This window comes from Lactuca serriola, chromosome 6, assembly GCF_051521515.1.
Source record: "Lactuca serriola cultivar US96UC23 chromosome 6, Lser_US96UC23_V15, whole genome shotgun sequence".
Classification (NCBI taxonomy): domain Eukaryota; kingdom Viridiplantae; phylum Streptophyta; class Magnoliopsida; order Asterales; family Asteraceae; genus Lactuca; species Lactuca serriola.
Window position 1 is genome coordinate 193,435,962 of NC_136413.1, and position 123,660 is coordinate 193,559,621.

Genomic DNA, 123,660 nt, shown 5'->3' on the forward strand with positions numbered 1-123,660 from the left:
TTGGTATTGTAAAATCAACTAGGTTACACGCCGTGTTTGCCACCCCTAGATAGTTTTTGTTGTCATTGGTAATTTTGATTGGTGCATATATATAAGATGAATAATTTATCAGTAATAACTAATAACCAATAAGGAAGAGACAATTAAACAATATTTTTATTTAACACCTTTCTTTTTATTGGTAAGCAACAAATATTTTCAGTTAATACCTTTCTTTTTATTTGTAAGCAACAATGGCACCGCATCCTATTCATATGAAAATATTGGGGAATGGTAAAACTTATGTGACGCCTATGTGGCATCAAATTTTCATTGGCAAAAACATCACGACACCGTTCAGCCTTATAAAATAGAATATTTTATTTTGGGATTTTGATTTTATCATCTTTTAATTTAAGTTTCATTTAATCATATGACAACTATTAAACAGAAAGAAAAAAAAAAAAAAAAAAAAAAAAAAAAAAAAAAAAAAAAAAAAAAAAGGATGGGTATTTTTTGTTTATGGCTACGGAGGTACTGGTAAAACTTTTCTTTGAAAGACATTATATGCATCTATAAGATCTAAAGGTGAAATCGTGTTAAATGTTGTTTCAACTGGTATTGTTTCATTATTACTAACAGGATGTAGAACAACACACTCATGCTTTATAATTTCTCTAAATCTTACCAATGATTTATTTTGTTCTTTTTCAACAGACAATGATGTAGCTGATTGTTAAAAAGAACATCATTGATTATATGGACGAGACATCTATGATTCATAAGCATGCATTTGAAGCTTTGGATCGTTCTTTGAAGGATATATTGAGTTGTGATCTTCGTAGCAACTTAAAAATTGCCGTTTGGAGGAAAAGCAAATGTTTTTGGATGCGAATTTAGACAAATTCTACTAGTTGTTCCTAATGAAAGCATGCAAGACATTATTAATGCTTATTTAAGTTCCTCATACATTTAGTCAAGTTAATGCTTCTTTAAGTTCCTCATACATTTAGTCAAATTGCAAAGTCTTAACATCAAAAAAAAAAAACAAAAAACAAATAAACATGAGGTTAAGTGTTCTAACATTTGATATTCAATAAACAGAGACTTCAGCAAAATGGATTTTGGATATAGGCAATGTTTTAAAAACTGGGTTTTTAGCTAAACCGGTCCTGGTTTAACCGTCAGTTCAACTGGTTTTCCGATTTTTTATGTATTTTTTATTTGTCTACATATATATTATTATATAAAACCAAGAATCTAACATTCACAAGTTCAAATATTAAAAATACATATGACAAAAATTTGTAGATCAATCGAAACACTTTAAAAAAAATGTACTGCCATAAGTTTTACATCAATGCAAATACATCCAAAAAGAACATAAAATGTAATACTGAAACAAAAAATATAGTTCTAGATGAAAAGTAGTGCATCAAGTTCATATCAAATTACGGATTTTGAGACATTGGAGTGTTATTTGCATCAATCTCACGATCGCTTGGTAGATGAAATATGACAGTTTCTTTTTCTACAGTATAAAAGAACAATGTTAACGTCCCATAATAGATTAATAATAAACTAAAATTACAACTCTAAGTTAATATTTATGGAAAAAAATGTTACCTTGTGTTTGAGAAGTTGATTCATGCTCTTGCTCATCATACATATTTTCTAAATCATTGTAATCAAGTTTTCCTTCCGACCAGAAGTTCATCTTATCAATACATTCATAGTTAATAGGATCCTAAGACCTTTTATTAACCTTGAGTCTACAAAATCATTCACAAAAAAAAATTGTGAAAGTAAAATGACATTGCTATTAAATAAATATTTTATTATAATATAATGTATTTATTTTTTAAATGCAAGTTGTAGTGCACAAATACAAGATCATTTAGTCTTTGATGTTCCAACTAATTCCTCTTGTATGTGTGAATCATTTCAAAGACACTCTAATTACGATCACAGTCGGAAGAAGATGTGGTTTGACTTATTATTCATAGCAAATTTTTGTAATATCGAAGTATCTCCGCCAAATAACTTTCACCACTCATCTACAAATGAAATGGTTAGAAAAAAAATATTTCACAATAATATAGTTAATAATAGTATACAAAAGTTAAATGTTATCTAGATGAGTACTAGTACGAGAAGCAACGGCACTAAATATACCAAAAAGTACCTTCACTGTCACGAAACTTGCCTAGAGACAGTGTAAGATCTAAAATGCTTGTACCGGAAAAATTATTCTCAACCATATCGAGAACACCTTGAAACACATCTCTCTTATAACAAACATTCTCATGATTATACTGAAAAAATGGATTCAACCAATACGCTGCACAATGAATGCTTTTTCTTAACATTCTATCCCAACGACGATCATTTATGTCAGTATAAGGCTTGTATAATTCTTTCTTCTTAAATAATTCATTTACCCCTCTTCTTGCCTGACACATTCCCTCATAAACATAACCCAATGCAGGTTTTTCATCTGAATCACATAACCGCAAAAGCCTTAACAAAGGAGTCATCACTTTTACCGTAATCAAACAATTTTTCCAAAAATTTCGTTCAAGACAATTTCTTTACATTCAATCGTATTTTTTCACTTTCAACATCTTCTTAAAGTCGTTAGATATGACCATTGCTTGTAAATCGACTTTATGGTCATACAAACTTTTCAATGCAATACATACAGTACCAAAACTAGTAGCACTTGGACGGATGATTTATGTCCAACCATCTTTTTTTCTTAACCAATTCAAGGGCCACTTATGATTGTAAATAAAAACAGTAACCCTAGACGCAAGAGTGACCAAACGTTTTACATTATCCAATTCCGAAACATCCTTTATTACAAGATTAAGACAATGTGCTACATATGGAGACCAAGTAATAAAAGGATATCTTTCACATAGGTTATTACCAGCAAATTTATAATTGGCAACATTGTCAGTAAATGTGAACCACATTCGTGTGTCCTACCATTTCAACAATCTCAGCAAACAAATTACACAAATCTAAAGCATTATTCTCTATATCAGATGCATCAACAGATTTAAGAAATGTTAGTCCTTTTGGATAATAAACCAAAAAATTAATCAAATGGCGTTGTTTGGTATCCCTCCACCCATCACTTATAATTGTGCAACCACTTTTAATCCATTGACTTCTATTTGAATCAGTTAACAACGAAGCAAACTTCTTTGCATCTGACAATACATTGTCCCTCAAAGCATGATAATTAGGTGTTTTGTACCCATGACCAATACCCGTTATTTTATCTACCATATGTTGAAAATAAGGAGAGTTACAAGTGTTCATAGGTACAAATCAACAAACCAAACAAATTTTGAAGTTCCATATATAAAAAATAAACTTAAACAGTAGAGTAAGGTTTCGTTCATAGCCAAAAGTAACTAAAATAATTTGTGAAAGTAAACAAGATAGGACTTATGTATTTTTTTTTTCAATCGACTTAATTAAAATCATGTATGGATCATAGGTTCTGATCAATTAAAATTGAACTAAATAAAAAAAGATCAATTCTTACCTACAATAGGTTGTGGTTGTTGAAGACAAAGGTTGTAACATATTAAAAAGAGAGACATGGTTATAGAAGACTACATATTGATTACGTCAACCATAGAGATAACGAGACATAAGAAATTGACATGTTGTGTGTAACATTCAATCTAAATTGTAATTGGCTATATTTGATGCAAGTTGTGAAGCCCATACTCCATATTTTAGCCCAAAAATTAATCACATCCTCTATTCACCGGTTTAAACGGTATTTAACTGGTTCACTACAACTAGTTCAACTGGAAAATAACAAACCGGTCGATTCTTTCCAGCATAAAATCGGTCCTAATAAAACTGGTCACTACACGGTTCCCTTCTCGAACCTGTTTTTAAAACCTTGGATATAGGAGAAGGAAAGATTGGTGGTTTAAATGATGGCGAAACAATTATTGATATTCCTGACGATCTTTTAACTGTTAATTCTCCTACTGGTTCATTAGTTGAATTTTTTTATCCTTCTATTGTTGAAAATGCCAAGAATCCGAATTATTTTCAAGAAAGAGAAATCTTTGCACCAAAAAATGAAGTTGTTCAAGAGATTAACGAGCGTTTATTATCATTATTTACAGGAGCTCAACAAGATTATTTAAGTTCATATAGTCTTTCTCATGCAAATTTTGTTCACAATGACTTTGATGGAACTTTATACTCCCCTGATGTTGTAAATGGTCTTAAACTATCAATCATGCCAATTCATAAGTTGGTATTAAAATTCGATATTCCAGTTATGTTACTAAGGAATATTGATCAGAAATGTGGATTATGCAATGGTATGTGGCTACGTGTTATTGCATTGGGTAAGCGTCTTATAGAAACTGTGATAATATCTAGAAGTAATATCGGAAACCGTATGTTTATTCTAATAATGTATTTGACACATTCGGATAAAATGATTCCTTTTACATTTCAAAAAAAATAATTTTCATTGGTTGTATGTTTTGCAATAACAACAAATAAAATTCAATGACAGCCACAATCGAATGAAGGGTTGTTTGTGAGACAATCAATATTCACTCATGGATAATTGTATGTTGCATTGTCGAGATTTAAAAGTAAAGATAGATTAAAAATATTAATTTAGATAAGGATTGTAAACTTACCAATACGACATCTAATGTTGTATTCAAGGAAGTCTTTAGAAATTTGTGATTCATAAAAATAAGTGTCAATATTTCAATAGTTGTTTTTGTTATTATACATTAACTTACCTACTTATTCATCATTTTGTTTGTATATATTTAGCAAGTTTTAATTTATTAATGTTTAAAGATTACGACATTATTCTCATCATCATTTTATAAATACATACATTTTTTATTTTATTAGTTTATATATTGAAATAGTTAATTTATTCGTTATAGCATTGTATTTATGTAAAATTATCAATAAAAAATATGTAATGCTTACCACTTTATCTTAATTAAAAAAAAAAAGGAAAAACCTTATTTAGTATATGGGTCTCACACCTAGTAAGTCTATTAAATTAAAAAATTTGATAGAATTAAGGTCCCAACGTATTTTATTTGAATTTGGTTATAATTGATTTTATTGAACTAATTTGTGTTGTCAGTGCTCAATTGTTAGTACTTGGTCCTTTACACTTTTAAATCAATTGTATATGTAATTCTTATTGAATTTGTGAAAGAATATATATATATATATATATATATATATATATATATATATATATATATATATATATATATTATTTTTGTGATTGTTTAGACTTTGAAGTCAACTTTTCATGGCATATTGTGTTTGTGATTTTACATCACTAATATTATTTAAGTGTAATAGGATTAATTTGTTGATCAATGTCACCTTGATAAATATTGAACAAGTTAGGAAGGTGTGGAGTGCATATTAATTTAAATTTGTCTTGGTTGGAAGTACACTGCTATTTAGGGGTGAAGCCCTGAACGAACAGGGGTTCGGGGGTAGTACCCCTAGGAGTGGGGTCCAAGGGGCGACAGCCCAGGCGGGGTCCAAGGGGGAAAGACCCTGGCTAGGGTCAAGCTGCCCGGTCATTGCAAAAAAATTTTATATATGTTATGTTACTATATTAAAAATGCATTAGAAATCTGGGTTTTCAATAAATACACCCGGTTTTGTGATCCATATTCTAGACCCGAATTTAAGTTGGTTTATGACTGTTTTTTGATAGTTTTAGGACATAAAATTGTCATGTAGCAGTTTTAAGACATGAAGTTTTTCTTGTTATATGATCATTTCGAAATCAGTTTTGGTACTCTTCCTTTTCATAATAATTTTAACATTCTTTTTTCTGTTTCTCATTCTCTAAGTCTTATCCGATTAAAGATTGGAAGTACCACATAAATACTTTAATCTGAAAGTGTTATACATGATTCTCAGAATTTTCATGTGTTTTTACCCCTCTTTTCTAACATATTGTGTGATGTGCAATGAATGAACATAACTTTTTATTTTTCTTTGCTACATGACAAATCTAAGAAGGTAGGAGCAATGCTAAATGAAATTAGCACAAAAAATGCTTAAAATAGATAACCATGAGTTTCATTGCATACGTTGTGTTTTCTTAAAATAAGAATGAAAAATAAAAGAAGAAGATCATTGAACCTTAGTTGGTAATCGTTCCAATAGAATCATTATTTATGTTCCAATAGAATCATTATTGTTTGTTTCTGCGGTCATCGGGTTTTCAACTTTTTGTTGTTTGTTTTATATTTAGGTGAAGAAGTGAGAACTTCTCTATTAATCTAGATTTTGAACCTTTGATAAAATCACCAAGATATGTTTTGTTTATAAATATTAAACTTTTGACAAGTTAGTAGTTATATTCATATATTAATCATTCATTTTAACATTATTAAATGTATCTAATATTAATCTTCCTTCTTCAAACGAGGACCAAGAGAAGCTATTTTCCTTTAGGCTATGTGGTATCTTCATGAGTAGGTTATATGTGAAAAGAAAGTCACGTAGACTTTTTATCATTTCACAACTAACCCACCAGGTTGTGGAAATGGTGTTCACCAGTGTGTTGGTGTTGATGAGGCAAAAGGAAGAGAGAGAGAGAGAGAGAGAGAGAGAGAGAGAGAGATGATGATGATGATGTTGCTGCCAATATTCTATTCGTTGTCTTCTTCCGTCTTCACAAAAACATCACACCCAAACCACCGCGGCTGGGGGCGGTGTTCACGCATCCTTGGCCCTTCCACCTCAGCTTTTCATGAGTAAAAAGGTATCCACTCCGAATAGCCTTATAGCTATCAAGGCTGTCAAGAAAAATTGAAAATATTGTGCTATAAAAAATAAAATAAAAAATAAAAAACTGAAATAGACAGACCATGAATGGATGAAATACCGAAAGTTTGTTGCAATAAAATTACAAAAAAAAAAATTGTGTTCATTACTACAAAATTCAAAAAAAAGTTTTTAAAAAATTAATTAGTCCCTATTTTCAAAATTTAACTCGGGCAGTCCCTCGTTGTTATTTATCTTGCACGGTTAGTCCCTATGCACGTTAACCGTTAAAGGCTTCCGTTTAAGCTACCCACGTGCCTTGCACGCAGGGGCATTTTCGTCTTTTCAGGGTTTGTATACATGAACCATTATGGCGCAGCTTCGATAACCGATCATTTCTCATTTCATCCTCCGTCGACCCTTAGCATTGCACGAGAAAACCCTAGTTTTCTACGATGGTGAACTGGAGGATCAGGCAAGAATGGGAGGAATACGATCTCCAAAGCTCATATGGTAAAATTTTCTACATTTTCAGTTGATCATCCATTTATACGTCCCTAAAAGGTAAATTTTTATTTTTTTTTTATTTTTTGGGTTCGCAACTGACAATCCATCTATGTTCTCGATACGATTAAACTATGGTGGAGTTTTTACGAAGTTTCCAGGCCGCAAATACATAAAGGGGAAGATGAAATATATTGATGGCATTGATAGTGACTTGTTCTCGGTGCATGATATGGATGAGATAATGGAGTTGCTTGATTGTGTGGAACCAGGTAAAAGTATTTACTACCATTTGAAACGACCAACCTGGGATTTAGATTTTGGGTTGTATGCTTTGGGCTGTGACGAAGATATAAACCACTTTAGGTCATACGTTTATGAACACAAGGTGATAGAAGTGTATACAGAGTTTTGGGAAACCAAGTTGCATACGTATCAAATGTCCCCAAACCCTGCAAAGATAAAGATACACGAAATTCCTGAGTCCCTTTTTCGTAAAAGGTTGTTATTGACATGGTCAAATTCAGGGGATGGTCCTAGTGAAGAAGCCCTGTTTTTGAGAATGTAGAAACTATGGAACAACCCTAGTACATTACCTGAAACAATCTTGGAACAACCCCCTGTTACACTGAGTGAAACAGTTGATTCAACCCCTGCCTATATACCAAGAATTGAAAGCCCTTTGATTGAACCAATGATGGGAAGCACATGTCCTAATGTTGATGGTTGGGATGATACATTTGAATGGTGTGAACCTTTTGGTGGGACTCCTATGGAACAAGATGAACCAAATAGTGAAAAAATAGGTGAAGACAGTCAAGCTAGTAAAGACATTCATGATAGTGAAGACAATGAAGATAGTAAAGACAGTCAAGATAGTGATTACATAGTTAATGAAGATAATTTGTTAGATGATTCAGAGGTTGATATGAAGAACTTTCACCACAACATTGACAAAGAGGTGGAGTGGGTTGGAAGTTTTCCTAATGATCGAGATGAAGCAGTAGAAGGTGATGAAGAATTAGAGGTTATAGACACTAAAGAATTAGTATCTGCATCTTCATCAGATGAGGGTGAAGCTAGTAAAAAAAAGAAGAAAATAAGAGATTTACAAAGAGCACATAAGAATGAAGCAGCTGTTGTCAAAGATCCATTTTACATCCACCAGACTTTTAGCACAACCAAGGAAGTTAAACAACAAATTTATCTTCATTCCATACAAACTAGAAGGGAGTTAGAGTTCGTCAAGAATGACAAAAACATAATTAGATTGGTTTGTAAAGGGAAAATACCAAACCTTGGGATATTAGAAACAGGTGGGACCAGCAAAAGTAATGACAAAGTGGGACCAAGTCAAAAGAAAAAGAAAGTGAAAGATGTTTTTGTTCATAAATGCCCATAGGTCCTACTAGTGAGTAAGTGGAAAAAAGACATTAATTGGACTATTAAGACCTATGAAAAGCAACATACATGTCTTCAAACAAGGAAAATTAAGGCATGCAACTACAAGTTTCTCTCTGAACAGATTATTGACACAATGGAGTCAAACCCAGAAATACCACTTAGAGCATTACGTGAGATGCTTGAGAAGAAATACCAAGTTGGATTGTCAGACATGAAAGTTCATACGGCGAAAACGAAAGCCCTGGAATCAATTAGGGGAGATTTTGTTGCTCAGTACTCGTGTCTAAGAGACTACTTACAGTTACAGGAGGTGCAAAGTAGAAATCCAAACACCACAGTCAAACTTCAAGTGCAAAGTGAACCATGTTATGCATCTGAGACTAGGGTATTTGAACAAGTATACATTTGTCTTGGTCCACTGAAAAGTAGATTTGCAGCAGGGAAAAGAGATTTACTAGGGCTTGATGGTGCATTCATGAAGGGTCCATATCATGGTATGATCCTGACAGCAGTGGTATGTGCATAATCATATTTTAGTATTTGATTAATGTTTGACCATAGTTAATTGTTTGCTTATTACTATGTTTAACATGATAATTCAGGGTTTAGATGGGAACAACTGCACATACCCTTTGGCATATGCAGTTGTTGAAGCAGAGAACTTTAATTCATGGACCTGGTTTTTAACTAACTTAGGAGATGATCTTGGTTTGTATGCAAACTCCAACTTCACTTTCATATCAGACAGACAGAAGGTAAATAAAGTTCTCCATTCATTTTCACCTGTATGTTTTACAATTCAATAAACAAGTTCACTCTTTTGATGATTTAGGGGCTATTGCCTGCACTTGAGAAACTTTTCCCAGCAGCAGAGCATAGACATTGCCTAAGGCATCTTCATGAGAACATGAAACGTAAATGGAGGGGCAAGGAATTCAAGGATTGTCTTTGGAATTGTGCAACATGTACCACCATACCACAATTCAACAGTGCCATGGAAGAACTAAAGAAACTTAACGGTGAAGCATATAACTGGCTTAATTCTATTCCACCTTAGCACTGGTCCAGATCCCACTTCTCATGTATATAATATTATGTTGATAAGTGTATAATTTTTAAATATAATCTAATACAGTTATGTTTTATCAGGGAGGGCACATTGTGATGCTTTGTTGAATAATATGTGTGAGAGTTTAAATAGCAAGATAGTGAAGGGTCGTGATAAGCCAATTATCAGTTGCTTGGAGTTTATTAGGGAGTATATCATGAGGAAAATTGTCATGGTTCAAAAAGAAATTGACAAAGCTAATGGCCCATTAACTCCTACAGCCACTAAGACCCTTCAAAAAATTAAAGAAAGGGCAATACAATGTAAGGCAGTGTTCTGTGGCAATGGGAAGTACCAAGTTACAAGTGAAGGTACTAATCAATGTGTGGTTAATATGGACCAACAAACTTGTTCATGTAACAAGTGGGAACTGACAGGCATACCCTGTAAACATAGTATAGAAGCTATATGGGATATGAGGCTCAACAATGAAAATGTTGGAATACCTGAGACATGGGTTCACCCAACATATTGGCTCAAGACTTGGAAAGAAATGTATGTCTTCAAAGTTGAACCTATTAATGGGAGGTTTTATGGGAAAAAGCACACGTCCTACCAAGTTGGTACCACCAAAGTATCGTGTCCCTATTGGCAGACCAAAAAAAAAAGATCTGCAACAGAAGATGATGGAGTGTCCACAAAATGGAAATCTGTAACATGCACAAAATGTGGAAATTTGGGCCATAATGGAAGGACCTGCAAGGGACAATCACAGGCTGGGAATGGAACAGAAGAAGGTGCAGCAGGGAATACAACATGAGAAGGTGCAGCAGGTAGCAGTGGTGGTGTAACAAAAGGAGTTGGGAAGAAGGGAAAAAGCCCCATGATTTGAGAATTTGTAGTTTGGTATCATGATCATGAAGGATAAGTGTGTTTTTGTTAGGCATTTATTGTCGTATTACTTTGTTGTTATGTTTTGTATTTTGATACTTTGTTGCTATCTGGGATAACTATTTGTATGCCATAACACTATGTTGCTATTTTGGATGTCCCTTTATGTTAATGGTAAATGGTTATCTTGGATATTTAAAGTTTTGTCCTTTTTTATTGTTATATTGGATGCTACATGTATTGAATGGTATATTGCATATGTTGCAAATACCACATTTTCATTAAATTTGAACACCAACTGATAACACCACATTATGATTACACAACATATCGTAACTAGAATTGAAGGTTTTTCTTAATACAAATAACAATACAAAATACTAACAACTTCATTACTAAACCTACACTTTATATATAAGGAGTGAAAAAAAAAAAAAAAAAAAAAAAAAAAAAAAAAAAAAAAAAACACCAGCTAATAACTAGGTAAAGCTTCAATTTGCGATTTTGTTCTTCAAGTTTCATCCTAAACGCCATACAATCACAGTCCTGATCATAATCATTCACCCATCCTATGAACTTGCATAATGGTCCCTGAACCAATTAAAATAGATGAAGAATTAGGGCAAAATTAGAGAAGATGAAGAATGAAATTAAAATCATTAACCTTACATTTACTGTACAAGCATAGTAGAGTCTCCCAGGGTTTCTTTTGCTATAAGATGTGTGAATCACTGCAGTGGCTCCACAATTGCATTTGATATCGATCATTGTTATCTATTTGGAAGAAATCGATCGAACGAGGGAAGGAGACAAAGGAGAGGATAGCAGAGGAAAAGAGGGTCGCAGTGTTTTCTAAGATTTTAAGGTGCAGCGGCATTAAGAATGGACACAAACCCTGAAAAGACGAAAATGCCCCTGCGTGCAAGGCACGTGGGTAGCTTAAACGGAAGCCTTTAACGGTTAACGTGCATAGGGACTAACCGTGCAAGATAAATAACAACGAGGGACTGCCCGAGTTAAATTTTGAAAATAGGGACTAAACGCACTTTCTGGCATGTACACGAGGGACCAACAGTGTAATTTACCCTTTTTCCAAATAAATAATAACGATACATATGTCTTACAAGAGGAAGGAGAGTGACAAATTTTATAACTGAAAGTACTAATTCCAAGTTAAAATCCGATGTTTCATGCATTAGGTACAAGTTATTGAAACATAAATGATCTAGATATCTTAATTTCTGCTCTGGAAAAGAAAATAAAAATCTTTTAAGGAACATAGCTTTTCGATGCCAAAAGCTATTTTATGCATAATCCTCCCACTTCCTACTGTTTTTAAAAGGTCAAAGGGAAACATGGTGTCCAAAACGACTACACCACACGCGCCTAGGAAAGTCTGGCTGTCTTACAGATCAGGTTTAACACGTGTCTGCTGTTCATTGATGAGGAGGTGGTGCATGATTACCATGAGTATCCAGCATGGCGGCCGATACGCTGTAAAGAATTTAATGTCAGGTCAACTTCACACTTTGTTTTCTTTTAAAACAACAAAACATTTACGATTATTTATCCCCAAAAAATGGAAGCCGATTCTTCCACATATGTAATTTTTTTTTTATCTATTCACATAATTTTATAGTTAATTAATAATTATACCTTTCATTTAAATAAATATAAATAATGTATTTTAATATTTTCTGAAAACTGGATCACGCTAATGTCCTTCTTTATCCCACCCATGATTCTTTTCTTTGGAGTAAACTAAAATTCATGTTGACGGTTTATATATATTTTGTATTTTGTGCATTTTTTACATTACCAAGTTTCTTTATTGTAACATTTATATCCCTCAATTCGTTACTTTATTATTTTTCTTCTTTGGTCATTCTAATGATATACGGAATTGAAATATATAGACACAGAAAAATCATAATCAAAGATCATATGCTGGAGTTTTAAGCTTTAGTCCATAAACTCATGACCAAGTGAACTGCCTCTTCAAAATTATGTTTATTCATCATTAGAAGCTTACAAAATTAAATAATTTCTAATCATTTCAATTTCAAGTATACCTTCTAATCAATACCTGAAAACATCTTGTACCCATATAAGTAAATTAGACAATGAGATTTATTTAATCTTATGTACTAAAATGGATGGTGTTTGGTTTTCTAGAAAGAGTAATCATTAGTTTGGATGCAAGTTAGAAAGAGTGATCTTTATTTTACAAGTTAAAAATGTTGGCGAAGGCATTAAGACAAAGAGATTACCGGAGAGAACAACAAAGGTTAGGAAACAAAAAAGTTTATTTATCAAAATCACAATTTACATACAACATATATGTAGCTTGGTACGCACAATTCTAAAGCTCATAGGAATACGACGCAATTATTATAGTCTAAATGAATTTGACAACTATTTATGTGATTTACTCGTTATTATCATCTTTTTCTTCAAATGTCCGCTAGTTATATCTTTATATTTGACTAATTATAATGTAGATCTTGTTAAACCAAACCGTGGGAAGAGTTTGATTAAATTTCCTAATGTATATGATTGTGTGATTTGAACTTAAAAGTTAAAAGAGGCAGGAAGAAGAAGGTTTATTAGTAGGGTAATTCCAACCGACTACAACACCTAATATAACTCACTTACAAATGAAAACTTAAAAGACAAAAAAGAATACAAGACTTGCATGATCAGCTACTATCCTAAACAAGTTTATAATCTTTATATTACATTATGTTATGCCAAAGATTAAGCATCGAAGGAGGAAGAAGGACTAGGAGCATACATATGGAAACAAATCATGGGGTTTCTCAGTAACAACTATTCCAGGTAAATGATTCATTTATGTTTTTGGTCAATTAAAGATGTAGATTATGGATTTTGAGATGGCCACGACGTGATGAAGGATACTGTTAGTGAATACCTGAGTCCGGAAGTGGCTAAAAGGCGTGATCCGGTCCAGAAGCAAATTCTTTGGAGTGTTGTCCAAGTTCCAGAGAATTTCCTTGATCCATAAGGATTCTCTACATGGAAAGTTTTAGATTACTTTTAGGAATCCTAATTATATACTAATTAGTTTTTGTTTAGTATAATAGGTTCCTCAGTTCCTGTAATTATCATCGATTGATCAAGTTTTAGAGTTATATTTCTTCAATAAAACAAACCTACCAGTTTATGCAGTAACATCTTTCTGTTTACCTAGAATTGGTATCAGAGCACCTGTTTCCCGCGACATAAATTTCAACAGAAGAAGAGAACTATTTTCACGTGATCAACTAGTCCTCCATCAGAAACTAGTGACAGAATCTTTGGTTTGCAAAAGAGATAACCTGCGACAGAGAGAAAGAGCTCGTTCGGAGAACTTGTTCAGATTTCTCGTGAGGAGAAAAAATCGATACCTGCTCAGATTTCTCGATACCTTAAAGGCTTTATATTCATTTTAATGAAGGAACTCGACGAGTTGGATGCCCCAACTCGTCGTGTTGAACCTAGTCAACCCACATGATTTATGACTCCTACTCGACAAGTCGGAGGACCCCGACTCGACGAGTAGAGGTTGTGCATGGAAAGCCTAAAAATTTAGGGATTGCACCTTATTTAAAGAATTTATGGGTTGTTACTAGCATCCTTCATCGTCATTACAGCCAGAAGAAACCCTAAATCGAGTCCTAAACCCCCATTATGTGTGTTGAGAGCTTGAAAGGTGTTATTTGTTTAATTTGGAAGGGAAACTTGAAGAGTGAGGAGCTTGGATCGACAAGGAGGAAGTGGATTTGTCATCTACTTCGTTTTAGCAACCAATATGAGGTATAAAGCTAATACCTTGACCCTTTCATGCTTAGATCTTCTTCTATGGACATTTATGGTGATTTTTGGGGTTTCATGAAGCCACCCTTGGGTTTGAGCTTGTCACAAGGACGTGGTCTCAGATCTAGACTCCTCTAGGACCCAAATTCATAAAGTTACCATGTTTATCTTGTATTGGCCTTTCCCCATGCCCTAAACCTCATTCTAGACTTGGTTTAGGTGTTTTAAGCCTTTAAGACCTTGCATACACGTAAAGTTTGCAGCTTTACGTGGTAATTATGCCTTAGGAAGCTGAATCTACAATTTGGAGCATTGGAATAGCTTAAAACGCCTGAATGAGAAATGGACTGAAAGGACTCGACGAGTTGCATGGTCAACTCGACAAGTCGGATGAAGATTGTATGTATTGGTTCTGCATGGACTCGACGAGTCAGGAAGATGACTCGACGAGTTAGTTAGGGTTTTTCCCGATATTTGGACATCACATGGACTCTACGAGTTGTCTGGAAAATCGGTGCGTCAACTAGGTTTTTCACGATTTCTCGAGTTCTAGAAGGACTCAATGAGTCAGTGAGCTACACTCGACGAGTTGGGTCAACATGGACTGTTGACCTTAACCGTTTACTTTTACTTTCACCAAGGGTTGACCAGTTTGACTTATGGGGGTATTTTAGTAATTTGAGAATTTATGGAAGTGAATCATTGGTGGGTGTAAGTGTTTGAGTCAGAGTTGTATTTGGAGGAGTCGACATTATCATCCCGAGCTACTTGTGAGGTGAGTTGTCCTCACCATACTAACAGGGTCGAAGGCACCAATGTCGACCCTTTTCAGATTTGTATTCGGGTTTATTGCATGATATTCTTATTGATTTGCATCCTGGTAGTTAGGATGACGATATGTTTAGTGACCTGGTAGGTTGGTATCCTGGTATATAAGATAAGGTTATGCTAGTGACCGGTTATGTCGATATCCTGGTATATAGGATGTTGCTATGATTAGTGATCTGTTAGATCGGTTTGACTGTTATGCATGCTAGCGTATGATATTATGTCCACATGATTGTTTGATTTGGGGTTGGGTTGAGGCGGACCTGCTCTGTGCTGAAGGCCAACATACCCAGGGCAGACCAGATAGACTGCAGACCCCGGAGGGCATACTAGTCAGGTCGAATGCCCGACGAGTGGTCCGGATAGGTTGAAGGCCCTGAGAGGCGGTCCAAACGTGTCGATGGCTTGGATAGCGGTCCAGATAGACTTATGGCCCTGCGAGGCGGTCCAATCAGTCTTATGGCTCATTATACATGTTGTTTGTTTATATGATATGACTATGATTGTATGGCATTGGTATTTTGGGGAAACTCACTAAGCTTCAGACTTACAGTTATTGATTATGTTTCAGGTACTTCTGATGATCTCGGGAAGGCGAAGGCGTGACCGTGCACCTCCTTATGTTTTTGTGATTTGATTCTGGGATACTCTGACACTAAATCATTTTAAAAACAAATTTATAATAATTATTGGTTTTTGAATGATTTAAAAAGTTTTAAATTGACATGATTTTTATGAGTGTTACAATGCGCATCCATTTTATAGGTCACGACGTAACGAGCAGGAGGTCATGACGTAACAACCACCTAGGTGTTAATCCTAATTTTGGGATTTGCACGCCCTCAGCTACCATCACCTCCCTTCACCCTCAAGAAAACCCTAATCCTCCATTGTTGATTGTGAGCTTCTTTTTGGTGATTTTTAACCTTGAAGAAGAAGTGAAGGCATTTTGGTGCATCATCTCAACTAGCAAGCCTCTCCCTCGTCATCTTGAGCTACCTTAAGACTCTTGTAAATTCTCAAGTTCCTGCCTTTTTAGCTCAAACATGTTAGATTTAGAGTTTTGTCCACTTTTCTCAATGTTTAAGGAAGTTTGAGTGTTGGGATCTCATAAAGCTGGCAACGTTATAAGTTCTTGAGACTCCTTTGTGACCCTTTGTCCTAGATCTAGAAAGTTAGTAAGTTTCGGGTTCCATACAAGAGATTTGACCTTATTTTTTCCTTAATTTTGACCTAGCTTGTGTTCAAGACATGCATTGGACATACATATCTAAAATGCAATGATTTTTATGTTTCTTTAAGATGGAGAAAGCCTTCTGGAAAGTTTTGTTGCATGGCTTGAAGGATTAAGAGTTTAAATCATTAAGTTGTCCTGAGCGGTTCCCACGACATCAAAGATGGATGGTCACGACGTGAAAATGGACAGCTTCACGGCTAATTTGTCGTAACGCTGCCACGACGTGACCAAAGGATGGCCACGACATGAAAATCGGTTAGGGCTGACTTGACCATTGACTTTTGGTCGATTTAAGGGTTTTAGGGTGTAGATTGAGAAAGTACTTCTTTATTGTTGTTAGGTGTCTAGGTGTACCTGTCTTCCATGTGTGAGAGCTGTTGTGTTTAGCTGATATTACGTTTGTATAATGCCTTTTGAACATCGTATGTTACGTTTTGAATATCTTATGTCATTTTCATCTAAAATACAATATTGATGAATGCGTCTCCATCCCCACAACGGAGGGACTGACAACTTCTAGTTAGTAATAAGGCTTGAGGGAGTGGCCTCGCAACTCCTCTCGCCAAAACTTTTGCTAAGACATGGTACACCATCCCTTAACAGTCGCCAAGCAAGATGTCAAGATTAGCTCGCTAAGGAGATAGCCTGAAAAGAGAGAAAGTATAAAGGTTTGTGATTGGTTGCTGGACTTTGACTGTCAATTAATTACCTTTTGACCTTATTTTTCTATTTAAAAAAATTGTTTTTTTAAGAAATTATAGGGGTGTTACCACTCCCTATGAAATGCAAAGAGAAAAATTTTAGTGAGGTGGAAGGCAAAAAAAATGACGTGACAACAAAAAAAAATGATTTTGCAAGACGCTAAGGATGCTATCACTCCCTTTAATCTAAGAATACATATAGCAACAATCTACAAAAAGATTTAGGAATTTAAAATCATGATATTTGTATACGAAAGGCATCTAGATGTACATTAAGGACATAATGATTGCTCCATGTGTTGATCAGTTGGCCGAATTTTAAATATACAGAAACTAAGAAACAGCCAAATAACAATGATAGTGGAAGTTGTGTCCCATCCACTACACAAAATTTAATATAACCAATTAATATATAAATGATGTTCATTTTATATCTTGTTGTTTGCGACAAATTTAATTGGGTTAGTGATTTGAACCGTTCGGTTATTTTCCCCTAAAAGAAACAAACATATCCTTTTTTTTTTAATTAAAAAAATAACATCTTTAATTTTCAAAAGAATAACAATACAAATGAACAACATTTCCTATAATGAAAGCAAACTTATTATTTTATGTATAATAGCAATATGTTTAATGTTTATTTTTACTACCAAATAATGACGGTATATAACTTAAAAATTGTTAAATGCCGATGAGTTTCTATAGGCTCTTTCCCATTTCCACCTCCAATTTATTTGGCATCTTCCAACTCAAATATGAACCACAATAAAACGAAATATAAAGTCAGTACATAATCAAAGGTTTGTTAATTAACTAATAACAAGAAATTGTTACTTTTTGGTGGTGTCATCATCTTTTAAAACTTTCATGTTGCACACAATCGCCTTTCTTGATTTTCTTATCTAATCATGGTTGCAAATCAAAGTCTCTACTATGGTTGCGGAAAAATTTGTTCGATACACATCTAATCTTCATCCTCTTGTACTAAAAGTCACCTCGGACGCAGTAGTAGAAACTTGAATTCCCAAAACATTTACCAACATAAACATAAAAAGTGTTTATATATATATATATATATATATATATATATATATATATATATATATATATATATATATATATATATATAGTCATGTGAGATACACTCGCGCAACGGGATGTGTTTTGTTTCCACCAAAGTAAAATATCAAATCTCTGATTGTGTAGGGTTTTCAACTCATTTAAGTATCACATTCTTTTCCATTGAAACCAAGGGCGGAGCTTAACAGGGGCAACGGGGTGCTGTGGTCACCCCTGATTTTTTTTCGTTAGAACTAGCCCCTCTATTTTAATTTCATACATATTAGACCCAAAAATATAAAATTTTGGCCATGGCCCCCCAGTTCACCGACTTTTATACAAAAAAACGATGTGCCAACGAATTTTTTACCATCAATATTAGGTCCATTTTGATATTAAATTTATCAAGAACCCAAACTTTGAAATCTTCTTCTTTAGGGTTTAACATATCATGCAAAAGTAGGATCTATCACAATAACCAAATTGCAGGGGCATGTAACTCGATTAATATATAACCAAATATGGTGTTTAAATAGTTTTAAAATGTTGGTAAAACAATAAACTACATGTTGGAAAAAAAATTCAATTCAATCGGACTAATAACAAAATACTTGTGATAGTTTAAAGTGGAGTGATATCCTGCCCATGGCTGACCCAACAACTTTAATACCCTTGTTTATAGGGTCGGTAACTCAGTTAATATAAAACCAAATAAGGCGTTTAAATAGTCTAAAATTTAGGTAAAACAACGAACTACATGCTAAGAAAAAATTAGGCCAATTGAATTAATAACAAAGTAGTTATGGCAAGTTAAGTGGAGTGATAATCATGCCCAACGCTGAAAAACAATCTATGGAATGGAATAGCATATTACCTTTAACTTCAAACTTGACAGAAACACGTTCCAAGTCCACAACAATTTTTAATAACTCGTACATCGATTGTAGTTTCTAATGTTTCGTACGACCTTTTGTGTGAATTTAGCACTACTTTAGTGTTAGTCCAACCCATCTCTCACAATAAGATTAAGTATATGGGTCATACACCTCATGTGTAAGTGTTTGCCCCCATCGTACGTTCTTGGCAATTGTTGTCAAGTCTATTTTTTGTGATATATCAAACCTTAGGTAGTGGTGTTGGTAGCGAATGTTTTGTTAATCATGAAGATCTTCATGAATTCATTATATATGTATTTTACTAGGCACTATTGTAGTTTCACTTGTAATGTCTAAGTCCTATTATACATTTTTCATCCGTTGAGTACTCTATAAATAGAGTAGGTGCATAAGTCGTTAGTAGCTTTTTTGCACTTTGTGAGCTTGTACTTTGTCTCTCTACTTCCGACTCGTACCAATCTGGATATTGTGTTGAATCAAAGATCTTATTTAGATCTTGTGCTCAAATTGTACTCTGATTTACATATAAGGTTTATTGAACATCCTTTCAATTGGTATCAGAGTAGGAATCGACATATCATTTGAAGATCTCATGTCAAATGGTGAGTTATAAGTTGGTCACAACACATTTTATTGATGTTGATCGGGTGATGCAAAAAAGAATAATTAACTTTATACCATTGGATAGTCATAAAGGGAGATCACATTAGGCAAGAGATACTAGATTATATCAATGAAATGGCATAATTATAACTGTAGATAATGCAGTGCAAATGACAAAGCAATAAAAATTTTAATAAAAAAAGTTATCAAGCACATACGACAGGGGTAAACACTTACACATAAGGTGTATGTCCCATATACATAACCTTATTGTTAGATAAGGGTTGGATCAACACCAAAGTAGTGTTAAATGCATGCAAAAGACCATATGGTACATTAGAAACTCCACTCAACGGATAGCAAGGTTTAAAGATTGAATGAAAGAACTAAAAGTGGAATCAAATAAATTTTTGTGCAACGATTGTCCCACTCCATGAAAATCGACATACAAGTTATTGAAGATTGTTCTGGACTTGGAACATGTATTTGTTCGGATTAAAGTTAAAGGTAATTCGTTATATCATTACATTTATTTGTTTGTTTGTTTTTCTTTTTTGCATTGGGCAGAATTATCACTCCACTTTAGACTGTTTAAACGCCTTACTTGATTATATATTGACCGCCATCTAAACATGGGGTATTAAAGTATTAGGGTTGTTTCAACATTAAGCAAAATATCACTCCACTTTAAATTGTAATAACTACTTTGTTTTTAATCTGATTGGCCCAAATTTTTATTTCGGCATGTAGTTCATTGTTTTACCTACATTTTGGAATATGTAAATGCCTTATTGTTTGTATATTGACTAAGTTACAAGTTACATACCCCTAAAGATGGTATATTAAAGTTGTTTAAGAAAACTAACACTTTGTTCATTGTCCTTGAGGTTGAGGGTTCTAGTCTCATTGGGGACATAGGTGGATTCATGAGTAGTTTAGGAGTATAGTAGATTTGTCGTTCCAAAAAAACATTTTTTTTATTATGATAAACCATATCTTTGTAATAAATCATATCTTTGCACGAAAAGCTAAACCCTCCAAGTAAGAGCAATATAAAGTTTGCAGATTTATGGTTGGCTTTCTTGAGAAACTTAATATCAAACGAACTTAGTACCAACGACAACAAAACCATTAACACCTCTGTTTTTTTGGAGTCATATGTGATTAATATAAACAATCATAATAATGGTCAGTAAGTCCCCAATTTTTCTTGATAGGAAATGATATGAAAAGTAAATACAAAAAATATTGGTGCAACATCGAAAAACTCAATGACTATATATACTTTGTGGTTGTATTGGATCCACATATGAAGTTCTACTTTCTTCGACATGCCTTTGAGATGTAGGTCATGTTCACTGTAACAGAAAAAAATTGCATTTCCAACTTGGCTATTACAATTACTTTGAAGATTAAGTCCTTAATATTGGATCTTGAAAAGAATCGAGAAACTTTTTAATGTGTGATAACATTGTCATGTGATTATAACAAAGAGAAATTACAAGGGTTCTCAGAGAAAAGCATAAAGACTACAAGGAATAAAGTGGATATAAATACTAGCTAGACAGAAACCCTAATAGGCTAAAGACGAAAGGGCCCATAAACAAGCGGGCTAATAATATATAGACTAACATCCCCCTCAAACTCACAATGCCACAACAATAAGCATTGAGAGTTTGTCACATAAGAACCGAAACTGAGAAGCCGATAAAACCTTCGTAAAAATATCCGCAAGCTGCAAGGTTGATGAAACAAATGGAAGCGAAATGGTCCCAAGCTGCAGGTGATGACGAGTAAAATGACAATCAATATCAATGTGCTTCGTCCGCTCATGAAAAACATAATTCTTCGCAATTTATATCGCACTTTTATTATCACAATGCAAGGGAGTAGGTGAATAAATGTAAACTCCCATATCCGCAAGCAGCCACCGTAACCAGATAATCTCGCATGTAGTTACAGCCATAGCACAATATTCAGCCTTCGTGGAAGATCTAGAGACAGCATCTTGTTTCTTGCTCTTCCATGAAATAAGAGACTCTCCAAGAAATACACAAAATCCAGTGGTAGACTTACGATCATGACGATCACCATCCCAATCAACATCACTATAGGTACGTAACTCAAGAGAAGACGTCGAGGGAAACAAGAGAGTCTGAAACTGAGTGCCACGAAGATATCTCAGAATACGAAGAACAACTCCCCAATGAACAGAGGTAGGTGCAGTAACAAACTGACTGACAACATGAACAGCATGAGCAATATCTGGACGAGTGACTGTGAGATAAACCAAACTTCCCACCACAGTGCGATAAAGATTCAGATCATACAAAGGAACACCATCAGTATGAGAGTATCGTGCATTGGTTTCAAGAGGGGTATCAATAGTCTGATTGTCAGAAAGTCCCGCCCGTGTAAACAAGTCAGATATATATTTAGTCTGGGAAAGAAGGTACTCTTTCTTAGACTGAGCGACCTCAATACCCAAGAAATAACACAGCAAGCCCAAATCCTTCATAGCAAATCGACGAGCTAGATCATGCTTCAAAGACTCAATACCACCATGGTCATCACATGTAATAATCATGTCATCCATATATAAGGACAGAAGAATCCGTCCTGCACTCAAGCATCTAACAAACAGAGCAGAATCGTGATTACTCTGGACAAATCCAATAGAGGTAATAAATGTGGAGAATTTATCAAACCAAGCACGTGGGGCTTTCTTGAGCCCATACAAAGCTTTGTGAAGCCGACAAACCTCCCCCGATCGGTGCTGAATTCTTGGAGGAGGGGTCATATAAACCTCTTAATGAAGGTCACCATTCAAAAAGGCATTCTTGACATCCATTTGAAAGATCTTCCACTGTCGAACGGATGCAACTGCAAGCATAGTACGAGTTGTTGTCATCTTTGAAACTGGGGCAAATGTCTCCTCGTAGTCAAAACCATATTATTGGGAATACCCTTTTGCTACAAGTCTAGCCTTATATCGTTCAACAGAACCATCATCTTTTGTTTTTATCTTGTACACCCAACAACAACCTATCGTATGTTTCCCAGGAGGAAGAGAAACCAAATCCCATGTATGAGTCTAATGAAGAGCAGTGAGTTCTTCAGCCATAGCATTCTGCCAAAGAGGATCTGAAACAGCTTCTCTATATGATTCAGGTTCAGACAGATGATGGATGCTTGCTATAAATGAAGTAAACGGTCATGAATATTTAGAGTAAGAAAAATCTGGTAGCTTGGTGAATTTGACAGGACGAGAAGATCTCCTGAGGGGTGGTGGTGGAGATGGATCCTCAACTTCAATAATCGAAGGATCAGACTCAGGAACAGGTGGAGTCGAGATACCCTCTGAAGAAGTGGGTGTGTCATGTGTTGAGGGATCATGTGGCATAGATGAGTCTTGAGCCTCTATATCTTCATTAAAAGGATCAATACGCAGAAGATCAAACTTTGTTACATAGTGGGTTGTAGCAGGAATCGAGTAGAAAGGAATATGTTCCAAAAAAGTAATGTGTCGGGAAACATATAACTTCTGACTCACAGGATCATAGCAACGGTATCCTTTCTGATCAATACCATACCCCAAAAATACACAAATAGCAGATTTCGGCCCCAGCTTGTTCCTATCAACATGAGGACAAAGAACAAAACAAGTACATCCAAAAACTCGTAAGGAAGAGTAGTCTGGTAGATGACCATATAAATTCTCAAAAGGAGATATTCATGAATTCAATGAAGTAGGGATACGATTAATCACATACACAGTAGTTAGGATTGCTTCTCCCCAAAAAGGCACTAGGGACCTGCACAGACAGGAGCAATGAGCGGGCAGTCTCAACAATATGACGATGTTTTCATTCTGCCACACCGTTTTGTTGAGGTGTGTCAGTACACAAGAATTGGTGTATGGTACCATCAGAAGCAAGTAACCAAGTGAATTTATTAGAGGTATATTCACCCCCTAAGTCACACCTGAAGCACTTAATCACAGCCGAATGTTGAGTTTTAACAAGAGCTCTAAAATTGCTGTAAATATCAGATATACGTTTCATAAGATAAACCCATGTATATTGAGTATAATCATCTATAAAAGATACATAATAGGTTGACCCACCCTTTGTGGATACTGGTGCAGGACCCCACACATCAGAATGAATAATATCAAAAGGAGCAGTAGAACAAGACATACTTTTATTGAAGGGTAAAGCAAAAAATTTTGCTAGTTTGCAACCACTACAATCAGAAATATCACAAGAGTTTAAATGACCCAAAACACCACTAGATGCTAAGAAATTCATATGTGATACAGACGCATGTCCCAAACGAGAATGCAAAAGATAAAACTCAGACAACAAAGGACTCAAACGAAAAGAAGATAAATCAATGCTGGAAGCAGCAACAACAGATACTTTGAGGACCTCCAAGACATATAGTTCCCCCACCCTACGGTCGATCCCAATCACCTTATGGGTGTGTTGATCCTTTATAACACAAACAGAATCAGAAAAGAACACCCAGTTACCAGACTTGCATAACTGACTGACTGAGGCAAGGTTCAAAGTAAGTTTGGGAATGTAATAAATGATGGGTTTTGGCCATATGAACATTCCTATGTGCACATGAAAACCCTAATGCTTGGATCTAGGTTTCTCTAATTGAACATACATTGTATCCAAGACTTCTAATGGCTAATAGAGTATAATAACAATAAGAAATCAGAATTAGAAGTTTACCTTGAATCACTTGCTTGATCTTCTTGTCCTTGGAGCTTTAGAGTCACAATTGTCACTCCTCTAATGGCTTACAAACACCAACTAGCAAGAGGATGATTTAAGAGAGAGGAGAGGGGATCAAAATTGGCTAGGGTTTCTTCTAAAGCATAGGTGTCGATTTCCCTTGACCCCTAGGGTCTATTTATACTAGTGAGGCTCCTAGGGTTTCACCCTTAAACCCTAATTGGATAACTTAGGCCCTAAGCAATCCAATACCCTAATGGATAAGCTCTTGGACGAATTCTAAGCCTATCCTAAGCCCTAGAAATCTTCCACCCCTTATCCATAAGGGATTATAGCCCAAAGTACAACTATCATACAATTGACAGTTTATGCCCCTTTATTCAATTAATCTAATTCCTAATTAATTTTATGACTTATATTAATCAAATAATAATATTATTATTCCTTATATTATTCTCATAATATATTAATAATATTTATTCTCTCATAATAAATCATCCTGTCAAGTTGCTATGGTGAAGGCAACCCAAAAGGACCATGCACAACCGGGTCAAATACTTGCCTAATATAGTTGCAGCCTTAGACACTATTCCAATAGTCTCCCACTTGGATAAGTCTAGTAACTATATACACAAGTATAATCCGATTAGCAATCGTAGCTCTCAAAGACGATGTCAAACTCTGATCTAATCAATCTTGTCCTTTAGATAAGGGATCGTACAGTCCTCTGTTTAGATATCATGCTGACAATTCTATGGAACCAATTTGTCTAGCATTTGGTTTCTCGATCTCCGATTCATTTGACATAGAACTTAATCGAACACATCAATTCAGTTCTGACCGGGCCTGACACATAAGTCAAATCAAATCATCGAGCGGCCGAGATGTCACTTTTACCCTCTTAGGATAAAAGTAACAGATAAACTTCGACTTATATGCATTTACTTATTCATTAATCAACTATACACAACAATGCGTTTTATAACATCAAGTTACTGATGCGGTTTCGCATTATCAATGTACAACCAATTAACAAATAACAAACCATATATCTTGGTTTTAAGACCATATGATATTATCGTCTTGCGATCACCGTTTTTATCACATTCCATAAGGTGATTCCAGCAAGCGTGGGTTTGTTCCAATGCTCAAAACTAGTTCATAAGCACTCATGAACGTTGCAGCAACCTTTTGCTATGTCTAATACCATTTAGACAATCTACACACCAATTCATGACAATCTTCATTCATATCTACTTCCAACATATGAACGATTGTGGACAATTTGAATAATTCGATTATTCTTAATAAACTCAATTATTCTGGAAGTCAAAACATGCAAAGTGAAACAATAGTTAAACAATTAACATAACACAGTAACATTACTCATAAATAATACTCTTTTATTTAATCATCAAATGTTAATTACATTTATCTATTACACGTTTCTAATACTATCTAATCTATACTAATATCATCCTTCAGCCCAATACTCCTAGCATGCTGCAAGTGCTTAACCCTACTCAGTCCCTTCGTAAGCGGATCTGCTGGGTTATCTTCAGATGATATCCTCTTCACCACGAGTTGTCCTTCTTCTACACGATGTCTAATAAAGTGATATTTTCTGTCGATATGTCGAGATCAACCATGATCCCTCGGTTCCTTGGTCAAGGCAACCGCTCCTTCATTATCACAGAAAATCTCCATGGGATCCTTTATGGCAGGTACAACTCCAAGATCACCGATGAAGTTCTTCAACCATATTGCCTCATTCGACGCTTCGCTCGCTGCAATGTACTCTGATTCACACGTTGAATCGGCTATGGTTTCTTGCTTGGAACTTTTCCAAGTTACTGCTCCTCCATTCAGAGTAAAGACCCAGCCCGACTACGAACGATAGTTATCCCTGTCGGTCTGAAAGCTGGCGTCACTATACCCTCGCACCTTCAATTCATCACTCCCTCCGAGGACTAAGAACCATTCCTTCATCCTCCGAAGGTACTTAAGGATATTCTTGACCGCAATCCAATGGGCTCTGCCAGGGTTCCCTTGATATCTACTAATAATGCTCAAAGCAAAGGCTACATCAGGGCGAGTACAAGTCATAGCATACATGATTGAGCCAACTGCGGAAGCGTATGGAACTCGACTCATTTATGCTATTTCAGCTCCGGTACTCGGACTTTGAGTCTTACTCAACTTGGCATTACTTTGTATCGGTAATTCTCCCTTCTTCGAGTTTTCCATACTAAAACGTTTTAGTACTTTATCTAAGTAAGTGTTCTGACTAAGTCATATTAGTCTCTTACTTCGTTCTCTCACTATCCTTATTCCCAAAATATAGGAAGCCTCTCCGAGGTCCTTCATAGCGAAGCACTTCCCGAGCCAGGACTTAACCTCCTGCAGAATCGGGACGTCGTTTCCTATGAGTAGTATGTCATCGACATACAGAACGAGGAAGCTTACTATACTCCCACTGGCTTTGACATATACACATTATTCATCTTCGCTTCGTACAAATCCAAACTCTTTGACTTTCTCATCGAAGCAAAGATTCCATCTGCGAGACGCTTGCTTAAGTCCATAAATGGACTTCTCAAGCTTACACACTCTATTTGGATGCTTCGGATCGACAAAACCCTCTGGCTGAGCCATGTAAACATCCTCAACCAGCTTCCCATTAAGGAAAGCGGTTTTGACATCCATTTGCCAAATCTCATAATCATGAAATGCGGCAATTGCTAGCATCACTCTAATAGACTTTATTTTCGCAACTGGTGAGAAGGTCTCATCATAGTCAACTCTGGGAGTTTGAGTAAAGCCCTTCGCAACCAATCGCGCCTTATATGTGTGTACCTTTCCATCCACGTCGGTCTTCTTCTTGAAGATCCATTTTCACCCAACGGTCTTACGTCCGGGCACATTATCAACCAAATTCCAAACTTGGTTGTCATACATGGATTGGATCTCGTTGTCCATCGCCTCTTTCCATTTTGTAGACTTCGGGCCTGCCATGGCTTCCTTATAGCTATTAGGTTCATCTAGATTTATTAGTGTACCATCACTAATATACGTGTCCCCTTCGGTAGTAATATGAAAACCATAAAACTGGGGTTGAACTCTAACTCTTTCGGAACGTCTAAGAGGTAAGGCCTCGTCAATCGGTTCAACCGGAGTTTCCTCATCGGGTTGAGTGCCAGCGGTAGAGGTTCCTTCATCAATCGACTCTTGAATCTCTTCAAGCTCGATCTGCCTCCCACTGTCTCCTTGGCTTATGAGTTCTCGCTCTCGGAAAACCCCTCTCCTCGCAACGAAGACAACATTGTCACTCGGTCTATAGAAGAGATATCCAAAGGATTTCTGCGGGTAGCCGATGAAAATACACCGCTCACTACGAGGTTCGAGCTTGTCGTGAGTATCTCGTCTTACGAAAGCCTCACAACCCCAAACCTTGATATGTGCCAACGAGGGAGCTTTCCCTGTCCACATCTCGTGAGGTGTTTTGGCAACCTTCTTAGTAGGGACTCGGTTGAGGATATGGGCGGCAGTCTCTAAGGCATACCCCCAGAATGAGATAGGTAGTGAAGCACGACTCATTAGGGGTGTTGATCGGGTAAAATTTTCGGGTTTCAGGTAATTCAAGTCGGGTAATTCAGGTTTTTCATATAAAAAAAGTTACCCGTTACCCTACCCAAATTAAATTCGGGTAATTCGGGTATGGGTAATTCGAGTAATGGGTCGGGTAAGGGTAATTCGGGTAGTACCCGATTTTTTAATTTTAATTTTTATTTTTCAATGGCACCTAAAAATAAATGTAATGAAATAAGTATGCCGTGCTAAACTTTGAACATTGAGATTTTTTACTCAATAATATTTGAGATATCAAGTATTCTTTCCAAACTTTTGAGCTTGGGTTGAATTCTTTATTTTTTTTTTTCTATTTTTCTTGTGGAACTTGATCATTGGTTGGGTTGTGAACTTCAATCGTCTCATCTTCTACTTCAATATAGTCATCCGTTGGTGACGAATACCAACGAAGAGCGGACGAGGTATGAGGGTTTTTTGACGTCGGGAAAATAGAACGGGCCTCAACGAGGGAAATTAGGATTTGGGAATTGGGAGGGTTAGATAAACTCATAAATCGACATTATTTCTTATATATATTTCGGGTAATCGGGTATACCCAAAACCCAAAAAACTTACCCTTTACCCGACCCGAAAAAAATTCGGGTTACCCACTTACCCGAAAAAATTAACCCGATACCCGATTTACCCGTTACCCGAAAAATCGTGTGGGTAATTCGGGTAACGGGTATTTTTACCAGGGCTATGACTCATCATAGAGCGGACCATGTCTAACAAGGTTCGATTACGCCTTTCTGCCACACCATTCAACTGCGGTGTCCTAGGTGGCGTCAATTGTGAAACTATTCCACACTCCTTGAGATAGTCGTGGAATTCAAGACTTAGGTACTCTCCTCCTCGATCAGATCGAAGCATCTTGATTTTCCTGCCCAATTGATTCTCCACTTCATTCTTGAACTCTTTGAACTTTTCAAACGTTTCTGACTTTTGCTTGATTAAGTAGATATACCCATATCTACTATAGTCATCGGTAAAAGTCACATAGAAGCGGTTTCCATCCTTTGTGGTTGATCTAAACGGTCCACATCCATCGGTATGTATGAGGTCCAATAGACCCTCACCCCTTTCACATGTACTAGTGAAGGGTGACTTAGTCATCTTTCCAAGCAAACAAGACTCGCATGTGTCATCTTCCCTAAGGTCGAATGACTCCAACACTCCATCCTTTTGGAGTTGGGCTATGCGCTTCTTGTTGACATGTCCAAGACGACAATGCCACAAGGATGCTCTATCCATACCATTGGAAGAATCCATGCATAAAACATCATTTCCTAAGTTATCTACAATCATAACAGTTTCATAAATTCCATTACATGGTATTGCTTCAAAATATAAGACACCATTTAGATAAGCAAGAATAGAACCATTCTCATTATTAAAAGAAAATCTAAAACCTTGTCTAAACAAACCATGAAATGAAATGATGTTTCTTGCCATTTCTGGCAAATAGCAACAATTGTTCAAATCTAAACATAAACCATTCCTAAGCACTAAAGAATACACTCCAATCTTGGTCACAGGCGACGATCTTCTGTTCCCCATGATTAGATTTATTCTTCCATGCTCCACATCCCTATTTCTTCTTAGTCCCTGCAATTCAGAACAAATGTGGTAACCACAACCGGTATCAAGGACCCAAGAAATAGCATGAGATGAATCATTAGATTTAATTGTGTATATACCTGCGAAAGACGGCTTGATCTTTCCTTCCCTGATGGCTTGCAGGTAGTCTGGGCAGCTTCTCTTCCAATGCCCTATTTTATGGCAGTGGTGGCACTCTGCCTCCTTTGGGTTAGGGTTAGGCTTAGCGGGATCAACTTTGGTCCCACTAGAAGAGGAACCATCTCGGGACTTTCCCTTGCGGTGGCTCTTAGACGGAGCCTTCCTCTTCTTGCCTCTTCCTTTCCCAGTGACCAAAACAGGAGCAACGGGTGGATTGGGAGTGGGTGCAACAGACTTGTCCTTTAGGTTGCTTTCAGCAACCCTAAGGAGACCTTGGAGCTTACTTTGGGTGACCTCTTCTTTGTTCATGTGGTAGGTCATCCTAAATTGATTGTAACACGGAGGCAAAGAGTGAAGCACCATGTCGATCGCCAAGTCTTCCCCAAAGTCAACATTCAACTTGTGAAGACGATCGACATACCTTTGCATCTTTTGCAGGTGCACGGTTAGAGATTCTCCATGACCCATTTTAGCGGAGATCATGTTAGTGAAAATCTCGTAACGCTCTTGCCTCGCGTTTTGGTGGTATCTCTCCAACAAGTCTTGGTGCATTTCGTACGGATACATATCCTCGTAGGAATTTTGGAATTCAGCGTTCATTGTGGCTATCATGATGCAATGAACCTTCGTCGCATCACGTTCATGAGTCTCAAAAGCAGTCATTTCAGCCGGAGTATCGCTTTCTGGGTGGATCTTCTCGAGCTTCTCATCGAGGACATACTCCTTGTCCTCATAGCGAGCAATTGTGCGAATGTATCTTATCCATTCGCTAAAGTTCGTCCCATCGAAAGTCACCTTTTAACAAAGGCTCATCAATGTGAACGAGCTAGCAGCAACGTTGTTCGCGTTCGACATCTACAAATAGAAAGGACAAGGATAGATTAGAATTTGAATCCCTAATTATCACCCAATAAGAAAAATTAGGGCTAGGATCCAACAACAATATTTACATATTAGAAAAGGGATGTCGTAATCTAACATGCAAACAATTTGAAGGTAAGTGAATGACGATTCACTAATTCTCCACCATGAAAACATAACTTTAAGTTCTAAATGTATTGAGAATTCCTAGGTTTGGATGAGATTCATTGAAACTTTTCAATGGCATGTTTAAATCTCGATATGCCCCTCTCGTTTGTGACTAGGATACCGAGGATCACAAAGTGGGTGTGAATTACCATGTAAATTCACATGGTTCCTTCATTGTAACAATCACCTATTCGATGTGCCGGTAAACCACACATGCTCCATCGAACTATGATAAACAATGAATCACCCTTTGCCACCTTTGCTTAGAACCAATTAGTGTGCCGGTAAACCACACACGCTCCACTAACTTCTTAGCAAGGGTGCAAAGTGTAATTTCATGGGATTGCATCAATTCACTTTTCCTTAAGTAACTAAGATTGGGAATTTTTTTGAAAAACATGTAGTTACTTTGTATTTCATATTATACTTTTAATGAGAAGATGAGGTTGCCCTATCCTACCCGCTCGGCTAACGACCCTCCACCGATCAAGCAAGCGGTAGGTGTGAGTGTACACCCATTAAGCGCCATTTTATAGGTCGCAACCTTATACCCACCTTATAGATCGACTTCGTGAATGAGGCCTACTAACGGTAAGACTAGCATTTTAAATATACATATATATGTATTAGTCTTGTAATATTATATTAGTATGGGGTTGAATTTTAAACTTGTAAAATTCTAGGGTTTGAAATTTAAATTGTCTAAATTAAACTTTTAATCACAAAACATAAATTTCAAAAATTGAGGGCAAGTTTTAAACTTTTCAAAACATAGGGGATCAAATAACAAATAATCTAAATTAACATTTAATCACATAATTATCCATATTTGATTTATTTAATAATTTCTTGCAAAACAGTTTACTAATTTAATCAAAATAATTAATCAATTATCACATAAGGAAATAAGTATTTTATTAATTGATAAATATCTTCAATTAGATCAAGAATATACTCATATATATCATAAAATCGGATTTATATTGATCTAATATGATAAAGGCAAGTATCTCAAAGATAAACAGCAAGAAATCCCGATATTTGCTCTTTCTGACGCTTGGACTCGCCGAGTACCCTAATGGACTCGCCGAGCCCATCAGACAGAAACATAAAATTCGAATTTAGCAAGCATCAAACAAGCAACCAATGCATCAATTCAATAGAAACCAATCTAGGCTCTGATACCACTGATGGGTTTTGGTCATATGATGTGACATCCCCAAATTCTCGGCCAGAAAAGACCGATTTTCATTTATGCTTTTAAATATTTTCAGAGTAAATCCTTTTGATTTGAAAGAGTTGCGGAATTTGTTCCCAAAACAAAACATGATAAAATAATATTTATCAAAGCATTTCATCAAGAGATGCATTTCATTATATAATCAAAACTCGGGATGTCATGTTCCGATACAGACCATAAAGCATAAACGATAAACATTACAAGTCATTCAACAAATATATACATATACAGACTTGTAAACAAAACAACAAGATGATCCATCCATCTTACGCCCTTGTGCCACTTCCTGTAATACAAATAAAACTGAGTGGGTCAGGCTTGGGAGCCTGGTGAGCATATAGGGTTTTCAACCCACAATAAATAAGTTATATTTAATTTCACCAACCAATCACTATCCCGATTACCCATTCCCGTTATCCTCACTTTACGTCCCTAAAACAACTATCTCAAGGGACCTAATCTAGGATTTTCATCGGGACGGACATCACTGCGAAAGGGTTTCCTCAACAATAGATATCCTAAAGGCAACCATGAGGGGGATAGAGTACACCGGTGAACACATCGTTCACAACACCTACAGGTTATGAACCTGCTAGCGTTCCACTGGACTGTCTAGAAAGAGTCCGTGGTCGTTATCCATACTCCGCTGAATAACTAGATCAACAACAACAACAACATCGAGGCCTCTCATCTGTTTATTACACACCAACTATCTACCCATGTTCTACCCAACATATTAGTAGATAAAAATATATATTTTCATACGTAGTTTAAAGAAAACCTGTATAGCATGCTTTAATCAACACATATATCACATAACAGATGAGGCACACACACACATAACACATATCTCATAAAGAAATAAGCAGATCTATAAGATAGAAGAGAGTGAATACTCATTCACACATAACACAACCAAATATATACACATAGCACGTATTTTTATATAAAATACTTCGTATTATTGTATTAGAAGAAATAACTACACACTCACTTGATCAGAAGACGATCCGACAGCACTACGGCTTATAGAAGTAGTAATCCACAGCAGATCTGGAAGATCTCCTCGAAAATCGAACTTCTCGCGGGCAGAGCTTCGACTCGGGAACCGCGCTTCTCGGGATCTTCGGGATCTCGGGACTTGCCTCGGGGCTAGAGTATGATACCGGGGCTTCGGGGTAGCTTCGGCACGAAAAACGATGCAAAAGACTAGAGAGAAGAGAAGAAAATGAACAAGAATTATGGCTGCCTTCGGATCCCCTTTTATAGAGGCTGGAACCTCGGAGTACGCGGGGCGTACTGCGTTACGCGGGGCGTACTGCCCAAAACGTCATTGCTTACGTATCCGAAGTGCTCTAGTGCGAGTGTCGACATCCCTCGGAGTACGCGGGGCGTACTCGAGTACGCGGGGCGTACCTCGGATCAGATCGGTGACTCCTTCGGATAATGCTTCCGAATTTTGATTTAAATTTAAATACAAAATGATTAATAAACTTCGGAAATTCATAACTTCTTCATACGAACTCCGTTTTCGATGTTCTTTATATCCACGGAAAGGTGAGACCATGCTCTACGACTTTCGTTTAGACTCCGTCGGCTAATTTTGACTTTATTTTTATTAATTATTTTTAATAGGCCGCGACAGAAACTTTCGTTATAAATTCATAACTTCTTCGTTTGACGTCCGTTCTCGCCTAACTTTTTATCGCTTCGATACCAACAACGAGATCTTCGATTCTCATTTAGATTGCTTCGGCTAACAACCGCTCAATCTCAATTCGAGTATTTCAGGCTGTATACCGCTAAGCCGGAACTTCGATAAATCATAACTTCCTCATACGAAGTCAGATTTGGGCGTTCTATATATATTCGGAAACCTCGTTTCGACTACTACAACATTAACCAAAGATATTAAGTTTATTTTACACTTAAATTTTGACGCTTATTTTTATTCTTAATTAATCAGACCACATAATTAAGCAATTAAGCACAAAACACATAATACTCAAATAATACATTCTTATTATTTCAAAACGGGTTACAAAGGTTAACCTAGACTATTATATTGCTAAATATGGCAAGCCCGGAAACACAGGCGTTACATATGAACATTCCTATGTGCACATGCAAACCCTAATCATGTCGTGACCATTCTTTGTTCTGGGCAGTTTAGTGACAAAATCCATAGTAATGTCTTCCCACTTGCCCATAGGCACAGACAAAGGTTCTAAACTCCCGTACGGTTTCTGATGTTGTGTCTTGACTCTCGCACAAGTCACACACTCGGCCACATACTTTGCAACATCAAGCTTTATCGTCGGCCACCAGTAGTAGGGTTTCAGGTCCCTATACATTTTAGTGCTACCCGGATGAATCGAGTACATGGTCTTGTGAGCTTCTTCCATCAGAAGATCTCTGACTCCTCCTGTCTTAGGTATCCAAATCCGATCTTGGAACACCTTCAGTCCATGACTGTTTACACCGAACACCAACGTTTTGCCCAAACGTTCCTCCTTTCTGTCATTCTTCTCGGAAGCTTCGCTCTGAGCTTTCTTTATACTTTCCAAAATAGTTGAGACAACTTCAATTCTCAACGCTCTTGGCCTTTTCCTTTCGGGATTGACTTTCCGACTGAGAGCATCAGCAACAACATTAGCTTTACCGGGGTGGTAAAGTATCTCGCAGTCATAGTCTTTAAGTAATTCTAGCCAGCGTCGTTGCCTCATATTCAATTCTTTCTGATTAAAGAGGTATTGGAGACTCTTATGATCAGTGAAAAGTTTGCACTTCGTGCCATAGAGGTAATGCCTCTATATTTTCAGAGCGAAAACTACCGCTGCCAACTCCAAATCATGAGTCGGGTAGTTCTTTTCATGCTCTTTCAGCTGTCGAGACGCATATGCTATCACCTTTTCTCTTTGGGTCAAAACACAACCCAATCCAACACCAAATGCATCGCTATAAATAGCGAAGTCTTCAACTCCATCAGGTAGAGAAAGTATCGGTGCCTCGCATAGCTTCTTCTTTAACTTCTCGAATGCTTCTTTATGCTTCTCACTCCAAGCATAAGTAGCTCCTTTGTGGGTCAAAGCTGTTAATGGAGTAGCAATCGAAGAAAAACCTTGGATAAACCTTCGGTAATATCCGGCTAATCCTAAAAAGCTTCGAATCTCCGTGGGACTTTTCGGTTGTTCCCACTTCGTCACAGCTTCAATCTTTGCTGGATCAACCATTATCCCTTCTTGGTTGACCACGTGACCCAAGAATTGGACTTCACGAATCCAAAAATCACATTTGGAGAACTTAGCATATAGCTTCTCCTTCTTCAAGACTTCTAACACTTCTCGCAAGTGTCTGCCATGCTCCTCCTGGCTTTTCGAGTAAATCAGAATGTCGTCTATGAACACTATCACGGATTTATCAAGGAACGGGTTACAAACCCTATTCATCAAATCCATGAACGCTGCTGGAGCATTGGTTAGTCCAAACGACATAACCAAGAACTCGTAGTGTCCATATCTAGTTCTGAATGCAGTCTTCTCGATATCTTGCTCTCTTACTTTTAGCTGATGATATCCTGACCTAAGATCGATCTTCGAGAAATAGCTCGAACCTTGCAATTGATCGAACAGGTCATCAATCCTCGGCAACGGATATCTATTCTTTATTGTTGCCTTGTTCAGCTCTCTGTAATCGATGCACATTCTCATACTTCCATCTTTCTTCTTTACAAATAACACCGGAGCTCCCCAGGGCAATGAACTAGGTCTAATGAAACCGTTGTCCAATAACTCCTGAAGTTGCATCATTAGTTCCTTCATCTCCGTCGGTGCTAATCGATAAGGTGCTTTTGCAATTGGCGTCGTTCCTGGCAACAAGTCAATACGGAATTCCACTTGTCGATCAGGCGGTAATCCAGGAAGATCTTCGGGAAATACTTCCGGATAATCACACACCACTGGAATATTCTACATCACCTTCTTTTCCTTCTTAGCATCAATCACGAATGCTAAATACGATGTACACCCCTTGGTCAAACATTTTCTGGCTTTCATCAATGAAATGATTCCAGAATTCACTCTGTGTTTATCTCCATACACCATAAACGAATCTTTCCCAGGCGGGTTTACTTTGACTATTTTCTTCTTGCATAAAATTTCGGCGTCGTTGGCGCTAAGCCAATCCATTCCCAATACGATGTCGAAACCATTAAGTTCGATAGGTAATAATTCCTCGTGGAACTTATTCCCATTCAGATCAATTAAGATGTTTTTCATGCGATAGCTAACAGGGACAAACTTGCCACTAGCAACTTCGACTAATAAAGCATTATCTAGTCTCACAACAGGTAAAGCTAGCTTTCTACCAAATTCATGCGATATAAAGGAGTAATTGGCTCCAGAATCAAATAAAATTTGGGCAGGCAATTCGTTAACGAGAAAGGTACCTGAAGCGACATCAACTTCATCTTTAGCAGCTTCCAGTGTCATCTGGAATGCTCTCGCCTTTGGCTTTGGCGGAATGTTGGGTCTAGCTGCCTCCTTCTTCTTCGAGCAATCCCTCGACATATGACCCTCCTTACCACAACCATAGCAAACTTTCTTTGTGAGGGTACACTCATTGGCATAGTGCCCTGGCTTTCCACACTTGTAGCATGTGTTCGCCACCTCACATCTTCCATGATGCTTCTTCTTACATTTGTCGCACCATTTCGTTTCACCTCCACCTCCCCTTGAACCAGACTTCAAGAACTTGTTTTTCTTGTTGGACCCTGAAGTTCCATCGAACTTCCTCTTTTCTCCAACATCTATTCTTTCCAGACCCCTTTCCTTCTGCTGGGCCTCCACATTCTTAGCTGCACGAACAGCCGTTTTCAGAGTGGTTGCCATTTTGACTGTCGGACCAAAGTCAGCAGGCAGTCCCTTAGCAAACCTCTCAATCTTGGAGAGTTCCGTCGGCACTAGGTACGGAAACAACTTCATCTTCTCAGTAAATGCAGTAGCATAGTCATCTATGCTCATCTTCCCTTTCTTCAAGTTTTGGAACTCATTGTTCAGATCAATCAGATCTATCTCTGAACAATACTGCACCCTTAGCTGTTCCAAGAACTCCTCCCATGACATTTTCAGGGCTTCTCCTCGTGGCATAGTATCTGCCAACAACTTCCACCAACTCAAGACTCCAGTCTTCAGTTGTCTAACTGCAAATACAGTCTTCTGTTTGTTGCTACAGTCGCAACTTTCAAATACCATCTCCATTTCGGAGATCCAATCCATTATCTCAACCGGCTTTGGGCTCCCAGAAAAACTTGGCGGTTTGGCGCCCAAGAAATTCTTGTACATACGCCCATCCTTGTTGTTTATCCTTTCTGGATCGTTCCTTCGTTCCTCTTGAGTCCCAACTTGACTCACCATGCGACTATTGTTCCCTTCCTCCGATTGCTCGGGAATCAATTCAGGTTCCTCAATAGGTATGACAGGTTCATCCCTATTATTATGCAACATTTGTCGCATCTCCTCCCTTTGTTCGGCTAGCATAGCCCGAATCATGGCTTGCACCGCAACCATTGTTATTGGTTCTGGTGCTGCTGCTACAACAGGTATCTGCTCAATCACTGGCGGTTGATTCCTGTTTTCATCCGCGTTTCCAACGCCACTCCTTGTTCTCACCATTTTTGATCTACACACCGAATAAGGTGAAATTAGATCCTCATTCACGATAGATATTCAAATCATCCTTATCACTCCGAAACGTTTACATGCTAGTTCCAATAACGTAGGCATACGCTTAGAATCCTACACACATAAGGTTTCCAGATCCGGTCGGCAACAGACCGTAGATCCAAACAAGTAATATCATATATGGCAACATATAACATTTAGCACATAAAAGCATTTTAGGCAACTTTCCTAAAATAAACTAGTGCTCGTGTCTAAAATCCAACAGACACACATCTCATCATTCCATTTAGCATTCTAAGTTTAAGTCTAGAAATCCTACAATTTCCTAGTTCGCTTAAACTAATGCTCTGATACCAACTGTGACATCCCCAAAATCTCGGCCAGAAAAGACCGATTTTCATTTATGCTTTTAAATATTTTCAGAGTAAATCCTTTTGATTTGAAAGAGTTGCGGAATTTGTTCCCAAAACAAAACATGATAAAATAATATTTATCAAAGCATTTCATCAAGAGATGCATTTCATTATATAATCAAAACTCGGGATGTCATGTTCCGATACAGACCATAAAGCATAAACGATAAACATTACAAGTCATTCAACAAATATATACATATACAGACTTGTAAACAAAACAACAAGATGATCCATCCATCTTACGCCCTTGTGCCACTTCCTGTAATACAAATAAAACTGAGTGGGTCAGGCTTGGGAGCCTGGTGAGCATATAGGGTTTTCAACCCACAATAAATAAGTTATATTTAATTTCACCAACCAATCACTATCCCGATTACCCATTCCCGTTATCCTCACTTTACGTCCCTAAAACAACTATCTCAAGGGACCTAATCTAGGATTTTCATCGGGACGGACATCACTGCGAAGGGGTTTCCTCAACAATAGATATCCTAAAGGCAACCATGAGGGGGATAGAGTACACCGGTGAACACATCGTTCACAACACCTACAGGTTATGAACCTGCTAGCGTTCCACTGGACTGTCTAGAAAGAGTCCGTGGTCGTTATCCATACTCCGCTGAATAACTAGATCAACAACAACAACAACATCGAGGCCTCTCATCTGTTTATTACACACCAACTATCTACCCATGTTCTACCCAACATATTAGTAGATAAAAATATATATTTTCATACGTAGTTTAAAGAAAACCTGTATAGCATGCTTTAATCAACACATATATCACATAACAGATGAGGCACACACACACATAACACATATCTCATAAAGAAATAAGCAGATCTATAAGATAGAAGAGAGTGAATACTCATTCACACATAACACAACCAAATATATACACATAGCACGTATTTTTATATAAAATACTTCGTATTATTGTATTAGAAGAAATAACTACACACTCACTTGATCAGAAGACGATCCGACAGCACTACGGCTTATAGAAGTAGTAATCCACAGCAGATCTGGAAGATCTCCTCGAAAATCGAACTTCTCGCGGGCAGAGCTTCGACTCGGGAACCGCGCTTCTCGGGATCTTCGGGATCTCGGGACTTGCCTCGGGGCTAGAGTATGATACCGGGGCTTCGGGGTAGCTTCGGCACGAAAAACGATGCAAAAGACTAGAGAGAAGAGAAGAAAATGAACAAGAATTATGGCTGCCTTCGGATCCCCTTTTATAGAGGCTGGAACCTCGGAGTACGCGGGGCGTACTGCCCAAAACGTCATTGCTTACGTATCCGAAGTGCTCTAGTGCGAGTGTCGACATCCCTCGGAGTACGCGGGGCGTACTCGAGTACGCGGGGCGTACCTCGGATCAGATCGGTGACTCCTTCGGATAATGCTTCCGAATTTTGATTTAAATTTAAATACAAAATGATTAATAAACTTCGGAAATTCATAACTTCTTCATACGAACTCCGTTTTCGATGTTCTTTATATCCACGGAAAGGTGAGACCATGCTCTACGACTTTCGTTTAGACTCCGTCGGCTAATTTTGACTTTATTTTTATTAATTATTTTTAATAGGCCGCGACAGAAACTTTCGTTATAAATTCATAACTTCTTCGTTTGACGTCCGTTCTCGCCTAACTTTTTATCGCTTCGATACCAACAACGAGATCTTCGATTCTCATTTAGATTGCTTCGGCTAACAACCGCTCGATCTCAATTCGAGTATTTCAGGCTGTATACCGCTAAGCCGGAACTTCGATAAATCATAACTTCCTCATACGAAGTCAGATTTGGGCGTTCTATATATATTCGGAAACCTCGTTTCGACTACTACAACATTAACCAAAGATATTAAGTTTATTTTACACTTAAATTTTGATGCTTATTTTTATTCTTAATTAATCAGACCACATAATTAAGCAATTAAGCACAAAACACATAATACTCAAATAATACATTCTTATTATTTCAAAACGGGTTACAAAGGTTAACCTAGACTATTATATTGCTAAATATGGCAAGCCCGGAAACACAGGCGTTACATATGAACATTCCTATGTGCACATGCAAACCCTAATGCTTGGATCTAAGTTTCTCTAATTGAACATACATTGTATCCAAGACTTCTAATGGCTAATAGAGTATAATAACAATAAGAAATCAGAATTAGAAGTTTACCTCGAATCACTTGCTTGATCTTCTTGTCCTTGGAGCTTTAGAGTCACAATTATCACTCCTCTAATGGCTTACAAACACCAACTAGCAAGAGGATGATTTGAGAGAGAGGAGAGGGGATCAAAATCGGCTAGGGTTTCTTCTAAAGCATAGGTGTCGATTTCCCTTGACCCTTAGGGTCTATTTATACTAGTGAGGCTCCTAGGGTTTCACCCTTAAACCCTAATTAGATAACTTAGGCCCTAAGCAATCCAATACCCTAATTGATAAGCTCTTTGACGAATTCTAAGCCTATCCTAAGCCCTAGAAATCGTCCACCCCTTATCCATAAGGGATTATAGCCCAAAGTACAACTATCATACAATTGAAAGTTTATGCCCCTTTATTCAATTAATCTCTTTAAGTCACCAAATTAATTCCTAATTAATTTTATGACTTATATTAATCAAATAATAATATTATTATTCCTTATATTATTCTCATAATATATTAATAATATTTCTTCTCTCATAATAAATCATCCTGTCAAGTTGCTATGGTGAAGGCAACCCAAAAGGACCATGCACACCAGGGTCAAATACTTGTCTAATATAGTTGCAGTCTTAGACACTATTCCAACAATAAACATCAGGAAGAGTGGTATGAGAAACAGTAACAGACCCAACACCCTCAACTAGCATAGATGTATCACTAGCAGACTTAACAGAAATAGATGACACTTGCGACAAAGAAGTAAATGATGACAAATGAGGAGTCATATGATGGGTTTCACTAGAATCTAAAATCCACAAAGATGAGGGAATACCTGAAGTGCCAGATGAAGAAGGACTAGAATGAGTCATAGATGCAGACATGGCAGTAGGATTAGAAGCCAAATACTGTCTAAAGCTCTCAAACACCTTGGGATCCAATGCAGATGTTGGCATATGTCCAACAGATTATGTGTCAACTGGTGGAACAGCAGCAGCAGCAAATTGTGGAGGACGAGGGGTCCATGGAGGAGTACCAAAGGCACACAACTGAAACTTCTGTTGACCAGACCTATTTTGTTGCCCTGACTGAGGTTGACCAGATTTACCCTTGCTGACTAACAATGGACACTGAGCTTTCCAATGATTCTTCTGTTTGCAGAATGCACACTCATCATAAGCGACTATTGAAGTTTTTCGAGACTAACTGGAGGAGACAACAAGCACAGCAGGAGCGGGAGTAGGAGTAGAGGTTGCTTTAAACCCTTTATCTGCATGGGACTTGATACGAGTCTCTTCTGCAATTAACTCATGGACAACTCAATCAACTGAAGGAAGAGGAGAGCGATGAAGAATTGTTCCACGAAGACCTTCAATATCAGAACGCAAGGACATCAAGAACTAAACCAAGCGTTGTTCTTCCCTCCTATCAATGTAAGGCTCAAAATCTTTTAACTCTTTAGATTCAGTAAGAGCCAATTGATCCCAAAGATCAGACATAGCAGCATAGAAATCTTGAATGCTCTGGTCATTCTGTTGAAGGGCACGAATATCATATTCCAACTGGTATTGTTTAGCAAAATTGGATTGAGTATACAGCCTCTCCAAGTGATTCCAAACTTCCTTTGCTGTGTCATACTTAGCTAACTGCATACCAATGGACTGGGTAACAGAGTTATTGATCCAAGTAATAACCTTGGAGTTATCAGTCTCCCAAGCATCAAGCAACATATCAAAATTCTCAGTTTGAGGCACCGAGGGTTTGGCTTTAGTCCCAGTGACATAGCCCCACATATTCTTCCCACGAAGGAAGTTCTTCATAACGTAACTCCAATACGTATAATTCTTTCCATCCAAACGAGTACTGATTGACTAAAGTGAATCATCCTTTCCAGTCATGTTGATAGTGAATGAATAACCACAATGACAATACAACAATCTGAGAATGAAAGGAGTAACAAACCAGCGGAAGCAATCACAATGACAATGAACGAAAACGGCATGCTACAGTAACCCTAGAAAATTTCGATCGAGGCCACAGATGACTGCTACAAAGACTTCTAACAACGTATCAAACCTCTACTTTGATACCATGATAACATTGTCATATGATTATAACAAAAAGAAATTACAAGGGTTCTCAGAGAAAAACATAAAGACTACAAGGAATAAAGCGGATATAAATACTAGCTAGACAGAAACCCTAACGGGCTAAAGACAAAATGACCCATAAACAAGCGGGCTAATAATATATAGACTAACAATGTGCACAAGGAAAAAGTTAGAAAATACAAAGTCTAACATATCTTCTCATACACATGTTGGTCAAAACGTAGTGTGCGTTGTTGACGAGGATGACTTCGTGGGTGATTTCCTAATAGAAACAGAGTACCCCTCAACGTCAACGGAAACATAGTTGACGTGATTAAGTCGTTAATACTTATTGCCGATAACCCCATATAATAAGGAGTTTGATATTCTACTTTGGTGGAAACACAAGGCATCTCGTTACCCAATTGTATCTCGCATGACAAAGAGTGTAATTTTAATTATTTATATACATTTTATAATATTTATTATATTTAACAATTTGTACGGTAATATTGGTAGCTGTTTTAGGAATTCAAATTTCTATTTTGACGTCTAATGCAACTTCTAGTACAAACAAACGTATATTAGATGTGTACCAAACAAAATTGTCCACAAGCATAATAAAGGCTTTGGTTAGCACTTAAAATTAGGTAAAAAAAATCAATAAAACCAATTGTGGACAATAAAAAAAATCAATAAAACCAACATAGAATAAGTTCTAAAAGATGATTATGTCGCCAAAGGTAACAATTTTTTGTTATTACTTAATTAACAAACCTTTGATTATGTACTAACTTCTTACTTTGTTTTATTTCTGGTTTACATTATAGTTGGAAGACACGATATATAATCGTGGTAAAAATAGGAAAGAGACAATAGAATTTACCTAGTAGTTAGTTGGTATATGATTTATTGGCTAATGGTTATTGTTTGTATGTGATATTATTGTTGACCATGTAAATGTTTGGTTGATATCAAATCATACGGATATGATTAATGTTTAATTGGTATTTCAACTTTGAAATTAGAATGTTTGCCCATATTATGTTTATATGTACTTGGAAATTATGATCAAAACTCAAAAAACATTTACTCACTTGGAAGGCATGCATGTTAAACTAGTACCCATAAATATATACAAATTTTTGTATTTTTCATTTGGAAAATCATGTGTGTGGTCAAACTGAACTTCCAATCATACCAACACATTTACCTTTCTTACCGATAATAGCAATATATAACCTAGAATTTGTCAAATAAATACAACTTTTATGTTATACATTGCCATTATCAAAAAAAATGCAAGTGCCTTGTTATTGATTGGTATACTTATTACAATTATCCATAAAAATGTAACTATGTTGTTATGGGTTTACATATTACTATTAGCGTGAAAAATGTAAGTATGTTGCTACTATGAATTAAAATCAAATATCGTAGTCTAAATTTACGAAAAAAAAAAGTACTAAATTTGGAACTAGGGTCGATACTCTCAAATATATAAAATTCAACACAACAAAATTTTGAATAACATGATGAATATAATACGGGTAAGAAGGTATTAAATCATAAAGTAGAAGAACTTGAAAATTTTTAGAGCATCAAGTTGGTTTCTTCGGCTTCTCCATTTAAGAGCTCACCAACACAAAATTGATTCAAATTTTGATACATTTTCTTCCATTGCTGGACCATTTGCATGGATCTTTTGCAGTCTAGTTTTAGTCTTTCCAGTTCCATTTCAGAAGCTCCAGAAGAACCATGTTGCTGACAAAATTTATGAAATGATTAAAATGTAAGAAACACTATTCTTTATATGATAATTATTATAATATTAAATTTACAAGATAAAAATAACCGACACTAACCTGAAGCTCATTAATCTGGTTGTTCATAGATTGAAGAGTGGTGTAGGTGGTTGCATCATACGAATTGGATCGAGGAGTGATGAATGCATTAAGCTCTGAGTGTTCATCTATTGAAGAGTATTTCTCAAGTGGAGGTGGTAACGCCACGTGTCGTCTTGCCATTGGACCCTGATTATTATTATTATTTCCTGCTGTTCGAGGGTAAAGCGCTGCTGGTTGTCGCATAACAACAATATTGTTAACAGGACCTGCCACCACAACAAAGAAATATAAAAAAAAATTTGTAATTAAAAGAAAAGTAACTAAAATATTATTTTTTTTTTTTTAAAAAAAAAAAAAACGTTACCTTTCGCATGTTTAAAAACACGAATGATATTACGAGTTTTAGTGTCCCAAACACGAACCATTCCATCCTCTGATCCAACAACCAATTGAAATCCATCCAATGCAAAACCCAAAGAGCATATCGCCTTACTGTTTTTTACAAATACAATAAAAAAACATTGGAATTAGATTATTAATTTAAAAATATTATATTGTGAAAAAGTTTGGGTTTCGCATACCTTTGAATAGACAATGCGCCAATGATATGCAAACCATAGTTGTTGTTGTTATTGTTATTGTTGGATGTGGTTTGAGCATTGAGTTCTGCAATGTATATTTTCCCATCTCTTCCACCAGCATAAAAAACATGTTCCCCTGGATCTAATGCAATTGCATCAATTATTGAAGGAAACACAATATTTCTCAATAATGTCCCTCTAGCTAGGCTCCATACCTGTAATTTAAACAAATTTCATGAGGACATTCACGTTTTTTTCCGAATATTTATGCAATATGTGCCTTGCAAGTACGATCTAGAGAAGCAGATAAGATAATTGCATTGGATCCTCCATAGCCTGTAACAATGTCTGTTACAGGTAAAGCATGACCAGTGAAACTATACTCATACAGATGTCCTGCTCTCTGTTGTCCTTCCTCATCAAATATCCTAATCACAAGATGTAGAAAATGTATTATTGTAATAAACCCTAAAATTGCAAATCATGAATGTAAAAGGGTAAATGAGTAATTATACATACATCAGAAGTGACCAGACTCGAACAGTTCCATCCTCAGATCCAGAAATCAAAAGTGATTGATCATTAGAAAAGACCAAGCAAGTAACAGGCCTATAATGGCCATGCCATTTCTTCAATAATCTACCTGTTGCAACCTATGATAAAAGATCAGTTTCTTACAATAAAGTGTATACAGTAAATCAAAATAATAGAGTTATCAATATAATTTGAAGAGTGATTTAGATAAAAGGAGAGAAATCGCTAAAAGAGGATTGATTGCTTCAGCTATTGACATCTCATTACTCACCTCCCACAAGTAAATATGACCAGAAACACCTCCTCCTACTATGTAAGTGCCATCACTATTGCAAGCAAGAGGATTGATTGCTTCAGCTGGAAAACTCTTAACTTCTACCTGAGGCTTTCTTGAGAATTTCTCAAACCAAGCACGAGGGGCTTTCTTGAGCCCATACAAAGCTTTGCGAAGCCGACAAACCTCCCCCGGTCGGTGCTGAATTCCTGGAGGAGGGGTCATATAAACCTATTAATGAAGGTTACCATTCAAAAAGGCATTCTCATTAGACAATGGTATTTTCAGCTTTGGAACATAGGCGTACTTGAGATGCTCGGGTAAAGTTTTAAGCTCCAATTCCGGTGCCTACACAATAGAAGGAACAAGTTTCTCATTAGATATTGGTATTTTCAGCTTTGGAACATCAAACCTCATTTTCTTCTTCTCATCCATGCAAGACACAACTTCCATAATCTCTTTATCAATTGTAAATTGATTGGCAAGTTTTTCCACTCTTTCCTTTTGAAGATTCCTGTCTAAAATGAGAGCTAACACATCAAGATTAGACAACTCAAAACACTCCTCTGTCAATGGTTCAATGACATCCAAAAAATTCAAAGATGAAATATCACTTGGATATCTCATAGCATCATAAATATTGAAATTTATCACCTCCCCATCAAATTCCATGGACAATGTACCATCATAAACATCAATTTTTGTCCTGGCTGTTTTCAAAAAGGGTCTTCCTAGGAGAATTGAACTCAAATTTGGTGAGTCATCATCATCCATGTCAAGGACATAAAAATCTGCTGGAAACACTAATTCATTCACTTGGACTAACAAATCTTCTAGCACACCTTTGGGATGTACTAAAGATCTATCAGCCAATTGAATGATTACCCCGGTCTTCTTCAATGTGCATTTAAAGTTTTAAAAATAGAATATGGAAAAACATTGATAGAAGCTCCAAGGTCTAGCATAGCTCGTGGAACATGAAGATTACCTAATTTGCAAGGAACCATGAAAACACCCGGATCCTTAAATTTTTGAGGTAGTCTTTTTTGTAACACTGTAGACACATTTTCTCTTACTTTAACAGTTTCATTCCCTTTCAACTTTTTCTTGGATGTACATAATTCCTTAAGAAATTTAGCATACCTAGGGACTTGTTTGATGACATCAATAAGATGAATATTTACCTCAACCTTCCTGAACATCTCCATGATTTCATTGTCTTCCCTTTCACGCTTTGACTTGCTTAATCTTGAGGGAAATGGAGGAGGAGTGAGTTTTGCTTCAATAGGAACTTGCTTGGAAGGTGTTTTTGACTTCTCTTCTTCTTTCTCTAACTCTATCTTTTCTTCTTCTTCAACCATCTTAGGACTTTCATATTCTTTTCCATTCCTCAAAGTGATGGCACATGCACTATGTTTTGGATTCTTTTCGGTTTGCGCGGGTAGTTTGCCTTGTGACTCCAATTTACTCACAGAAGTGGCAAGTTGAGTCATTTGTTGCTCCAAAGTCTTGATGCTCGCCTTGGTCTCATTTTGAAATGTTTGAGTACTTGTGGCTAAACTCTTAACAATGTCTTCCAAAGACATTCCTGATCCACTTAAACTACTTCCTTGATGCATGTTTTGAGGTTGGAATTGAGATTGATGAGGGGGTTGAGTTGGCTGGAAATGTAGTTGATAACTTTGTTGGTGATGCGTTTGATTTTGAAATGGGGGTCTTGGTTGATAAGGTGGTGTTCTTGGCTGAAAATTGGCATTAGGTTGATGCCAATTTGGATTGCTTCTTGGCTGGAAGTTTCCTTGTTGTTGACTTGAAAATCCCATAGCTTGAATTGGCTCTACATCTTCTTGTAACATTGGGCACATATCAGTGGGATGTCCAACTTGTGTACAAATACCACAAGGTCTAACTGTTGGTGGTTGCACGCCCTTGTCCTTTTCAAGCATCATCACTACCTTAGTCAACTCAGAAAGTTGACTTTCAATTTTTGGGGTAGAAATTTCTTTCACTCCTCTTGGTGCATCACTGTACCATTCTTCTTCTTGGACTGTATGCTTGGACTCTTCTGCCTTGTTCTTGATAAGAACTCTGATTTCTGTTGGATTCTTATCAGCTATAGATCCACCACTTGATGCATTGAGTAATCTCCTATCCCAAGATGACATTCCTTCACAAAAATACTGCAACAACTGATATTCTGTAATCCCATGTTGTGGACATCTTGAGCATAATTTCTTGAACCGTTCCCAATAAGTATGCAAGGCTTCTCTCTTTTGTTGCTTGATACCAATTATCTCTCTGCATAAAGCTGAAGCTCTCATTTCTGGAAAATATTTATCCAGAAACATCCTTGCAAGTTCATTCCATGTTGTGACCGACCCCGGTGGTAAGTCATACAACCACTCCTTAGCTGAATCTTGTAAAGAAAAGGGGAATGCCCTTAACTTGATTTGATCTTCTATAACTTCATGTGGCTTCATACCCACACAAACAACATGAAATTCCTTAAGGAATTTATGTGGGTCTTCATTCTCAAGACCACGGAATGAGGGTAACAAATGGATGAGTCCAGACTTGAGTTCAAAGTTGATTGTTGCAGGGTAATTTATGCACAAAGGTTGTTAGGTGACATCTTGAGTGGCCCATTGTCTAAAGGTTTGTTTAGGTGGTGGATGTGGAGGATTTTGGCCATGGTTGTCTCCCATGGTAGGAGTAGATATAAAGGTTTCAAATTCGGGTAAAGGTGCAGAAAGGGTTGATGGATTTGATGAAGAAGCTCCGGATTATTGTTGTTTCTTTAAAAGTCCGGCTTGCTTCCTTCTTTGTTTAGCAGATTTATCTATCTCCAAATCAACTGGTAAAGGTGTACCTGTGCGAAAAGATCTTGGCATAAACAATTAGTACTACCGTATCCCCGACAACGGAGCCAATTTGTTTGGCTGTCAAACCAACAAATAATGGGATAAAATAATATTAATAAAGCTCAAATCACTGTTATTTCTTATACTAAAGATAGTATAGAGTAAGCAGGGTCGGTCCACAGGAATACAGGACTTCTTATCTTGCCATATTTTCACACATAATACAAATAATATTAAAATGGGGGATTGTATTTGAACTCGAATTAAACTTCATAAATAAGCAAGATTGATAACAAAACGCAGTAAAAGAAGTACATTTCCTATTCTGATTCCTATACATGTATTATGTTGTAGGATGTAATATGACTATGATTCATGTTTAATCTAGGTTGGTAATTTAGATATTAACAAGCTCTAATACCCAAGTTGACAAAAATGTTTTATTCAAAACATGTTCTTCAAATAAAACTTCATTTAATTGATTTAATTCAAATAAGCTCTTTCATCAAATCATTAAATGACTTTAAGTTCTTACAATAATTACCAACAATATTCAATATTCCTCATAAACTTGGGATTATGAACATTTAATCTTTGATTACACTCATTTTGATTTAATTACAATCAATTAAGTGCATGTTACTAACATCAAATCATAAAACATATACGAATTTTACAATTTGATTAACTAGATTGATAAAAACCCTAATTCATTGATCAAGTGAAAAAGAGAATAAATAAAACACATGATTAAGATCAAATCAAAGATTACTAGATGTTAAACTCAAATCAAGTTCAAGTTACAACCTAACAACACATACTTAAGAATTCAGATTCGGAAATGATAATGAAATCAACCACACATGTCTAGGTTAATATACAAATCAAACAAGTTTAAACTTCAAATTGACTTACAAAAAGGAAATTAAAGTGTTTCCAAGTGTTAATCTACTTCCAAAAGTTCTGAAAATCGCCTTCTCTCTGCCCAAAATCCGACTTAACTTCCAACTAAACTGATTGTCTGAATTATAAGAGAATAAAACTACTTTTAAAACTGTCGAGACGTTTACACGGCCCGTGTAAACTAATGGGTGCCATTTACACGACCGTGTAAACTAGAAAAGTAGAATGCTCAATCCGTCCAGGCCTGCGAAGTAGAATGCTCCTGTATATGCGTTTACACGGACCATGTAAACTATAAGCTATCATTTACATGGCCGTGTAAACTCCTGTGAAGCCAAATTCTTTATTTCTTCATTCTCTCTTTCTCTCTCTCTCTTTCTCTCTCTCTCTCTCTCTCTCTCTCTCTCTCTCTCTCTCTCTCTCTTTAATGCTCCAAAACTTCTGAAACTTTATCTCCAACTCTTTTTAACTTCCTCCATCAAAATCTAACCTTCAAAAGTCCCTGAAATATCATAAAAGTGTGTGAATGAAATTGTATCATGAAAAATCTCGAAAAAATATGCACAATGCATGAGTTTAAACCTAAATGCAATGCACTTTTATGAACTAAAACTACAAAATGAATGCATGAAATGCACCTAACAATATCAAACCTCTGCTCTGATACCATGATTACATTGTCATATGACTATAACAAAGAGAAATTACAAGGGTTCTCAGAGAAAAACATAAGGACTACAATGAATAAAGCGAATATAAATAAAGCGAATATAAATTACTAGCTAGACAGAAACCCTAATGGGCTAAAGACAAAATGACCCATAAACAAGCGGGCTAATAATATACAGACTAACAATGTGCACAAGGAAAAAGTTAGAAAATATAAAGTCTAACATATCTTCTCATACACGTGTTGGTCAAAACGTAGTGTGCGTTGTTGACGAGGATGACTTCGTGGGTGATTTCCTAATAGAAACATAGTACCCCTCAACTTCAACGGAAACATAGTTGACGTGATTAAGTCGTTAATACTTATTGCCGATAACTCCATATAATAAGGAGTTTGATATTCTACTTTGGTGGAAACACAAGGCATCTCGTTACCCGATTGTATCTCACATGACAAAGAGTGTAAATTTAATTATTTATATACTTTTTATAGTATTTATTATATTTAAAAATTTGTACGGTAATGTTGGTAGCTGTTTTAGGAATTCAAATTTCTATTTTGACGTCTAATGCAACTTCTAGTACAAACAAACTTATATTAGATGTGTACCAAACAAAATTGTCCACAACCATAATAAAGGCTTTGGTTTGCACTTAACATTAGGTAAAAAAAATCAATAAAACCAACTGTGGACAATAAAAAAAAATCAATAAAACCAACATAGAATAAGTTCTAAACGATGATTATGTCGCCAAAGGTAACAATTTCTTGTTATTACTTAATTAACAAACCTTTGATTATGTACTAACTTCTTTGTTTTATTTCTGGTTTACATTATGGTTAGAAGACACGATATATAATCGAGGTAAAAATAGGAAAGAGACAATAGAATTTACCTAGTAATTAGTTGGTATATGATTTATTGGCTAATGGTTATTGTTTGTATGTGATATTATTGTTGACCATGTAAATGTTTGGTTGATATCAAATCATACGGATATGATTAATGTCTAATTGGTATTTCAACTTTGAAATTAGAATGTTTGCCCACGTTATGTTTATATGTACTTGGAAATTATGATCAAAACTCTAAAAACATCTACCCACTTGGAAGGCATGCATGTTAAACTAGTACCCATAAATATATACAAATTTTTGTATTTTTCATTTGGAAAATCATGTGTGTGGTCAAACTGAACTTCCAATCATACCAACACATTTACCTTTCTTACCGATAATAGCAATATATAACCTAGAATTTGTCAAATAAATACAACTTTTATGTTATACATTGCCATTATCAAAAAAAATGCAAGTGCCTTGTTATTGATTGGTATACTTATTACAATTATCCATAAAAATGTAACTATGTTGTTATGGGTTTACATATTACTATTAGCGTGAAAAATGTAAGTATGTTGCTACTATGAATTAAAATCAAATATCGTAGTCTAAATTTACGAAAAAAAAAAAGTACTAAATTTGGAACTAGGGTCGATACTCTCAAATATATAAAATTCAACACAACAAAATTTTGAATAACATGATGAATATAATACGGGTAAGAAGGTATTAAATCATAAAGTAGAAGAACTTGAAAATTTTTAGAGCATCAAGTTGGTTTCTTCGGCTTCTCCATTTAAGAGCTCACCAACACAAAATTGATTCAAATTTTGATACATTTTCTTCCATTGTTGGACCATTTGCATGGATCTTTTGCAGTCTAGTTTTAGTCTTTCCAGTTCCATTTCAGAAGCTCCAGAAGAACCATGTTGCTGACAAAATTTATGAAATGATTAAAATGTAAGAAACACTATTCTTTATATGATAATTATTATAATATTAAATTTACAAGATAAAAATAACCGACACTAACCTGAAGCTCATTAATCTGGTTGTTCATAGATTGAAGAGTGGTGTAGGTGGGGGCATCATACGAATTGGATCGAGGAGTGATGAATGCATTAAGCTCTGAGTGTTCATCTATTGAAGAGTATTTCTCAAGTGGAGGTGGTAACGCCACGTGTCGTCTTGCCATTGGACCCTGATTATTATTATTATTTCCTGCTGTTCGAGGGTAAAGCGCTGCTGGTTGTCGCATAACAACAATATTGTTAACAGGACCTGCCACCACAACAAAGAAATATAAAAAAAAAATTTGTAATTAAAAGAAAAGTAACTAAAATATTATTTTTTTTTTTAAAAAAAAAAAAAAAAAACGTTACCTTTCGCATGTTTAAAAACACGAATGATATTACGAGTTTTAGTGTCCCAAACACGAACCATTCCATCCTCTGATCCAACAACCAATTGATATCCATCCAATGCAAAACCCAAAGAGCATATCGCCTTACTGTTTGTTACAAATACAATTAAAAAAAAACATTGGAATTAGATTATTAATTTAACAATATTATATTCTAAAAAAAGTTTGGGTTTCGAATACCTTTGATCAGATAATGTGCCAATGATATGCAAACCATAGTTGTTGTTGTTATTGTGATTGTTGGATGTGGTTTGAGCATTGAGTTCTGCAATGTATATTTTCCCATCTCTCCCACCAGCATAAAAAACATGTTCCCCTGGATCTAATGCAACTGCATCAATTATTGAAGGGAACACAATATTTCTCAACAATGTCCCTCTAGCTAGGCTCCATATCTGTAATTTAAACAAATTTCATGAGGGCATTCACATCTTTTTCCAAATATTTATGCAATATGTACCTTGCAAGTACGATCTAGAGAAGAAGATAAGATAATTGCATTGGATCCTCCATAGCCTGTAACAATGTCTGTTACAGGTAAAGCATGACCAGTGAAACTGTACTCATACAGATGTCCTACTCTCTGTTGTCCTTCCTCATCAAAGATCCTAATCACAAGATGTAGAAAATGTATGTGTTGTGAGTTTATTGGTGATAAACCTTGAAATTGCAATTCATGAATGTAAAAGGGTAAATGAGTAATTATACATACATCAGAAGTGACCAGACTCGAACAGTTCCATCCTCGGATCCAGAAATCAAAAGTGATTGATCATTAGAAAAGACCAAGCAAGTAACAGGCCTATAATGGCCATGCCATTTCTTCAATAATCTACCTGTTGCAACCTATGATAAAAGATCAGTTTCTTACAATAAAGTGTATACAGTAAATCAAAATAATAGAGTTATCAATATAATTTGAAGAGTGATTTAGATAAAAGGAGAGAAATCGCTAAAAGAGGATTGATTGCTTCAGCTATTGACATCTCATTACTCACCTCCCACAAGTAAATATGACCAGAAACTCCTCCTCCTACTATGTAAGTACCATCAGTATTGCAAGCAAGAGGATTGATTGCTTCAGCTGGAAAACTCTTAACTTCTACCTGAGGCTGCAACAGCGAAAACCAGAACATAAGTGACAAATTGATACTTTTCAAATGAAAAAGTTATATGAACTACATAAATAGTTATATAGTTTAATGTAGTGAATGTTGAGTGATTGAACTCCTATCAGAATCTAGACAACAGGAAGTAATTAAGAATTAAGCTATCATATTTCCCTTGCAATTCCACTGTATGTTGAAAACCTAATCGAACAATGTGTTCGAACATTTAGAGAAATGTGATGCAATAATTACCTTGTTCCACGACCAGAAGAGAACGGAACCAGATGATGATGAAGAATCACGGAGCTGGGAGGAAGCAAGGAAGCGTCCAGCGACGGATACAAGGCCGTGAGGAGGAGAGGCGCATGAGCGGTAGCGGAGATGTTCTGCACCGGAACGAAGGCCCCAGCAACCGATTCCGGCTTCGATGGATGAAGAAGCGATGACTACTTCGTCTTCCATTTATAGAGAATTTAAGGGCTTGATGGAGGTTCGGTTGTAGAGACGGCCGAGAATGCGGAGGAGATGGAAGCTGCAAGAAAATCAACCGATCGTGGGTTTAGGAACTGCAGTACGAGGGTTTTAAGCGTATCGTCCGCACATATGAAAAAAAAAATTCAAAAAAACACAAATTTACCCTAATTCTTTAATTTTTTTTTTTTTTTAAAATAGCCTTGAGATTAAACAATTAACCTTATAATTGCACTTGGAAACTTTGACCTTCATAGGCTTTGGTTTTGCATTTGTTCGATTTTTTTTTTTTTATGTCAATTTTGAAACCTTCAATCTTCCTCATACATATTTCGATTGACCTGTTTTAACCCTATCAACTACAACTTTCATTTAGAAAGTTAGTGCATATAGTCCTTGGTTTTAGGAGGTGCTTGGGATTGTTTTTTTTAAACTCCAAAAATGTTTTTGAGCAAAGGTATATGACTTGTGATGATAACAAAAAGAGTTCTTTTTTTTTTTAAATGTTTGGATTAATTTTTGTGATGATAAAAACCAATAAGTCAATAAGTTAAAAAAATATTTGGTTTAGAATCCGTTAAGTTTTCGGTATTTCCCTTAAGCTTGCTCCTCAATATCAATATAATTTGTAATTCTAGTTCCCAAAAAAAATTAATTTAAACACTAATATCTATTTCACACCTTTTCCCAAAAAAAAATTGACAATTTAACAATCTCACTCCAACCTTTCGTAAGTCATATATGTTCAGATCACTAAGTAAAAATAGAGATTATAAAACAAACCTTTTGATATTTTTACAATATTTTACACAGATGAATTAAAATACATGATAAACAATAAAGAAGGAGTACAAGTATATGTTGTTGTGTTGTGTGTATTCTGTTTGATAGCATTGATTTAAACAAATATTTACTTCGTTTCCCTTAAGTTCGCTTCTAAATATCATTATAATTTGTAGTTCCTAAAAGAATTTTTTAATTTAAACAATAATCTTTATTTCATAGCTTTTTCCATCAAAAAATAAAGAGCTTAATTTTAACAGGCTTATTTTGATATTTCGTAAGTCATATATGTTTGGGTAACTATGTAAAAAAAATAAAGATTATAAACTAGACATTTTGATATTTTTATAATATTTTACATAGGGAAATTAAGACATAACAAACAATAAAGATTATTCTAAAATAAACTTTATAATATTTTATAGTTGCTAACAAACAAAAATTAAAATACATAAATTTTTTTAACACTTGGAAACTTTAAACTAAAATAATAATATTATAGGACTTACGGTTTTCTCATTTAAGAAATCCTTTCAAAAACTAAAAGTAAATAAAAGACGAATAACTATAAACTTCAATATCCAACCCTAAAAGATCACGGGATAGTCTAAAGACGAATAAACTTCAATATCGTACAACTTTTTATGCTACCAACTTTACAAAGGCAAGAATTTTTAAGGGAATGGTTTGAAAGAGAGAGATGTTTTCTTGCTTCTAAATGATTTTATCTAATTCTTATGCAAATGGCTCTTTATATAGAGAAATTTTTTATCGGAACCGGAACTGTTGAGAAGAGAACACATATGTCTTTTTTATAACAAGTGAATTGCATTTTGATGGTCTTGAACCATTGCTTAAAATTTTGACAAATAGAAAGTTGTGGTGGTAGTCTATGTTATTAATGCTTGAACTATTACTCATAAATGAAAGTTGTCGATTGATTGTTGTCTTCATTCAGATTTTTTCTAGAGGATGAAACTTCATAATATTTCTATGGTCTTCTGTTTAGTTTATAATATTTTGGAGGTTTTCTTGAGATCTTTAAAAATGGAAGAAACCGGGTTTTCTAGAATTAAGGTGAAAGAGGGAAATTTTAGATTATCCGGATTGAATGTGGGAGTATATTTGACTAGTGTTTTCTAGGTTCATCAAGTGAACTATCTTTTTGTTTATTATTGTTTTTCTATTTTTTATACTAAATTATTTCTAGTAATTGTTGATGTTGATGATTGAAGGTAATATGTTTCGTATATCGTACTTTATTTTTGGTCTTGCTTTCGATTTTGATTTGCACATCACCGTCGTTTGTACTTTTTATCCTTAGTTTGTTGATTCTAAACCCGGTTTACTTCTTTTCATTATCTATAATTAATTACAGATGCCATCATTTTTTCTAGTCAAAATACATTTATAAGACTAGAAGATGAACATGAAGCAGGTGTAGGTGTAGTAGATGAGGGTAGTAATAATATATAATATCCAAATGCCAAGTAGTGTGACTCTGACTCTATACATTATATAAAAGTGTGACAACATCATCAATTAATTCATCATCATTACCAACAATGAATTATAAATACAACTTCTCCATATTTTGTTCCTAAATCTCTACTACCTCTGCTTACGTCAGCAACAAGTCAGCAAATCCTGTGTTGTTGTATGTACCTCTGGAATGGAATTGAATCACACCGGATTCATGATTCCGGCCTTTGTGCGTTGAGCTATTTCTCTTTCCCGTCTATGCATAACCCTTAAAAACTCATCCGAACATAAATGCCCATCTTGATTTGCATCAAATAAATGAAAAATCAGCTCAATTACATTCTCACTCAACGATATCCCACATACCTGCCATTCAAACCATAACATAAGACTAATGCTACTTGTAACTTGTAAGAGGGTATTTTAGTAATCTTACATGAGAAGCGGCTCGTTGAAAATCATTCCTAGTCAAAAAACCATTGATTTTTCCGTAGCTGAAAAGGGCAAGAGAAAAGGGCTGCAATCTTTTACGTAGTTCAGCAAAGTTTTTAAATTCCTCAAATGAAATCCGTATGTCTTTCAAGTGAGACTCATGATCCAATTCATCAACACGATCAAGCAACCTGTTCATATGTCGTATATCACCCGATGCCACCATTGACAACACAAAATCCTTAGCTGATATTGTCCCACTTGATTTGAAATCATAATGTGAAAACTCCAACCATATCATCTACATAATTGGTAGAGATTTTATGAGTACAATATAGTAAAAAGAAATGAAAATAGGATTTTATGATGCATAAATCAATGAAATTATGTACTTCATGGTGAAGATCCCGTAGAAATTGAACAAAATTTTCAAGTTGTAAGCGTTTGTTTCCATCTTCACCAAAAAAGTAGTTAACAAGTCCTCCATTTTCTAAACGACCTCCAACTTTAAATCCAGTGCGATTTCCACCCTTCTGATATGCCCCTTGTCTATTATGACCTCGCATTAAAGCCATCACTTTTTTAAATTCTTCTCTATCTATCTCCCTGTGGGTGGATTCACACAAAATTAAGCCACTCAGTAATATAAAAAGGTGTCAAGGATTTTAAAATGGCTGCTTAGCTTACCCATCATTGTCGATGTCAAACATTTTAAAAGCGACTGAAAAGCTGGACTCTGGTATGCTGAGTAGTGTAACAAAAAATATATACCTGTGAAGAGAAAAGATATTAGTAAATAAGGAACAAAAAATAAAAGATCTAGAATCCAACAACTCACTCTTTAAAAGATATGAGCCCATCATTGTTGACATCAAAAAGCATGAAAAAATCTGAAGGAGCACAATGCAATTCTCCTGGACGCCTTTCTCCTCTAAGAGATCCATCTCGTACAAGGTTTGACTCAGAAGGAGGGAATACAGGAACAATTGCACGCATCAAATCGCCAGGTGTCATAAGAATTTCCCCTCTTGTAGTCCTGACTGATGCAAAGTATTCAAACACCTTCAAACAAAACAAGGTCTGACTTTTAATTCAACTTATAATAAATTCAACATCTTTTTAATATGTAAGAGACCTTTGGAATCATATCCACCATAGATATGCTAGAACCAAGGTCAGTGTGCCTGCCATAAAACATACAAAAAGGTTTGGAAGTTGAAAGACTTGTTACAAAACTAGAAACAATAGGCAGTTGAAGTTGAACAATTGTGTAGAAATATATATAATCCCAAAATAGATCTTATCTTATTTTAGATGACCACACTATTCTCACTACAATAAACAGCATATAAGTAATGTATCATCTAAGAGAGCAATTAGGAGCTGAAAGTTCATTCAATAACAGAATTTTTTTTTTCTGTACCTTTTGAGGAGGACTTAACATCCTCAATCTTTTCTCATAGTTGAAGAAGATTCTTCTCCGCAACGCATCTGTACAGACATCAGAACAATCAACGATCAACAGCTTGTTGCATTTCCAAATAACACGTATTTGGATCGAAACTTGACAGGAAACCCTAAGCCGAAGAACTTTGAAGCATTATTAATCCCCAAATTTATGAATATAACAAATTGGATGAAAGCTTCGAACACAAAACAAGAATAATAAAAACGCTAATTCAATCCGATAGAACGAACGTTTACCTCCGATGAAGAAACTAGAACTTGACAGAGGCTGGCCGTCGTACAATTCCTTAAATCTGTCAGCAGTTGCCGTCATCCAATCAGCAAAGCCCATAGCTGATTTCACCGCGTATGTCGACGATACAGAAGGCGAGCACCAGTAAAGAGAGATCCCGACGCCAGTGCCTGCGACGACGGCGGAAAGCCATCGCAGTAAACTAGGGTTTCTGTTATGAGAATCGGGGGCGGCGGTGGTGATTGATGTAGCGATCAAAGAAGGTGGTGTTGAGGATATTGACCGGATTTGGTGGTGAATGGAGGGAGTTGATCGCCTGAGAGAAGACATGGTTGACGAATCTGGGAGTGATTGAAACTTGAAAGTCGGTTTTGATTAACCGGCGATAAATAACCGCCATGTTGCTTTATAAGCGGCATTTGCCCACAGGTTCGTTAAGCCTTTGACCGTCTTCCTTTCCTTTTTCTTTTTCTTTTCTCAGAATAATAAAATAATTATGAATAATAATATATTTCAAGAAAAACTAATAAAACTATAAATAGAAAAAATATGTTTTGTTCTATTACTAGTTTATAACCCGTGGAAACCATGGTTATAAAATTAATTAAATTTTAATAGTTAAAATTTAAAATTATTAATAACTTATTTTAAATAAATTATTAATTAAGAGATTTTTTAGTTATATAAAATTATAATAATTGATTTATATAAATATATAAAATTATATCACTTTATAATTTGTATTAATTTTATTTTAATTGTTATTCTAATGTTGTTAATTTAATGTAATTAAAATGGAAAATTTAAAATTTGAAACTTGAAATGGAGAATCAATATGTTGACAAATGGTATACATTAATTATAAGACATAATAAGGTGAAATATGGCAAAAGAAAAATAAAATTTGCATTAATTATGAGATTTAATATGGTGACACATGTCAAAAGGAAATTAAAAACTACTTTTTTTATTATAATAAGGAGTTTCAAAATATTCATCATCATTTTTCATTTTTCATAATTAAAGTAAAAAATAACATAAATCTAGAAGGTGTTAATACAATATGTTTTACTTATGTATAAGTAGTCAAACTTCAAAAAAAAAACACATTAGCAAATCGGCAAAAAAATGCTTATGAAATGTGATTTTGTTGAGGTTTTCATATTTTAATTAAATCGAACTCGAGTTTTGATTCAAATCATGGTCAATATGTATGTATGGTATGTTTGATAAAAATAATTGGAAGTCGAAAATTGTATTCTATTTGTATAAAAATGTTTTATAAAATTAGTTTTAAATTATTAAAACGTGTAAATCTATACAAAAACTAAAATTCTCTAAAAACTATTTGAAGTAGTTTTTGGATTATAAAATTTTGTTACAGAATAAAATTTATAAATACTCTCAAATAAAGTTTGTTATAATGATTAATTTTTTAATGTTTTACTGTTTAACTTATAATATTTAAAAAGTAAAATGTTATATTGAAAAAAAATATAAACAGATAAAATGAAACTTATAATATTTAAAAAGTAAATGCTATATTAAAAAGTATAAAATGATAAAATGATACTCATATATTCTTTGATTGAACCCCAAAAAATTTTAATTTGAGACCTCCTTTACCGGATGCCCAAGCTTTACCCAATGAGCCGCCACCAAGAGAATGGTTTTGCAAAGCATATTTGCGAAGTTACTATATTTTGCAAGCATAATTTTTTTAATTAGTACAAGCTTAATAATTAATTTATAACAAACAATCAAATATAATGTATAGTAATACTAATTACTCAATTTTTTGTTGGCCAGCTGAAAATTAAATGCTGACATTTTTATTGGTAAGACTTTGGGCGTGTTTGGCATGGAGTTTTTGGAAGCGTTTAGGAGCTTCTAGCTTTTAGCTTTTGACAAAACGCTTTAGTTTAAACAAAAAAACTTTGTTTGGCAGTATAAACGTTTAGCTTTTAGTTTTAACAAAATGTTCCGATTCTAAAAGCTGTTTCATGTAGCTTTTAACAAAACGTTCCGGAGCTTTTGAAATCAATTTCCATAATTACCCTTAAAAATATATTTATATATTTTTTATTTTTAATCAATTGTCCTTTTATGTAATTTTATACATTTCAAAAGCTTCCAGCTACTTTTTCCAAACATTCATATACCAAATAAAAGCTACAGCTTCCCGCTACCAGCTACCAGCTACACGCTACCAGCTATCCGCTACCAGCTAACAGCTACTTTTGCCAAACACGCCCTTTAATGTAAAATTATGCTATCATTCATTAATGATGATCATTATAAATTAGTCCAGGTTTGGTATGGTCATGTTTCATGCCCATGGTTTGCTAGCGAGTTTATTCCATGCCCATGGAATTAAAGAATGTTTTTGAGGCCGATGGTTTGTTAGTCCATGGAATTGATGGAATCATATTTTTGAGGCCCATGGTTTATCTTAGCTAAATAGTTATTCTATTTTTTAAATTCAATTTGGGACATATATTACCTGAAATAAGATTATATGATTGCTCTATATTTATAAAAATTTAGTGTGTTTAGTTTTTATTTTACTTTTGGTTATATTGTTTCGGTTTCTTGTGGTTGTCTTTTGATATAAATAAAATGATTTTTCTACCATTTTTAATATAGTTTATATTTTTAACTAGTTTTAGTTTTTAAAAAATAAAAATAAATGAACCCATCTACCCCTCCCCACACCTACACTTTTCATTAGGGCTGTTAAAAATGTATCACAAAAAACCAACAAACATGTTATTAACCGAACCAATAAAGTTGGTAGTCAATATGTTTGGCTAACGGATGATTTGGGTGGAGGTTCTTGGTCTACCACTCTGTGCATGGACTCCATCTGCGTTCAATACAGTGGCTTCATCTACGGTGAGGTTCTTTGTATCAAAGAGGATGAAGATGGCTCTGTTGGATCTGGTAGGGTTTGTATTAAAACCTCACATATGGATAAAATTACAGCTAAGATGGCAGATGATAATGGTGGCCATAAATTTACATGTTTTTTCATAGAAGCGTCATATTGGATTCCCACTATTGAAAATATTGACCAAGATGAACACTAAGAGAGTGGGGAAGAATCTCATTCACACTCATAATCTGAACATGAAGAGGGAGAGATTTTTGGAAGTTTTGATAATGTTGAAACAAGGCCTAATGATGAACAAGATAATTTAGTTTGTACAAGCGGCGATGATCATAATCAAGGTAAAAGTGGCGGGTCAAATCCGAATTCCCCAGACCATTATGCACACTCTACTTCTCAGAAGGGAGGAGTTAAAGATGCTGTAACGACCCAATTTTCACGTCCAAAAATTTCGTTTTAAAACATTACTTTAGGAGACATTAATAATTAAAACATTGTTTGATCAAACCATGATACAACGTAAACCGTGTCTAAAAGTCAAATCATACAACCAATCAAAATATCAGAGTATAAATCCCAGAGAATCTCGTAAATGCGGAAACCAGAGTGTGTGTGTGTGACATGCTGCTACCGCACCGGCTCCTTTCCCCTAGCTGAGGAGGTACCTGAACCCAAAACTGAAAACTGTAAGCACAAAGCTTAGTGAGTTCCCCCACCGTACCACATACCAAATAATCTCATAACATACATATATCGTCAGGCATATATGGGTGCCCGACCTTCCCCTTCGGCCCTCTCGACCGGACATTGCCTAGCATATCTGGGTGCTGGCCTCCCCTTCGGTCCTTTCGACCGGATACTGCCTAGCATATCTGGGTGCTGGCCTCCCCTTCGGTCCTACAGACCGGATACTTCGGGGACTATCTCCCCTCTACTGTCACTAGCACATAGCATCATAACATACTAGCACATAACATAACGCAGACAATACCTAGATGAATATCACAGAGACAAACATCTACGAATAACTCCTACTGGTGGGCCGACATTGTGGCCGTAGACCCACCGCTACTGGAAGGTAACTCACCTCGAAGTAGCTGCTGATCTGATCGGGAACTGACTGCCTACTGCTGCTGCTGCTGCTCCGGAAATCCTCTGGCTGCAATTCCCACAACATACTCAATCAAACACTGATCACTGACCTTTGGGTAAAATGACCATTTTACCCCTGACCACGCCCTAAGTCAAAGTCAGAGTCAACTTTCAGTTGACCCGACTCGCCGAGTTGGCTTTCCAACTCGCCGAGTCTCTACCCAAACGACTACCCTGAATCCCGATCCTACCCGTCGAGTTAGGCGACGACTCGACGAGTTCACCTTCTTAACCAATATTCAAGTCCTTCATCCTACTCGTCGAGTTGTATGAACAACTCGTCGAGTTCATCTTCATCCGACGGACACTCATGCTAAGACTCGCCGAGTTGTATGAACAACTCGCCGAGTCCATCTTCATCCGAAGAACACTTATGCTGAGACTCGCCGAGTTGTATGAACAACTCACCGAGTCTGTTCTTGATCTAAGGAGATTGCCTTGAACTCGCCGAGTCAGGGCATTGACTCGCCGAGTACCTCCATAGATGAGTTTAGCTTCCGACTCACTGAGTCACACCCCGTGACTCACTGCTCACTCGACACTACGAAAAGGGGACAAACTCGGAGACTCGCGAACAGACTCGCCGAGTCATATGAACGACTCGCCGAGTCGTTGCCATGCACCCACTAAATACACAGATTTGCTCAATTCCAGTCCATGCCATTCACAGATCTGGACTTCTAGGACACGAATCACACGTAAAGTTTCCAACTTTACGTGTGGATATTCACCAATATGGATTTTAGGGCTCAAAATGCCTCAAAAGGGTAGATCTAGGGTGAACAAGCAACATGGGGCCATAAAGCTAACAGATCTGAGCTCCTGGAGCTCAATCTTGCCTAGATCCAGAGGCCAAACATCTTATTACGACATATATTGCACATACAAGCTTGGGGATTTGTCCAAGAAAGACCTAAATGAAGTACTAAGCATAGAATCATGGGGAAAACGGGTTATACCTCAAAGGAACTGCTGGAAGAACACAATAATGCCTTGATGGCTTCCCTTCTTCTGGATCTACTTCCTTCCTCCTTCAAAACCTTCAAAAGCACACAACAAAGCTTCAATTCTTCAAAGAACAAGCATAAACGAGGGTTGGGAGCTCTGGGGAGAGAATGGGGGCTGGCCTGGGGCGAATAAGTCGCTTAAATAGGGTGCAAACCCCTGAAACTTAGGGTTTCATCCAACAGCTGTGACTTGCCGAGTCCAGGATATGGACTCGCCGAGTCGCCAACTTAAACGTGTCCCGGGTCCCGCATCCACTCGGCGAGTCGGACCTATGACTCGCTGAGTCCAAGGCTAAAAGAAGGGAAATACTCAAATAAGATTTACGTACCAGGAACCGGGTGCTACAGATACGGATATGGAAGATACGAATGCGAAAGAAGCATGAGAATTCACCCAAAGAAAGAAAAGATGGGGAGATGAAAATGTTAATGAGGAATGTGGTGTAGAAGAGATTAACACCTGGTATAGTAGATAAGGAGAAATCAGTCCAGGGTGATAATTTTGCATCCCTATCGAGGGAGCCTGACTTTAAAAATTTTGGTAATGATAAGGAGGTTGAAAATACTTGTACACCTTGTTTTTTTTTACTCGTTTTCTAATTCTAACGGGGTTAATTCCCATAGTCGATCTAGTCATAATGGCAAGAAGTATAAGTCAACCTCAAAACTGGATGTAGCAAATGATATTGCTAGATTTATTGAGGTTGGAACAAAACTTTGGTAAGGTATGACAGGTGTTAGTGAGAATATGGAATCTATACTTAAACAAAATGGGTGTGGAGCTAGTAAACAAATGAATACTATGTCCATTCATGTTTGTGGTTTGGGTAAGAAGAAAAAAAGAAGTCGTATTTCTTATCTTTATTCTTGAATGGGGGTTTCTTTTATTAGGATGCATGAAATTAGATTAACTACAATTGATTTGTTTTCATTAAAGAGTGTTTGGGGTAACTTTTCTTTCGAATTTGCTTCGTTTAGTGCTCGAGGCATGTCAGGCGGTATTATTTCTCTATGGGATCCTGTTGTGTTATTTAAAAAGAAAATTACTTCTTTGAAAACATCCTCATTGTTGAAGGGGTATGGAATTTTTTTAACCTTCATTGTTTTATGGTTAATGTTTATGCTCCACGGGAAGAAGGTAGAAAATGTTGTGGGAATATTTGTCTCGGTTTATGAAAAGAAATAAGGGTGCTTATGTTCTATTTGGTGATTTTTAATGTTGTTATATGGAACTATGAAATATTGGGAGTAACATCCATAAAATTCATGAAAAATTTTAGACTTTTCAAACATTCCAAAACCATCTATTGTTTACAAATTGTTTTCAAAATAGTTTAACATTAGAGAAATCCCAGAAATCATAACATAAAATATGAGGAGGTGAGCAATCAAGTCTTCGTCTTCCTGCGGTCATCTGATGTACCAGAAACAAACTCCACTACTGTAATCCAGAAGATTAGTGAGTCCACCCCCCCCCCCAAAAAAAAAAAATACTGATACATAACAAATAGTACACATAATAACAGCATGTAATGCGTCCACAACTTTTTAGACTGGATTACCCCCTAGCCCACAACATGAGTCTGGCTTGCCCATCGGGCCCACACCTCATGTCTGGATTGCTCTCGAGCCCACAACATAAGTCTGGCTTGCTCCCTCAGTCCTTGGACTGGAATACAAAAGATTAGCCCACAGTATGAGTATGGCATGCCCAGACCGACCTTCAGCTCGTATCTGGAATGCTCAAGAGTCCTTAGTATGAGTCTGGCATGCCCTCCCTTGCCCTCAACTCATATATGGCATACCCAGAGTTTGTTGGCTACAACACGGAGCAGTATAACCTCAACTCAACCTACATAACATGTCAACATGTACCAGATAAATACACTTACAGATAATCAAACAGTATCACAGGTAGTCCTAGAGGTCTACCAGACTAGCATATCAAACTAGCATGCATATCTATCTCATACTCAACATATCAATAACTACTAGGATGTCAATCAAATGGGCCGGTCTTGGTACCTTCGACCCTTAAGTATAGTAAGGAAAACTCATCTCACAAGTAGTGTTGAACCGGTAATATCAATCCCAACTCAAAACTCCAACTCAACTGCCTACAATCACCAATCACTACTTCATTAAAATCCCAAAATACCCTTAATAGTCAAAGTTGGTCAACCATGGTCAAATTCAAAGTCAACAGTCAATGTCAACAGTCCATGTTAACCCAATTCGTCGAGTGCATATTCTGACTCGTCGAGTTCCTTCATGTCTCAGAAAATCGTGAAAAGCTCGAGGCAACTCGCCGAGTTACCAGAGCAACTCGTCGAGTTCTTCAACATCCAGAAAGCGGGTAAACCCGAACCAACTTGTCAAGTTGGCAGAGCAACTTGTCAAGTTTTTCTAGCCTTAATGCATTCAGACACTTCCAAACGAAACCAAAGCCCCAAACTATAGATATGATCCCTTAGGACTGAAATACCATGTAAAGTTGCTAGCTTTACGTCCATGCATGGCATCAAGAGGGCTAAATCACTCAAATAAGGCTTATCAAGGGACCTAGGGCATGAAGGAGGGCCAAGACTTGATAAAGTTGGCAACTTTAAGTCCATGGAGGCCATGAGATGTCCATATCTGAAATCATGGCTTCATAACATGCTCAAATCCAAGAATGGTCCCAAAATAAGCTAATAATGGCCATAACTTTCAAAAGAAGAGATCTAGAAAAAGGGATGATCAAGATAACGACTTTATACCTCCAAGTGGCTGCAACAACACTGAAAATCCATGATCTAAAGCTTCTCCCTTCAACTTTGCACCACCAACTTCAAGCTCCTTCAAGAAAAACACCAAAGGATACTCTTTAAGCTTACACACACTCAAAATGGGAAAAGAGGCACGATTAGGGTTTTCTCTGGACTGAGGGGACGATGAGGGAGGCTAACCATGAGAGTTAAGGGCTTTAAATAGGGTACAAACCCTAAAAGTTAGGGTTTTCGTGTTCAACCTTCAACTCATCGAGTTGGGGCCTTCTAACTCGTCGAGTAGACATTGAAAGATACGCGGGCATTAAATACTCTACACGACAAGTTGGAGCCTTCCAACTCGTCGAGTTGCCTAGAAAATATAAATATAAATCTTTAAATTCATACTTGAAGATTGGGATGTTATATGTTGTGGTGAACAATTCCGGATAATGCTCCCGCATCTCGGCCTCCAGCTCCTAAGTCCACTCGGATCCCCTCTGATGTTGCCATTGTACCTTTACAAAAGGTATCTCCTTGTTACGTAGGACTTTTATCTTCCTTTCTAAGACAACCAATGGCTTCTCAACGTACTTCAGGCGTTCTTCAACCTGAATGTCATCCAATGGCACTATTGCATCCTCATCTAATATACACTTCTGCAATTGCGAAACGCGGAAAGTGCTATGAATCTGAAGAAGCTCTTCCGGAAGGTCCAGTCTCTACGCCACTTTGCTAACCTTGGCAATAATCTAAAACGGTCCAACACATCGGGGACCCAACTTTCCCCTCTTCTTGAAGCAAGTCACACCATTCCAGGGTGAGACCTTCAACAACACCATGCCGCCGACCTGAAACTCCAACTCAGATCGGTGCCGGTCGGCGTAACTTTTCTGCCGATTCTGAGCAGTCTGCAATCGCTGCCTGGTCTGCCGAATCTTCTCGGTAGTTTGCAGAACCACCTCGGTCCGAGCCATGTCCATGTGGCCAACCTCGTTGTCACACCCCCGAACCAGGCGGCAGAAACGTCCAGGGCTTGGCGTGACTTCATTATTGCAGTATCATCACATAGTATATAATTGAAACATAACATCATCATCATCACACAATTAATATAACAACATTCATTGTTTACATCGAGTTAAGAGTATATAATTGAAACATAACATCATTATCATCACACAATTAATATAACAACATTCATTGAGGCCCATAATGCTAAATTTTACAATTTTGGCCCTTTGAAAAGTATAATTAGTATAACAACACATTTTTTCTACACATATGGCCTTTTTGATCCTTATAAAACCGAAAGTGTCACAATTTTCTAAAACTTTTGTTTATTTGTCAAAAATGATCCTTATACAAGATTTTTGTTTTGTTATTCACATCTTAAGCATATGTAATGCTTTTATTCTTTGTAGTATGATGACTAGAGTAGTTTAGTTTATAAATCTCACCCATTTTTGTTAAAGTTTTTGAGATTTATCAAGATATCACATAATCACAACATAAACCAAGAAAATCACACATAACATGCATGAATACATAGTTCTATACATAAACACTTGTATTCTCCCCCAAAAACATGTAAAAACCGAAAACAAGGGGGTATGAACTTACCTTGAGGTTTGGATTCGGTTTTTGGTGAAGATGTGAAGAGATTTTTGGTCCTAGAAAGCTTCTAGAAGAACTTTAGAACTTAGATGGCTCTAAGATGCATGATTCACTAAATGGTATTAGTTAAGAGGAGATTTTTGAAGAAATCAAGAAGCTAAACCATGGATCTAAGCAAAAATTTACCAAGGATGATGATATTGGTGAATAATCCTCTTGAAAGCCCTCTAGATCTTCGAAAATTTGGAGGAGGAAGGGAGTTCTCAAGAGAGAGTTTCCTTGAAAGATTTTTGAAAGAAATTGAGGTGGTGAGAGTGAGGTTCGGATGAGAGGATAAGAAGAGAGTGAGGAATGAGATCTTTGGTTATTACATGTAGGGTTTAACATGGAAATATGAGGGGTAATGCATGGATTACCTCTAAATAATACTTAGGTGTCATTGCTAAATAATCCTTCATTAATCCCTTTTTTTTGTTTGATTGGGCCGAGAATAAGTTTAACAAAATGAGGATGAACTGGTTTTTGGGCCCAAATTCTTGGCTTTGATCGAATTTCATAGGCCTTATAATATTTTTCGGCCCATTGGGCCCTTAGGATGGTTCACGACCCATTAGAATAAAAGGAATGGAGTTTATGGCCCATTAGGGCTATTGGAATTTGTTATGGCCCAAATTGGACCATTAGAAATAAACTAATCTAATTTAGGCCCATATGGCCCAAGATGTTAAAATTTATGAGTGTGGGTCCCTTTAGAGCCCATTTAAGAGTTCTAGGCCCAACATATTCGAATTGAAGGCTTATTGGTCCATTAGGTCCAATAAGAGAATCATAGTTCATAATGAACTTAAACTGGGATATTTAGGGCTTTCAACTCATAGCTGACCATTTGAAATACTTTGCATATAGTTTTGAACTTCAATTGTAGATCTTGACTAAGTTTGTTGTCATAGAAAGAACATTGTGCATGATATCAAGCTAGAATTACAAATATTATCATAGATGACGTTTACATGATCATAAAATTTACTGGCTAAAATGTCAGTTGTGACACAATAACACCAAATAAGAAGAACAAACAGTTGTTTCATTAGTGAGTACCATCTTAGTACACGAAAGAGAGTCATAACAGATAGTAGTGGGGGGGGGGGGGGGGGAAAGTTGATCTTAATCATGGCGGAAAGTGTCCGGTGGTGGTTCTGATGAAGTGGATGCACCCTGGAGATGAGCTACTTGTCACTCGGTGTCTCGTGGTCGTGCCTCTCAAACTGACTGTCTCGCTTGGAAGTCCCCGATCAATTCCTATGTTGACTCTCATCTCTCTCAACAGAAACCCACATTTGGTCCGTTTGATTTGGGGTGTCCTGAGCTTGATTGCCCATGTCTCGGGTACGCCGGACCATGACTGGAAGGGCCCGGTCAGTTGGTCCTCCATGACTGAGATTGAAGAAACCTCGGTTCATACCATAGGGTGGTCGTATCCCTTGTTGGCGACTCCATCTCCAAATATCGTGTGCCCATGGGGGCGTGGGGCCATCGGGGCCCATACGATAAGTCGGTACTCTGGCCATGTATGGAGGATTGATGACCTCGGACTCTGCATCTGAGTCATCATCGTCATTGCCCTCGAGCTCTTCTTCTTCGAGGTCCACCACTGGCTCGGCAAGTCCATCTTCAAGTTCTACTTCATGTTCCTCCTCTGGTTCTTCCTCTGAGTCTTCTTCTGGGTCTTCCTCTAGGACAAGCCACCCTACATTCCCCTGATTAGGGAAATAGGGGTCTCCTGGCTAATGATACCCGGCCATAGTGTCTGCACGAAAGTGCATAAATACTAGAAACAAATAGCACACCAAATACTCCTGTAGTATTTTAATTTTGTTTAGGTTTGGTTCTATAAGATCTTTGGATAATTAAATGGTAAGTTTTTGATTCATTGACCATCACGATTACTCCCGAACACATGTTGGTCTTATTTTGAATGAATGTAGTTGATCAGGCTACATTCACCCCTAATGCGACTACATAACTGCCAAGGTTTAACCGCGATGTTCAAATCTTCCAAATACTTTTACTGTTCTTGTTGTGTTATTACTCTAAAATGAACACATAGGTATGTGATGTGTGTAAAACCAACTAGTTTTAATCCTACTAACTTAGACACAAAATAAACACACGAAAGGCAGTGTACCTATCGATTAGTAATATAGTTCAAGCAAGTAGGGTATCGAACACAGGGAACGGTAAACAATTAAAATAAATGCTAATATTATCTAAATAAAACAAATAACAAAAAGGGGGTTTTCTCTAGTTTACAAGACTAGGAACTTAATTAGAATAACCAACACACAAATTAACTAACTAGCAGCTAAAACAATTAATTACCAACTAAATTCAATAGTAAAGAGGACTTCTGTTTAGGTACGACTCATTTGTTCCCATGGATGATTTTAATGTATCGGATTAATTCTTCATTGGCTACCGATTAAGATAATTAGGTTCACGTTCGCTATTCCTAATTCTTAGAAAACAAATTAACTCAAGCAATGACCATTTGTCTAAATTAACGGGTTTCCTAGATTATTGATTTGGGTTAAGTAAGACTTGTAGTGGTTAACTAAATTGGCCCTTCAATTAACCTCTTGCTGATGTTCATCAAACAAGCTCACACATTAACTTACCTATCTTCTAGTTAATTCTAGTTTCACATTCGTTATTCCTAGACATACAACTATGTGGTCACAATAAATCATATGAAATTAATAACTAAGAGATGTTCATACAACTTAATTACTGATTTATTAACAGAAGAATAGTTATTGTCAACACATAAGGTTCTTTAACAAGCTTAACTAAACATAATTACCAATTAAAATTAATCCTACTCAAATAATCAATCCATGTTCACAAAATTGTCTACCCTAACAGAAGAACAAGTTTTTAGCTCATGATTGCAGTAAACATAAACTCAAAAACGAAATCAAAGTATGTAAACATGATTCAAATCAAAAAGTTACTAAGAATAAACCAAAATTGATTTGATTCTCTTCACAACTGAATGTAGGGTTGATTCTTCAGTTCCTCACGACCTAGCAACACTTCCAATCGTTTCTCAGCCTCCTAGGGTTTCTTTCCATGCTAGGGTATCGATCTAAAAGTCCCTTTATATAGATTTTCACAAAACAGAGGCTACTCGGCGAGTCCAGTGACCTACTCGCCGAGTACATCACTTAAAACCCATGTACGGCAAGTCAGCGCGTCCAGAATCGCGAAAATTCCATACAACTCGCCGAGTAATCGACCCTACTCGCCGAGTACGTTTCGAATCAGCACTTTCTCAAAACACGAAAGTCGTCCGAAATTGTGTCTACTTTTCAGAACATTTTGAATCTCGTCAATCGGAGTTACGGTTCGTGAGATATGGCCAAAACACTGACGAGGGTTTGTGTCTACTTGATGTGTGTAAAACCAACTAGTTTTAATCCTACTAACTTAGACACAAAATAAACACACGAAAGGCAGTGTACCTCTTGATTAGTAATATAGTTCAAGCAAGTAGGGTATCGAACACAAGGAACGGTAAACAATTAAAATAAATGCTAATATTATCTAAATAAAACAAATAACAAAAAGGGGGTTTTCTCTAGTTTACAAGACTAGGAACTTAATTAGAATAACCAACACACAAATTAACTAACTAGCAACTAAAACAATTAATTACCAACTAAATTCAATAGTAAAGAGGACTTCTGTTTAGGTACGACTCATTTGTTCCCATGGATGATTTTAATGTATCGGATTAATTCTTCATTGGCTACCGATTAAGATAATTAGGTTCACGTTCGCTATTCCTAATTCTTAGAAAACAAATTAACTCAAGCAATGACCATTTGTCTAAATTAACGGGTTTCCTAGATTATTGATTTGGGTTAAGTAAGACTTGTAGTGGTTAACTAAATTGGCCCTTCAATTAACCTCTTGCTGATGTTCATCAAACAAGCTCACACATTAACTTACCTATCTTCTAGTTAATTCTAGTTTCACATTCGTTATTCCTAGACATACAACTATGTGGTCACAATAAATCATATGAAATTAATAACTAAGAGATGTTCATACAACTTAATTACTGATTTATTAACAGAAGAATAGTTATTGTCAACACATAAGGTTCTTTAACAAGCTTAACTAAACATAATTACCAATTAAAATTAATCCTACTCAAATAATCAATCCATGTTCACAAAATTGTCTACCCTAACAGAAGAACAAGTTTTTAGCTCATGATTGCAGTAAACATAAACTCAAAAACGAAATCAAAGTATGTAAACATGATTCAAATCAAAAAGTTACTAAGAATAAACCAAAATTGATTTGATTCTCTTCACAACTGAATGTAGGGTTGATTCTTCAGTTCCTCACGACCTAGCAACACTTCCAATCGTTTCTCAGCCTCCTAGGGTTTCTTTCCATGCTAGGGTATCGATCTAAAACTCCCTTTATATAGATTTTCACAAAACAGAGGCTACTCGGCGAGTCCAGTGACCTACTCGCCGAGTACATCACTTAAAACCCATGTACGGCAAGTCAGCGCGTCCAGAATCGCGAAAATTCCATACAACTCGCCGAGTAATCGACCCTACTCGCCGAGTACGTTTCGAATCAGCACTTTCTCAAAACACGAAAGTCGTCCGAAATTGTGTCTACTTTTCAGAACATTTTGAATCTCGTCAATCGGAGTTACGGTTCGTGAGATATGGCCAAAACACTGACGAGGGTTTGTGTCTACTTGATGTGTGTAAAACCAACTAGTTTTAATCCTACTAACTTAGACACAAAATAAACACACGAAAGGCAGTGTACCTCTTGATTAGTAATATAGTTCAAGCAAGTAGGGTATCGAACACAGGGAACGGTAAACAATTAAAATAAATGTTAATATTATCTAAATAAAACAAATAACAAAAAGGGGGTTTTCTCTAGTTTACAAGACTAGGAACTTAATTAGAATAACCAACACACAAATTAACTAACTAGCAACTAAAACAATTAATTACCAACTAAATTCAATAGTAAAGAGGACTTCTGTTTAGGTACGACTCATTTGTTCCCATGGATGATTTTAATGTATCGGATTAATTCTTCATTGGCTACCGATTAAGATAATTAGGTTCACGTTCGCTATTCCTAATTCTTAGAAAACAAATTAACTCAAGCAATGACCATTTGTCTAAATTAACGGGTTTCCTAGATTATTGATTTGGGTTAAGTAAGACTTGTAGTGGTTAACTAAATTGGCCCTTCAATTAACCTCTTGCTGATGTTCATCAAACAAGCTCACACATTAACTTACCTATCTTCTAGTTAATTCTAGTTTCACATTCGTTATTCCTAGACATACAACTATGTGGTCACAATAAATCATATGAAATTAATAACTAAGAGATGTTCATACAACTTAATTACTGATTTATTAACAGAAGAATAGTTATTGTCAACACATAAGGTTCTTTAACAAGCTTAACTAAACATAATTACCAATTAAAATTAATCCTACTCAAATAATCAATCCATGTTCACAAAATTGTCTACCCTAACAGAAGAACAAGTTTTTAGCTCATGATTGCAGTAAACATAAACTCAAAAACGAAATCAAAGTATGTAAACATGATTCAAATCAAAAAGTTACTAAGAATAAACCAAAATTGATTTGATTCTCTTCACAACTGAATGTAGGGTTGATTCTTCAGTTCCTCACGACCTAGCAACACTTCCAATCGTTTCTCAGCCTCCTAGGGTTTCTTTCCATGCTAGGGTATCGATCTAAAAGTCCCTTTATATAGATTTTCACAAAACAGAGGCTACTCGGCGAGTCCAGTGACCTACTCGCCGAGTACATCACTTAAAACCCATGTACGGCAAGTCAGCGCGTCCAGAATCGCGAAAATTCCATACAACTCGCCGAGTAATCGACCCTACTCGCCGAGTACGTTTCGAATCAGCACTTTCTCAAAACACGAAAGTCGTCCGAAATTGTGTCTACTTTTCAGAACATTTTGAATCTCGTCAATCGGAGTTACGGTTCGTGAGATATGGCCAAAACACTGACGAGGGTTTGTGTCTACTTGATGTGTGTAAAACCAACTAGTTTTAATCCTACTAACTTAGACACAAAATAAACACACGAAAGGCAGTGTACCTCTTGATTAGTAATATAGTTCAAGCAAGTAGGGTATCGAACACAGGGAACGGTAAACAATTAAAATAAATGCTAATATTATCTAAATAAAACAAATAACAAAAAGGGGGTTTTCTCTAGTTTACAAGACTAGGAACTTAATTAGAATAACCAACACACAAATTAACTAACTAGCAACTAAAACAATTAATTACCAACTAAATTCAATAGTAAAGAGGACTTCTGTTTAGGTACGACTCATTTGTTCCCATGGATGATTTTAATGTATCGGATTAATTCTTCATTGGCTACCGATTAAGATAATTAGGTTCACGTTCGCTATTCCTAATTCTTAGAAAACAAATTAACTCAAGCAATGACCATTTGTCTAAATTAACGGGTTTCCTAGATTATTGATTTGGGTTAAGTAAGACTTGTAGTGGTTAACTAAATTGGCCCTTCAGTTAACCTCTTGCTGATGTTCATCAAACAAGCTCACACATTAACTTACCTATCTTCTAGTTAATTCTAGTTTCACATTCGTTATTCCTAGACATACAACTATGTGGTCACAATAAATCATATGAAATTAATAACTAAGAGATGTTCATACAACTTAATTACTGATTTATTAACAGAAGAATAGTTATTGTCAACACATAAGGTTCTTTAACAAGCTTAACTAAACATAATTACCAATTAAAATTAATCCTACTCAAATAATCAATCCATGTTCACAAAATTGTCTACCCTAACAGAAGAACAAGTTTTTAGCTCATGATTGCAGTAAACATAAACTCAAAAACGAAATCAAAGTATGTAAACATGATTCAAATCAAAAAGTTACTAAGAATAAACCAAAATTGATTTGATTCTCTTCACAATTGAATGTAGGGTTGATTCTTCAGTTCCTCACGACCTAGCAACACTTCCAATCGTTTCTCAGCCTCCTAGGGTTTCTTTCCATGCTAGGGTATCGATCTAAAACTCCCTTTATATAGATTTTCACAAAACAGAGGCTACTCGGCGAGTCCAGTGACCTACTCGCCGAGTACATCACTTAAAACCCATGTACGGCAAGTCAGCGCGTCCAGAATCGCGAAAATTCCATACAACTCGCCGAGTAATCGACCCTACTCGCCGAGTACGTTTCGAATCAGCATTTTCTCAAAACACGAAAGTCGTCCGAAATTGTGTCTACTTTTCAGAACATTTTGAATCTCGTCAATCGGAGTTACGGTTCGTGAGATATGGCCAAAACACTGACGAGGGTTTGTGTCTACTTGATGTGTGTAAAACCAACTAGTTTTAATCCTACTAACTTAGACACAAAATAAACACACGAAAGGCAGTGTACCTCTTGATTAGTAATATAGTTCAAGCAAGTAGGGTATCGAACACAGGGAACGGTAAACAATTAAAATAAATGCTAATATTATCTAAATAAAACAAATAACAAAAAGGGGGTTTTCTCTAGTTTACAAGACTAGGAACTTAATTAGAATAACCAACACACAAATTAACTAACTAGCAACTAAAACAATTAATTACCAACTAAATTCAATAGTAAAGAGGACTTCTGTTTAGGTACGACTCATTTGTTCCCATGGATGATTTTAATGTATCGGATTAATTCTTCATTGGCTACCGATTAAGATAATTAGGTTCACGTTCGCTATTCCTAATTCTTAGAAAACAAATTAACTCAAGCAATGACCATTTGTCTAAATTAACGGGTTTCCTAGATTATTGATTTGGGTTAAGTAAGACTTGTAGTGGTTAACTAAATTGGCCCTTCAATTAACCTCTTGCTGATGTTCATCAAACAAGCTCACACATTAACTTACCTATCTTCTAGTTAATTCTAGTTTCACATTCGTTATTCCTAGACATACAACTATGTGGTCACAATAAATCATATGAAATTAATAACTAAGAGATGTTCATACAACTTAATTACTGATTTATTAACAGAAGAATAGTTATTGTCAACACATAAGGTTCTTTAACAAGCTTAACTAAACATAATTACCAATTAAAATTAATCCTACTCAAATAATCAATCCATGTTCACAAAATTGTCTACCCTAACAGAAGAACAAGTTTTTAGCTCATGATTGCAGTAAACATAAACTCAAAAACGAAATCAAAGTATGTAAACATGATTCAAATCAAAAAGTTACTAAGAATAAACCAAAATTGATTTGATTCTCTTCACAATTGAATGTAGGGTTGATTCTTCAGTTCCTCACGACCTAGCAACACTTCCAATCGTTTCTCAGCCTCCTAGGGTTTCTTTCCATGCTAGGGTATCGATCTAAAAGTCCCTTTATATAGATTTTCACAAAACAGAGGCTACTCGGCGAGTCCAGTGACCTACTCGCCGAGTACATCACTTAAAACCCATGTACGGCAAGTCAGCGCGTCCAGAATCGCGAAAATTCCATACAACTCGCCGAGTAATCGACCCTACTCGCCGAGTACGTTTCGAATCAGCGTTTTCTCAAAACACGAAAGTCGTCCGAAATTGTGTCTACTTTTCAGAACATTTTGAATCTCGTCAATCGGAGTTACGGTTCGTGAGATATGGCCAAAACACTGACGAGGGTTTGTGTCTACTTGATGTGTGTAAAACCAACTAGTTTTAATCCTACTAACTTAGACACAAAATAAACACACGAAAGGCAGTGTACCTCTTGATTAGTAATATAGTTCAAGCAAGTAGGGTATCGAACACAGGGAACGGTAAACAATTAAAATAAATGCTAATATTATCTAAATAAAACAAATAACAAAAAGGGGGTTTTCTCTAGTTTACAAGACTAGGAACTTAATTAGAATAACCAACACACAAATTAACTAACTAGCAACTAAAACAATTAATTACCAACTAAATTCAATAGTAAAGAGGACTTCTGTTTAGGTACGACTCATTTGTTCCCATGGATGATTTTAATGTATCGGATTAATTCTTCATTGGCTACCGATTAAGATAATTAGGTTCACGTTCGCTATTCCTAATTCTTAGAAAACAAATTAACTCAAGCAATGACCATTTGTCTAAATTAACGGGTTTCCTAGATTATTGATTTGGGTTAAGTAAGACTTGTAGTGGTTAACTAAATTGGCCCTTCAATTAACCTCTTGCTGATGTTCATCAAACAAGCTCACACATTAACTTACCTATCTTCTAGTTAATTCTAGTTTCACATTCGTTATTCCTAGACATACAACTATGTGGTCACAATAAATCATATGAAATTAATAACTAAGAGATGTTCATACAACTTAATTACTGATTTATTAACAGAAGAATAGTTATTGTCAACACATAAGGTTCTTTAACAAGCTTAACTAAACATAATTACCAATTAAAATTAATCCTACTCAAATAATCAATCCATGTTCACAAAATTGTCTACCCTAACAGAAGAACAAGTTTTTAGCTCATGATTGCAGTAAACATAAACTCAAAAACGAAATCAAAGTATGTAAACATGATTCAAATCAAAAAGTTACTAAGAATAAACCAAAATTGATTTGATTCTCTTCACAATTGAATGTAGGGTTGATTCTTCAGTTCCTCACGACCTAGCAACACTTCCAATCGTTTCTCAGCCTCCTAGGGTTTCTTTCCATGCTAGGGTATCGATCTAAAAGTCCCTTTATATAGATTTTCACAAAACAGAGGCTACTCGGCGAGTCCAGTGACCTACTCGCCGAGTACATCACTTAAAACCCATGTACGGCAAGTCAGCGCGTCCAGAATCGCGAAAATTCCATACAACTCGCCGAGTAATCGACCCTACTCGCCGAGTACGTTTCGAATCAGCATTTTCTCAAAACACGAAAGTCGTCCGAAATTGTGTCTACTTTTCAGAACATTTTGAATCTCGTCAATCGGAGTTACGATTCGTGAGATATGGCCAAAACACTGACGAGGGTTTGTGTCTACTTGATGTGTGTAAAACCAACTAGTTTTAATCCTACTAACTTAGACACAAAATAAACACACGAAAGGCAGTGTACCTCTTGATTAGTAATATAGTTCAAGCAAGTAGGGTATCGAACACAGGGAACGGTAAACAATTAAAATAAATGCTAATATTATCTAAATAAAACAAATAACAAAAAGGGGGTTTTCTCTAGTTTACAAGACTAGGAACTTAATTAGAATAACCAACACACAAATTAACTAACTAGCAACTAAAACAATTAATTACCAACTAAATTCAATAGTAAAGAGGACTTCTGTTTAGGTACGACTCATTTGTTCCCATGGATGATTTTAATGTATCGGATTAATTCTTCATTGGCTACCGATTAAGATAATTAGGTTCACGTTCGCTATTCCTAATTCTTAGAAAACAAATTAACTCAAGCAATGACCATTTGTCTAAATTAACGGGTTTCCTAGATTATTGATTTGGGTTAAGTAAGACTTGTAGTGGTTAACTAAATTGGCCCTTCAATTAACCTCTTGCTGATGTTCATCAAACAAGCTCACACATTAACTTACCTATCTTCTAGTTAATTCTAGTTTCACATTCGTTATTCCTAGACATACAACTATGTGGTCACAATAAATCATATGAAATTAATAACTAAGAGATGTTCATACAACTTAATTACTGATTTATTAACAGAAGAATAGTTATTGTCAACACATAAGGTTCTTTAACAAGCTTAACTAAACATAATTACCAATTAAAATTAATCCTACTCAAATAATCAATCCATGTTCACAAAATTGTCTACCCTAACAGAAGAACAAGTTTTTAGCTCATGATTGCAGTAAACATAAACTCAAAAACGAAATCAAAGTATGTAAACATGATTCAAATCAAAAAGTTACTAAGAATAAACCAAAATTGATTTGATTCTCTTCACAATTGAATGTAGGGTTGATTCTTCAATTCCTCACGACCTAGCAACACTTCCAATCGTTTCTCAGCCTCCTAGGGTTTCTTTCCATGCTAGGGTATCGATCTAAAAGTCCCTTTATATAGATTTTCACAAAACAGAGGCTACTCGGCGAGTCCAGTGACCTACTCGCCGAGTACATCACTTAAAACCCATGTACGACAAGTCAGCGCGTCCAGAATCGCGAAAATTCCATACAACTCGCCGAGTAATCGACCCTACTCGCCGAGTACGTTTCGAATCAGCGTTTTCTCAAAACACGAAAGTCGTCCGAAATTGTGTCTACTTTTCAGAACATTTTGAATCTCGTCAATCGGAGTTACGGTTCGTGAGATATGGCCAAAACACTGACGAGGGTTTGTGTCTACTTGATGTGTGTAAAACCAACTAGTTTTAATCCTACTAACTTAGACACAAAATAAACACACGAAAGGCAGTGTACCTCTTGATTAGTAATATAGTTCAAGCAAGTAGGGTATCGAACACAGGGAACGGTAAACAATTAAAATAAATGCTAATATTATCTAAATAAAACAAATAACAAAAATGGGGTTTTCTCTAGTTTACAAGACTAGGAACTTAATTAGAATAACCAACACACAAATTAACTAACTAGCAACTAAAACAATTAATTACCAACTAAATTCAATAGTAAAGAGGACTTCTGTTTAGGTACGACTCATTTGTTCCCATGGATGATTTTAATGTATCGGATTAATTCTTCATTGGCTACCGATTAAGATAATTAGGTTCACGTTCGCTATTCCTAATTCTTAGAAAACAAATTAACTCAAGCAATGACCATTTGTCTAAATTAACGGGTTTCCTAGATTATTGATTTGGGTTAAGTAAGACTTGTAGTGGTTAACTAAATTGGCCCTTCAATTAACCTCTTGCTGATGTTCATCAAACAAGCTCACACATTAACTTACCTATCTTCTAGTTAATTCTAGTTTCACATTCGTTATTCCTAGACATACAACTATGTGGTCACAATAAATCATATGAAATTAATAACTAAGAGATGTTCATACAACTTAATTACTGATTTATTAACAGAAGAATAGTTATTGTCAACACATAAGGTTCTTTAACAAGCTTAACTAAACATAATTACCAATTAAAATTAATCCTACTCAAATAATCAATCCATGTTCACAAAATTGTCTACCCTAACAGAAGAACAAGTTTTTAGCTCATGATTGCAGTAAACATAAACTCAAAAACGAAATCAAAGTATGTAAACATGATTCAAATCAAAAAGTTACTAAGAATAAACCAAAATTGATTTGATTCTCTTCACAATTGAATGTAGGGTTGATTCTTCAGTTCCTCACGACCTAGCAACACTTCCAATCGTTTCTCAGCCTCCTAGGGTTTCTTTCCATGCTAGGGTATCGATCTAAAAGTCCCTTTATATAGATTTTCACAAAACAGAGGCTACTCGGCGAGTCCAGTGACCTACTCGCCGAGTACATCACTTAAAACCCATGTACGGCAAGTCAGCGCGTCCAGAATCGCGAAAATTCCATACAACTCGCCGAGTAATCGACCCTACTCGCCGAGTACGTTTCGAATCAGCGTTTTCTCAAAACACGAAAGTCGTCCGAAATTGTGTCTACTTTTCAGAACATTTTGAATCTCGTCAATCGGAGTTACGGTTCGTGAGATATGGCCAAAACACTGACGAGGGTTTGTGTCTACTTGATGTGTGTAAAACCAACTAGTTTTAATCCTACTAACTTAGACACAAAATAAACACACGAAAGGCAGTGTACCTCTTGATTAGTAATATAGTTCAAGCAAGTAGGGTATCGAACACAGGGAACGGTAAACAATTAAAATAAATGCTAATATTATCTAAATAAAACAAATAACAAAAATGGGGTTTTCTCTAGTTTACAAGACTAGGAACTTAATTAGAATAACCAACACACAAATTAACTAACTAGCAACTAAAACAATTAATTACCAACTAAATTCAATAGTAAAGAGGACTTCTGTTTAGGTACGACTCATTTGTTCCCATGGATGATTTTAATGTATCGGATTAATTCTTCATTGGCTACCGATTAAGATAATTAGGTTCACGTTCGCTATTCCTAATTCTTAGAAAACAAATTAACTCAAGCAATGACCATTTGTCTAAATTAACGGGTTTCCTAGATTATTGATTTGGGTTAAGTAAGACTTGTAGTGGTTAACTAAATTGGCCCTTCAATTAACCTCTTGCTGATGTTCATCAAACAAGCTCACACATTAACTTACCTATCTTCTAGTTAATTCTAGTTTCACATTCGTTATTCCTAGACATACAACTATGTGGTCACAATAAATCATATGAAATTAATAACTAAGAGATGTTCATACAACTTAATTACTGATTTATTAACAGAAGAATAGTTATTGTCAACACATAAGGTTCTTTAACAAGCTTAACTAAACATAATTACCAATTAAAATTAATCCTACTCAAATAATCAATCCATGTTCACAAAATTGTCTACCCTAACAGAAGAACAAGTTTTTAGCTCATGATTGCAGTAAACATAAACTCAAAAACGAAATCAAAGTATGTAAACATGATTCAAATCAAAAAGTTACTAAGAATAAACCAAAATTGATTTGATTCTCTTCACAATTGAATGTAGGGTTGATTCTTCAGTTCCTCACGACCTAGCAACACTTCCAATCGTTTCTCAGCCTCCTAGGGTTTCTTTCCATGCTAGGGTATCGATCTAAAACTCCCTTTATATAGATTTTCACAAAACAGAGGCTACTCGGCGAGTCCAGTGACCTACTCGCCGAGTACATCACTTAAAACCCATGTACGGCAAGTCAGCGCGTCCAGAATCGCGAAAATTCCATACAACTCGCCGAGTAATCGACCCTACTCGCCGAGTACGTTTCGAATCAGCGTTTTCTCAAAACACGAAAGTCGTCCGAAATTGTGTCTACTTTTCAGAACATTTTGAATCTCGTCAATCGGAGTTACGGTTCGTGAGATATGGCCAAAACACTGACGAGGGTTTGTGTCTACTTGATGTGTGTAAAACCAACTAGTTTTAATCCTACTAACTTAGACACAAAATAAACACACGAAAGGCAGTGTACCTCTTGATTAGTAATATAGTTCAAGCAAGTAGGGTATCGAACACAGGGAACGGTAAACAATTAAAATAAATGCTAATATTATCTAAATAAAACAAATAACAAAAAGGGGGTTTTCTCTAGTTTACAAGACTAGGAACTTAATTAGAATAACCAACACACAAATTAACTAACTAGCAACTAAAACAATTAATTACCAACTAAATTCAATAGTAAAGAGGACTTCTGTTTAGGTACGACTCATTTGTTCCCATGGATGATTTTAATGTATCGGATTAATTCTTCATTGGCTACCGATTAAGATAATTAGGTTCACGTTCGCTATTCCTAATTCTTAGAAAACAAATTAACTCAAGCAATGACCATTTGTCTAAATTAACGGGTTTCCTAGATTATTGATTTGGGTTAAGTAAGACTTGTAGTGGTTAACTAAATTGGCCCTTCAATTAACCTCTTGCTGATGTTCATCAAACAAGCTCACACATTAACTTACCTATCTTCTAGTTAATTCTAGTTTCACATTCGTTATTCCTAGACATACAACTATGTGGTCACAATAAATCATATGAAATTAATAACTAAGAGATGTTCATACAACTTAATTACTGATTTATTAACAGAAGAATAGTTATTGTCAACACATAAGGTTCTTTAACAAGCTTAACTAAACATAATTACCAATTAAAATTAATCCTACTCAAATAATCAATCCATGTTCACAAAATTGTCTACCCTAACAGAAGAACAAGTTTTTAGCTCATGATTGCAGTAAACATAAACTCAAAAACGAAATCAAAGTATGTAAACATGATTCAAATCAAAAAGTTACTAAGAATAAACCAAAATTGATTTGATTCTCTTCACAACTGAATGTAGGGTTGATTCTTCAGTTCCTCACGACCTAGCAACACTTCCAATCGTTTCTCAGCCTCCTAGGGTTTCTTTCCATGCTAGGGTATCGATCTAAAAGTCCCTTTATATAGATTTTCACAAAACAGAGGCTACTCGGCGAGTCCAGTGACCTACTCGCCGAGTACATCACTTAAAACCCATGTACGGCAAGTCAGCGCGTCCAGAATCGCGAAAATTCCATACAACTCGCCGAGTAATCGACCCTACTCGCCGAGTACGTTTCGAATCAGCGTTTTCTCAAAACACGAAAGTCGTCCAAAATTGTGTCTACTTTTCAGAACATTTTGAATCTCGTCAATCGGAGTTACGGTTCGTGAGATATGGCCAAAACACTGACGAGGGTTTGTGTCTACTTGATGTGTGTAAAACCAACTAGTTTTAATCCTACTAACTTAGACACAAAATAAACACACGAAAGGCAGTGTACCTCTTGATTAGTAATATAGTTCAAGCAAGTAGGGTATCGAACACAGGGAACGGTAAACAATTAAAATAAATGCTAATATTATCTAAATAAAACAAATAACAAAAATGGGGTTTTCTCTAGTTTACAAGACTAGGAACTTAATTAGAATAACCAACACACAAATTAACTAACTAGCAACTAAAACAATTAATTACCAACTAAATTCAATAGTAAAGAGGACTTCTGTTTAGGTACGACTCATTTGTTCCCATGGATGATTTTAATGTATCGGATTAATTCTTCATTGGCTACCGATTAAGATAATTAGGTTCACGTTCGCTATTCCTAATTCTTAGAAAACAAATTAACTCAAGCAATGACCATTTGTCTAAATTAACGGGTTTCCTAGATTATTGATTTGGGTTAAGTAAGACTTGTAGTGGTTAACTAAATTGGCCCTTCAGTTAACCTCTTGCTGATGTTCATCAAACAAGCTCACACATTAACTTACCTATCTTCTAGTTAATTCTAGTTTCACATTCGTTATTCCTAGACATACAACTATGTGGTCACAATAAATCATATGAAATTAATAACTAAGAGATGTTCATACAACTTAATTACTGATTTATTAACAGAAGAATAGTTATTGTCAACACATAAGGTTCTTTAACAAGCTTAACTAAACATAATTACCAATTAAAATTAATCCTACTCAAATAATCAATCCATGTTCACAAAATTGTCTACCCTAACAGAAGAACAAGTTTTTAGCTCATGATTGCAGTAAACATAAACTCAAAAACGAAATCAAAGTATGTAAACATGATTCAAATCAAAAAGTTACTAAGAATAAACCAAAATTGATTTGATTCTCTTCACAATTGAATGTAGGGTTGATTCTTCAGTTCCTCACGACCTAGCAACACTTCCAATCGTTTCTCAGCCTCCTAGGGTTTCTTTCCATGCTAGGGTATCGATCTAAAAGTCCCTTTATATAGATTTTCACAAAACAGAGGCTACTCGGCGAGTCCAGTGACCTACTCGCCGAGTACATCACTTAAAACCCATGTACGGCAAGTCAGCGCGTCCAGAATCGCGAAAATTCCATACAACTCGCCGAGTAATCGACCCTACTCGCCGAGTACGTTTCGAATCAGCACTTTCTCAAAACACGAAAGTCGTCCGAAATTGTGTCTACTTTTCAGAACATTTTGAATCTCGTCAATCGGAGTTACGGTTCGTGAGATATGGCCAAAACACTGACGAGGGTTTGTGTCTACTTGATGTGTGTAAAACCAACTAGTTTTAATCCTACTAACTTAGACACAAAATAAACACACGAAAGGCAGTGTACCTCTTGATTAGTAATATAGTTCAAGCAAGTAGGGTATCGAACACAGGGAACGGTAAACAATTAAAATAAATGCTAATATTATCTAAATAAAACAAATAACAAAAAGGGGGTTTTCTCTAGTTTACAAGACTAGGAACTTAATTAGAATAACCAACACACAAATTAACTAACTAGCAACTAAAACAATTAATTACCAACTAAATTCAATAGTAAAGAGGACTTCTGTTTAGGTACGACTCATTTGTTCCCATGGATGATTTTAATGTATCGGATTAATTCTTCATTGGCTACCGATTAAGATAATTAGGTTCACGTTCGCTATTCCTAATTCTTAGAAAACAAATTAACTCAAGCAATGACCATTTGTCTAAATTAACGGGTTTCCTAGATTATTGATTTGGGTTAAGTAAGACTTGTAGTGGTTAACTAAATTGGCCCTTCAATTAACCTCTTGCTGATGTTCATCAAACAAGCTCACACATTAACTTACCTATCTTCTAGTTAATTCTAGTTTCACATTCGTTATTCCTAGACATACAACTATGTGGTCACAATAAATCATATGAAATTAATAAATAAGAGATGTTCATACAACTTAATTACTGATTTATTAACAGAAGAATAGTTATTGTCAACACATAAGGTTCTTTAACAAGCTTAACTAAACATAATTACCAATTAAAATTAATCCTACTCAAATAATCAATCCATGTTCACAAAATTGTCTACCCTAACAGAAGAACAAGTTTTTAGCTCATGATTGCAGTAAACATAAACTCAAAAACGAAATCAAAGTATGTAAACATGATTCAAATCAAAAAGTTACTAAGAATAAACCAAAATTGATTTGATTCTCTTCACAACTGAATGTAGGGTTGATTCTTCAGTTCCTCACGACCTAGCAACACTTCCAATCGTTTCTCAGCCTCCTAGGGTTTCTTTCCATGCTAGGGTATCGATCTAAAACTCCCTTTATATAGATTTTCACAAAACAGAGGCTACTCGGCGAGTCCAGTGACCTACTCGCCGAGTACATCACTTAAAACCCATGTACGGCAAGTCAGCGCGTCCAGAATCGCGAAAATTCCATACAACTCGCCGAGTAATCGACCCTACTCGCCGAGTACGTTTCGAATCAGCACTTTCTCAAAACACGAAAGTCGTCCGAAATTGTGTCTACTTTTCAGAACATTTTGAATCTCGTCAATCGGAGTTACGGTTCGTGAGATATGGCCAAAACACTGACAAGGGGTCAAGCTGTCAAGCAACATCCTTTTTTCTTCAAAATCCAAGATCCAAGCGTCCAATCGCTAGTTCCGCTTCATTTTCCTTTCGAGTATGTCATTTTTGCTGAAAAATGAAATTATAAACTAATTAAGCACCTTTTGTTCATTAAAAGAGACAAAAACAACATAAAGTATTAAGATAATACATGAATTTTATAACTAAATATGCCCATATCAGTATGTATTTTAGTTATCATGTTCAGAGTAGTTTAGTCCCATTGTATTTATAGTTGCATATCTTGTATGATTAGATATTCTAGTTCACTATAAACAATGCACTGATACCAATCTGTCACACCCCCGAACTAGATGGCGGAAACATCCGGGGGCTTGGCGTGCCTTCATTATTGTAGTATCATCACAGAATATATAATTGAAACATAACATCATCATCATCATCACACAATTAATATAACAACATTCATTGTTTACATCGAGTATTGTATTTAAATATTATATGCCAAAGTAGTCAGAGTATGATGAAGCAAAATATAACAAAATATCCATTAGTTTGTCCCGCTCAACCTACTTCAACGGTTTCTTGAGAATACAAGTTACTTTAAAAATGTCAACATAAAAATATTGGTGAGTTCATAAGCATGTTTGCGAAAAAGATTTGTATAACTTTGTAACCACCAGAAAATCATATATTTTCTGAAAACAATTTAGTATGTTTGTGTCAGATCTTGTAATAATGCATGTGTGTTAATGTTTATTAGATTGTATCAAGATAAAGCAGAAAACGTAAAGAGAATGTAAATATAATGCCCCCAGACAAACCTATGTTGTCTATAAAAGAGAATGTTGCCATACCAACCCTCGAGGTTGAGTACCAGTATGAGTATGTATCCGAGTAATCCAAAGAAGAAAAGAAAGGATGGTCTCCCGTAAATTTCATAATGTTAATTCCTCTAAGTGAGTCGTTATAACCATACTAAATAATGACAATTTCGCCTGTCTTGGCGTTTAAGGACGCCGACGGAAATAGAATAAGGTTGTCGTCACCATAGACTGATGTAGTCTAACTGTAGCGAACAGCTCATGTGTGGGGTGTCATCCTCGTATAGATCTATACACAAAACCCCGTTCTCCCTCCAAGAGACTCTGATTATAACTACAGGCTACGATCGTACACTCAATAGGTGTCAACCAACACGTCTCACTAGATCCTTAATCGAATTTTACGTGAAGAGAAACATATAAACTTATTCTGGGCCCAATGAACCATGTCTGCGGACCACTGAGTCTCACTGAACACGTAAGTCATTTTTAGGCCCAAAAGAAATAATATTATATAATATGGGCCCAAAATATATGTAAAAGGACAACTAAGGCTCATTTCACATGCAAGGTATTTATTGGCCCAAATATCACGCAAATAGTATCCAAGGTCCGTCGTGCATGTTAATGGGTCAGTGAGGCCTAATAAACAAATAAATAGTATTCATGACCTATCAAGCATATTAATGGGTCACTAAGGCCCAATATTATACGAATGGCAAAATTAGTCTGTTTGTTGTTTTATTGCTAGTATTTGTTCAATTGTTTGTCAAATTGACTTAATAATACCACTTTTGTAATCATATATATATATATATATATATATATATATATATATATATATATATTAAATTCACATAAGTTAACATGTCTAGATGATTTAAAAGTATTTATAAGTCATATAAACTTGCATATAACAAAAGTATAAGCATTTTTTGGAAAAACTATAGAAAAATCATCGTAAGTCGAAATTTGGATCCGTAAACTCTGAAAGTTTGGAATTTTTGTCTACTTTGTTCACAATTTTTTCTCATAATTTTTGATGGCCTCAAACGATTGTGAAAATGTTCATCTTCATAGACTGGTCCGATATTATTTCAAATATGATAGGGAGTTTTGTAAAATTCACCAAAAATTATAGAAAAACTGTATGAATGCGTGAGAATAGTCATTTTAAAGGTATAAACCTGATTTTTTTGTATGTAAAACAGTTTTGAAAAATATTACCATTAAGGTGGTCAAAACAGTCCAAGATTAGACCAAAACTTTTCTGTCAAAGGCTGATTTATGAGTTTAAGTTATCCATGTTTGAACACAACACTTATTTTTGCTATTTTAAGTGTATAAATCCCAGATCTACAAGTTTACATGTAATATATGTGATAACACATAATTTTATCAAGGTTTTTATGAAGATCTAAGTGCTAAACTTCTTGTTCAAGTAAAACTCCTAAAGTAAAACACATATCACAACATATATCATGAAAAACACACAAAATCATGCATACACACATAGATCTACACAAAACAACTTGTATCCTCCCCCAAAACATAGTAAAAACCGAAAATAGGGGGTATGAACTCACATTGGTTGATGGTTTCCATTTTGGTGAGAAGATTAGAGAAGATTTCGGCCCTAGCAAGCTTCTTTGGAGAGATCTTGAAGATGAGGGTGTTTCTAGAGCCTTATATACGAAAATAAGGTTGTAAGAACAAAGATCTTGCTATATACTTGGAACAAAACAATGAGGTTGAACAAAACTCACGTAGTTTATGAAGCTTTGAAAGAAAATTTCTTGATGAGCATGCATCCACATGAATTTTGAGCAAAGAAGTGATGAAGTTTCTTAAAAGAAATTGTTGTTTGAATTGTAGGTGAAGTGAGGAGAAAGGTGGCCGAAGTTAAGAAGAAGATAGAAGAGAGAGGTTGAATTGGGTATTACATGAAGGATTAGGGCTAATCCTAGATATATGTGGGATAATTAGCATGGATGTCCATTAAATAATAATGAGGTGTCACACCCTCATTAATCCCATATTATCTTTTTTTTTACACACACACACACACACACACACATATATATATATATATATATATATATATATATATATATATATATAACCGAGAATGAAGTAAGGAGAAGAGAAAAGAGATGTTTGGGCCATTATTGAATATATTCGAAAGTTAAAGGATGTAATATGGAAATTTCGGCCCATTGGGCCCTATGATGGGTTTACGGCCAAAAGGATGAACAAAATGGGTTTTCGGTCCATTAACGTTCAAGAATGTTGTTCACGGCCCATTAAGGCCCATGATGACAAAGTGAGACATTTTAGGCCCAATAAGGCCCATAAGAAGTCTTATCGCCCAAAATGCTATTATTTGATGATTGTAGGTCCGATCGAAGCCCAAATGGGGTTCCTAGATCCCACGTAATCAAATTGAGACTTTGTTGGCCCATTAGGCCCAATAAAAGGATCCTGGTCCATCCTGAGGTGAACCAGGTTATTAGGGTTTTCAAACCCACAATTAAATATGTGAAATGTATTTTATTAGGTTTTAAACTTCGTCCAGGGGTTTTGATTAAAATTGAATGGTTTTGATTGAGCATTGAACATGATATTCAGTTAGACTACAAGTGTTACAAGAGTTGATGAGAACAAAATTTCCTAGCTAGATTGCTAGTTGTGACACTCGCCCCAACAGACTGGGGTACGACACTTCTGACCATACAACAACTCAAAAGGCGGAGAACCAATACCGGAATGAAAGTTGTTATTGTAGAAGAACTCTGCAAGGGGTAGGTAGGAGTCCCAGCTCCCACCAAAATCAATGACACAAACCCTCAACATATCCTCGAGGGTCTGAATGGTCCGCTCACTCTGGCCGTCGGTCTGCGGATGATAAGTTGTGCTGAAATGTAGTCTCGTGCCCAGTTCCTTGTTAAACTTCTGCTAGAAACGGGAGGTGAACCGAACATCACGGTCTGAAACAATAGAGACTGGCACCCCATGGGGAGCAACGATCACACGAATATACACATCGGCCAACTTCTCGCCCGACGAACTCTCTCGGATTGCCAGAAAATGGGTGTTATTGGTCAGTTGATCCACGATGACCCATATAACTTTAAAACCCTTTGCTGTTCTCGGCAATTTGGTAATAAAATCCATCGTGATATGCTCCCATTTCCACATGGGCACCTCCAGAGGTTGCAGCTTGTCATGCGGCCTCTGATGCTCGACCTTGACCATCCTGCAGGTCAAACACCTCTCGACGTACCAAGCGATCTCTCTCTTCATGCACGGCCACCAGTAACTCAGTCTCAGATTCCGGTACATCTTGGTGCCCCCCCCCCCCGGGGTGAATAAAAAAGCGAGACTTATGAGCCTCCTCCAGTACAATCTGTCTGACCCCACCAGACATCAGAACCCACACCCGACCACAACGGATCAATAATCCACGACTATCCTGCACGAATCTGGTGATCTCGCCCCTAATCCTCTTAATTTTCCAATTCTTCTGCCGTACACCCTCAGTCTGAGTTTCCTTGATCAAGCTCACAAGTGGAAAATCCACAGATATCCTCATACATGACACCGGAACTGAAGATCCAGCCGACTTGCGGCTCAGGGTGCCTGCCACAACTTTCGCTTTACCAGGATGGTAAAGGAACTCGCAGTCATAATCCCTTACTACGTCCAGCCATCTATGTTGCCTCATGTTCAGGTTCAGCTGATCCATGATATGTCTCAAGCTCTTGTGGTCTGTGTAGATGGTACATCAGACCCCATATAGGTAATGTATCCAAATATTGAGGGCGAATACTACCACTCCCAGGTCAAGATCATGTCTCCAGATCTTGAGGGCCAAATCATGGTCTTTCATATACATACCACAGAGATAACGACCATCTTATATCACAAATAATGGGTCGGCATGGTGCCTCCGACCCATAGGTACAATGAGAGAACTCACATCAGTCTGCTGATAAATAACTAGATGCTCGGCTACAGAACCAAAAGCTCCCACACTAAATACAAACAAATAACCCTAATCAAAATTAGGTTATAAACCATAACCGTAGGTCTAAAATCCCAAACCCAAACTTCTAGGATAAAAGACCATTTTACCCTTCCTATATGGGCCTAACCAAACTTGGCCCAATAACACAATAATGGCCCCCAAGGCCCATAAAGGCTCAAATCATACAACTTAAGGCACGCTAACATAATCCCACAAAGAGCCATTGCGAGGCGTACACATTGTATGCTCAATGTACGCGACTGCCAGTACGCGCAACGTACCACTTGGTACACCCAACATACCGGGCTGCTTGCCATTCTAGGCCATTTAGTGCTTAAACCATTTAGCCATAAGGTCTAACTTTCATATCTTATTAGTTCTAAGGGTTCTAATACATAAATCTGGCAACTTTAACCCTTAAAATGTCTTAATGGAACCCAACATCCATTTTTGTCCAACAATACTCATAATAAGAACTCAAACTCTTGCATGGACCAATAATAACCATCAAGATGACATTTTTATGCATCAAGAATAACAAAGAGGTTGAGATCTAGCATATCTAACTCCTGAAGTTGCCCAAACTCACAAGGAGAACCCATGGAACCAAATAAAGCTCACAAACAAGCCAATCTCTAACTATCAAAATCAATCATCAAGGTAAGAACTTTATACCTTCTCTAGCTCACAAAGTTGATGAAGACTCTGGATATAAAAGATCAACCTCAACAAATGTTTGGTCCCCAAGTCCCTTCTTCTTGAATACACACAAAAATGCACCAAAATGACTTTCAAAGCTCAAGAACACTCAAAGGATGAATTAGGGTTTTAATGGGACGAAATGAACAATGGAGGCTGATGAGTGTAGAGGTCCAAAGGCTATAATGATGTTTAAATAGGGTTCAAACCCTAAAAATTAGGGTTTGACCCAAGCAGACATACGCCCCGCGTACACCACATACGCCCAGCGTATGTGGTTAAACCCCCCACGACCAAAGCGATCTCGTACGCTAAGCATACCAAACGTACGCCCAACATACGAGGGACAAAATTTGCCAAAATTCTCAAACTTAAATTGATTATTAGTGATCAAATGATTTACTAGAAAATCAAATACAAAGGTAGTGGAGAAAATTAATTTCAATCATTTTGAAGTGTTCCGTTGATTAGCCAAGATAGCAACGAATTCAATGGATGTAGGTGGGGTTTTTTTTTTTTTTTTTCTGTAATCATAACTGACGGATAAGAGATGGATCGAGAGAAGCAATAAAAAAACAAAATTCTTGTTTATGATTTGCACAACGAGGAGATAATAGAAGAAGAGAACACTTGTCTTTGTAAATATTGCTTTCATTTGTCCAACTCGGTTCCACCCTTTTGGGTGGAACAATTTATAAGTTTTAGTCCTATTGACCAATTTTTTGTTCCATTGACTTTTTGTTCTACCCATACGAAACACCTCATCAAATGATTTTGTTTCGTTTAGTTCTATTCTGTTCCACTCACCAAACACTACTTAAGGGCCATCTTACCAGATCTAAACTTATATATGATTATTTCTTTGCTACTTTTAGTCAAGTAAAACTATAGGATTTTTGTATTATTAAAGATTCACTTCACGTGAAATTTGATAAATCTTGACATGTAATCAACAACAATCCCTTGTATGATAGTAATGAAGGTTTTGATAGTCTCTTATTGTTGATCATATATCTAACGATTTTTTTTTGTAGTCTCGTAGGCTCTTAAGAGGGACGGAGTCATGACAAAAATAAAGGAGGTATCCTTGGTACATTCAAGACACCAATCTCTTCTATGTGGGTTGGAAGTGATTAGTTGGTATTGTAGATCTGATGTGAAGCTGATGTGGCAGTAAATTGAGGAGTTGAAAGGAAAGATTTATCTCCACCTTATATGATAGTAATGTTTTCATAGTCACATCGACAATGGTTTTGTTGATCCTATCTCTAATGTTTTTTATAGTTTTTTATAGTCCACTACTTGTATGATAGTAATAGGGCTTTGATAGTCCTACCAATAATGTTATTGTTGATCCTATCTCTAATGCTTTTTCCCTATCGGGGTGCCTCCACTAGTGAGCATGTTACTAGTTTTTCTCCTATTCGAATTAGATAGAGGATAACAAGTTTGAAGTTCTTGAGATAAAAACCAAAAAATGGTTCAAAGCTTTGCCAAAGGTCAATTTCCTCTGCAAAGCCCCTTGCCAACCATATACACCTTGTTTAGGTTGTGATTATGAGAATTCTATTTTTGCGACAACAACAATTCTATTTTTGGGATGACGTTAATCAATTTCAAGCCTATTTAAATTTTAACAATCTTTTTAACCAAATGTACTCATTTTTGTTTTTTCGTTGCCTTTCTTTTTCATCCATAGAGCTCTCATTCGTCTGTGAAAGAAATATAAAAAAACATTAACGACATCATGAAAAATAAATCAAATTGATATATAACAAAAAAAGGAAGTAAATTTAATTACCTTGTACGAAACACCGCCGGAAAATCAAGTAGACGGAAATCTGTTACGAATAACGATACAACACTGCAATTCACTGGCAAATCTCACGGCGACGGATATGACGTAACAGGTGACCTGACGGGCGTTACGGAAAATGAAGACAGATGGCATTGTATCTGACGCTGTGAATATGAATGAAAGGAACAAATCAATTAAATTTCATCAACAACGAAAGGAACAAATTTATAAAATTCTTGAAAACAAAAGGAACCAATCGGAGAACAGATGAAACTCAAATCCGAAGATCTTTTTTTAATTCTGTTACCAAATTGATTAATTATATGTTGTTTAGAAGTGTGTATAGATTGTTGATAATTTGTAACAAAATGTTCTTCAAATTTGCAACCATTTACTATCATCTCTGTGTACAAAGGAGATTTCGGTTCGATTCGATTGCTGATAAGCTTCATCCTTCTTGTCCGAAGATTTTATGTCGTCGAATTTTAGTAGAACCAGTTTTCGCCGGAAAACCTTCGCGCCACCATAGCGAGATCTAAAACTGAAAACTGATGTATGTAATAGCACCAAAACCTGTGACTGCGCAACATAAGATATTTCAAGCATAATATTTTCACAACTCGTCGGCGTTGGACATGATCGACAACCGACTAGGTCTCGGTTCGAAAGCCGATCTCCGCCGTTGCTGGTGCGACGAAGGGCGAATCAAGGCGGCTAGAGCTCTCTTAACCAGATCACCTCCTTCAGCGGTAGCTATTCTCACAAGGGAGTTCGTCATCGCAGACCTTCGAGCATTCAATCTATTCGGAGAGTATGACGACATCGAATTGCTAGTGTTGTAGTTCTTGTGTAAACTACACCTGAACGATCCAGGATGCGTCGTCGGCGAACACAAACACGTCTTCTGCGAACTTGGTTTCCGTACAACTTGATTTCGATGAGCCACCGGCATCGCCATCGACCGATTCGGAGATCCAGGTCTACTCGATATAGAGACTCTCACGGATGATGACGTCATCGACGCAAAACCATGAAGCCTAACTCTCGTCGGAGAAGACGGACGACTGTAGACGTAACTTGAAGAAGGAGATGAACAGAAGCTGGAACTCGTCGACGACGCAAACGGCGATGTCATATCAGCAGCAAACGCCGAAGAATGACGACCAAATCTACCGGTCGGAGAAATTGAACGGTGTACGTCGAACGTCGATGCTAACGGCAACACCGGTTTCCTTGACTTTTTGGAAAACGTCTCCATTAGAAGGTGTGTGTTTGTGGTGTTATGTGTGAGAGAGAAGAAAGAGAACAAGAAGGAGATGGAAAGTGTGTTTTTACTGAAGGGCCCTCAGGCCTTCAATTGGGCAAACATAGCTCTGCTTCGATGTCGAATTTATAGGAGTGGGAAAATGTAAGTTGGTATTTTTGTAATTAATGGTAAACCTAGGGGTTAATTAGCGGAGGATACATAGGCTTAGGTTGGTTAAGTTAAATATGCGGGATTTAACCATGGTCAGGTTAGGGTTTTTTTGTTTTCCTTCTAACAGGATTGTGATCGAACGGTGGAGAGTAAAGCAAATGGACGGATGATAAGTCATGCGTGCAGCTGCTTCCAGCTGAGCAACTTCATGTGGACCCCACGACTTTAATTCCATAAAATGCAACATAAATACCAAAAATACGTAGCAACATTAACATTCTATATGTATATTAATGATCAATTATAATTTATTTAATTATGTGAACGTTTGATTAATTTATACGATCGTGGTTTATATCGTTGTCGATTTGCAACTAACGATTTTCATAAAGTTGAATATATAAATTTATAAAAGTTCATTATAGGTTGAAATATGATAAGACAAATTAGATAGGAAAACGTTCATAAAAATGAAATACATAAAAACAAATTTAAAACTATTGCATTAAATGATAAGCATTTTCAAATTAAATTTCAAAATGATCAAAGCGATGAATAAATAAATATTTTAATCTGTATTAATAAAATAAAATTTTTAATATATATTTTAAAGAGTTGTTCTGAATTATTTTTAAAGATTTCAATGAATATAACATTAGACATCGCATTGATAAATTTATCGTCATTGTTTAAAATTAATATTTTGAATCTATCTCTGTTTTTTAACTATGGAGAATACAACATCTAACTACGGACAAGTGAATATTGTTTGTCTTCAAAACTTAGAAATTTTAAGAATAATCCAAATCCAATGAAAAGTTCTTGAATTTCAAATAAAAAAACACTCATTTTTACTTAAATCTAACAAAAACTTTAAAACAAATAATAAATATGAAACTATATATAATATTAACCACTTCGAAATAGACATTTCAGACATATATAAAAAAAGAAATTTCTTTGGAATTTTTTTTGCAAAAAACAAAAAAGAACTCCGAAAATTGAAGATCAAATCTGGAATGCGGAATTTATGAGTAAATAGTCACTTTTCAAAAATCAAAAAATTATTATTTTCTTTTTAAAAAAATTTATTTATAATGGATAGTTTACTTAACATCCTTTTTTTTAAATACAATAAATGGGACATTAAAGTTTCTAATATGATATTTAACATTTTTTCTATTTCATGTATATTTAAAACTAATAGTTTGTTTCCATTTAGAACAATGAATGTAATCTAAAAGTAAAATCAAATTAAAAAAATGTTAACAATTAAAATAGTCTGTAACTCTTAAAAGGTTAAAAAATAAACATGTTATAACCCGATATAATTTGTTGTAAATTATGTCATTAAAATTATTGTTCATGAACTTGTTTGTACATAACATAAAATCAAAATCAAAATTAAATTTTACAATGTCATAGGTACTAATTAATGAAGTGTAGTAAGATATGTTATTAAACTAAGTTAGACATTTGGAAAGTAAAAAGGAAAGTTTGCATTAATGAAATTGATATTCATTTATTATTACAATTAATACAATTATTATATATAAATATCATGTGAAATTTAATAAAATGGAAAAAAAAAACCATAAAATGTCATGTGGGGAAAAAAATAAAATAATCACAAAAGGACACGTGACAAGATAAATAAGAGTATAACATGTGCCAACTATATTTAATTATTTATTAAAGTAGATAATTATATGTTAGAAACCTTAGAAAACTTCAACCATGTTTTATTAAAAAATAGTGTTAAAATTTATTTGAACCCCATTATATTTATATGCCATGTAAAAGTTGATTTCTATTTTCAAAGTTTATAAATAATGTAACCTTAAATTTGGAGTTTATTATTCATAGCTCCATATTTTGTGCAAACAAAATTAATATCCATTTATTATTATATTTGCTATAATTATTATATATAAATATTATATGAAATTTAATAAAATGGAAAAACCATAAAATATTATGTGGGAAAAAATTAAAATAACCACAATATGACATTTAACAAAATGAATAAAAGTATAACATGTAACAAATTTATTTATTCATTTATTAGAATAGATAATTATATTTTGGAAACCTTAGAAGACTTCAATTTACACCAAATACTATAAAGCAACTAGAAATAGAATGGGATAGAATATGGTCTATATTTTGTACAAAATATAATATAAAGCGGAGTTGTCTTTTTATTTTACAATTTACACCGAATATAAAGTAACTATAAATTGAATGTGATTAAATATGATCTAATTTTGCTATGTCTTTACAAAATTGCATGTTACTGTGTATCTAAATGTGATTTTTCAAAATTGAAATATAGTAGCTTAAAATGTGATGTCACATAAATAATTGTGATTTTTCTTTTCCAGTTGGGTAAAGACCAACGCATGAATGTTATAGAGCCATCAAGTTAATTACCCGATCTTTATCGATGCAAAATACAAAACGAGATTAAAAATAGCATTTACATTAATAGCACTTGATTTCGTGGATGAACACAAAAGGCTTTTGTTCGCTAAAACAAACTTCAATCTGCATCTTCATAAACAGATGATTATTTATTTATTTATTTTTTGTTTCTCTTAGCTCTTTTTAGCTCTTTTGCTATATGAAGCACACTATTTCTACAATTCTACATATCATAAAATCAGGGCCCGCCCAATACATCAACAGGAAGATTGGGCATCATTTTCGGTCCAACTATTATGTGTAGATATTTTCTTTGGGCCCAAAATTTGATATCTGCCACTTTGGTCCAGTCCAGCCTATGTAAGGGCGCCAAGAGCTGAAAATTTAAAGAAGCGGCCTTTTTTTAAAAATGCAACCCCAATTGGACTCGTAGGGCTCGTTTGTGCGACTAGATGTTTATCAAAAAGACTGTTTGTTTTCTGCAAGACAAAATAACTCAAAAAGACTTCTCTATCATTTATTGTATGAAGGCATAGAAAAATACTTTTGGTCTACATCTTTTGCCACAGACACAGAAAAAGACTAAAAACATTTTACCACTTCGAAAACAACACCACTGTAGTCTCTTTGATTTCCAGTTTCAAAATATTTACTTGATTTTGGATTTTTTTTTGTACTTTTGTTATTTTATTAGGTCCAATTAGAGACGAGCATGGGTCGATTTGGTCGGTTTTTGGCTAAAACCAAACCAAACCGTAGAAAGTTGGTTTTTCGGTTATTAAACACATATAGGTTTAGTTTTTGCATTGTTTGTTTTTTTGGTTTTCCAGGTTATGTTTATGGGTTTTTGGTTTTAAACTGTGGGTTTATGAACTCCTGTTTTATTTTCTAGTTTTTGGGTTCAAACCCAGTGAAAGTACGTTGTGATAAATAGTATTGTTTCTACTTCAAATATACTAAAATAAAGAGTACGAATTCTAGTATTTTAAAAGCATAAAAATATTCAAAAGAACATCATTAACAGTTTGTTGAAAATAAACATAAAGTACTAAACAGATAAAGTTTAAATTCTAAAACTAAAAGTTTAAAACATAATAAATAATATATATGTGGATCGGTTCGGTTTTTATGGGCGGTTTTATACGTCAAAACCAAACCAATCCGTTATTTTTCGTTTTTTGTAAAATTCAAACCTAAACCATCAGTTATTGCTTTGGTTTTCGTTTTTCCGGTTTCGCTTATGTAGTTTTTTTTTTTTTTTTTGGTTTTTCGATTGTCGGTTCGGTTTTTGCTCATCCCTAGGTCCAATGATGAGTCGGTTTGAATTTATTTTAGGATTAAATATTTGCTTATGTTGCGTGCTTTAATTGTTTTAAAGTATCATCATATTCCAACAAACATGTTTTTTGCACAAAAAAGTAGCAAATTTTTTATTTATGAAAATTAAGAGGTGTAGCATCTTCACATTAATTGGAAAATTGTGTGTACCATCTATACATAGTGTTCACGATTTTAATAAAAAAATGTTTTCTAAAATTTATGGTTTTGTTTTATATATGTTTTGATTCATTAGTACATATGTTATTTGGATGGTTTTGACATGAAACCCATAAAAATAATTATATAAATGTGTTTATATGTTTATGATTGTTAACATTGGTTTAATAACATAAAATATTTATAAACAAAGATCAAAGTCTAGTGCTAAAATATATGTTTCAATCTTAATCAAAACATTGTTTTAAAAGCATGTTTTTTTGACACGTCATGCTTATGCAACAAGATGAAGAATTGTCTGCTAATGGTGATGGTGTTTATTAATGGGCTGAAATAGTGTTAGAATGGGCTAAAATAGCGTTAGATGGGTGTCTAACGACAGTTAAATCTGTCACTAAATTTGTTGAGTATTTATTTTAGTATATATTGTTGTTGATCAGTTTTTTATGACACTTTGTTGCAGTCACAAAAATGCTCAAATACATTTTTAATTGAATAATTATTTCAAATTGTCTGGATCCGTTAATATCTTGCCTCGACTAGACCTATTTTTGTAATGTTTGTTTGGTTACTTTGGGTTGTTTTAAAATTGTAATTTTGTGACATGCATGCCGTTTATTATTATTATTAATTTATAATGTATATGTCATTTTAATTGTATTGTGATTGATTAGTTAGGAAATTATACTAGAAAATATAATAGAAGACTAAAGACTACCAAACAAGGTCCATGGAGATTGGCGTTTTAAGGAGTTCCACTGGGCATCAAGAATTGATAACAAAACAAGTGGGAGATGAGAATCCATATGGTTATTTTGTTCCTAGACTATGCATTTCTACGTGTTGGCTCACAGAAAAAATGAATAGAAAACTTAAAAACAAAATTCTTAAAAGTAGAGGTGTTCAAAACCGGATATCCGAAAATTCGGATAGTGTATATTTGGTATCCGAATCCGTATCTGATATTTCGGATATCCGAAATTTCGGATACGGATTCGGATACTACAATCGGATATCCGAAATTCTTACTTTTGGCCCTTATCAAATATCAATCCAATTAATTAAACAACCACTATTAAGTTTTATTATAATCGATTACTAGTTTGAGACACATTAAACTATCAACCACTGATAAGTTGATTGCCTACTTGATTAAACTTAAATCAAACAAATTCAAAATCATCGATTATTAATTTAAGACATATAAAACATGGAATCATTAAGTATTAACGAAAAACATTAACGATGAAACTTCATTCTTAAAAAGCTCAATGACTCATAAATTAAATTGTTGTATATTAGAATACAGTAGCATGTTGTTAGTCATTAGAATATCATCGCATGGTTTAAACAAAAGAAATATCTATCAATTTTAACAATTTGTTATGGCATCACCAATAATAGTATAAAAACATTAATCCTAACATTAAATCTTCCTAATTTATATTTTCAAATAATAGCATAAAATAATAAAAAAAAATATAGAAAAGTGTATATTTTCGGATATCGGATATCCGAAATATCCGAAATTTTATAAAACTAATATCTGTATACGAATTTGAAAAAGCGGATATCCGAAACTTCGGATAATTTCGGATCGGATTTCGGATTTTTCGGATCGGATTTTCGAATACGGATATTTTTGAACACCCCTATTTAAAAGCCAACAAACAAATTTTACAAAAATGTTGGCAAATAAAAATATGTTTTATAAAAAATGAATTTTAAGTGTTTAAAATGATCATTTTCTAAAAGGAAAAATTAAAAGTTTTAAGTAAATAAAATAAAAAACTTGTTATATATATATATATATATATATATATATATATATATATATATATATATATATATATATATATCATGTTTCCCATTAAAAACCACATATTTAACTAATAATCTTTCAGCATGAGAAAGTGTCATAGAAAACACCTCACTTAAATTTTAGTTAAAATGATGTGATACTCGCTATAACTTGAGAATCATAGGTCGGGTGTCACGTGCTTTTACATTGTTGATTTACCATCCAATTTTGTGATCCATGACATATCTGTCAAGGTTACAGAGAATCAAGTGCTAAAAAAATGGATCTGGGGATATTTAGTAGTATGATGAGATCCAACATAGTTTGATGGTAATTAATTGTGTAAAGATGATATTCATAATCATGAATTGATACATTGATATTGAATTGGATGCAAAACATGAAGAATCACTTAATCCATAAGTGGTTCTAAGGATTGTAAGCCAAAAGAACAAATTTAGAATTTAAGAAATAAAGTTGTGAACTTGTGATCTCACTGTATTGAATTGCATTATGTATGAAGAATCGGTAGTTTGAAAGGGTTGGAATGATTGCAAGGAATACTAGTGAGTTATTGATCAACTTAAGCACTAAAGTCCATTAGAAAAAGTTTGATGATCAATAAATGTTATAATTTATTGTGAAAAACTTAATGGATGAAGTCAATGTATTATTGTGTCTTAATATCAAAGTTATAAATAACGTAAGACGTGATTTGAAGGCAATGTCAAGCCTCAAGCATTTTTGAGTCGTGGCGAGCCACATCGTTTGTAAAACGTGATTTAAAGCGACAATTTTGTATATAATTAATAATTATATATTGTTAGGTGAATTTTATGCACCCATTTTGTAGCTTTATTTCATAAAAATGCATTACATATAAGCTTAAACTCATGCATTTTGCATGTTTTTCGGGATTTTTCATAAGGCAATTTCATTCACATACTTTTGTAATATTTCAGGGACTTTTGGAGGTAGGATATTGTTGGAGGAGGTAAATGTAACGCCCCATCCTTGAAATATCTTTTATGGGTATTGGATTTTATTCGAAAAGGGTTTTTGGGTTGGGGTGTGTCGCTAGAAGCGTAGGTCTTCTCGCCACCTTTATGTGGATATAAAGTTCGTCAGGAACGGACTTATGATGGAGGAGATGTTGTAAATTAAAGATATTGGCAACAATGGCCCCTAAGGGGGAAATTTAGCAAAGGGGTCCCATGCATGCCAAGCATGCATGCACGTGTTTGGCTGGGTACGCCCAACGTAATGGAGTAAATGAACGCGGAGGTCTCTCGACGTATGCCTATCGTACGTCTATCATCCAAAAACCATAAATTTGGGGCCAACCACTATTTAAGGAACATTATGGTTCCAACCCTAGCCTCCATAAGCACTCTCCTATCCTCAGAAACCCTAGATAGCCGTCCCACCTCCATTGTTGGATGCGTTTGACCTTGGAAAGCTTGTTTTGGCAAAGGAGAGTCTAGAAGAAGAAAGAGGAAGTTGTCAAAGAAGGAGTTGAGTGGCTGGAGTTCGTAGATCTGGAAAGACATCATCTTTTGAGGCCCTTTTGAGGTAAAAAGTCTCTGGCTTGGCAATCATAATGTGTAGATCTATGTGTTGTGAAGTTTTGACATCTTTCTTGTCCCAAAAACCTCATCTTGATGCATGTTTCAAGTTGGTTGAGATTAGTTGTCCTTTTAAACCTTAGGAGAGGTCTTGAGTAAGAAAAATGAGGTCCCAAGGGCTTTGGTTGTCTCATATGTGATATAGATAGGTCTTAATGGATTAAGACCTTGGATTAAGAGCTTTATGGATGTCCCAAGTAATAAAGTTTGAGACTTTATGAATCCTAGGCATATTTGGTCTATAGATATGAAGTTTGGGCTTAAGAGCTTAAGCCATTAAGATCTTATGAGAAGTTGTAGTTCAGCGGAGTTACGCCCCGCGTAAACGGGAGTACGCCCAGCGTAGTGGGTCTGTGCCCTGATCCCAATCCGCGAGCATCGTTGTACGCCAAGAGTACCAAGGAGGGTACGCCCAGCGTACTCCTTCTGTTAGGTTTTCATTTTGGGCCTTAAGAGATTGGGCTGTTATTGGGCTATTAGAGTTTGGGCCGTGACTGGACATTATGGATGGAGTATTTTGGACTCACTAATTATTATGGACCTTGGATCTAGGCCCATTTGGTGAGGTGGGCCCAATTTAGTAAATTGGGCCAATATTGGGTTTTGCTTTGGACTTTTGGTCTTTGGGCCACTAGTGGGCTTGAGAGCTTACCTAGTGTTGGGCCTTTCATATTTTGATTATGGGCCTTAGTCTTGGACCAGATTGAGTTAAGGTTAAATTGGTTAATTTACCCTTGGAAGGATATTGTGCTTGGACTAATGATTGTTTTGCTGTTGCGGATAATTCGAGATTTTCGGTGAGGCGGTGATTCGGGAATCTGCTTCTTCAGTTCAGAGTTTCGGCAGTTGCGAGGTGAGTTATCCTCACTATATCAACAGGGTCTATGGCACCAAGGTCGGCCCTTTATCGGATGGAAATCCGGGTAGTTGTGGTTACATTATTGCTTTGTTATGTTTGCATCCTGGTAGTTAGGATGGTATATGTTAGAGACCTGGTTAGGGTCGGTATCCTGGTTTATAGGATGATGTTATGCTAGTGACCGGTTAGGTCGGAATCCTGGTAGAGATGTGCTTTGTATGTGATCTGCTAAGATCGGTTTGATTAATTGTGATTCGATATATGATTGTATGTTTATGTGCACATGGTTGTTGGACTGGGGTTGGGTTGAGGCGGGTCCTGCTTTGTGCTGTAGGCCAACATACCTAGGGCGGACCGGTTGTCCCGAAGGCCAAACGAGTGGTCCGGATAGGCTGAAGGCCCCGAGAGGGCGGACCAGACGTGCCGAGGCTCAGAGAGTGGACCAGGCCGACTGAAGGCCCGGTGCGGGCGGACCAGTCATACTGTAGACTTAGAGAGTGGACCAGGTGGATTGAAGGCCCGGTGCGGGCGGACCAATCACACTGTAGACTCGATGTATATGGCTAGACTCGGAGGGTGGACCAGGTGGATTGTAGGCCGGTGCGGCAGACCAGTCACACAGTAGACCCGAAGTGCATGGTTGTTCTGTTCTGTGTTATGATATGTTATGAATTGTGTATGGTATTGTGGTTGGTATTTTGGGGGTATATCACTAAGCTTTCGGGCTTACAGTTGTGGTTTAAATGTTTCAGGTACTTCAGGAGACCGTGGCAAGGCAAATGCATGATCGTACCGCTCCTCGTGTTTTATGTGTTTATGATGTGGTTCTAGGAAATACTCTGATAATAAATGTATTGAAAACCTTTTTGTAATAACTTTATGAAATTAGGTTGTTTTTGAAAATTTTAAATTGGTTGGAATTTTTAGAGTGTTACAGTAAATAAGAGTTGCGGACAAAATTTCGGGACTTACGGAGTATTGAGGAGGAAGATATTAAAGAAATGAAGATTTTGGCTTTTCAGAGGTTTACACGGGCCGTGTAAATGTTTACACGGGCCGTGTAAACGAAGTCTCTCGAGCATTGTACTTTGAAAGCCTGACCAATTTTCTTAGTATACCTTTTGCATTTACACGGCCGTGTAAACGTGGTCACTGGTTTAAAACAGTTTTTCTTCTTTCTAAAAAGCAGCAACCAGTTCCAGAAAAAGGGGGTCGATTTTGTGAGTTCTAGAGGCGATTTTGGGGAGCTTTTTGAAGAAAATTGTTACTTGAAAACACTTGGGAACATTTGATTTCATTTTGTAAGAACTTTAATTTCATTTTCTAGATTTGTGATCTTGTTCTAGTCATGAGTGGCTAGAACCCTAGATTCTCCAACTTTATGTCTTGACATTTGGATGTGATTTCAATCATATGACTTGATGTTTGCTTTCAATTTTCTATCTAGTGAATTTGATTTTGTCTCAATCGAATGTTTGATTTTAATTGTGATTCTTATTGGTCATTTGAATTAGGGTTAGGTCATTCAAGTTATCTAATTGCAGAATCCGTAATAGTTTTGTAAATTGGACTAGGTAACAAGCACTAATTGGATTTCTACTGAATGAATTTAGTGTAAATCTTTTCACACACTTTTACACTCCCGATCTTGTGAGGAGTATTGAGTGTTGTTGGGAACATTCACATAAAGCTTAAAGCAACCTTTCAATCCAATTCTAAGAGCTTGTTTAGATTAGGTTAGTAAGGTTATGATTAATCAAAGAGCTTGTTTTGGTTAATTATTGTGGTGAATGGGAAGTGTTAGAGCTTGTTAACACTTTCAAGTACCAACTTAGATAGAATTAAACAAATATCTTGTCATCCATGGAATCACATTGCTAATTTGTCTTGCATAGAGTTGGAGTTCTCACAAATCCTGAATTTGTTTCATTTAATTGATCATTTACTTATTGCTTTATTCTTTTGTTTAAATCATTGCATACCAACCCCCATTTATGTGACCATTATTGTACCTTCTGCAAAAAGGTATAAGCACTTGTTCGGTGTCTCTGTGGATCGACCCTGCTTACCTTGTATTACATTTTTTGTGCAAAGTAACAGTGTTTTGGAGTCATTTTGTACCCATTTATTTGTTGGGTTTGACATGCCTAACATATATATTATACTATTATTTAGTTTTATATACATATGTGACTTAAGGCGGCATTTTGCAAAGCTTGGTGGCAAGTACACGCCTTAAAGCCATGGCGCGCCATAACGAAGCCATGATGAGCTTTTTAGAACATTGCTTAATATTAATGATGTTTGCAAGCCCATAGTGGTTGTACAAGTTGGTACTTTGGGAAGCCACTTGTTTAATTGCAATTAGAATGGCTTAATGTGGGAATAAAATTACGTTGGTATTCTTCCCAAGTAGAACGCGACGTATAATGTAAGTATGATATCAAAAACAAGAAATCGCCAAAAATGTGATGTGTATGGCCGATGCGTCACCCAACGCATAATGTATAGAAGCATTTCTATTTCATGGGGTTTGACACATCCGTTTGCCCTGATTTGAGGAGAACTCTCTCTTTAGAATGGAGTTGTTTTGAGAGCTAGAAGTTGAAACGAGTTACCGGAAACACAAATCCCTTATATTTTCATTTTGTATTTTGAAACTATTTGTCATATAACTTAATTGCTAGTTGCTTAATATGCATATACTTTTTGCATTCATGAAACAAGATTTCGAAAATGATTTGATAGCAAAAAGCTAATACTTGTTTTGAAAGTGGTTTTGACATCAAACCACGTTTCCACAGCTTCTCAAGACTTCGACCACAAGACTTTGACCGCAAAGGGGGATCCTTCGAGTCGCTTTCTTGATCTAATAGTTTCATTCAACCTGTCCGATTTTACAAGGAAAACCCTAACACAACTTTACCAACACGTTTTCAAGCTCATTAGATTATTGGGTAGTTTATAACTTAGGGTTAGACTTTAGAGTAATGTGGCTTTATCCAATAGATAATATCATATACTAGATAACAACCATAATATATCCAATAGATAAAATTAAAGATAACAACAAACACGACTCAAGATGTACAATAACACGCTGCTAACTACCATAAATAACACATACAAGAAAGAACAAAATAGCACAACCGAATCCTCCACCACCCACAACCACCAAACTATTGACAACCCTCTCAAGTACACCATACTTTTCAACTACTTTTATCAACTTCTGTTCTTGCAATGAGTGTTTTGGTGTAAACCCGGTGCCTTCTTTCTCTTCCATAAACAACCCAAAACACAAGTGACAGCAACACCGCCAGTGACACCATCAGCAACCCGATATATATCCAGTTGCTGTATCGCCGGAGACCCGGGCAATATTCATGGGAGATTTCAGTGAAAGTTTGTCTCACAAAAGTGCAGTCTTGAAGCTCTACTAGAAAAGGCCCATAGAGGTAGAGACTATAGCTCAGCTTTATGCCGCCAGCCATTTGGCTGTAGAAATCCGGCGTCAGGCGGCCCGTGGTGGTGCAAATGCCACTTGGAGATACTTGACACACAAATTGACTATATACCTGCCACCAATCAATACGATTAAAAGCAATATACTTATTATAATATAACATTGGTTATAAGGTGATAAAACTTTTCATTCTTTTAACCAATGTATGAAGAAGTTGTTATAAGTAAATATACCTGTGTGGCATTGATCAACGCGACTTCTTTAGGATCACAAACTCGATCAGTGAAATCGGGTCTGTGGGGATTGCAAAGGAGTGGAACCAACGGCCCAGATTGATTGAAATAAAGTGGGGTGAAATTTGGGGCGAAATTAATATTTGAGATATTTGTGATAACTTGGTTGATGACATTGACTAATTGCGAAGTAACCTCTTTGCTCCGAATTGAAGTTTCTTGAGCTGTGGCATTGTCTACACATGGAAGAATATCATCCAAAGCCGTATGAGCAGTTGGGTTCTCAACCCATTCATTCATCGACACACAAGTGTCTGAAGTCACGCTAATTCAACACAAACAAGAAGTAAAACATTACAAATCGAAAACTGTTATACAAATCGTTCGACCTCATCAATTGGGGGAAATTACCAAAATTAATCAATTTTGAGAAGTACCCAATTACGAAAGTAGTAAAGTTCAATGACGAAGAAATTACAAACGAAGTGAAATTGTGTTGCTAATTATCCCAAAAAAGAACAATTTTGCTTGCTAAATCGTAATTATGAGTAAGAAAATAGACTTACTTGTGGAGAACAAGGAACACGCCGCATAATACAAAGGTTAACGTGACAAGAATCCATCCGAAAATCACCAAGCTACAATGATTCAGAACAAAATATTCAATTGATGAAAAAAATGGTTGATATTCATTCGATATAATTAAACATAAGTATGTAACTCACGTGTAAACCATACATTGCATCCCAAAGATCGAAAACACTGCAAAGCAAAAACGAGATCAAAGAAAAAAAAACAATGTATCAAGGCTACGTTTGTACTGCAATTTTCAATGATGAGAATGACAAGGGCATTTACGTCTTTTCCACAGAATACAAAAGGAAACTTACAGAATCCAATAAACGTCAGGAAGAGCATCACAGCAGATAGAATGATGAGAACTAACCTCCTACAAAACAACACAATCTCATAAAAATAACGACATATGTTTTAAAAAAAAAAAGGAAGATGAAATTGAAGAGTTATTGCATCTTATAAAGCCTATTATTACTTACACGATATCAAGAACATGTTCGATTTTATCTTGATTGTCTTCAGTTTTTTCTGAAAGGTCGTAAGATGACGTGTTCAATTTTGTCTGTATCTCATCAATGTCTGATTGGACTTGAACGGGTAAGAACACTTGGGCTACAGCTATTTTCTTTGCAGAAGCAAGATCATCTGATAAATTCCTAAGTTTCTCTGCAGTTGTATCTGCTTGACGTACAACATATTTTAATGTTTTGTTTGTACTATGATGAAATTTTGCTTGACCCGTGTATAAAACAACACATCCAACACTGAAAAAGATCCAACAAGAGCCCATTAATTAGTTCACTTTAACCATATCAAATACAATAAAATTATCACTCTATAAATAAATATATGAACACAAAATACAATAAAAATACGTACATTGCAACAACTGTAAAGAGGATGAGGAGAATAAGAGACAATGCATAAGCTAATTTGGAATAGCCATATGGTTCTCGTGTACAGCAACAATAACAGAGGCAAATCAGTGATAAGCAAAGCCCAAATATCACAAACCACGCTAAAGCCATGATAAAGAATGGCGCAGCAGTAAACGCAACAGACTGCAAAAAAATAAATAAATTATCACATTGTCAAATTACATATATGCCCCTATGATAGAGTAAAAGTACAAATATAGTTCGTGTTAGGAAAGAAAGTTATCCTTTTATTTCGTTTAAAAAAATATAAAGGTGAAAGTTCATAAAATTAACTAAGTTTTCTTCTAACAAATATGCTCAAAACAAGGATTATAAACCAAAAAAGAGAAAATTTGTTTATTTTCCATTTAATGTTGATGGTAGCAAGTAGAATAAATCCATGTGATTTGGAACAAAACTATGATTATTTAAATGAAACACTATTGATCTATAACAATTTAACGTTATAGTATGAAACAGAGATTCTTAAATTATTTGATTAATGATTATGTCCACATGTTGGATTTACAAAATATTGTCAGTTTAATATTCAAGGATATGGACCAAAGCTTCACACCGTGTCCTTTATTCAAAGTCGCCTTTTTTTATATTGCCAGCTAAAAGAGGGATTAAGTAATAATAATATACTTGCTCCTTTTGACTTTAAATATATGCAAAATTTTAAAATTCAAAATTCGAAATTCTGATTCTACTGATACAAGCACATAAACTTAACCTGTTTTCTACCCCTTGTAATCTAATTTGATGGATATATTGGAATTAATATATCTGTTTTTGACCAATTTTTACTCCTTGTTCTCAAGGATACATTATTAATTCTTAAATATGAGACCCAATTAATAGAGCTAGCCTACTAAAAGGATTTATCTTTGATTAAAACTAAATCCAAAATCATTTTGTTTTAAAGCTATTTCCATTAAATTCTGGTTTTTTAGCCCTGCAAATCTAAATAAATGTATTTTACGTTTTACCAGATAATCATGGATTTTTTTAAGGAGAAAAACCGTTTTTTATCCTTTTCTTCCAAAAAAAACTTGGATTAATGGGTTCTCTAGGCTCTACACCTACAAAATCTTAGATAGTTCTGGATTTATTTTCATAAATTACATAACCTTATCTTTGTTTTCCTAAGAAACAAACAGATTAATGGGTTCTTTAGGCGTAATTTCTGGGATTTTTTTTCACTATTCTTCCCTAGGGCCCCAAAAATATCAGGTTAATGGGTTTCAATGATGAAGCAAAGCATTGAGAAGATCAAATTAAGTCAAAGAAAGCACGCTGTATGCATAAAATTGTAGTAAATAAATAAATAAAACTTACACCCCAATAATGTTTCTCACTGATGTTCCATCCTCCTCTGTATTTCTTTAAACCATTGAGTGGATCTTTTCTTGCTGTTCTTTCTTCAGCCAACACAAGCGATGAATTCACATCATTTTGTTCTTCAGCGAGTAACCTTTTCGTTCCCCAAGTTTCCGAAAAATCATTAACCCCCCTTTGATTTTCTCCTGCAAAAAGAATAATAATCATCAACAGCAACAGTAACACAGATCTCGATACTTCGTAAAATCGGTTTAGGAAAACCGAGAACAGACTGTAGATAATGAAACAATCGTTTTGCAAAATCGCTTAAACCCCATGTAACTTTCACGGGATAAATGCATTGGTTTTGGGGGATAAAAGGAAGTACCTGAAGTGGGTGTGTTGAAGGTAGAAAAATAGGGTTCGCCATTCGCGAAAACGAAGAACAGAGCAACAAGAAGAAGCAGAAAAGCAAATGGGAGTGTGTTCTTGGTTGATTGCATTGTGATTAAAAGTTCTTTCGAGGAGTTTGAACGAATTATCAACACTGCAGCGTCAGAAAATACTTTGCAACCCTGGAATTGTGAGTGGAACAAAAGTGATGTGAAGAAGAGAGAAAGAGAGAGAAAAATGTGGTGTAGATATTAGAACTGTCGGAGACGTGGCATAAAGGGTTTAAACGTTGTTTTATTTTTTATTTTTTATTTTTAAATACACTCTCTCGTTCGTATGTATGTTAAAAAATTGATTTATACGCATAAAATATAGTATATTTCATTTATTTGTATAATAACGTTATTTAATTTCTGTGGACGAATATTTTTTTTAGATAAATCTTCGTAAATTGTCCTGTGGTTTTAATTTTTTAGTATTTAATTTTTTTCGGTCTTGTGAAAAGTCTGTGATTTTAGTATTTCATTTATATAATATTAAGTTTAGTATTTAATTTTTTTTGGTGTCATAGAAGGTCCATATGATTTTAAAATTTTTTAGAGACGGTCTTTATGGCTAACATTGTCTATTTTAGTTTGTTAAGTCATAACATGTGCGATGCATGTGAGTGCAATATCGTCTTTTACAAGCTATATAGATCATTCATGAAGTTTTGTTTTAAAACCCAAATCCATGAAAATTATTGAATTCAACTCAAATTTGAATCACCTATACACAAGGGTATCACACAACAAATCCTCCATAAATTTATGTAAATTGGAAAACGGTTATTGTCCTTTATTTCTTTATAGACCTCAATGAGACATCATACATTCATGGCAATGCCAATGGATTATCCTCCATTCACGTTGCTCAATGATTGTATTGTCAATTCTCATGTGTTGTTGATCTCTCCAATAACCCTTTTGATCGTTGTTTTTCCTCACCACTAATTATTTTGATTTTTGTCAAGAGTTGCAATAGCTCAAAACGATTTAGTGTACATTTAAAAGTTTTGGGGGCAGAATCAGAAATGTGGTTCGTTAATAACACTCACAAACTTGTAAGATCTTACAACGACACTAAAATCAAAACAATAATAGGCGGTTTGGATAGTCAATCTCCCTGATTTCATGACCCTATACATGCATCTCATTTTCTTACTATCCTTGCTATGCTTAAGACACGGAAATACCAGGTCAATGCACGTGTAAATACCAATTCAACAGGATCTCAGAAATATCGAACTTTTAGTTACTTAACCTATACTATATATACACCTGTAAAACACACACAACGGGCACAATCTTTTGACACCTTACAGACCTAGAGCTAGGGAAACACTTGTAATCGTATTTCAATCATTATCTTTGTAAGTTACATTCAAATCAATAAGATCGTATAAGGCAAATGATCATTATAACCTCCCAATGTTTTATGTCGGAGATCCTATCAAAGATCAATGGCGTTCCTTGTAAACCACTCGTATTATTTTTATCTCAGTTTAGTACTCAGATTATTCACAGCACCACACCCTCTTATATACCTTGGTTGATATCCATTTGATCGATTTTTTACCAAAACAATTTGGTGCCTGCCGTGAGGTCGTAGTATTCGTAACCGTCCAAAGATCGTTGTTGGGGGTGCAAAGTTATTCATGAAGTGACTTGTAATGGTTTGACTCTTGTAGACCCACTTGCATATGGGATTGATGCCTTGTGTGTAACACCCCGTTGTTCAAGTATTTTTAAATTCATCCTTATAATTTAATTCATGTCATTTTGGTCCCTATAGTAGAAGGAAGTCGCCATGAGAATACCTAATGGCAAAACCGTAATTTGGAAGGAATGGGAGTACACCATGCGTACGTGTGTATGCTTAGCATACTAGGGCGTACCCTAGTAAGTTGGGTGTACGTTTACGTACGCGTGGCGTAATCATCAGATGTTGGAAACCCTAAATTTTAGGGTTGAGCCCTATATAACTGTTGGATTAGGTGTCTAAGCCCATAACTATAATTGGTATGTATTTGACCCGATAGTAGCATGGTCCTTTTGGGTCACATTCACCAGGGCAATTTGATATGATGGTGATATGTGCATATTTATACAACATACATTAATATTTTTATTACTTTTATCCCATTATATGAACAAAAGATACTTAATTTTCTATGAATTATGTTGTAGGGACTAAAAGAAATGCTTGGAGCAAAAACGAAGCTGGAAGTCGGACTAAAGAAGTTGGAAGATGGAATTTGGAACCAAAGCTAAAAATGAAGAAAAATATACCTACCACGTCGTGGTAATCGCACCACGCATGGCGACTTGAAGAATCCCAATCAGCTTCGAAGACTTGGAGAATACGGGATAAATATGACCACCACAACGTGGTGCCCTGATTTCGGGAAAAGTATAAATAGAACACATAAATCTCCGAATGGGGACTTTTGGCTTTGGAGAATTGGATACTTTTTGAGGCAAAACACTAGAATTTAAGCTTGGAAGCAAGGATTTCAATCACAACCATTGGAAGGAAGAGCATTAAGGCAATTGAACTTACACTTCGATTTTTCTTTGATTTAGCCATGTCTAACACCTTGAATTTAGTATTTGTGATTTTATTTGCTGAAATCATGAGCTAAACACTCATGACTTTCGTTTAGCTTAGGATGAGTTGAATATTGTTAGTTGATTTTATGGTTTGGATTTAGTTATTTAGTTATTTATTGATTTAGCTTATTAAATAACCTCAAGTACTTTTGATAACTGCTTTCCTCTACTTATTGCTGAATTTGATTAAATTAGTATGACTATCTCTCTTAATTAGATTTGAATCTTATGATCTTGTGATTTGCAAAGTTGTAGGACTAGAGTTTTGAATAAAACCTAGGATTAAGTAGTAAAGTGGATAAAAGAGTATAGAAGCCAATATATGACGAAAAATCATATATGAAATTGAATCAACAAACTAAGTTGGTCAATTAATTATAAGTCTTATCAATTCGAATTGAACACTAGTAAGTTGGTAAGTTTGTCCGCATGATCACCGAATAAATAAGCTAGTTTGCTAAAGGATTAAATTAGTGAATACTACTTTGGTCATCTTAGGAATCGGTAACTAAAGAAACTAAATCCATTGCACTTCCATAAATCAACTACAATAACAACGAATCCGAAGCTAAATGAAAGTCTCTTTCTCACCTTGGTACATTCATACTTGTCTACTTGCTTAGTTTTAGTGTTATTTTAATTAAGTAAATTTTGAGTTAGTTGGTAATTAAGTATCTAGTCTTGCAAAACTAGGAAAACATATACCTTTTCTTATTTGATTAATAGGTAGTTAAATAGTAAAATAAAGTAATTTAAACACCGTTCCTTGTGTTCGACACTCATTCTTACCATTGTTATACTATTGCAAAATTAGGTACATTGCCTAGTGTGTTTAATAGTCTAGCGAAGGGAATAACTTTTATAAATTAACGTGGATAAAATATAAACACATTAAACTCACATCAGATGGATATTTGAGAAAGAGATTATTTGTGATTTATTAATATATTATAAGTATAGTATATTAATTGAGAAATCATATTATTTAATTAGCATTGATCAAGAATTAGTTTGGAATTAATTTAGTGATCAAAGAGACTAATTAAATTAACGGGGACTGATTATGTAAATCAGTGATACATATGGTTTGGGTTATTGATCCATGATGGACTAAGTGTATGTGAGAGTCCATGAAGAGTTAGTCCATATGAGTTATTGGGTCATAAGCCTAAGTGTGAGAATTAGGGTTTACATATGCCTCTTGGAATTCTACACTATATATGTATTTCGTAAACCCTAAAATCGTGACTCGTGTATTCTATGAAGAGGATAACCGATTTTTGGTGTGCTTAACCTCTCTCTCTCTCTCATTATCATCCATTTGTTCATGGTGTCTTGTGATTCCATTAGAGGCATCACACTTGAGGTGTTGAGCTCTTGAAAGGCCAAATTCTACAAGCTACAATATAGAGGTATTCATTTAACTTGATTTTATGTTGCACATATCAAATTGTATTCTAGTTGTATGCTTCATGACATGGATAATTTTATTGCATGATAACTAGAGAAAACTTAGATCCAAAGCGTTAGGGTTGTATGTGCACCATAAGGATGTTAAAGTACGTAAAACCCAACAATAACACCCCTTATAACCCCATTTCACTCACCCTTTCAGCCTCCACCCTCCTTGAGTCGATCTTGCAAGCCTTAGCCCTTGTGTGTGTTGAGCTTGAGTGTGTGTGTGTGTGTGTTCTTGGTGTTGAAGAAAGAAGAAAGGATTCTTTGAGAAGCTTTGGTGTGGAATTCAAGCTTGTAGATCTGAGATCTTCATCTCTTTAGGAAGCACCAGAAGGTATAAAGCCTTGAACTTTACTTGTATTTCTTAGAGATCTAGCCATATGGAGTTTTATGAGTTTTGTCCCTTTTTCTTGGACTTAATGAGTAAATGCTACTCTAAGACCAAAGGAGCTGCCTTTTCAGAGGATTTGAGTTGTGTTAAGTCATCAAAATGCTTCCTTCACTCATTTAGTGCTTGCATGCAAAGTGTGGAGGTCTTTAGTGGTTAAGACAAACTAGGAAGTTGGTTTTGGGTCTTAATGATGCATGAAAAACCATAAAATTGGAAACTTTGTGGTTAATATTACTTTCTTGGACTTGGATATGGATTTGGACTGAATGGATTAAGCCCTTATTCGAAAGTTTGCATGGTCACCGCGTACGTTGGGCGTACCGGGGCGTACACTGGGCATAGGTGCTCAGCAGCGCGTTTCTTGGTCATGACGGAGTACGTTGAGCGTACAGCTGGGTACGCCGTGCGTACCCAGTCTGTTGGGTTTAGCAAGTTTGGGCCACCTTTTGGGCTTAGATTCTTGGGCCCTTATTGGACCATGTGAGTATTGGTGTTTTGGGCTAAGTGAAGGGATGGACTTTAGGGTAAGGCCCAAGTAGAAGTTTGGGCCTAATGTGGAAAATTGGGCCGAATATAGGCTTTTTGCGATTACTTCGTTTTGGGCCTTTTTGGATCAAGATTTGGGCCTTGGTCTTGGCCCAACTGGGGAAAGGGTAAAGTGGCCTTTTACCCTAATTATGGACTATTAGCTAAGGGTTGTAATCTAATTATTAATTGGACAATTATTTTGTTGTGATAGCGCAGGGATTTTAGTGAGCCAGCAACCCGAGACTTTCAGTGTGATTAAGCAGTAACTTTTCCTCACTCTACTTACGGGTCGAAGGCACCAAGACCGACCCATTAGTTGATAACCTGATATTCGTTGATTTGCTGAGTATGGAATAGATATGCATACTAGTTTTGATATGCTAGTCTGTGTGACATCCCCAAAATCTCGGCCAGAAAAGACCGATTTTCATTTATGCTTTTAAATAATTTCAGAGTAAATCCTTTTGATTTGAAAGAGTTGCGGAATTTGTTCCCAAAAACAAAACATGATAAAACAATGTTTACCAAAGCATTTCATAAAAGAAATGTATTTTCATTATATAATCAAAACTCGGGGTGTCATGTTCCGATACAGACCAATAAGCATAAACGATAACATTACAAGTCATTCAACAAATATATACATATACAGACTTGTAAACAAAACAACTTGATGGTTCATCCATCTTATGCCCTCGCGCCACTTCCTGTAATACAAATAAAACTGAGTGGGCATGCTTGGGAGCCTGATGAGCATATAGGGTTTTCAACCCACAATAAATAATTATATTTAATTCCACCAACCAACAATAACCCAATTACCCATTCCCTTTATTCTCACTTTATGTCCCTAAAATAACTAACACAAGGGACCTAGTCTAAGAATATTTCATCGGGGCGACAACACATGCTTCGGGGGTTCCTCAGCAATATAAGTCAAATAAGGCAACCATGGGGGGATGGAGTACAACGAATGAACACCTGAGTTCATTAACACCTACATGTGGCGAACCTGCTAATGTTTCCACAAGACTATCTAGAAAAGTCCGTGGTCGTCATCTAAACTCCGCTAGATGACTAAATCGAACAACAACGAGGCCTCTCATCTGTTTATTACACACCAACTATCTACCCATGTTCTACCCAACATATTAGTAGATAAAATATACATTTTTATACATAGTTTAAAAACATGTATAGCATGCTTTAATCAATACATATTCCACGTAACAGATGAGGCACACACACATAACACGTATTTCATAGAGAATATAATCAGATCTATAAGATAAAAGAAAGTGAATACACATTCACACATATAAACAACAATATACTTAATACACTCAAACCATACTTGTATTATTATCGTGTTTATGAAAGGTAGTATACACTCACTTGATCAGAAGATGATCAGACAGCACTACGACTTGCAGAAGTAGTAATCCTCAGCAGATCTGGAAGATCTTCACAAAAATCGAACTTCTCGCGGGCAGAGCTTCGGTTCGAGAACCGCACTTCTCGGGATCTTCGGGATCTCGGGACTTGCTTCGGGGCTCGAGAATAATACGGGGCTTCGGGGTATTTCTGGTACGCAAATCGATGCAAAACGGGAGAGAGAAAAGAGAAAAGAGCAAAAGAACTCGGCTGCCCTCGCATCCTATTTATAAGAGGCTGGAGCCTCGGAGTATGCGGGGCGTACTGCTCCGAAATCGTCACTGCTTACGTATCCGAAGTGCGCGAGTGCGAGTGTCGACATTCCTCGGTGTACGCGGGGCGTACTTCAGATCAGATCGGTGACTCCTTCGGATACCCATCCGAATTAAAGATTAAATTTAAATACAAATAATTTAATAAACTTCGGAAATTCATATCTTCTTCATACGAACTCCGTTTTCGACGTTCTTTATATCCACGCGAAGGTGAGACTACGCTCTACAACTTTCGTTTAGACTCTGTCGGCTAATTTTAACTTTATTTTTATTATTTATTTTTAATAGGCCGGGACAGAAAACTTCGTTATAAATTCATAACTTCTTCGTTTGACGTCCGTTCTCGCCTAACTTTTCATCGCTTCGATACCAACAACGAGACCTTCGATCCTCGTTTAGATTGCTTTGGCTAAAAACCACTCGATCTCAAATCGAGTATTTCAGGCTGCATACCGCTAAGTCGAAACTTCGATAAATCATAACTTCCTCATACGAAGTCAAATTTGGGCGTTCTATATATATTCGGAAACCTCGTTTCAACTACTACAACATCAACCAAAGATATCAAGTTTATTTTACATTTAAATTTTGACGATTATTTTTATTCTTAATTAATCAAACCACATAATTAAGCAATTAAGCACAAAACACATAATACTCAAATAATACAATCTTATTATTTCAAAACGGGTTACAAAGGTTAACCTAGATCATTACATTGCTAAAAATGGCTAGCCCGGAAACACAGGCGTTACAGTCTGGTAGATCTGTAGGACTACCTATGATACTGTCTTATTATCTGTGTATGTTATTATCTATTATATGTCGATATATTGTGTGGGTTGGGCTGAGGTAGTACTGCTCCGTGCGGTAGCCAACAAACCCTGGAGCAAACCAGATATGAGTTGAGGGTCAGGGAGGGTATGCCAGACTCATACTGTAGCCTCATGAGCATTCAGATACGAGCTGAGGGCCAAGAAGGGCATGCCATACTCGTACTGAGTGCTTAGTGGTATTCAGTCTAAGGACTGACTTGGCCGGGGAGCAAGCCAGACATAAGTTGTGGGCTAAGGGCGATCTAGACTTATGTTGTGGGCTCAGGGGTAATCCGGTTTGTTAGTTATGGACCAATTGCATGTTGTTGTTGTATATGTGCTATTTTTTTGTGTGTTGGTATTTTGGAGGAACTCACTAAGCTTTGAGCTTACAGTTTTGGATTGTGTTTCAGGTACCTTAGAGGATCGTGCGAAGGCGAAGGCGTGATCGATCGTGCACCTCCTCGTGTTTGGTTTTATGATTTTGGGAAAACTCTTATATTTAATATGTTTTGGAAACTATTTTGTAAACAATGATGATTTATGGGTTGTTTTAAAAGTTTAAATTTTTCATGAATTTTATGGATGTTACATTCTGACATGAGAGAGAGAGAGAGAGATGGAGGTTAGCACCTCTATATATAGTAGGTTGCATACCACTTGTAGAGTGAGAGAGAGCGAGAGAGAGAGAGAGAGAGAGAGAGATGTTCTTTTAATTCCGCATGCCAAATCAAATGCTCATAATTCACTACATTTGGTATTAGAACGGGTCTTCAAAGATCAAAGTGATTTTTGAAGAAACAGTTCTCGATTTGGCTACATTCAACACAATTGGAACGTTTATGGTGAGTCTCTCAATGATCTCTCAAAATCTCTTTGATTCGTGCTTACGTTATTGAATATTTGATCATTTTGACTCATTGGATCATTTTTTTTGAAAAACCCATTTGTTATGATCCAATAAAATTTCCATTGATCAAGGCTGATTTGATCCTATTTTCTTATGTTTTATTCAATTCTCAATTTGCAGTTGTTCATTTTAATCAAAATCAAGCCCAAAAGTGAATTGAATTTGTTATCTTGAGCCTAAAATTCATTTTGTCTATGATCCGATATCTAGTCTCTTACTGTTCATAGTCCATATATTGAGCCCATAAGTTTTTTCTTTCGATCTGATATCTTAAAAGGTTGTGCCTAAAAATCATTAAACTCGCTGATTGACTCGGTATCCTTTTTGGTTCGTCATGGCTTCACGAATATGCATTCTAATCTTCATGTCTCAGTTATATACCTCGATCATGATTTTTGGTTTTCGTTTTCATGTTACTAATAATAAATTAGAGCTTGTTCTTGAATCTAGACTTGTGAATCAATTGGATATGATTTGTGTTATTATCAGTCGATTATGATCAAGTTGAAGTTAAAATTTGTCAATCAATTCTTTGGTTTTGAAGAACTTGACCAGGAATGGTTGAATAATCACTTTTTGATCTGAAATTAGATGTTAGCATCATCAATTTTGTGTTTGTTGACCATTGAATTCGAAAAGTCAAACTCGAAAAAAGTAGTCAAAATCAGATTCTCAAGTGTCTATTCTATGAATTGAAGGTTGAAATTGGTTGATACAAGTCAAACTTGGGTTGTTAGATGTCGAAATAGTGTTTGATTTGAGTCAAATTTCGAAATTGGTTGGGTTCATGGACTTGATGTTGAGCACTGTGAATGGGTTCATGTTCGCATCTTGAACGTGATTTGGAAATTGAACCTCTTGTGGTCAATATTGATGTCAAACGATGGAGTCTTGTAACTCAAAAAGGAGTTAATTTCGACATATAGGGTCAAATTTGGTTTGGAATTGGATCATGGTGTTGAACGTATTTGGAATGATGTTGATTTGAGAATGAAGGGTTGTATTTGTGGTCAACAGATAAATTTTGGAGTCGATTGTTGCTTGGGTTAATTGATGTCGAAATCAGGTTCAATTTGTGGTGATTAGCTTGATGTCGAACGCTCCAAACCAGTTTGATATGTGAATAAAGTGATTTGGCATTTGTGGGCACAATCGTGTTTTGGTTTTGTGGGTCAAAATCAGTTTCGCATATGAGGTTGTATGGATTAGGTTGACGGTCAAACAAGGCTTCGCATCTAAGATAGATGATTGGGTTGGTATCAGATGGTTCGTTCGCATCCATGGATCGTATGTTCAATGTGCGAAAGTCTTCATATGCAACTGGAATGCGAAGTGAAAGGATTGTTTCATTTCGTATCCCTGAACTTTCAAGGAAGTGACAGTTTTAACACACTTTCGCAATGGGGGTCATAAAATGTGATAAATGTTGAATTTTCATTTCACATACCTACAGTTTATGCGAATTGGCAAATTTTACCCAGTTTTTCATTTGGGGTAAAAATTTTGAGAAATTAGAATATTTTCGAATCAGGTCCCTACAGTTGATGCGAATTGACACTTTATGCCCAGTTTCGCATTTGGGGTAAAGTTTCGCATTTGAAAGTTATTTTGGCACAACGGGTCCCTGTATAATTTCGAAATTGACAGTTTCTACCCGGATATTTGAAATTTAAGTCAAAGGCAGTCCGAGAAGTATCAAATTTGAAAATTATGACATTTTTGGATTTTCCGAATTTATGCAAAACGTTTATGCCATGTGTTAAGGGAGAGTTTTGTATATAAAATTCGGAATTGAGCGCTTTCTCATTCCTTTTCGGTTTTATAATCATTTTTTTATTATAAAAAGGGAGAGATTTAAATATGAGAATTCGAAAGTTGTGAATTTTTCATATTACGCGGACTTGAAGATCGATGTGACCTTGAGCAATCGAAGTTTATGAAGTGATTCGATTTGAGATTCTGAAGTGATTTGGGTTTTTCCCGGTTCGTGATGGGTTTGGACTTAATGAAGATTTTTAGAGTGTACTTTTATGCTCAAATTTGGGTAATCTTGTGGAGGTTTGGATACTCCTAATTACCTTTTGATGATCGGTTTGTAAGGTCTCACACTCTAGAACCCAGATTGGAAATTCATTGAAGAATTGAAGATTTGAAGTTCATTTCTACATTTTGTCACGCTTGAGGCTTAGTTCGTGAAGTTGCTCATTTTTGGAAGATTGAAGCGGGTCATCCATTCCTAACTTTGAGGGGGGAATGTTAGGGTGCAAAGTTATTCATGGAGTGACTTTGTAAGGGTTTGAATCTTGTAGAACCACTTGTATATGGGATTGATTCATTGTGACATGAGTGAGTGAGTGAAAGAGAGAGAGAGAGAGAGAGAGAGAAGGACATGTTAGCACCTCTATATATAGTGGGTTGCACACCACTTGTAGAGTGTGCTTGAGAGATGTAGTTCATTGTGACTAGTGAGTGTAATATTTATGTAGAGTTAGATCTAGATCCCTTTTTGTACTCATTTACTATGATCGAATACATATTTTAGCACCCCAAATCACCATGTTCTTTGTGCTCTTTTAATTTCGCATGCCAAATCAAATGCTCATAATTTGCTACAATTATGTCTACCCAACCAACTTTATCCTCTTCCTCTATTCCTCCCATTTCCTAAAAAAACCTTCCCCCAACTCCGAGCAGACCTCCTAAAAAGACTTCTGATGCACCGAAGGAAAACACTTCCCCAACTGTTACCCAAGGATTTCAGGATCCTCCTGTAGAGATCTCTAATAACGAACTCTCTGCCATGATGAAGAGATTGGAACAACAAGTATCTCGACAATAGGAGGACAACAGGACGATGATCAATGAAATGGAAAGAGTGAGGACGGAGATCTGTAAACCTCATAAAGCAGCACCCTGGATCTTGCAATCCAAGATCCTGAACTTTGATAACTCAGGATCCTCAGGGGATCGCCGAGAGATCGGATCCTCAACGCTTACCATTTATCCTGCTTGGGGTGTAACTCGAAATAAGTGATCTCCTATAATCCAAGATCCCAATGAAACCTTCTTTACTCTTAATAACAAGGATCCTGGTAACTTCGTGAATAATAATACCTTTAGTACTAACTCCATAGATTTCAATGCAGGAACAAGTCCGGTCATGGCCAAAGAACTTCAACAGCTAAGGAAGATGATATCAAGTGTACCAGGGATAGTCCAGCCTATGCCCGAAGTATCTCTCACCAGTCACATGACCTAGAGATTTGCTCCTGTGATAGCTGAAACTGAAGTCTTAAAACGTTTCCAAACTCCCAATAGGAAACCTTATGATGGGACTACAGATCCTGAAGACACACATGACACAATATAGGGAAAGAATGGAGATCATCCCCATTCCCTTACACTTGAAAGAAGCTTGCATCTGTAAGGGTTTTGGTTCGAACCTCACAGGATTAGCCTTAAAATGGCTACTTAATGTTCCTCCTTACTCTATTACTTGATGTGCACATTTTTTTTAACAATCAATTTTCTTGTAGCATAACTTTTGAAAATATCACTAAAGATCTTTATCGGGTAATCCAGGATCCTAAGGAATCCCTTAGGGACTTGTGAATAGGTTTGGAAGGGAAGCCTTAACTATCCCTAACATTAATATGACAACTATCGTAGAAGCACTCAAAATGGGACTGAAGAAGAACTCTCATTTTAATGACGACCTTGTAATGACTCCATGCAAAAGGATGGACGAAGTCAGGATTAGAGCATTAAGGTTTATCAGGTTGGAAGAGGACAAAGAGATCAAGAAGAGGAACAACCCTCTTAACTCATACGATAACCCCAATAGGAAGGCCGACTCCTCGGTCCAAAGATCTTATAAGTCAAAACCTTATTCCAAACTTGGTCATCATAGGGTTAATGCCCCTGAGGATGAAGAAGAGGAAGATGAATTCCCCAAGACCACTGATTATTATTTTTCTGTGGATGTTTTAGGTATAATCTATGTTATGCAGGATCTCGACTACAAATCAAGGTCGCCATGGAAAGGAAAAGTCCACCGACAGGAGGGATAAGTCTGAGTAGTGTGCATACCACGAAGACTTCGTCCACATTACAAAGAATTGTATAGCTCTTAGGAATAAGATCTATTACCTCCTAAGAAAAAGGATACGTCAAAGGGATCCTAGGAAGAAGAAATGAAATATCCAGAGAGAAAGACCAGGATCCGCCTAAGATCTTGGAAAAGAGAGGATCCCCTCCTTCAGATGGCAAGGTAATCAATTTTATTTACGGAGGATTTGATATCTGTGGAACCTCTAATTTTGCAGTTAAAAGGCACGCCAAAGTGTCCAAGACGGCAAAGGAAGAAAGACCCCAAAAAAGTACATCGATAACAAATAGCAAAGAGATCATCTTTGACGAACAGGATAGAGAAAACATCCTGGATTATGGTAGACAGAGGATCCTCAATGGCTATTATACTTTTTGATTCTCTAACCAAGATGAACATATCAGAATAAAAAATAATCAAGAGATCATTGGTCATAATATGATTCGGTGGTGAAACAAAGCACACCATTGGAGAAATCAAGTTACTCATCTACATTGAAGGGGTAAATTCGATACAACCTTTTTTGTGTTATTGATGCTTTGTCTTCCTATAATGTTATATTAGGCAGACCATGACATGAAAGCGATCCCATCAACTTACCACCGGTGCATCAAGATGCCTACCTCATGGGGAACAATGAAGATTGTCGGGGATCAGCAAGAATACAAACAATGCTACAACACCTCAATGAAATCTTCAACAGTACCACGACAAGAATAACAATTAAAGCAGGGGTAATGAGGTGTGCTAGAGACTAGAGAGCAAGACGTAAAGGAAGTGCCCCTAAACCTTAAGGATCCTGAAGCCAAATTCCTCATAGGATCCTTAGTACCATAGCAAATTGAGCAAGAACTAATAAAGTTCCAAAAAGATAAAAACAAGACCTTCGGTTGGAAGCACGATGATATGACAGGTATAGATAATAAAATTATAACTCATAAACTCAATATAGATCCTTCTTTCAGTCCTATACACCAAAAAAGAAGGAAATTTGCATCTGAGAGGAACCAAATCATTTAAGAAGAAGTTGGAAAACTTCTAAAATTAGGGATGATTAAAGAAGTGAAGTTCCCAATATGGCAATCCAACGTAGTGGTGGTCCAAAAGAAGAATGGAAAATGGAGAGTGTGTGTGGATTACACAGATCTCAACAAGACATATCCTAAGAATCCTTTCCTTTTACCAAACATAAACTCAATGATAGATGTCACGATAAGACATGAGTTAATGGCGTTCATAGACGCTTCAATA

The 123,660-nt window shown here is 35.8% G+C and overlaps 7 protein-coding genes across 8 annotated transcripts; 1 reads left to right on the plus strand and 6 right to left on the minus strand.

Annotated features, from left to right (window-relative positions):
- The first annotated feature begins 8,836 nt into the window (after positions 1-8,836).
- LOC145060520 (uncharacterized) lies at positions 8,837-10,571 on the plus strand. The gene is made up of 4 exons (XM_079008170.1): positions 8,837-9,217; positions 9,306-9,458; positions 9,536-9,722; positions 9,853-10,571. The coding sequence occupies exons 1-4, from the start codon at positions 8,837-8,839 to the stop codon at positions 10,569-10,571; spliced, it is 1,440 nt and encodes a 479-aa protein (XP_078864296.1).
- Positions 10,572-43,982: 33,411 nt separating this feature from the next.
- Positions 43,983-45,973, minus strand: LOC145060521 (protein ROOT INITIATION DEFECTIVE 3-like). The gene is made up of 7 exons (XM_079008171.1): positions 45,746-45,973; positions 45,460-45,593; positions 45,221-45,368; positions 44,941-45,155; positions 44,724-44,851; positions 44,378-44,625; positions 43,983-44,276 (listed from the first exon to the last, which is right to left on the minus strand). The coding sequence occupies exons 1-7, from the start codon at positions 45,971-45,973 to the stop codon at positions 44,106-44,108; spliced, it is 1,272 nt and encodes a 423-aa protein (XP_078864297.1). The 3' UTR covers positions 43,983-44,105.
- Positions 45,974-46,096: 123 nt separating this feature from the next.
- On the minus strand, positions 46,097-48,228 carry LOC145060522 (uncharacterized). The gene is made up of 2 exons (XM_079008172.1): positions 46,687-48,228; positions 46,097-46,642 (listed from the first exon to the last, which is right to left on the minus strand). Exons 1-2 carry the CDS (start codon positions 48,226-48,228, stop codon positions 46,097-46,099), a joined length of 2,088 nt encoding a protein of 695 aa, XP_078864298.1.
- Positions 48,229-51,663: 3,435 nt separating this feature from the next.
- On the minus strand, positions 51,664-54,125 carry LOC145057684 (protein ROOT INITIATION DEFECTIVE 3-like). Its single transcript, XM_079005553.1, has 8 exons — positions 53,810-54,125; positions 53,447-53,560; positions 53,161-53,294; positions 52,909-53,056; positions 52,629-52,843; positions 52,408-52,535; positions 52,059-52,306; positions 51,664-51,957 (listed from the first exon to the last, which is right to left on the minus strand). The coding sequence occupies exons 1-8, from the start codon at positions 54,017-54,019 to the stop codon at positions 51,787-51,789; spliced, it is 1,368 nt and encodes a 455-aa protein (XP_078861679.1). The 5' UTR covers positions 54,020-54,125; the 3' UTR covers positions 51,664-51,786.
- A 2,110-nt stretch (positions 54,126-56,235) lies between these two features.
- LOC145057683 (calcium-binding EF hand family protein) lies at positions 56,236-58,815 on the minus strand. Its single transcript, XM_079005552.1, has 7 exons — positions 58,430-58,815; positions 58,149-58,216; positions 57,564-57,787; positions 57,413-57,496; positions 57,118-57,331; positions 56,730-57,026; positions 56,236-56,659 (listed from the first exon to the last, which is right to left on the minus strand). The coding sequence occupies exons 1-7, from the start codon at positions 58,752-58,754 to the stop codon at positions 56,495-56,497; spliced, it is 1,377 nt and encodes a 458-aa protein (XP_078861678.1). The 5' UTR covers positions 58,755-58,815; the 3' UTR covers positions 56,236-56,494.
- Positions 58,816-92,946: 34,131 nt separating this feature from the next.
- LOC145057685 (uncharacterized) lies at positions 92,947-94,665 on the minus strand. Of its 2 annotated transcripts, XM_079005555.1 has the most exons (3): positions 93,697-94,665; positions 93,312-93,472; positions 92,947-93,222 (listed from the first exon to the last, which is right to left on the minus strand). In XM_079005555.1, the coding sequence occupies exon 1, from the start codon at positions 94,564-94,566 to the stop codon at positions 93,922-93,924; it is 645 nt and encodes a 214-aa protein (XP_078861681.1). In that variant the 5' UTR covers positions 94,567-94,665; the 3' UTR covers positions 92,947-93,222; positions 93,312-93,472; positions 93,697-93,921. The 2 variants fall into 2 exon arrangements, with proteins under 2 accessions (XP_078861681.1, XP_078861680.1); XM_079005554.1 differs by having other exon boundaries at positions 93,312-94,665.
- Positions 94,666-105,951: 11,286 nt separating this feature from the next.
- On the minus strand, positions 105,952-110,096 carry LOC145057686 (uncharacterized). Its single transcript, XM_079005556.1, has 9 exons — positions 109,835-110,096; positions 109,465-109,652; positions 108,086-108,267; positions 107,686-107,970; positions 107,521-107,579; positions 107,356-107,392; positions 107,197-107,268; positions 106,631-106,955; positions 105,952-106,509 (listed from the first exon to the last, which is right to left on the minus strand). The coding sequence occupies exons 1-9, from the start codon at positions 109,947-109,949 to the stop codon at positions 106,144-106,146; spliced, it is 1,629 nt and encodes a 542-aa protein (XP_078861682.1). The 5' UTR covers positions 109,950-110,096; the 3' UTR covers positions 105,952-106,143.
- Between the last annotated feature and the right edge of the window lie 13,564 nt (positions 110,097-123,660).

What these genes read in the sequence shown, in the direction of transcription:
- LOC145060520 (XM_079008170.1), top strand. Translation starts at nt 8,837, where the DNA reads ATGGAGTCAAACCCAGAAATACCACTTAGAGCATTACGTGAGATGCTT. An exon ending in GTATGATCCTGACAGCAGTG is followed by an intron (nt 9,218 to 9,305) that starts GTATGTGCATAA and finishes ATGATAATTCAG; the next exon opens with GGTTTAGATGGGAACAACTG. An exon ending in TCATATCAGACAGACAGAAG is followed by an intron (nt 9,459 to 9,535) that starts GTAAATAAAGTT and finishes TTGATGATTTAG; the next exon opens with GGGCTATTGCCTGCACTTGA.
- LOC145060521 (XM_079008171.1), bottom strand. Translation starts at nt 45,973, where the DNA reads ATGACCCCTCCTCCAGGAATTCAGCACCGACCGGGGGAGGTTTGTCGG. An exon ending in CTCTAGATCGTACTTGCAAG is followed by an intron (nt 45,156 to 45,220) that starts GCACATATTGCA and finishes TTTAAATTACAG; the next exon opens with GTATGGAGCCTAGCTAGAGG. An exon ending in GGCGCATTGTCTATTCAAAG is followed by an intron (nt 44,852 to 44,940) that starts GTATGCGAAACC and finishes TGTAAAAAACAG; the next exon opens with TAAGGCGATATGCTCTTTGG.
- LOC145060522 (XM_079008172.1), bottom strand. Translation starts at nt 48,228, where the DNA reads ATGAAGCCACATGAAGTTATAGAAGATCAAATCAAGTTAAGGGCATTC. An exon ending in ACCTTGGAGCTTCTATCAAT is followed by an intron (nt 46,643 to 46,686) that starts GTTTTTCCATAT and finishes TGCACATTGAAG; the next exon opens with AAGACCGGGGTAATCATTCA.
- LOC145057684 (XM_079005553.1), bottom strand. Translation starts at nt 54,019, where the DNA reads ATGGAAGACGAAGTAGTCATCGCTTCTTCATCCATCGAAGCCGGAATC. An exon ending in TCTTCTGGTCGTGGAACAAG is followed by an intron (nt 53,561 to 53,809) that starts GTAATTATTGCA and finishes TCGCTGTTGCAG; the next exon opens with CCTCAGGTAGAAGTTAAGAG. An exon ending in CTCTAGATCGTACTTGCAAG is followed by an intron (nt 52,844 to 52,908) that starts GTACATATTGCA and finishes TTTAAATTACAG; the next exon opens with ATATGGAGCCTAGCTAGAGG.
- LOC145057683 (XM_079005552.1), bottom strand. Translation starts at nt 58,754, where the DNA reads ATGTCTTCTCTCAGGCGATCAACTCCCTCCATTCACCACCAAATCCGG. An exon ending in TTCTAGTTTCTTCATCGGAG is followed by an intron (nt 58,217 to 58,429) that starts GTAAACGTTCGT and finishes ATGTCTGTACAG; the next exon opens with ATGCGTTGCGGAGAAGAATC. An exon ending in TTCAACGAGCCGCTTCTCAT is followed by an intron (nt 56,660 to 56,729) that starts GTAAGATTACTA and finishes TTTGAATGGCAG; the next exon opens with GTATGTGGGATATCGTTGAG.
- LOC145057685 (XM_079005555.1), bottom strand. Translation starts at nt 94,566, where the DNA reads ATGGAGACGTTTTCCAAAAAGTCAAGGAAACCGGTGTTGCCGTTAGCA.
- LOC145057686 (XM_079005556.1), bottom strand. Translation starts at nt 109,949, where the DNA reads ATGCAATCAACCAAGAACACACTCCCATTTGCTTTTCTGCTTCTTCTT. An exon ending in CTTCAACACACCCACTTCAG is followed by an intron (nt 109,653 to 109,834) that starts GTACTTCCTTTT and finishes TTCTTTTTGCAG; the next exon opens with GAGAAAATCAAAGGGGGGTT. An exon ending in CGTTGATCAATGCCACACAG is followed by an intron (nt 106,510 to 106,630) that starts GTATATTTACTT and finishes GATTGGTGGCAG; the next exon opens with GTATATAGTCAATTTGTGTG.